Source organism: Neovison vison, chromosome 11 (genome assembly GCF_020171115.1).
Source record: "Neovison vison isolate M4711 chromosome 11, ASM_NN_V1, whole genome shotgun sequence".
Classification (NCBI taxonomy): Eukaryota; Metazoa; Chordata; class Mammalia; order Carnivora; family Mustelidae; genus Neogale; species Neogale vison.
The window spans coordinates 36,211,575-36,326,426 of record NC_058101.1 but is presented as its reverse complement, the minus strand read 5'-3'; the positions used below and the strand labels follow the sequence as shown (position 1 = coordinate 36,326,426).

The 114,852-nt window shown below is 41.3% G+C and overlaps 3 protein-coding genes across 7 annotated transcripts; all 3 read right to left on the bottom strand.

Annotated features, from left to right (window-relative positions):
- Positions 1-49,628: 49,628 nt before the first annotated feature.
- Positions 49,629-74,446, bottom strand: TLR10 (toll like receptor 10). The gene is given in 5 exon segments (XM_044225936.1): positions 49,629-49,732; positions 49,735-51,591; positions 53,509-53,680; positions 59,210-59,295; positions 74,153-74,446. Coding segments are annotated over 3 exon segments (1,971 nt in total). The 5' UTR covers positions 53,519-53,680; positions 59,210-59,295; positions 74,153-74,446.
- Positions 74,447-77,231: 2,785 nt separating this feature from the next.
- Positions 77,232-112,018, bottom strand: TLR1 (toll like receptor 1). Of its 5 annotated transcripts, none has more exons than XM_044224576.1 (5): positions 111,935-112,018; positions 101,740-101,800; positions 82,287-82,384; positions 82,085-82,188; positions 77,232-79,864 (listed from the first exon to the last, which is right to left on the bottom strand). In XM_044224576.1, exon 5 carries the CDS (start codon positions 79,795-79,797, stop codon positions 77,425-77,427), a length of 2,373 nt encoding a protein of 790 aa, XP_044080511.1. In that variant the 5' UTR covers positions 79,798-79,864; positions 82,085-82,188; positions 82,287-82,384; positions 101,740-101,800; positions 111,935-112,018; the 3' UTR covers positions 77,232-77,424. The 5 variants fall into 5 exon arrangements, with proteins under 5 accessions (XP_044080511.1, XP_044080510.1, XP_044080513.1 ...); XM_044224575.1 differs by lacking the exons at positions 101,740-101,800; positions 111,935-112,018 and adding exons at positions 86,512-86,603; positions 86,694-87,002; XM_044224578.1 differs by lacking the exon at positions 101,740-101,800 and having other exon boundaries at positions 111,935-112,017.
- TLR6 (toll like receptor 6) lies at positions 91,475-94,650 on the bottom strand. Its single transcript, XM_044224574.1, has 2 exons — positions 94,560-94,650; positions 91,475-94,377 (listed from the first exon to the last, which is right to left on the bottom strand). The coding sequence occupies exon 2, from the start codon at positions 94,306-94,308 to the stop codon at positions 91,927-91,929; it is 2,382 nt and encodes a 793-aa protein (XP_044080509.1). The 5' UTR covers positions 94,309-94,377; positions 94,560-94,650; the 3' UTR covers positions 91,475-91,926.
- Positions 112,019-114,852: the final 2,834 nt, after the last annotated feature.

Here is a 114,852-nt window from a genome sequence, read left to right as displayed (position 1 = left end):
CCTAAGAAAAAGGTCTCTGGGTGGCTCAGTGGGTTAAGCCGCTGCCTTCGGCTCGGGTCATGATCTCAGGGTCCTGGGATCGAGTCCCGCATCAGGCTCTCTGCTCAGCGGGGAGCCTGCTTCCTCCTCTCTCTCTGCCTGCCTCTCTGCCTACTTGTGATCTCTCTCTGTCAAATAAATAAATAAAATCTTTAAAAAAAAAAAAAAGAAAGAAAAAGGTCTCTCATTCTGGTTAAGGTATGAATGAGTGCCTTCCCCTCTATTCCTCCCACTAATTACAGCAGAATACTCTAAAACAGGACTGTTATGAAGCAACTCTTGGTAGACTTTGAAGGGTGAAGAGAAGATGGAAGACTAGCTAGAGAAGTTAGGACTTGAGGGACAACCCAGCAGCAAATTCCTCAGAGGAGTTTTCTGTTTGTTTACCTGCCACAGAGACTGGTCTGGGAGCTAGAACACCACACAACCTGGAACCACTACCAGGAAGAGACAGGAAACAACAACAACAACAAAAAGACCCAAAGAAAACCCACTCTCTTTCAGCAAAGAACCAGGAAGAGGATGGAGCCTTTATGACCATGACTATCTGAGTGGAAGCAAATACCATAAAAGATGAAACACTCCCCCTCTGCCACCATGCTGTGGAGTCTATGGGACAGAGCCCAATCGCCATCCTTTACTAGGCACTAAGTGGCTCCCCTTTCCCCAGGTACTGATGTAGTAGCAGTGGAGACAGTGGGGAGGAGCCCTGTTCCTAGCCCTCACCCAGCACTAAGCAGCAAAGAAGTAGCAACTCCTCCCCTTTCCAAGGAGAGAGTTGGGAGCCCATTATGGAGAGAAGGGAGCAGGTAAAAAAGACTCATCTCTGAGTGAGACAGCATTTCACCGACCATACTCAACACAGCAAAAGCCTTGAGCATTAACTACCAAGGCAGACTGGCCTCTCACCAGTGCACAGTGGGGCAGAACCAGAAAGAAGAGCATTGCAAAGGTCCAAAAGTTAAATTAACATTTAAACCACAGCCCACAAAAGTGGGCCAGGATGTGTGTCCTAAATCTAGAAGTGTTGACTGCCTGCTAAAATAGAAGACTTAAAGAGAAACCAGAGTCTCAAAACATAACACACGGAATTTCTAAAATACAATCCAAAATTACTTGGCATGGCAAGAATCAGGAAAAATCTCATCTTGCATGAGAGGGGGAAAAAAAAATACCAACTGATATTTAAACCCAAAGAGTGTTGGGATTATCTGACAAAGATTTTAAAGGAACGATCATGAAAGTTCTCCAAAAGCAATTATGAATAGTCTCGAAACAAATGGAAAACTAGAAAAAATCTCAGCAAAGAAATAGACAGTATTAAAATGAAAATTTTAAAATGAAAAATAGGGTGCTTGGGTGGCTCAGTGGGTTAAAGCCTCTGCCTTCGGTTCAGGTTATGATCTCAGGGTCCTGGGATAGAGTCCCTCATCGGGCTCTCTGCTCAGCAGGGAGTCTGCCTCCTCCTCTCTCTCTGCCTGCCTCTCTGCCTACTTGTGATCTCTGTCTGTCAAACAAACAAACAAACAAATAAATAAATAAATAAAATCTTTATAAAAATGAAAAATACAACAAAATAAAAATTTAAATATTCACTGGGTGGGGCACCTGGGTGGCTCAGTCAAACATCTGACTCTTGATCTCAGCTCAGGTGTTGATCTTAGGGTCTCGAGTTCAAGCTCTGCATTGGGCTCCACTCTGGGAGTGGCAACTACTTAAAAAAAATTACTTTTCACTGGATGAGCTCAATAGCAGAGAACACAGAAGAGAGAGTCAGTAGACTTCAAGATCTATCAATACAAATTATCCGAACAACATAGAAAAAATAAATTGAAAAAAGAAAAATGAACACAACCTCTGGGATTGTAAGAATTACGAAAGATTTAACATTCATATCCCTGGAGTGCTGCTGGAGAGAAGAAAGTCAGGGCTGAAGAAATATTTGAGAAAATAAGGTCTGAACCCTTCCCTCTCCCCAGTTTGTTGAAAGACAAAAAACAAACAATAAACCATCACAGCAAAAACCCATCAGATTCAAGTAGCTGACTCAATTCCAAAACAAGGTCTTGGGATAAACCTAAAGAAATCCCCCGTCCCCAAGACCCATCATAATCAAACGGCTGAAAATGAAAGACAAAGCAAACCAGTGTCAGGTTAGACAAAACATGCGTGAAACGCGATATTAAATTTTTACACGGGCCACTAGATGGGTATGAAATACTGGAATTGTAATGGTCTTATTTTTATAAAGACATTTAATACTATTTCATGAACTTTTCCAAAAATAAAATAACATGTCTCAGCCTCTCCCTCTGCCTCATCCTGGTTCCCCCAGTCTCATGCAAGACAGACTCTATATCATAGGATTCCTCATTAATCCACCTGCAAGCAAATCTCTGTCTGGGAGTGTCATTCCAGGGATCCTGGCCTGGCCAACTCGCCTGGTGGCAGAAAGGAGTGGCTCCTCTTTCACGTGGTGGTGTGGTAAGACAAGCAAATGGTGAGCTTGCTGATGGATATTGTTAAATGCACTCCCATATTATAGCTTAATTTAAATAGCTTTGACTTTTTAATTTTTGATATTAAATGTATGATGTGGTCTTCGTTTGTATGAAGGTACCACAGATGTTTGGAGTGAGCCCACTCATTCTTCTTTATTTCTGTCCTATTTTCTAGGTTCTGTTATAAAGGAACACTATTGGTTTTATAAGATGATCTTGAGTCTGGCAAACAGGCTCGACTATCTTATTAGCTCTATTACTTAGCCTGCTGATCCTATTGACTCATTTTTTTAATGAGGATAATTAAAATACCCACAGTAGTAACTATCTACTTTTCCCCTTCAATCCTCATACCTCTTAGGCTTTCCTCCTGTCTTATGGCGTTGGATTATTTCTGCAACATTGTGTTAAGTGCGAGTAACCTCCTTGTCTTAGTGTGCTTTTTATGGAAATGCATCCAAAAATGTCTCCAATAAGCATGATTTCTGTTACAGGATTTTTTTTTTTTTAAAAAATCTGGGCAAAAGTTTAACAAGTGTTCTTTCTTCATCTATTTATACTCTTGTGGTTTTTCTCCTTAGATCATTAAATGGCAAGTTACAGCAATAGATTGTGAAACCAATCTTGCATTTCTTGTATAAAGTCTGCTTGTACATGGGATATATAAATACGCATACTTTAATAAAATGTAGAATTTGGGTAGCTCATGTTTTATTTAGGATTTTGTATCTGCGACAATACATGAAACGAGCTTACAGTGGCCTGATCATAGTTGCGCTAGCTTCCTAAACCATGTGGAAATGAAGACTGACTAGATTGGAACAAGCAAAGGCTACTATTTAGAGCTTAATATAGCAAGAGCATGAGCCACCATCACTTGGATTTTGACAGAGACACAAAGGCAGGCAAAAAGTGGGAAAGTTTTATGGTGGATTTAAAAAAGAATGGCTTCACGTATGCCTTGATTGGAGGCTGTTGACATAGGAAACCTGTGGGATGGCCAGGTATAGCAGGATATTGTGATTGGTTAGGGCTACACATTTGTCTTTCTCTGGTTGGCTTTAAGTTGAACGTGGGGGCAAAAAAATAGGGGAAGCTGTCAATTATTAATCAAGTCCTAGATATTTGGGGCCAACGGTTATGGGAGTTATTGTTTGGTTTCCTGGGCTGTTTACTAGCGATAGTAGTCTGACTTCCTACAAATCTGACTTGCAGCTAGTAAGCTGGCTTCCTTGCCTGGTTTTGATAAGTAATGGATTCGTTTCCTGGGCTGCTCATTGCATATATGGGCCAGAGTACTATTTTTACCAATGATCTGGCCATTATTTGTCTGTATATTCAATCTCTCAGTGGAGCTGAACACCCTTTCCTCCTTTTTCAATTTTCTGGAATAACTAATAAAAGAAATACTTGAAAGCTTGGTAAAATTCCTATGAATAACTGCTTGGGTCAAATTCTGGACAGGTAGGTCTTTGTTTTTAATAACTAATAAATAAACAGGTTTTAAAATAATCATTACTCTATTTAAATTTTCTACTTTCTTCCACCAATTTTTACCTTTCACATTTTTCCAGATATGTATCTGGTTTTTCTAAGTCAAAATTTATTTGAAAACAGTTAGTCATAACAGCATTTCAAAATTCCTTTAATCTCTGTGTCTACAGCTCTTTTCCTTTTTATTCTACCTTTTACATATTTCTGTATTCTCTTTCCTTTTCTTGATCAGTCTTACCAGAAGTCTATCATCCCAGTTTTTTTCAAACTGCTGAATATATTTTGATAGGGGCACCTGGGTAGCTCAGTCCGTTAAGCGTCTGCCTTTGGCTCAGGTCATGATCCCAGGTCTTGCGATCGAGCCCCTCATCAGGCTGCCTGCTCCGTGGGGAGTCTGCTTCTTCCTCTGCCCCTCATCCCACTTGTTCTCTCTTTCTCTCTCTCTCTCTCAAATAAATACATAAAATATTTTTAAAAAATAAATATATTTTGATAATGAATCTTCTGGACTTCGTTGTGTTAGTTTTGTTAGTATCTGATTCCATCATCCCTTTATCTTTATTATTTCCTCCCTTCATGCTGGGTTTACATTGTTGCTATTTTTTAACTGCTTTAGAAAATTGCCTAACTCATTTGTTTTCAATCTCCCTTGTTTGCTTCTTCTAAAAATGTGTTTAAAGTTACAAGTCTCTTTCTAAGTTCTGCTTTAATTGGGTCTCCTGAATTTTGGCATCCAGGCAGAAGTAGCCTCATAGTGTGATGCTTTTTGCTCAGTGCCCCATCAGGCCTGGAAGGGGTGAATGGAGGCCCTGCACAAAGGAAGGAATGTTGTTTCTTTGCCCAGAGGGACCTTGAGCTCACTTTTCACAGCGCCTCAGGGTTGGGGTCACACAAAACATGTGCCTCTTTCTGATTCAAACAGAAGATGCCACATAGGGTGGTGGGAGTCCTGAGATGGGCTGTTGCCTGCTCATCCCTAAGTGTTTGGTTATTTGTCTTTTATTTTTTTTTTCCTGAATGTCACTTTTTATTCATTGATAAATTATTTATGGGGAAGATTTGAAAAAGACAAGGGTTTACAATTATTTATGGAAAAAGTAGAGGATCTCAAAAGTGCTTCAAAGAGAATTAGTTGAAATTCACTAGTGATCTTGGGAAGGGCTCAATGAATGATATTGTGTGAAAGAACTAAGGAAAAACTAAACATGCAGGATTTTAAGTCCCTAAAAATCCAACCCTTGTTTTATATCTATCTATCTATCTATCCACACGTATTCCAAAGCCCCACTTTTTTCGCTACATTCTGCCACTCAGGAATTTTAATTTTCAAAAGTGGAAGAAGTATTACTGATGATGATATCCTCCTTTGAGAACTGTAGAAAATCTGGAAGGGCACTTGGGAGTCGTAGGTGTAAAAACAAAGAATCTGGAGATCTGTGCTTACCATTCTTGGCAGGGGCTTACGTTTTCCATGGTAGAAAGTCTCCTTTAAAGGGAAGACAAAGCGAATCCTGCTGAAGGATTCCTGGAGTTCACTTGTAGTAAAGGCTGCTTTGGGTTCCCCTGAGAGTTCGCCATTGGGTCCACGCACCTGCAGGCCCGGCAAATCCGTATTATTTTTACCTTTTTTTTTTTTTTAAAGATTTTCCCCATTTATTTGACAGAGAGAGATCACAAGTAGACAGAGAGGCAGGCAGAGAGAGAGGAGGAAGCAGGCTCCCTGCTGAGCAGAGAGCCCGATGCGGGACTCGATCCCAGGACCCTGAGATCATGACCTGAGCCGAAGGCAGCGGCTTAACCCACTGAGCCACCCAGGCACCCCTATTTTTACCTTTTTTAACTGAAAAGTTATGTAGTAGAGTTTTATTCAGTTTCTAGGTATCTATGATTTTGTTTTTGTAACATGCTAGAGAAAAAAGGGGAAAACAGACCAATGAAACCAAAGAGACAAGCCGGAACCACATCCTGGCACCTACGGACTCGTGATATGTAAGAACGGCAGCGATACACCCATTAGTGGATAAAAAGCCACTTAGGCAATGGCTTGAAAAGAACAGAATCACTACCTTATATACAAAGACAGATATCTGGTGTAAAGAAAAAAACTAAAAGCTAACTGAAGGAAATGCAAGAGACTATCACTGCAAACTCCCAGGAAGGAAAGATTTCTTTCATCAGGACTGAAAATATTTAATCTCCCTGGCAAGGTTCTGATGGATTGGTTTGTATCAAAAAAAATTTTTTTCCGTGAAGTTAGCAGTAGTTAATGGAATGGAAGAAGATATTTTTAATATCTTTACAAGGACCATACCAAGAACACATGTAAATCAATAAGGATACCTCTCAAAATTAGTGTGGAGTGAGAAAAGTAGGAAAAGTAGGAAACAGTATAATGTGCCATTCCTACAAGGTAGGTACCAAATAAACTGCATGTTTCATAAGAGTACGTGCGTATTTAGGGCACCTGGTTGGCTCAGTCAGTTAAGCACCTGCTCTTGATATTGGGTCAGGTCATGATCTCAGGGTCTGAGAAAAAGTCCCACCTCGGGCTCTGCACTCAGCCGGGAGTCTGCCTGAGATTATCTCTCCCTCTGCCCCTCCCCCCTCTAAATATGTAAGCAAATAAAATCTTTTTAAAAAAAGAATAGATGCATATTTAAAGTCACAATTTAAAGTGTATTTCCATGGAGGTAGGAAAATAAGGAAGGAACTAAGGATGAAGGGAAAAGAAAGAGAGGAAGAAAGAAAAACATCAGCTCAGAGCCTAAAGGCATCGTGAGTCTATACACGAGTAACTCAATTGTATGCAGAAACCAAGAAAACTAGTCGCTTGAATACTAGCTGTGTAGTTTTCCTCCTCCTTCCTCCTTTCCTGCCTTCCTCTACTACGACCTTAAAAACTCATGTAAGACTATGCACCCCAGCCTAAATTTGTTGTACATATGCATATTTTTTTAATAAGCAGAAGCTTTCAACCTTACTAATCTGAACTTTCTTTTTACTAAAAGAAAATGGCTGACCTGAAGGTTTGACCTGCCTTCGGCTCAGGTCATGATCTCAGGGTCCTGGGATCAAGCCCTGCGTCGGGCTCTCTGCTCAGCGGGGAGCCTGCTTCCCTTCCTCTCTCTCTCTGCCTGCCTCTCTGCCTACTTGTCATCTCTGTCTGTCAAATAAATAAATAAAATCTTAAAAAAAAAAAAAGAGTCATCTGGCTAATTTCCTTTAAAGGCCTCTCTCCCCTCATGAAGAATGGAGTGAAACAAACGGTTTCATTTGAGCTTTTAATTAGACCAAATTTAATATGCCTGCAAGTATTTCGCCTGCCAGGCATTGCAAAAATCTCTGCTGCTGATTTTACAAGAATTTAATACATAGGCAGACAAGTTGGCTGCGATTAAATGGGAGATTATCTTGGTAACAGAGAATGACAAAAGAAATCAAGGAGAAATACGATCTTATTGGAAGGGGAGGTAGGACAAGAGGGATGGGATGGCAGGGATGGGCAGACATCCATGTGGGATGTGAGTCTCAGAAATGTAGTGACGGGGTTTTTGGGGTGCTCAGGTCGTGATCTCAGGGTTGTGAGATTGAGACTTGTGGCAGGCTCCACGATGGGTGTGAAGCCTGCTTAAGGTTCTCTCTCTCCGCATTCCCCCTCCCCAAAGCCGCCCCACCATCCACCTGCTGGTGCTCACTCTCTCTCTCCCTTTCTACCCCCCCCAACCCCCAAATGGTATAATTCAGTTAGCAGTAAATCCAGGTTTTGTGAGACCTGAAGCTTACCTATTTGGGAAAGGGAGGGACTCTTAAAAAAGAATATAACAAATACAAATACAAAATCAGCTATGATTATGTGAATATGTGAATATTTATTTCAAATGAGAAAAGAAATCCAAATAAACTATAACAATAGCCGATAGATATGTTAAACATTACAAAATCTCTAAAAATATCATAGTATCTCTTAGCAAGCTGTCTGGCCATCTTTACAATATTTATTTTTTGCACTTTTTAGATGCAAGGTCTTTAATAGCCTCTTTCTATGGCAACAACTTCATAATTTTTTATTGAGAGAATAAAAAGACAAGCCATTCTTCCCTCTCGTGTGGTTGATTAAGATTTGTCTTTTAATAACTGGATGCATAAAAACACATGACTTCACGGGGCGCCTGGGTGGCTCAGTGGGTTAAAGCCTCTGCCTTCGGCTCAGGTCGTGATCCCAGGGTCCTGGGATCGAGCCCCGCATGGGGCTCTCTGCTCTGCGGGGAGCCTGCTAACTCCTCTCTCTCTCTCTCTCTGCCTGCCTCTCTGCCTACTTGTGATCTCTGTCTGTCAAATGAATAAATAAAATCTTTAAAAAAAAAAAAAAACACATGACTTCACACACCAATGCTCACCTTTGTAGAAATGTTATAGGTTTGTGTCCTATAAATACAGAAATTCTGAGAAAAAATCTATTTCATGTGATTCCTTCAAAAAGGAAAGACATATATATGCTTCATTTATAATTTGCCACATTGTTGAGTAGATACCTTTTTTGATTGAAGTATAATTAACATATAGCATGATATTGGTTTCAGGTGTACAATATAATGATCCAACAATTCTATACATTACTCAGTGCTCATCATGATAACCGTATTCTTCATCCCTTTTATCTATTTCACTCATTGCCAACCTACCTCTTCTCTGGCTACCACCAGAACTCTGTATTAAACAGTCTGGTTTTGTTTGTCTATACCATATTAATTTCCTTATATATGAACAATTTTAAAAAGATTTTATTTATCTATTTGAGAGACAGCAAGCATGAACAGGGGAAGGGGCAGAGGGGGGAGGGGCACCAAGGGGGCCGAGAAGCAGACTCCCTGCTGAGCAGGAAGCCCAACAAGGGACTCATCACAGGCCTCAATCCCAGAACCCTGAGATCCCGAGCCAAAGGCAGATGCTTAACCAACTGAGCCACCCAGTGCCCCTTATACGTGGAATTTAAGAAACAAAACAAAGAAAAAAAGAGTAGATTCTTGATAGGAAAGAACTTCTGTTTGGAGTAGGTATTGATGAGAACAAGTCCCCTGCTTATGATTTTATGCACCTTGACGACTGGAAGAATTTTCTATGGATTTGCTTCTGACCCTACTGTTCCTCCATGGGCACATCTGAGCCAGATGCCACAGGACGCGTTCCTATTGCGATACGCCCTCAGAAATGCTTCAGGTGTCCATGCTAACCCTGCGCGTGATGAAAGTATTCCTGGATATTATTCCCACCCTGGGAGGAGCTGACAGTAACTGAGCATGGAAGCAATGTGAACACATGAATACCTTCTGTTAACCCCAAAGAAAATACAATTCCTGAGATCATATCCCTTTCCTGCAGCTGCTTCAGCCCCATTAACATGAGCAGAAGTCAGACAGGAATCTTGGACAAGTGCAGTTAAAACTTGTACTCTTGCAAGTTTCACAAAAACACATGGCAGGAGAGCACGACCCTGGTGCCCTCCCAGAACTTAGAAGGACTCATGCACATGAATTCCTTGAAGGTTTATTAGCTTCCTAGTCAATCCACGTCTGACACTACTGGGCTCAAACCAGGCTGATAAACTCATCCGAGGACCATGTCAGAAAATGCACACCCTTCAGGTCTCCCGTTCTAGGGACTCAGACTCTAAAGCAGCGTGGGGTGGGGCAAGGTGGGTGTGGAAGTGGGAGGGAACAGATGACAGAGGGGACCTGCGGAGACCTCCTTATCTTATCTTGAATAAACGAAGAAATCATTATCTCCAGGGCTCATCCTGCCAACCTCTGACCTACACGTCAGCTTTTAAAGTCTCCCAGTGTCCCGACAGAGTGATGGCCAAGGTCAGCTTCTCCCAATGGCTAATGCTGCCCTTCCAACACAAATACACACATCCTCCTTCTCCCCGCCCATTCCCATTGCACCCCTTTTTAAATAAGGCATGCACGCACGTGTACACACACACGCACACACACACACCCCCCTGCAGCTTCCTTTAAGTTACCACCACAGGGCAAACATGAAGTCAGGGGCTGAATCTATCGATTGGAATCTTAGAGGGGCCATTTGCAAACCGGAAAGCTTTGGTCTCCTTTCTGTGTTCTTTTTTTTTTTTTTTTTTTAAAGATTTTATTTATTTATTTGACAGAGAGAAATCACAAGTAGATGGAGAGGCAGGCAGAGAGAGAGAGAGGGAAGCAGGCTCCCTGCTGAGCAGAGAGACCGATGCGGGACTCGATCCCAGGACCCTGAGATCATGACCTGAGCTGAAGGCAGCGGCTTAACCCACTGAGCCACCCAGGCGCCCCTCCTTTCTGTGTTCTAAAATGAAGGCCATGGTACTTGTGCTGTCTCCCACAAAGACTGTCCATGTGAACAATGAAATCAACACGTGTACCCCCGCAAGAGTTCGTAGAAAGCCAAAAGCCGCTTACATCCTAAGGATGATCTTTGTTCTACAAAATAAGATTTTATGTCTGCACTGCTGGAGGCAGACAGAACTCTGACCTTGAGAGACCATTTGAATAATCAAATGCCAACCAAATACTATTATAAAAATGGTAAGAGTCCTTGCCATTAAGTCTGTCTGTCTCTCTCTCTCTCTTTTTTTTTTTTTTGTTGGCTGCTTCTTTTCCTAAGCCCATAGGCTTCAGAGGAGATGCTCCTTGTTCACGTGTCTGCCACATCCCTGGCCATTCTGAATGCCCAGCATGGTTTGTAACCATGTTCCGGAGGAGAGAGAAGTGGTGGTGGTGGGGGCACTGAACGTCTCGGGACTTCACTTGCCTGGTCTGTAACACAGCGGCGGTTCATCGATGTGATGGGGTTGTCAGAATGCGATGAAACCATGTTTGTAAAAGTCCTTTCTGCGTGCCATGTAGAGTTTTGCCCCATAAACCATAGTTACTGTCCTCACGACATTACTATTTGTGCTCTCGGAATGAATTAGGAGCCCATGCCAAGAAAAAGAACAAAGAGACCCCGGGGCTGCTAAGGTGACAGGAAAAGGACGTTTTCCACAACCGCTGTTAATGGGAAATTGATTACAGATTTCTTTAGAAAGTAACTTGATAGTGTTTATCAAAATCTAGTATTTTCTAGGAATGTGTTGCAAACTGATCCAAACTAATTCGGCTAGGCAACATCCATCAGGTGTGATTGGTAGAATCAGCGGACTCCAGGGGCACCTGGGTGGCTCAGTCCTTAGGCATCTGCTTTCCACTCAGGTCATGATACCAGGGTCCTGGGATCGAGCCCTGCGTCCGGCTCCCTGCTCTGTGGGAAACCTGCTTCTCCCTCTCCTACTCCCCCTGCTTGTGTTCCCTCTCCTGCTCTCTCTCTCTCGCTCTCTCTCTCGCTCTCTCTCTGTCAAATAAATAAATAAATAAAATCTTAAAAAAAAAAAATCAGCTGACTCCAATGATGATACAGTTTTAATAACTGAACCACAGACATGACCCCGGGGCGCTGGATTAGGGTTCTTCCAAGACTAACCAGCCTCCCAGTACAGATGCAAGATACACTGTGACACACATCTCTCACACGCTTGACAGGTAAGGTGAATTGGCTCTCTGCATTCTTTTTTTTTTTTTTTTTCAAGATTTATTTATTTATTTGACAGAGATCACAAGTAGGCAGAGAGGCAGGCAGCGAGAGGAGGAAGCAGGCTCCCTGCTGAGCAGAGAGCCCGATGCGGGGGTTCGATCCCAGGACCCTGAGATCATGACCCGAGCCGAAGGCAGAGGCTTTAACCCACTGTGCCACCCAGGCGCCCGACCCTCTGCATTCTTGCAACCTAACACATCTTCTGGGATTATAGAGCCTGGAAAACTAAAAATGCCATTTCCTGCACTGTCTTGCAGCTGAGATTGGGGATGAAAATTGGGTCCCACCAAAGGCATGTCGGACATGGTTCAAAATACTCCCTTTTATATTTTTTTAACGGAAAAAAGGTTTTATGTGGGGTTCGGATGGCCTGTTAATTGAAGCCAGGACCATGCCACCGTACCTGCTTATGTAGGACTGGTGGTGGCTTCCCACCCTGGGGGGACAGAAGGTGGCCATGATGACCAGAAACACTGGACAGAAGAGAATTTGGCTTTCTTTCCAACAGTTCCTTCCCAAGAGGAAGAGAGGCAAAACCAGAGCTGAGCCTATCCGGTATCCTTCCCAAACTCACCAGCTAGACACGACCACCTCCTTCCTCCCTTATGAATGCCAGAAAGTGAGAGGAAGAGAGGACAAAAGTGTCCCAACTTTACATGGACCGGAGACACCGAGAAGGGTAAGAAGTGTTCATCCTTACCTGTTACCTATGGTCAGAAAGTCTCAGAAAGGGGCAAAGAGGACTGCCAACAATTTACTGTCATCTTGTTCATTATTTTAAATTAATGTGTAAAAGGATACTGCATTTGCGTACCACTTGTGTGGTTAAAAAAGAAAGAAACGTGTGAAAGTAAGTGCTATGAATTCCACTTCTATGTGGGATAAAATAGCCTACCGCACATCAAAGCTTCTGCCAGAAAAAACTGGAAAATCTAGATGCACCAGGAAAAAAATCTTTCAAAAGCCATCAGAGGGTTGCCTGAAGCCATGAGGATTAGGCAGTACTGGTTCCGGAGGAGAGAGAAGTGGGGGTGGGGGGGTAAGCAGGCGAGCTGCTAACTGGCAGCCACTCTTGCGGGGCAGTAGGGCGGGCTCCTCGTCCTGCTAATTGAAGAGGAAAAGTCACTTCCTTGGACGACCCCCTCCCTCTAAAGGAGTTCACCTCCTCTATCCTCTGTGCGGGTGTCTTGGTCTCGCACTGCAGGTTGTAATCTAATGTTGATTTCATTGTGCTTTGATCTGTGTCAACCTTTAGACAATAAACCTCTTGCCAGCGGAAGAAGAGTTGGTCTTGTTCACTGTTGGATTCCTAGCTTGCAGCCAGCACACCATAAATAGCTGAATTCGTTGAATTCAGGGGAGTTGAGTTGACTTGAACTGAAACGGGAAAAGCTTTATGGCTGTTCTGGATTTCCTGGGTTCCATCACCTCTCGAAAGATCAACTGCGGATTTCCCGAGTTCCAGAGGCACCTTTTTCCACTGGAGGCCCTCCTTTCTGGAAACTTTGTCCGTGGGGTCCAACCCAAGCCCTTCCTGAGGTCCCGCTGGAATGCGTCTAGGGCTTGGAAGTGGGTGGGGTTGGGAGCCTTACCATCCCCCGCCACCCCCGCCCCCCACTCGCGCCACACCCAAGCCACACCCCTCAGCCCCGGGCCCCGCCTTCTCCTAACCACAGAAAGTCCCGAGGCTCCAACAGATCCGGCTGAAGAACTTCCACTCTCAGAGCCTAGCAAGCCTCCAGTTTCGGTTTAAGTCACCGCATTTCACCACCTTTCCCAAACCCTGTGAGTTCCTCAAGTCCACCTGCTCTCAAACGCTTACCTCGAGATTCTGACACCGGGCTTGCCCCTCCTTCCAGTTCTGGTCCCCACCTCCCCTAGTCTCACCTCCTCCAGGGATTCCCCAAATTACCCCCGTTGAGGGAGCCCCTGCTCTAGGAGCGAAGACTGCGGATAGAAAGCACGGTCCATGTGGGATAACTTCTTCTCCTTCTTAGGTGTGTTTGTAAGTGCAGTTCCACGTCCTCAGAACTTCATTCCTGTCTTCGGTCCTTCCTTTCTCTTCCCAGGTATCAAGTATCACGACAGAAGCAAAGCCCCTGGGCTTGTGGTCCTGATGCTCCTGCTGGGAAATCTTGTACCCTCTGTTCTGATAGAGCTCTGACGCATTTGCTTTGGGGTTCAATCCTCTCCTGTTCCTAGTGGGGGGGTTGATTGTCTTCTGAGCACCCTGAGGCGGTCAGGCTCAGGGAAATTGAGGCACGGGGCCCACATTTACAGGAGACTGAGGTACAAGCCTGATGCCCTCTAATGAAATTGCCACGGGAGGCATATCTGTATTGTGTCCTAGCCACTCGCTGTCAAGTAACCAAGGACCCTAAGCCGTTGCTAGAATTCCAGCCCCAGTGCCCAATTGTCATTTCTTGCCCTCTACCGAGCTGCGTGAGGCACCGGTAGTAAATCACTCCACCTCTAGATCCAGGCAGCCTCACATTTCAGAAGAATGCAGTGCATGAACCCCACAGGTTTATCGTGAGGATTAAACGGACCATCAGGTGTCACATGCTTAGAATGGCCCCAGGCCAAGAGGAAGCCTCCATAAGTACGAACGGGACAAATTTACCCACGTATGGAGACCTGGAGAAAGCTTTCTCTGGCCTCAGCTACTAGTTCACACCTCTCCTGATTGGAACTTGGGCCTTCCTGGGGGCTGGATAAACATGAAGGGAGTGGACTCCAAGGCCCCCTTTCTAGGACTCGATGTTGGCCACACACTTTATTTCACATCAAGGCTATTAACACTCAGATTCATTCAACTGACTGGATCACACTTTTCTTTGTTGACATTTAGTTGCAGATTCTACTCTCAGGCACCTGGTGGCAGGAACTAGGGTTAGTTTCCTGTGAAATCCTCCTGGTTTGCCTAGTGCCCATGGCGAATTCTGTCCATGTCTGTTTCATAAATGCATGGATTTGATTTTGGTGTTTCAAGTCTCCTAGGCAGCCATCTACAATGCACCTTGGGGGTGAGTTACCCTGCAGAGAGCAAATCTCATCTACTGCTTTCTCCCTAGTTTCCCAGTGGTAACGTTCACCTGACCTCTCTTCCGGAATCTGGTTGCAATTTTCCAAAGCGACTACTTAGAGGAGGTCTGTGCTCCACACCCCCCTGGGGTGGGGGAAATCTTTCCTTTTTTCCAGTGCTTACCAGATCTTTCTGGTCTTTCAAGGATTAATTGGTAGCTGATAAGTGGATGGGCAATGTCTCCTCCAGTTTATGTCTTTCTTTCATCTTATGTAATGGTATACTTTTTTTTTTTTAGAGAGAATTTTTTTTTTTTTAATTTAAAGATGTATTTATTTATTTGAGAGAAGGAGAGAGAAAGCACGGGGTGGGGGCATTGCAGAGGGAGAGAGAGTATCTTAAGCAGGCTGCTTGCCCAACGCAGAGCCCAATGTAGGGCTCCACCCCCATGACCCCGAGATCATGACCAGAACTGAAATCAAGAATTGGATGCTTAACCAACTGAGCCACCCAGGTACCCCATGTAACAGTCTACTTTAAGCCTCCATCTAGGGGTGGAAATTTCAAGCAAAACAGGTTAGGGGTTTTTAGTTAAGGCTCTCAGAAGAGGTAAGGACATTCAAGTAGCTATCCAAATGGAATTGCAAGTGGAGAGAATCTGTAGACTGGACAAGATGTTTGATCACAACACAGAGGCTTTTCTGTTTATAGACTGGCCTCCTTGGGGGGCAAGACCAACATCTCACTGGTGTAGATGGATCCAGGACCCAGCTCGGTGCCCAGTGAGAAGAGCTCTGTAAGTGCTTATAAACTGAAAACATTGAAATGTTTCCACCAATTAAATAAGGTCACAACAGCTTGGATCCTAGCGAGGCACTCCATCAAGGTTTCTTGGGTTGAAGTTGGTTGGTGAAAAGCAGTAAGACATAGTGATTCTGGTTCCAGAGTTTGACATGCAGACTCAGATAATCCTGGGAGCAAATCCCAGCTTTGCTTGCTTCTTTCAGTGTATCCTAAGCTTCTGCTCCGTAGAGGACTTGTTTCAGGATCGTTAAGGGTCCAGCATGAAGTCATGAGTGTGAAATTCACATTAGCAACTGCGAATACTTACCCAACATTACCTTGGGCCAGAAACTGTTCTAGGACTTTCTTACTTAATCTTCGGACAACCTAAGGAGGAAGGTGCTTTTTCTTCTTCCTCTTCCCCTTCTCCTCCTCCTTCTTCTTTTACAACTTACACACACTTGATTTCCTTGACTGAAAGCCCTCTTTGGGTACATACAGTGTTTTAGGTAATTGACCTCAGCTTCGTTCACACTGACTTCAGAGAGTTCTGTTCTGGCTTCTGGGCTCAACACTGCTCAATTACTCCTGTTGCTGGGTGGTCTGTTTTCTCTTAGGATCAAGGTGGGTATTTGCATATAAAATCTGATTGTTAATTCCTTCTCTGGCAGCTCTTTCCTGGATGCTTAGCTTTGCCTGCTTATACCTACATGGACCGGGCCCCTGAAATTCACCAAGATAAAGTCCCCTGCCTCAACATCACAGCTCTGCCTCCCCATTCCTGGGCTCTGGCATGGTCACGGCCATGGGGTCCACTGGGTGCCTCCAGCCCTGCACTCTGCAAAGGTGTTTTAACCACCCCGCTTTACAGAGGAATATGTTGAGTACTCGAGAGGCTAGTCAAGCCCCTCAAATCACGCAGCTAGTGAATGGAGGTTCCAGGTGGTTCCAGGACACACACATAGCCCCTGGTCTGAAGAATGGGGGGAGCACTTGAAGTGCTATTTGAGGTTCACAAGGTCTCAGGAAGGGTAACGCTATTTGCGTTCCTGTTGTTATGTGCGAGGAACAGAAAAGCCCGCTGCACCCCAACAGAGCGGGACCCAGGGGGCCTCAGCCTTTAAGACCTGGGCCCCCGGGGGCTGGTGGCTGGGCTCCCTGCTCCAAGGCCAGTCCTGGGCAGCCCCACCCAGTGTTCTGGCCACACCCTGGTGTCTTGCCACCCCACGAGTTCTGGCCACACCCTGCCTGCTCCCAGAAGGTAAACAGGGCTAAGGGAGAACAGGCGCATTGTTGGGCCTGCGCTCTTGGCCCGGGAGGCCAGGGCACTTTGGCTTAGAAACGCCACAAATCAATAACAGTAAAAGTCAGAATGTTGGCCCTCTTGAACTTCAACTGACCCCGACCCCGAGCCAGTTTAGTCACGGAGGATAAATGCCCTGGGGACCTGATTCCAGGAGAGAAAACTTCCGGCCTGGCATCTAGTCAATGACCTTGAAGGAGGGAGTTTGCTGTTCCGGGGGCGGTGAGGAGGGCTTTCGCGTTCCTTGGGAGGGGGGGCACAGGAAGCGTGCCTGTGGGGCCCGGAGCAGAAAGACTTGCCCTCGAAGAAGATTGCAGGGGTGGCAGAGTGCTAGATTCCTTCTGTGGGGAGGGCTGGCTGCAGGAATAGGTTTGATCTTGACCGCAAAGATTGGCAGAGTGCTTCCATCCCAAACACGGGGCTTGTTCTCAACATGCCTTAAAAGGCTGGATGTGCTCAGCGACCCTACAAGATGCATTTTATCATCTTCCTTGTGCAAAGGAGAAAGCTCCGGTGCCGAAAGGGCAAATCGAGTTCTGGGGGATGGACGCAAAATCAAGTTTTGCCGAAAGGGCAAATCAGCCCCTGGGAGACCAAACCAGAATCTGAATCCCCGGTGATCTCTAGCCCCTCCCTCGCGGGCGACATCGGGTTATTTCTCTCCCTGTTTTTCCTCTCATTTCATTTGAATCAGATTGATTATACCAGAAGATATTCAGAAAAGGGGTCACTTGGAGGAGTTGGGGAGGGTCCCCTGTGGGCTGCTGGGGAGCCTCAGGGCAGCTGGGAACAACTAGCAAGCTCGGTTCTTGTTCCTAGCCTGAGAGACCCCCCCTTAAAAGTTAGCCCCCCTTCTCCCAGCCGTCACTGCAGAGTATTACAGGGATGGAGGCGGTGCCTGAAGAGGGGGTTCAGACCCCTCCCCGAGCTCTTCTCCTCCCCCCCTTAAGGTACAAATCCTGTCAAAGTCGGACTCCTGTCTCTCCCGACCAGGTTGAAGTCCAGCCTTCTCCGTCGCTCCCCCGGGTGTAGAGCCTGCGAAGCATGTAACAAGGGTCACTAGAGAGGAAACACCTCAACGCCAAGTTCCAAAGGGCAGCCCAGTGCATCCAGTGTGGGCTCTGCAACCTTACAGACCAGGCCAGAAGGGCTGTCATGTCCGAGGCCACCCCGAGAGCTGGCGCTCGTGTGAATCACGTGCTTTCTGAGTGTGGCGAGAAAAAGCCCTGCCTCTTACGTCTCTGTGGTTTATCTGGAGCAGGGAGATGCTGCCGTGAGCTTTTAGGCTTAAGCTCATTGGGCTTGTGGTTATCCATGCCCACTGCAGGTCCTCCAAGAAATGTAGGGTATTATTTCCTGGGTTCTTTTCACACGCTGGAGCATTCCTTTGGTTGGTATACTATGAATACTTCTAGAACGATAGAATGGGGCTCTTCCTGATAAGGGTCAGGAGTTCTGGTTCTCAACTGCTGAGGCTTCTGTCCTTAAGGGGGCACCCAGAAAATGTGGACAGTGGGCGCCCCCTGCTGGAAGGGGGTGGAGGGGGACCAGAAGTTCCTGGTCCTGAGTTCAGAGCCCGCGGTCTTCTGAGGTATTTGGAATACCTCCTGCTCCCCTCAGATGCCTGGCTCTTCTCCTTCTTGTCCTTCCAGGACTAAAATGCATACAAGTAGTGAAAAAGCAACATGGCTTAGGTGTGAGGAGGGTGGACCCTAGAGCTAGACTAACTAGACTGCCTGGGTTGCAATTCTATCTCAGCCACTGCTGTGTGACTTTGGGTAGATCACTAAAACTCTCTGTGCCTTACCTTCCTCATCTGTACAATCAGGATTCTAAGACTAGCACCCACCTCACAGAGCAGTTCTGAGACCTGAATGAAGTTGCTTGTGAAACCGAGACATAAATGAGATACTATGTGTACATGAGCATAACTTAATTATATATGCATTGATTATTGCTATTAGAAATCATCCTTATTCTCATGAGTATTATTAATACAACCTAAGAGAAAGCTTCTTTCCTCTCTCTGCACCCTAAGGGTCACGGTCATGGCAATTAAATATCCCAACAATCTGGGAGTCCCCTAACAGGGAGACAGCTCAAAGAGGGAATACGGCAGAGATAATGATGTATAAAAAAAAAAATACATCTCCGGTCCCACCCCTCAGTAAATATGCAATTCCCGGCAGCTGCTAGTCATCCAAACCTTGGCATGCATCATAGCACACATTATTCTAGACACCAAAGGAAGGGAAGAAATTGTTAACACTGCTCCAACAATAAAGCTTTCTCAAAGGAAAAAGGTGAAATCATTTGCATCAGCCAAGCACTTCCAGCCAGCCAGCCAGCCACATTTGTTGGGTTTGTGGGCTTTTTTTTTTTTTTTTGAATAGAAAAATAAGGTATAGACTACCTTTGATGATTGCTTTTGGAGAAATTTAATAGAGTTTTGTGTCGGGGGTCACAACAGTAACCCCGACTGAACAATTAGTGTTCTTGGAAATTTGGAGAATACACATATGTGTATTGGAGCACATATATATGTATATGTGTAAAAAATATATATATACACATATATATGCATTGTGTGTATGTACGTGTATGTAAACCGTATACTTATATTTTACATTTTTTCCCTAAGATTTTATTTATTTATCTGACAGAGATCACAAGTAGGCAGAGAGGCAGGCAGAGAGACAGGGGGGGAAGCAGGCTTCCTGCTGAGCAGAGAGCCCAAGGCAGGGCACAATTCCAGGACCCTGAGATCATGATCTGAGCTGAAGGCAGAGGCTTAACCCACTGAGCCACCCAGGCACCCCTGTATTTTACATTTTAAAGCATTTGCATATTTGCATATTAACCAACACTTGTTCATATGTGCATATACATACCTAGAATACCTACAGAATGCCTTAAAGATATGTATGCCCTTTTGAGTGGAATGTGCATGGTTGTGGGGAGGGAATGAGGCATGAAAGCATTTTTTATAGCTACAGGACTCTACAGGGCACTGTATTCTTTGTTTTCTTTTTCTTTTTCTTCTTCTTCTTCTTTTTTAAAGATTTCTTTATTTATTTTAGAGAGAGCGCATGAAAGGGGGCAGGGAGAGGGATAGGGAGAGAGAACCCCAGGCAGACTCCATGCTGAGAGCAAGCCACTGCAGGGCTTGGTCTCACAACCCTGAGCCAAAACCAAGAGCCGGGTGTTCAACTCACTGAGCCAGCCAGGCGCGCCCCGAGGCACTGTATTCTTAAAAAGCTTGGAAGCTGGGCAGGGCGGGGTTTGGAAAGGGAGGTGGTGATTGATGGAGATGGTGTGTGTAAATGATACAGCTGGCAAGCAGAAGATGCCCCAGTTGCTTGACCTCAGGAGTAGCTAGTAATTGTGGTAGTAAGAGCTTTGCCATCCTTTTGCTTGGAAAAGTTTGTGCTATGCATCGCTCCTTGTGGATTCTCCTGACTTTCCTGCCCCCAGTGCCTGGACTGTGTGCTTCCTCTGGGTCTCCATGGCCCCCTGCAATAGCTGAGGCACTTACCACCCTCTTCTCTGACTTCTTGTTCAAAGGGGAACATCATAGGGATGAGGCTGTGCCTTTCCTTTTCCCTTGGATCTGCAGCACAGAGTTGGCACGCGATAAATATTTGTTCCGGGTTTGAGTGGACAAGCAGGCAGATGGACACGAGTGTGAATGGACAAACGAATGAATGAAGACATGGAAAAGAGAAGCAGAGGGCTGCGAGACTGGAACGGAGAGGTATTCCTATGGGACGCATTCCAGGGATGTAGGACAAGAGTCTGGGATTTAATGCAGACTGGATTCTGCCTCCTGGTAGAAAGAGGATTCATGGCAACGGCAGCTAACCATAGCCCAGGGACATAATTTAATGTTCTAAGTCAGAAGGCTTTTTTCTGAGACTGAGGAATCTCCTTACGAGGAATAGAGTATCCAACACAGCCAGAACCAGGTGGGAAGTCATTTGGGAGGAAGTCACCCTGTGGCAGTTAAAAATATATATACTAGGGGTGTCTAGGTGGCTCAGTTGGTTGAGCATCTGACTCTTGATTGCGGTTCAGGTCATGATCTCAGGGTCATGAGATTGAGTCCCATATCAGCTCCAAACTCAGCGGGGCGTCTGCTTGAAGATTCTCTCCCTCTGCCCCTCTTCCCCCTCTCTTTCACACAAATAAATAAAATAAATTGTTAAATATACATATATATACACCTAGAGTCCACAACTGGACTATTTCCATACTCTCTAGTTCAGGTTTCACGCCCGTCCTGTGAAGGAGGCATGATTATTCTACAGGTCAGAAAACCACATGTCACAGAGGCTGGGGGACCCATCTGAAGTCACAGCGCGGCTCTGTGGGTCCACGATTCCCCTCCAGCTGTTGGGGAATCCAGGGGTGATGAAGCCAATGGTGAAGGGAAGGAAGAAATTCTGTCTGTTGGTACAGCAGCCCCCACGGCTGTGAAAAGCTCTGAAATTTGTAATTGCTCCAACAATGGAAGTTTGCTTCTTGATCAAAGAAGTCTCAGATGGGGCTTCTCTCCAGCTGGAGCCTTCCAAGGTGGCTTCCTTCCTTCTGGGTGATGTTTGTTCCACCAACTTCAATATGGGATTTCAGGCTACTTTACGCATCGGCCTCAAACTGGCAGCAGGGGAAGAAGCATGGACAAGGGGAGGTTTTCTGGGTCAGACTTGGGAGAACCACACATCACTTCCAGCCTCATTCATTTGGCTAGAACTCAGTGACTTGGCCAGTGCTTTGCAGCAGTGAAACTGCAAGGCCGGCTGGGAAAGAGAGTGCAGCTCTGTGTCCAGGAAAAGAAGGAAATGAATGATCTTTGTGGAGCCGGCAGTCCCCCTGCCCCAGCCTCATCCAACAACCAGGAACGTGAGCTCCCATGACAGAGCGTAACACAGATCAGATCTTCACTGGGAATAGTAGTCCCCGGGCAAGTGTGCAGGGAGCCCAACTGCTAGCTGTACCTCAAGTCACAAATGTGCCCAGAGTGTGTCTGAGATGTGCCTTGATGGTTTGGTCCTCCTCTTTGGGCAACTACTCCTCCCCAGTTTCAACCTTGCCCATCCTAGTCACCCCGGACCCATGACTGGAGGTGGCCATGTTCTCCAGGTGGACCCAGTCCTATTTCCTGGTCCCCTCGGGATCAGGGGTTGGTTTCAGGAAGATCATGTGATCCAAGGAGAGCCTATTGGCATCCTTCCCTCACCGATGAAGAAAGTTCTTAATTCTCTGGTTATGAGGCAGGATGGCTGGAGTGTGGTATGGTCGAGCACCACGTCTGCCTCCTCATGGAGACAGCCAGAAGAGTGAAGGTGGCATTCAGACAAAGGGCAGAGGGTAGGAAAGAGATTTGCCAACCTTCAAGTGCCTGGATCCTTAAGGCTCTTCCCTTCCTGCCATTTTCCTGTAGTTTGATTATATAAACCAATACATTCCCTCTTTGCTTATCTCCTTCAAACTGAGTCTCTGTCCCATGCAACCCACTTGTAAGACACCCAATGTGCCAGTAGATGATCTTCAACAATTCTTACCTCTTCCCAATTTTTTTGTTTTGTTTTGTTTTTGTCCAGCGCTAGCCTGGCTCACCCGTATTCTCTTACATGCATGCACACTTCTACACATTGTTAACGGCTGAACTGGAACCCTTGCCCAAAAGATTGAGCGAAGTCCTAACTCCCGGGACCTCAGAATGTGACCTCACCTGGAAAGAGGGTCCTTAACAGAGGTAATCAGGTGAAAATGAAGTCATTAGGGCGGGCTCTGATCCATGATGACTGGTCTCCGCATAAAAGGGGGAAGTTTGGACACCAAGACGTACGGGCCCCGAGGGAAGACTGTGTGACGAGACAGAGACACGGGAGACACCACGTGAAGAAGAAGACAGGGATCAGGGTGATCTGTGTGAGGCCAAAGAATACCGAAGGTTGCAGCAAACTACCAGAAGTGAGGAGAGAGGCAGGGAACAGATTGTCCCTCGCAGCCAGCAGAAGGAAACTCGCAGACTGCAAAGCAAGAAATGTCTGTTGTTTGAGTCACCCATACTGTGTCTCTTTGTTCCAGCAGCCCCAGGAAACAAATACACACAGCTTATTGGCAGATGACTTGGTGACTTTGCCAGAATTATCTTTTAAAAAAAAAAAAAAGATTTTATTTATTTATTTATTTGACAGAGAGAGAGAGAGCACGAGCAGGGGGAGCAACAGGCGGAGGGAGGGGGAGAAGCAGGTTTCCCACCGAGCAAGAGTCCCAGTGCAGTGCTCCATCCCAGGACCCTGGGATCGTGACCTGAGCTAAAGGCAGATGCTTAACTGACTGAGCCTTCCAGGCGCCCCTGGAGTTATCTATTCTTAGGAAGAAAAGCAATGGGTATTTCTCTGTGTTACTGTAAGCTCTCTGAAAAAGTTCTTAAGGAGTTCCATTTCTCCTTTCATGTTATTTATCTATAAACCGCAGTGATAACATGAATAAGGAAGAAAGTTAAGGCAATGTGGCATAGAGATTCTTTGTAATTGTGTCACACGCTGTTCTTGCTAAAACAAACAAACAAAAACAAAAAAACAAAAAACAAGCATTATCTCATTTAGTTCTAGGAAGGAAGAGTGAAGTCAGTTCAAACCTGAGTCTGAATCCCAGTTCTCCTGCTTATTAGCTGTTTGAGCTTGGTTATGTTGCTTAACTTCCATGAGGCTTTTTTCTCAATGAAACAGTAATTTCTACATCATGGACTATATGTAAGATTAATCCAATAACATATATAAATTGACTGGTCTATAGTAAATCCTCTAATAAGTGGTAAATATTAATATTCATCTCCAGAATCACTCTATATGGCAAGCATTGGCAATTCCCATGTTATGCATAAGGAAACTGAGTCCTACACAGCTCATAAGTCAAAAAAAAAACTAGAATAGACCTGGATCTGTCTGGTGGCTTCAAAGCCGAAGTCTTTCTGCTATACCCTCCTCAAAAGGAAAAAGCCCCCCAAGCAAGAATTTGTCAGTACCACAGTTACATTTTAAGTGAATTTGAGTTACACGTAACTGTGTGATACAAAACATTCACAAGGTTTCATTCTGTGCTCAAAATAAGAAATCATGCCATTCCCCCAAATTAAAAGAGAAACAAAGAATCGCTCGATTTCAATCCTGCTGGGACAAGTGAGTTGTCAACGGTAACACATTGGTTTTAAAACAGAAATCCTCTCTTCCTTTTGTTAGTGTATTTTAAACAATGCTACTATTCACATGGCTTGGAATTTCAAGTGATTTTGGTGACTATTGTGAGGTTATTATAATTTTTAAAAAAGTTTTTTTATATCCTATGACCATGTCATCAGAGCATTTGTAATGTGGGGGCACAAAAAAAAACACCGAAAGCGACGCATTTATCACAGACTTCTGATATCATAAACAGCCTTTGAAGAAGACCTAACAGCCATTATGATGTGCTGTGCTTACAATTTAGCAGATTAATTTCTGCAAAATACCAGAGATCATGCTGAAGAAATGAAAGGTACCATTAAAAGCAAGTTACATGCCAATGGGTGTAGATTTATGTGCTCTATGAACACACTCCTCCATACTTTAAATTTATTAATATTGGAGCATTTGCTTTGAATTACATGAGTTTTGAATAATGCAAAGTCTTCAGAAATTCATCCATGGCATAAAATGAACCCACACTAAAGATAGCATCCACGTACTCCCAGGAACTCAAAGAACCAATGCATTCAGTCTCTGTATTTCTCACTGTGATCTATAAATTGAAACTTTGGTGTATATATTAGTCTCTAATGACTTGGATTATCATGAGTCACCTCTGGAAATACTGAGGAAAAATCTTTTCTGGTTTGTAAGCTAAGGCTAGGGCAGTCCAGTCCCTGGGATGCAGTCCATCCAGTATACCCAAGGGGACTCCAGTTTCATTTTCCCTTTTGTACTACAGAGTAAACTGACAAGCAGGGCTTTCAAAGAAGCAAATGGTAGATGTATAGTATAGAACTCATAATAGTAGCTTACATTTATTAGTTGCTTTTTGTATGCCAGGCACAATATTAAGACCTTTGCAAACATTATTTCATTCTCCATGTGTGCAGACAAATGAGGAAACTGAGTCATGGTAACATTGAATGCTTTGTCCAGGTCATTAATTAGGATGTGGTAGGGATGGTTGTTTCCATGTCTATAGCTTACTTGTAAATATGTGTATGTCTGCGGTGTGATGTATGTATTCCTTTGGTTGACAACAGCTCAGGTGGTCTATTCTAAGGAACAGTGGTCAGTGAACATTCGAATCGGGACCTGGGCTCCAGAGACAGCTACGACGCATGCTTCTGTTTCCATGTGTTTCAATCCCCATCTAATGCATTGCCAATCAGCATGGTGAATGTCAAAAATGGGTTTTCATTTGTGATCATCATGGCTGGTTAAAAAGCATGATAGATTTCAGAAATGGGTTTGTGTGGTGCAATTAAAGGTATTGAACATATGTGGCTTGGCCAAACTATTTTAGAGACACTCCCCACGATGGCACAGATGAAATGCACAGACCCGGGACTCTTGTGGCTTTCACCCTCAAGGGTAAAGCTCAAGGCTAAGCCCCCAGCGGATTCTGTGTACAGCTGTGAATTCCAAACGTACTGACTCACTCTCCAGCCAGCACCAGCTCTAAAGCAAAGAGAGCCACATGTCTGGGTATTTGGTGAGTCTCTTTTGAAAGACCTTATCACGCCAGGCAGCTGACTGAGCATCTGAAGGGACAGAAAGCTGGGCCTTCCTTCATTCAGCCTAACAAAGTTTATAGCGATGGCTCACTATTTGCTTGTTGATAAACATTTGCTTAATAAATATCTATGTGGGGCACCTGGGTGGCTCAGTGGGTTGAAGCCTCTGCCTTCAGCTCAGGTCATGATCTCAGGATCCTGGGATTGAGCCCCGCATCGGGCTGTCTGCTCAGCAGGCAGCCTGCTTCCCTTCATCTCTCTGCCTGCCTCTCTGCCTACTTGTGATCTCTCTCTGTCAAATAAATAAATAAAAATCTTAAAAAAATATATATCTATGTGGCAGAATGATACCCTTCTAGCGAGGTAGTGAGGTAGGGAGTCACTCATGCTTGCTTCCTTCAAACCTGCTGTGACAACAGAAGGAATCAAGAGTTGTGTCTGATTAAATGGACTCAGATTTGTTTCATCAAATCTGGTGAAGCAGAAGCAGTGCTCTGAACCACTAGGAGAGAGTAACACCTCTGATGGTTAAAAAGAGGAAAAAGAGAAAAAATGAATAGGTAAAACAATAAAAGGATAACCCAAGATTCTCAGAAATAGTCGTGGATGGCTGGTCATATCACAAGAGGTTGATCTCTCTGAAAAGACGGGTGTGACGGAAGGAAGGAAAGACTGGTCAGTTCTCCATGCTTTCTTTCCTGCACGCCTCTTGGGTCAGTGTGCCAGACACAGTCACCCCCTGCTACTCTGGAACAAATGGAACCTAGCTAGCCCAGCCAAGATATTATCAGAAGGAAGTTGAACTGGGTACAGTTTACTAATATTCTATTCTGTTTTTTTTTTTCCATGTGTGTAGAATTGACCTCCAGTTTTATTTCTTATAATGTCTTTCACAGATTTTGATGCCAAGGGTGTGCTGCCCTCCTAAAACAGATTGCAGATCGTTCCACTTTTTCTGTCCTGTTTGTGTAATAGGAGTGTTTCTGGCAGTTTGTGTAAAATCTATTTCTTAAAGCTCTGGTCAAATTCTCCAGTGAAGCTATTTTTTAAAAAAAAATTTTAAGATTTTATTTCTTTATTTGACAGAGAGAGACACAGCGAGAGAGGAAACACAAGCAGGGAGAGTGGGAGAGGGAGAAGCAGGCTTCCCGCTGAGCAGGGAACCGAATGCCAGGCTAGATCCCAGGACCCAGGGATCATGACCTGAGCTGAAGGCAGATGTCTAACGACTCAGCCACCCAGGTTTCCCTGAAGCCATTTTAGCCTGCTGAGTTTTATTTTGGTTTGGTTTGGTTTTTTATGGGAAGGATTAAATTACAGATGCAATTTTTTTTAAGAATTTAAAGAACTATTCAGATGCCTAATGTCTATTTTGCAGGTTATTTTTTCTAAGAATTTGTCCAACTTACATAGAACTCTTAAATATGTAGTGGTTCATAATACAATGTATTTAGTCTCTAAGGTGAAGTCCTTTTTTTCCATTTCTGATATTGGTAATTTAGGTCTTTCTTTCTTGTTCATGATCAGTCTCCCCAGAGTTTACTTTTTTTTTTTTTTAAGATTTTATTTATTTGTCAGAGAGAGAGCGAGCGAGAGTGAGCACAGGCAGACAGAGTGGCAGGCAGAGTCAGAGGGAGAAGCAGGCTCCCCACGGAGCAAGGAGCCTGATATGGGACTCGATCCCAGGACGCTGGGATCATGACCTGAGCCGAAGGCAGCTGCTTAACCAACTGAGCCACCCAGGCATCCCCCCAGGGTTTACTTTTGACTTTGCTGAATTTCTCTATTGCATATTGTTTCCCATTCATTTTGATTTTTTTTTTTTCCTACAAAACCAACACAGGGTTTGAATTCACGACCCTGAGGTCAAGACCTGAGCTGAAACTAAAAGTCAGATACATAACTAACTGAGCCACCTAGGCATCCTCATTTTTATTTTATCTTTGCACTTTCCTTCCATCTGTCTCTTAGAGTACAATTTGCTATTCTTTTTCTAATGCTCAAGATGATTTATTGATTTCCAGTGCTTTTCCCCCCAATCTAAACATGCAACACAAGTAGGACACCATCCTGTGGAAATGAAAACCCTATAAAAACAACCAGCTCTACCACCCTCAGGAAATTTTAAAAGTCAGCACATCTGATAGGAATTAAATTAATGCAGCTTGGTGTATATTTTACCATTACATTGTTTGAATTCTATCACTCAAAAATCCTGCTAATTGTGGCAAACTGAAAATATCATTTACTATTTTGTGTCTTCCCTAACCCACACCTTCTGCCACCAGTTCCACCAAAATTAGTGAATGGTTTAAAAAAATATATTTAAATATTTTAGTTTAGAAAGAGAGAGCATGGGGGGAGGCGTAGAAGGAAAGGGAGAGAGAGACAATCTCAAGCAGACTCCCCACTGAACACAGAACCTGACGTAGGGCTCGATCTCATGACCCTGAAATCATGACCTGAGCTGAAATCAAGTCAGATGCTTAATTGACTGAACCACGCAGGGACCCCAGCTGTATAATAGATTTTAAAAGTCCCACACCAAGACACATTATTATAAGATTTTGGAATTCCAAGGATGAAGAGAAGATTGTAAACACATCCAGGGATGAAGTAACAAGCCTCATTCAAAAAGATAAAAGAGACTTCTCAAGAGCTTCTCGAGAGCTGCCCCAGAAGGTAGGGAAAAAACAACGTCCTCACACCTCTAAGGGAAAAATATCTTCAACTTACAATTCTATACCTTGTCCAGCTATCAATCAGGTATGAAGGTGAGGTGATTTTTTAGATATTCATAACCTAGAAGCTACTGAAGTTGTGCTCACTCAAAAGGAAAATGGAAAGCGAGAAAACAGATCTCATGGGAGGGGAGAAAAAGAGGATCTATTGTAGAGAACAGAGAGGAATTTTGAGGTTGATAGTAAAAGGCAATCCCAGGGGGGCTTAGAGAACTGCTAGTCATAGTACAGTGGAAGGAGAGAGAGCCCTGGGAAGAATAACTTCCCCTCAAATGTTTACACTTGTACTTTACTGAATCTAGAAGAGATTTCTGGTGGAGGGATTGGGAATGATTGAAGTCATGGTCCACAGAAAGTGAAGTGTGATGTTATGATTTATAATAAATATATATTTGGTCCTTGGCCCCTTTTCTGGCACAGAGCTCCTAAAACCCTTGGAAGTTTCTACGTGGTTAGAGCAATACAAGGGTCTTTTGTGATATAGACAAGGTGACTTGTGGAAAGCCGCTGTGGATGGGGGCTGGTTGCTAAGGAACTACCCACATGCTTGCAGGGTTAGAACTTTCAGTCCCACTCCCCTGACCACCAGGGAGGGGAAAGGGGCTGGAGGTTGAATCAGCCACCAAAGGCTGTGATTAAATCAGTCATGCCTAAGTCATAGAGCCTCCATCATTCCCCAAAATGACAGGGTTTGGAAAGCTTCCCGGTTGATGAACACATGGATAGTTATGAAGGGAGGCATGCTTGGGCAGGACACAGAAGTTCCTCAGCCTTTCCCCACACCTATGCAGCTGTCCCATCCGGCTGTTCCTGAGTTATATCCTTTTATGAAGAACTGGTAATCTAATAAGTACAATGTTTCTCTGAGCTCTGTGAGCTGCTTTAACAAATTGACTGAATTCAAGGAAGCAGCTCTGGGAACCTCTGATTTATAGCCCATGGGTCAGACGCACAGGGCATAATCTGGATTTGGGATTAGTGCCTGGACTGAGGGGAATGGGGGCCGCTGTATTGTGGGACAGAGCCCTTTACCTGTGGGATCTGACACTGTCTCCAGGTACATAGTGTCAGGATTGAATCAAATTGTAGGACACTTAGCTAGCGTCCAAGAGTTTTCTTTTTCTTTTTCTTTTCTTTTCTTTTTTTTTTTTTTTTTTTGCTGGTGTGGGAAAAATACACACATTAGAATTAGTGTCTGAATTGTATTAAGCAAATAAACAAGTTAAAAAAAAATGATTAGCTCCAGTATGGAAGAAAATGTGATCATAATATTCTATGTGGCTCAACCATAGATACTCAAGTTTATAATAATGTAAACACTAAATATAGGTCTGAAAAACTTATAATAAAAAAGGGCACCTGGGTGGCTCAGGGTTAAAGCCTCTGCCTTAGGTTCAGGTCGTGGTCTCAGGGTCCTGGGATCGAGCCCCCATCAGGCTCTCTGCTCGGCGGGGAGCCTGTTTCCTCCTCTCTCTCTGCCTGCCTCTCTGCCTACTTATGATCTCTGTCTGTCAAATAAATAAATAAAATATTTAAAAACAAACAAACAAAAAACATACTGGCCAGGAGGGAGAAACTGTAAGTGTGTTTGTATAAATGGGGGATGGGGTATTATAACACAGCTAAATATAATGTTTGTATGGTAAGAAGACAATAGATAATAACTAAAAGCAAAAAGTTAATGTAACAACAGTGCCAGTCACTGTTAAAAGTGCTTTTTATAAATTGATTCATTTTTTAAATTTTTAAATTTTTTTTTTTTTAAGTAGGCCCTATGCCCAGTGTGGGGCTTGAACTCATGACTTCAAGATCAAGAGTCTCATGCTGTACTGACTGAGCCAGCTAGGCATCCTGAATTGATTCCTTTTAATGCTCACACCAAACATAGGATGTTGTGAAACCCATTTTACAGCTGAGGGTATGCAAAATTGTAGTACAAGCGTATGTTTTAGAAATAATGAGACAAGCTCTAGAAGAAACATCTTTAAGAAACAGAAGTGATCATCTGTGTGGAGAGAAAAGCAGGAATGGGAAGGGACAGCGGGGGACAGCTGGTTTTCAATTAAAGCTGTATAAAACCATTTGAGAGGCATCTGGCTAGCTCACTTGGTTATGCGTCTGGCTCAGGTCATGATCTCAGGGTCAAGGGATCGAGTCCCTAGTCCAGCTCTGCACTCAGCAGGGAGTCTGTATCTCCCTCTGCCGGTCTGTCACCCCCTCCTACATGGTCTCTCTCTCTTTCTCAAATCATTAAATAAAATCTTTAAAAATTAGGGCGCCTGGGTGGCTCAGTGGGTTAAGCCGCTGCCTTCGGCTCGGGTCATGATCTCAGGGTCCTGGGATCGAGTCCCGCATCGAGTCCCGCAGAGAGCCTGCTTCCTCCTCCTCTCTCTGCCTACCTCTCTGCCTACTTGTGATCTCTCCCTGTCAAATAAATAAAAAAAAATTATAAATAAATAAATAAATAAATAAAACCATGTGATGTGTTAAGCTTTGTACATGTGGAACATTGATAAAACTAAAAAATCAATTAAATGCACATCCTTAAAATATTTTTAACTAATAAAAGGAAGTGACCTGTTGTAATCATTTCTATGTGAAAAGCTTAGAGAAAGCAGCTCTCAGACTTCCCTCTTGTCAGCCTAGGCTCCTGACCATGCATTTCCCTGTCCTGCAGTGCCCCAGTCCGCTGAAATTGCCATCATATCTCTGCTCCACGGAGGCTGGAAGTTTCTGGGGTGCAAAGAGACACCCACTCTCCTTCCAAGATGTTTAGCAAGTGTGTATACATACACACGTGCATATAAATTAGCTTGCCATCCAGATAATCTGGAAACTACATGGCCAGCTGCTGTACCTTCTGAAGAGATACCTATTAAATAAACAGACATAACAATAAAAGCCAATTATATCATCTAATTTTAATTACAACACAAAATTAAACATCACATTTATGTTGGCTAGTTTTAAGAATGACAATCCCACTGATATTTTTATGGAAAACAGTTACTAATTAATAACTGTTAGAGAAACAAGAATAAGGAAGGCTTAATTCATTATTCAAACTGCCCTGGAGTCCTTGTTTTCATCTCCCCCTAAGCCATTCATTTACTTCTGTGCTTTCTAAAGCTCAAGCTTTTTCCCTGTCACTCAAGGCAAAAACAGAGGACTCCTTAAATGATGTTAGAAACAGATCAGCTCCCAGATAACATGCAGCCCACCAAAGAAAGGAAGGAAGGAAAGACTAAGTCCTGGGGTAAATTAACCCGTGATGTACATGGTTGGACTTTACCTTCAAGCTCCAGTGCAGTGATGCAAACAGTAAAAATCCATGACTCATTTATTTGCGAGAAGGTTGGGGAGAGGGAAGAAGGAATCCCCAGGCTCTGAAACAAATAAGACCATATTTAAATGACCTTTTTTTTTTTTTTAAGATTTTATCTATTTATTTGATAGATCACAAGAAGGCAGAGAGGCAGGCAGAAAGAGGGGGAAGCACGCTCCCAGCTAAGCAGAGATCCCAATGTGAGGCTTGATCCCCGGACCCTGAGATCATGATCCAAGCCGGAGGCAGAGACCCAACCCACTGAGCCACCCAGATACCCCCTAAATGACCTTTTTAAAAAAAGAGCCTTTATTTTTAATTTATCTTATTTTTAAAGTAATCTCTACACCCAACATGCAGATCAGTCTTCCCACCCTGAGATTAAGAATCTCACGCTCTACTTACTGAACCTGCCGGCTGTCCCGAGCCTTTGTTTTTTAGAGCACTTTAGGTTTACAGCAAAGTTGAACGGAAAGAAAATGTAACTAAATAGAAAGTACAGATATTTCCCATATACTTCCTGTCGGCACCCAAGCCCAGTCGACCCCAGCATCAGCACAGAGTGCTACATTTGTTACAACCTAAAAACCAACATGGATATTGTTACAATCTAGAAACTGATACTGAATCTACACACCAACACTGACAACCGGCAAAGCCTGTAGTTCACCTTAGTGTTCCCGCTTAGTGTTGTACATTCTGTAGGTCTGGATATAAGATAACACGTGTCCACTATTACAGTAAATAGAATAGTCTTAGTGCCCTAACTATTGCCTATTTTGATACGAAATAGTGCCTATTCATCCTCTCCCCCCTAATCTTTGGCAACCACATATTTTTTTTTTTTTTATACCGCTTCTGTAGTTACACCTTTTTCAGAGGCCGTATTCACTGGAATCATACAATCCATAGGCTTTTCAGATTGGCTTCGTTCACTTAGTAATATGTATTGAAGTTTCCTCCAGGTCTTTTCATGGCTTGATATGATCCTGATTTTTTTTTCCTCTATGAATTTTTTAAAAAATATTTTATTTATTTATTTGAGAGAAAGAACAGAAGAGGGGAGAGGTTGAGGGAGATGCAGACTCCCTGCTGAGCAGGAAGCCGGATGTGGAACTCGATCCCGAGTCTATGATCATGACCTGAGCCATAGGCAGTCACTTAACCGACTGAGCCACCCAGGTGCCCAGGATCATGGTTTTTAAAAGAATCTTTTCTACTGCAGTATAGTAGGTATTTATAGATATTTATGCCTTAGAACTTTAGATAAACACAGTACATTTCCACTTATCTCCTGGGATGGTTCTGTCTCTTTTTTACCTCCTAGGAGGGGGCGGGATCTCCTGGAACCCATGGCTGGCGGTTCACTGAGGTATTTAGGGTCCGTCATTGACCACGGTTCCAAATCCTAGGGCTGAATAACCACCCCAACACTTAGAGATGCGGGGCAAACACTTATGCTCTTTGATTCTGTGGGTCCAGAATTTGGACCTAACAAACCAGGGACACCCGATCTTGTCCTACGATGACTGATGCGTCCCCCGGAAGACTTGATGGGCCTTCATTCATCTGTCTGGCAGTGGCAGCTGGCTCTCCGCAGGGGCATTGTTTGCTTCCCACAACCCAGCGGCTTGTTTCAATGGTGAAGTCCCCAAGGGAGGGGGCATCAGGCAGAAGACTTATTTCTTTTTATAATCTAGGCTCGGAAATCAAACATTCTGCGGGATTCTCTTTGTTGGGGTCGTCAAGGAGTCACCCCGCCCCCAGGTGTCAGGGGCGGAGAAATAGTTTCTGCCTTGCAACGGGGAGTGGAAAGTTTTCTGAAGAACATGTGAGGCTGGAAATATTGCTGTTGCTGTTTTTGGAAAACACCATTACCTTTGTAGGGCAAGAGCTTTGCGAGGTCCTGGGGATTCCTAGTGAAAAGCCAGGGGTTCTGATCTTCAGTCTTTAAAGAAAGGGTACATGAAGAGTGGGTAAACTGGGGACACCTGGGTGGCTCAGTTGGTTAAGCAGCTGCCTTCGGCTCAGGTCATGATCCCCGCATCCTGGGATCGAGTCCCACATTGGGCTCCTTGCTTGGCAGGGAGTCTGCTTCTCCCTCTGCAACTGCCTGCCATTCTGTCTGCCTGTGCTCGCTCTTCCCCCCACCCCCCGATAAAGAAATAAAATCTTAAAAAAAAAAAAAAAAAAAGAGTGGGTAAACTGGCCTTACCACTAATAATTTTAAGTTCTCCAGTAGCGAACAGCTGGGGTGCTTCAGAAAACATGGGAAGGACATCATAACCTGACTTTGGAGTTCAAGAAATGTGTCACTGGGAAATTGTTAATTGTTGCAGAATCTCATGCAATATCTCCTCTGCTTTTGTGAAAATACAGCCGTAGATCTCTGGGATCTCACTTCCACGGAGGCCACTGGATTCCATCTGCTAGCTCATGGAACCTGTGAGTTCTTACCACCTCGCCCACTTGTCCCTTTCTCCTTGAGAAAGACACCTGTCATGCCGCCCACAAGGTGGAAATAGGAGCCAAACGAGGGCAGAAGCAGTGCCTCTGACCCCTGCAATCACCGGGAATCGTTGACAGCATTAGCATGTCACGGAGACAGTGCTGGTTAGAATTAACCACTCAAACAGCTGGTGATGCAAATAGCCTGAGGTAAAAAATGACACAAGCAAAAAGGGCTGAATTGCCTAATGACTATTTCTATTTCCCTTCCTTCTACCTGTTCCAGGTTTTCAGAGGAGGAAATCAAAGTGGTACCTTCCTTTACAGAGAGGAACGTGAGAGCTGGAGAGAATTCAGTGACTCCCTCAAGATGACCAAAGCTAAGTTTGGTTTGGTGTGGTTATTTTCACATGACACAAAGCACTAGAAAACATTCCTTGGAAATGTGTGAACAAGTGTTCGATTATTGCTGGGGTTTTGGAAGATGATCAATCAGTTTCCTAACTCACAACCTAGCATTTGGGAGGCCACAGAGGGAGACCTGGGTGGGAATCACTACTTCTCATTGGTTACTGCCCCACAAGCGAGGATCCGCAGTCCTCCCCATTCTCCCTCCTCCCCATGCTCTCTCCACTGCCCTGAAGTAGACTCAGCTCCCTCGGGGCTGAGACAGGCCATTGAGGCTGCATGAATGATATACCCTTTTAATTTGCTTTTAATTATTGTGGCCTGGTAACCCTTCCAAAGACCCTTCACGGAGAGTAGTTTTATTTTTCCACTTATTAACCTCATTCACTAGACTGGAGAAAGAATCCCCCCTCCCTCCAGACCTCCCCTTTCATCTGACTAATTCCTTTTTTTTTTTTTTTCCAGCACCAGGAAAGTAATGTGTGTAAAACCAGCGCCAAGTACATTGTGGTTTCAAACCCAAGCCTGTTTGGAGCAGAAGCCCATGGGATTGTTGTATCTCAGCCTCCAAAGGATGGCCCCCTTGGCCTCACTCTGTGAAAGGGAAGGGCCTGAATGGCCCTTTGATTCAGCACAAATCCACAAATGGGGGAGGGGAGCAGGAGAGGGCCTGTCATTTGACACTGTCGGCCCTGGGCCTCCTTCACCATTCAGGCCTCTCTGGAGCCCGCTGGTCTCTCCAAGGATGGCCTGTCTACATGGCCAGCACCCTCATTGCTCAAAATGCCGGGCTGTTCCCAGGGGTATACCAGCAGTCCCGAAGGTCTGGGGAATTCCATTTGCTCTAAGAGTGCTGTTCTCTGTAAAGTTCCTCCTCCTCCACACACACACACACACACACACACACACACACACACACTCAAGCCCAGCTTCACTAAGCTGTTAACTATGTATTTGCTGGTAGCTTTTTAAAGTATTCACTGCTTTTGTGGTTTTTCTAAGAGAAAAGACAAGCAAAATCATTTGAATTAAGGGAAGAGCTTCACAAGGTTGAGAGGCAAATACAGAGTTGTGGTTATTGACCTGGGTTGTGGAAGAGGAGTTTGAATCCTGGCTTCACCAGCTGTGATCTTGGACTATTTATTTGCTCTCTCTGCTCTTCTCTGGATATCAGTTTCCTCACATATGGATAGTTCTGTTAATAATACCTCCTTCAGAGAGCCATTGTGGATTTGAATGTATTGCATACATATAAAATGCTTAGGACAGCGTCTGGCACATGGTAAGCATTGTAGAAATGCCATGATATGATATGTATATGATAAAGGTTGCTGGCTTGGACAGCAAGCTACAAAAATTGATTATATTCTGTATACATGTGTGTGCAGCGAACAGTTAAAAGATGGAATTTTTTAAAAGATCACATTGAAATCACAGGACAAAAATAAAATCTCTAGGAATACATCTAACAAATGATGTGCATGCTACAAGAAGAAAAATAAAGGGCGCCTGGGTGGCTCAGTGGGTTAAGCCGCTGCCTTCGGCTCAGGTCATGATCTCAGGGTCCTGGGATCGAGTCCCGCGTCGGGCTCTCTGCTCAGCAGGGAGCCTGCTTCTCCCTCTCTCTCTCTCTCTGCCTGCCTCTCTGCCTGCTTGTGATCTCTCTCTGTCAAATAAATAAATAAAATCTTTAAAAAAAAAAAAAAAGAAGAAAAATAAAAAATTTTGCCGAATGTAATTAGAGACTCTCCAGGGGGAGGGAGATGTATCATCTTGAAAACCTTCTTTCCCCCCACATTAATCTTTAATTCAGAGAAACTCCACACAAAATATTGATCAATATTTTTAGTGCGCGTATGTGACACTTGACAAGCAGATTCTAAATAAAGATTGAAGATGGGATAATTGAGAAGTGCGGTATCAGCACAGAAGTTGATGAACAGGATAATGAAATAGAAGAGAGAATCCAGCAAGACCTTTATGGAAACTTGGTCCATGGCAAAGGAGGCATTACAGATCTCTGGGAAGAAGATGAAGCAGTGGGACGCCTGGGTGGCTCAGTTGGTTGAGCAGCTGCCTTCGGCTCAGGTCACGATCCCAGCGTCCTGAGATCGAGTCCCACATCCGGCTCCTTGCTCAGCGGGGAGCCTGCTTCTCTCTCTGCCTCTGCCTGCCATTCTGTCTGCCTGTGCTCGCTCTCTCTCTCTCTCTCTGCCAAATAAATAAATAAAATCTTTAAAAAAAAAAAAAAAGAAGAAGAAGATGAAGTAGTCCAAAAAAAAAAAAAAAAAGGATGCAGGGTGCCTGGGTGCCTCAGTCGGTTAACGGGCCAACTCTTGGTTTCCGCTCAAGTCATGATCTCAGGGTCCTGGGATCCTGTCTCGCATGGCTCCACGCTCAGCAGGAAATCTGCTGAAGATTCTCTCTCCCTCTCCACCCCCCCCCCACGTGCTCTCTCTTTCAAATAATAAATCTTTAAAAAAAAAAACAGGGGCACTTGGATGACTCAGTGAGCCATCTGCCTTTGGCTCGGGTTGTCATTCCAGGGTCGATTCCTAGGATCGAGCTCCGAATCGGTCTCTCTGCTCCGCAGGGAGCCTGCTTCTGCCTCTCTCTCTGCCTGCCTCTCTGCCTACTTGTGATCTCTCCCTCTCTCTCAAATAAATAAATAAAATCTTTAAAAGAAATAAATCTTTAAAAAACCAAACCAAACCCAAACCAGAAAACAAACAAATAAAAAAATAAGGCTGGGCCAATTAGTCATCCATTAGCAAAGATTCAAAGTTGGGTGCCTGCGTCAGCCAGACCGTGGACTAAACACTTAAATGTGAAAAACAAAATAAAGAGGACTATCCTTATGACATTCCTGGGTCAAACAACCAGAAATGTCTTAAACGGGAGTTAGACACCACAAACCACAAAGGCAAAGATTAATAAAATAAACTGTGTTCAAATGAATTTAACATCATGTTACCAACTTAACATATTGTTAACATTTTATTATTTTCTGGCTGACCAAGGTAGGGTAATGGTCCTAATTTTGCACCCTCTCCTCCTCACAGAATACAAATACATGGATGCTCTTTCAGTGGGGGCTTTGCGGTGCCCACCTGCGAAGGAGAACACAGATTTCCGCCCAGGTGCGTTTGTTTGACCACGTGACCTGCCTTGGCCAATGAAATGCAGGCTAGCGCAGACACCGCTCCACAGAGATTCTAAATGTTCTTGCATGGGCTACCTTGCTCTCTAACACATACCCTAAGAAAAGCATGCCCTGAGGAGCTGTGTCTGTCTTCCAGTGAGACGTTGGTTGAACAGACCTACCCGGACCTCAAGTCGGAAACACCGCTGACCCAGCTCTGACCAACAGAACTGGGACTTTGGAAAATAAATTCTTGTTGGTATAAACAATTGAGATTTGGAGGGTTGTTTTTTATACAGCATATTCCAGCAATAGTTGACTAGCATATTAACTGATTCAAAAGATTTTTTTTCCCCCTAAAGGATGCTGAGGGCTTACAGAACCAATGAGGTGGAAGCTTGGAAACAGGCAGGAACCAGGATATTTCTGGAGAATAGGATTTTTAATTTTTTTAAATTTAAATTCAATTAATTAACATAGGGTGTATTATTAGTTTCAGAGGCAGTGTTCAGTGATTCATCAGTCTCATGGAACACCCAGTGCTCATTATATCACATGCCCTCCTTCATGTCCATCACCCAGTTACTCCAACCCCCACCCCCTTGGGGGATAGGATTTGAAGACCACCAGGAAATCTAAAAGAAGGCTCTGGAAGACCAGGGCAGCACTGTGAGGATGAAATAGAATTCTATTCTATTTCTTTGATCCTCTAGTCAAGACTGAGATACCAGTGAGAGTGTGTAATTATCTACTATTCTAAGATCCTGGGCCACCTCTCTACCCACTAACCAGAAAGTGCCAGAATCTTAGTCACTGTTTCCCAGAGTATATCCACCAGTGGGAAGAAAGGATGCCTCGAAAGGAAATAATGTATTTTTTAGGAAGAGGGAATTGATACAAGGCAGCCAGAAATAAGAAATGGCTGAGACTCCTGCTGACCAAGCTGGTTATGCTATTCCTTCCAATAAGGGCTATTATAACAGAATACGCACCAGCATGTGCATTTATGTGGTCAAATGAGTGATTATATTTTTTACCGTAAACTTGTGTTTGCTCTTGAGAGAAGGCTGTCTGACTTTTCCTGTGTCTATGGAGGCTCGAACTCTGCATTGCAAGTGATTTAACCAGGAGGCAGTGCTTCCTGGGGATGGTCACCTTAGCCACCAGCTGGCCTTCTAGAGGTCTCCTCTGAGGCCTGACAACACAGAGGTCAAGAAGAATAGTCTAGCCAGCAGAGAAGACATGAAGTGTGTAGCAACAAGCAAGTTGGTTGGTATGAGAGTTTGTTTTGAAAACCCAAGTAATCAGAATGGGCTTTATCTCACATAGCCAACTGGGCATAATTGGGGGTAATTCTGAGTTGGAGAATAACCCAAACAAAACTGTGTTTTAGGAAAATTATTCTGGCCAGTATATATAGGCTGGAGAACAGAACAGAGACATTGGCCATAGACCCTACCTCCATAGTGCAGATTTTCAAGCTGGAAGTATAGCCATTGGCAACTTTTCTGCAGTCAGTTTCCTTGCCTGCTACTCCCCAAAGTCTGCCATCCAAGGCCAAGGCCTCAGAGAACAGGTGAAAGCAGATATGTTCAGAATTGTATGGTATAGCTTCAATAAGGCAGGCAGAAGGGGATACTTCTACATTGGGAATTCCCAGCCTTTGGGCTATGAATCCTTTGGAGAGCCTTGGAGCTATTGCAAGAGGCCACAAGTCTACATGTACCCTAGCACCATCTGAGGCTGGGTAGGTAACAAATTGTATACTATATATCCACACTACTCTTCCCAAAATATATATAGAAGCCATTGGGTTTCATTCAATGCAAGTTCCTTTTCAAGAGTTACCAGATTCATCATAATAGTTTCTTGTTGGTACAGATTTTTCTCAACCAACGACTACTAACAAAATTATCAGATGAGGAGCTACAGAATAGAGATAATATGTATCACCTGCCTCACTAGCATGTAGAGTTTAAGCGACTTAATGCATGCAGATCTTCGACCAGTGCCTGAAGCAAAGTAAATGTTCAGTAATATCAAGTATATTATAAGTGCTCGTCATCCCTGAAAGGCGAGCGCCACTCATTTGGATGATGTCTAAAGCCATCTTGTGTCTCTGAGTTTTAATGGCGTTATGAATTTTATGAAAAGTCTTGTGAAGGGTGAAGAACTGCTTTGAGACCTATTGTCCTGCTGTTTCCACTGCAGAAAATGGGCTAAGCCTATCTGCCGTGCTATGCTTCAGCAGAAGGCATCCTTCGAAGGGAGGGCCTCCATCCCTTTAATTGACAGCGTGGTGGAGACAGGCGGAAGGCGGAGACCTCTGGGCGCCGGTAGGAGGGTCACCTGTCGCTCCAGTGATGAATGAACCTACCGTGCTTAGACGCAGCTTGTCTGCAACTACCAAACTAACCACCAGGTGTCGCTGTGACCCCAAAATCTCACACAAGGGCGCGCCCTTCAGTGGGGTCAAGACTTGAATTCATTTGTGAAGTTTTCCTTTCCCAAGTTTCTCAAACCTTATTGTATGTAGGAATCAGCGGGGGCGCTTGTTAAAATGCAGATTGTAATTCAGTGGGTCTGGGATGGATACTGAAATACCGCATTTCTCACGAGTTTCAGGTGAGACCGCTAACAAGCTCGCAGGTGTGATGCCGCCCACGCGCAGCAAGGTTTTGGCTTTCAAGCGATTTTCCCTGGTTTCCAACTGTTTCTTTCCGTGGTTTCTGATTTGGCACAGGAATAAGGATTGAGTCGACCCGAAAAGTGGCTTCCTTCTGTGCCTTTCCGAGCTAGTGAAGAAGAAAAAGAAAGAAAAATTAGAAACAAAGGGGGGGAAAGTGAGAAACAACAAAAGAAAAATCTCTTGCAATATCGCAACTCCCTGAGTCCCTTGCGGGTCCGCCCTCTGAAGGATGACGGATGGGACAGGTGCCCCGGGTCAAGGTGAGCTCTGGAGAAGGTCAGACTGGTTTTTCGCAGTACTTCCTTCTCTGGCACAGGGGCTCGTTAAGGCATTTATTGCAGAATTTACAAAACAGTGGTCAGGTGCTTCAGCAAACCCTGTAAAGCATCCCGCTCAAGCCAAGGCGGGGTTTCTGATAGAGCCCATCTAATTGGGGTGCAAAGAGCCAAGCTGAGAACTGTAGTGAACTAAGGGGCAGAGACGCTTTGCTGGTAGTTATCAATCTTGCATGCACAATGCGATCTGTTTTAATGCCGTGAACTTCTGCTTTCCACACCCGCAAGGGCCCTTGGGGAGCAACCAGTGAAGTGAAACTCCTGTAAACCCCAGGGCCGGGGCGTTTGACTTCCCCGGGGACGTTGCTTTAAGGTTAGACGCACACACTGCAAAATGAGAAGTTACATTATAGCCAGGGCCTGCAGTGTTTCTTTTTCTCTTGGTCCTTTTCTCTCTTTTTTCTTTTTCTTATTTCTTATTTCTTTTCTTTTCTTTTTTCCTCCCCCCTCCCCTTCTTTCTTTCTTTCTTTCTTGGTTGGGTTTTTCCTTTTTAATGACCTTATTTCTTTTTTGTTCTTTTTAGTTTGATGCCTGAAGCTGTTTTAAGGATGAGAGACTTAAAAATTAAAAGAGAAATTCCATCTTTTCTGTTTCTAGCTATTATATCAAGCGAATTGCAAGCTTATTGAGCTTCCTGCTTATAAAGCCTCAGGAAGAAATTGACTCAGATTTTCTAAGGTTCTGACAACGGAGAATGTATTCATCCCCCTCCTCCAGCCTCTCCTGGGCTTCCTTATGGGGCAAACCTCCCCATCCAATTTGCTTTATAAAATATGTAGTAGTGTGGGGGTGCCTGGGTGGCTCAGTGGGTTAAAGCCTCTGCCTTCGGCTCAGGTCCTGAGCCCAGCATCCCAGCATTTGGCTTTCTGCTCAGCGGGGAGCCTGCTTCCTCCTCTCTCTGCCTGCCTCTGCCTACTTGTGATCTCTGTCTGTCAAATAAATAAATAAAAATATTTTAAAAAATATGTAGCAGTGTGTTCTAACTGAATCCAAACTCGGAATCGAAGTTGGGCTGTTTGGAGGCTGTTCACTCCCTCCCTGTTTACATATGCATATGGATGTGCAGAGGTAAGCGGAGGAAAGAGTACTTGGTGGGGGCAGGGAGCGGGCTTGGAAAGGAGAGGTGGGAAGGATCAAGGAAAATGGGAAGAATGGGGTGTTAATCATACTCCTCCCCCATCCCAATGGTTTGGAGCTCCCACAAAGGTTAGGAGCGAGTGCTGCACAAACAGATTTCATGAGAGACTCAGTAAAACTCTGAATTCCAGCACTGAGACTTTGGGGTGCTAAGATGTCTACACCGGAGGACTGAGATTTTTTTTTTTTTTAATCTTGTATACCATATGTAATTCAACTATTTGTTTTCAGTATATAAATCACATGCTTGGCTTGGGGGAGCATATTTTTTGCACTTTTTGCAAAGACTAAGAACAGGACATGACTTTATGGTCTCTGCACGATTGTGAACTCTGGAACAACAATGGACAACAACTAAAAGGGAAGCAGCAAAGACCAAAATTTATTTTTTGCCCAATTGGCTAAGTACTCCCAATTTCACACTCCGAAATCTATTATTAAGTATCAAAAGATTTAGTGATTTTTTTTTTTTACTTCTGCTTTTCAGAAAAATATTATAGAAAAGAGCCCAAATAAATATTTGGAAATGGTTCAAAAATGAACAGAAGTTTTAATTTCCATGTTATAATAATTAGAGAAGATGTTCACCAGTTCATTAGGCTAATTACACATACTCATAGTACTATTTTTATTGTAATGAATATGCAGTGTCTTTCCTCTTTCATTAGTGCCTCTTTAATCATGAAGCTTTCTGAGATGATGTATATAGCCATTTTTTATTTTTTAAAAAGTTAATTGACTGTTACCTTATTGATTTGGTGGTTTACGATGTATATTTAGTGTATCCAACTGCATAACGTTCAGTTTTGTTTTTAGAGGTTTATCTATTTTCTAAGAGGTTCATTTAATATGACATTAGATTTCAAATTATCTTTAAATAAGCTGTGAACACTAGTATGACTGTCTTGCTTTTCTCTTCAATTTTTCAAATCAAGAATAATTGACATATAACCTTACATTAGCTTCAGGTGTAAAACATGATTCGAAATTTGTATATACTCTGAAATGATCACCACAATAAATCTAGTTAACATCTGTCATCATACATAGTTACAAAACCTTTTTGAGGGGGGGATAAGAACTTTTAAGATCTACCCTTTTAGCAACTTTCAAATATGGAATACTTTATTATTATTAATTATAGTCATCATGCTGTGTGTTACATCCCTCGGACTTGCTGATTTCATGCCTGGCAATTTTACCTTGTGACCCCCCCCTTCACCCATTTCACCCATCACCCACCAGCCTTTGGCTACCACCAATCTGTTCTCTGTATCTATGAGTCTGGTATTTGTTTGGTTTGGGGATTTTTCGACTGCACATGTAAGTGAGATCATTCAGCCTTTGTCTCTTTCTGTATGACTTATTTCACTTAGCTTAATGCCCTCCATGTCCATTCATGATGTTACGAATGGCAGGAGTCCCTTCCCTTTTTATGGCCAAATAGTAGTCCATTATATATTTCTACCATACTTTCTTTATCCATTCATCCATTAACGGACACTTCGGTTGTTCCCATATCTTGGCTATCGTGAATAATGCCACAGGGAACATGGGGGTGCAGGTCCCTTTTCTAGTTAGTGTTCTTACTTTCTTTGGAATTGTTGGATCATATGGTATTTCTATTTTTTATTTTTTGGGGAACTTCTGTACTGTTTTCCATCGTGGCTGCACTAATTTATGTTCTCACCAACAAGGAAGAATTCCCTTTTCAAGGGAACAAAGCTTCCCTTTTCTCAACATCCTTGCCAACCCAAGTTGTTTGTTGTCTTTTTGTTAATGGCCCTTCTAACAGGTGTGAAGTGATATCTCATGGAGGTTTTGATTTGCTTTCCCTGAGGATGAGTGAGGCCAAGCATGCTGACTTGGTGGGATTCTGGATTCCAGCATTGCAGCTTTGGAATGCTGGGATGTTGACACCCTGTTTTGGGAATCATGGCTCCTCTCCTCACCTCGAGGATAAATGAATTGGGGATTATTGGGGAAAAAACACCTCAGCATGGACATTAGCATCATCTAGGAGGCCCAGTCACTCAGCCATCTCAATAGCGCAAGGGTCTTTCAAGGGCTTTGAAAGGCCGCAGGTCTAGCCACCCAAGTTAGCAAAAGTCAGCAGACAACTTTGGTGGCACCAAATGGTGAGTGTAGCTGATAGTGTGATTTGTGAACAAAATTGAGGCTCCTTGGGATCTCCTAGAGCTACTCACGAGGACCTTGACTGGAGGACCAGAAGTTCTGCTTCAATGGGTGGGGGCAAGAACAAGAACTTGGAGGTCCTTGATGTTGATGTGCCTTATTTTAGCCACAGTGAAGCTGGCAGCATTTGGGTTATACACTAAATGATGAGACTCACTCTTAAGCAACAAGACACCTTCATCCAAAAATATGGTGTAGCAGGAACAAGTATTTTCACGGTGAATATAAATATGAATGAAACCAATAGTCAGCAAGGACTTGGGAGGCAGTCCAGCATGGTAGATATGAAAGCAGGCTCTATAATCAGATTGCTTTGGATTTATGTCACTTATTATCCATAAAACCTTAACTTTGGGGCACTTGGGTATTTGTTCCATGAGAATAATGATAAAGTTAAATTCATAGGTCTATGAGAATTAGCAAGGATAACTCACAACATCCTTAGGACAATGGCTGGCACATATAAACCTTAAGAGGGGTTAGCAATTTGTATTATTATGCACGGGACCATCATACTAAAAACAGTACCATGGAGACTGATTCAACTCTTTTCCAGAAATCAAAGAATCAGGAGGAGGTTGAGGAATGGTGGGTCTCTGGCTCTCCCCAGGATAATGAGTCCAGGAATCAAACGAAGACATTGGTCCTCGTGGACAATTAAAGTCAACCTAGTGTATACATATATAGCTTCTTTCTCTGCTCTGTTTTCCCCCCCAGGGCCAAAGGTACTGCCGCCAGAAAGTTAAATACTTCAGGTCATTAGGTTTAGAAATTTCCCAGGAACAACTAAAAATCTAACTTCTTCCATAGGGAGAACAGAACTTAATAATGACACAGCCCATCATTGGGTTGTCATTGGATTATGTCATAACCCATCATGACATAAAATAAGAAATGTCCCTCTTCCTTTCCAAGTTTTTTTATAAAAACCATAGGAGAAACTTCCAATAACCTTAATAGTGTGGTACTGGAATATGTCTTTGCCCCTGATCAGAACCTTCAGTCTTACCACTGGATTTTACCACATGACCCATTAGCACTTGAGACAAAATTCTCCTGCTGTCAATGACTTACGCAAAAACCAAAACAAGCTGAGCAGCTAAGAAATAAGAAGCAAGGTAAGTTCTGGCAGGATAGTCTCCTTCTCAGTAGTGCCTCCAAGGGTTAGGGAAGAGATTTTTTGCAATGTAGGACTCCTTTCTCCATAGATAATTTGATTTAAAAAATGTTTCAAAATATATGGACCCATGAGAGGTATAGTGTCTTATTCATGAAGATGGATAGAGAAGAGTTACTTATGTATTGTTTATTGTCCAGTTGGCACATTGAAAGATTCTTTGTAGGGTCCAAGCACCATCTCTTCCTGTTCAAATCCAGGAACCATCCTTTCTGGCGTTTTATTGTCCAATGTACTCTCTGTGGCTAATGTACTCTCCCAGGAGAAAATGGTAGCAGTGCTGTAATTAATCACAAGGACTTGGGTCTCCAGAGCCTGTTTACATTAAACAGGGTAGCTCTTCTTGCCTCTGAAGTTCCCCAATAGCATGTCTGTAATGCTGGTCCTGTTATTAGCCATGATATGGTTTCATCCAGCCACACTGCCTTCCAATGTCTCTTCCTCAAAGGTTGGTACTATGCTTCATTGATGTGAGCCTTCCCCAAAGTATGTAGGTAAATGTGAATCAATATTCCTTTTCTGGTCCTGTTTACCACTCAGAATTGTACGGTATAAATCTAGAACAAGGTGTTTTCCAGTCTTATCTTCTCTTGGACTCTTGAGGTAGTAATCCATTGCATTCTCAGAATGGGAGCTCTTTTGATGTTGACTGAACCCTTGCCTTTCACACACCAACACCAATTGGGGGGTTTTGTGAGGGGTTCATGTGTGAAGAGGGAAGCATGGTCTTGCCCCTGTGAGATATGCACTTCCCTCTTCAGCATGGCTTAAGATAGGAAGAGCATAATGTAAATACAGCAATGGCAGATAAGAGAGGACATTGACTGGAAGACACATTGGTGTTTAGTCTGAAAACCATCCTTGAAGGACTACCTAACACATGGCACAGAGCTTACAGCAATGGTGGTGATCACCCTGGATGCTGGAGGTTTTGGAAAGAAGAGGAGTGCAGGGGAAAAGATACCTGCCACCATGCCTGTTATCCTAAGGTGCTATAGACAAGAGGCAGCACCAACCCACATTGGTGGCTCAAGCCCAAGGGCTGGCCGTAGACTATTGATGTCTCTGACCCCTGAAGTTACCTTGTGTTCAATGTGAGAGTCACCCCAAATCAGTGTGTTAACACTATTCTGGTGGCCCGATCTTCAGTTATCCCACAATGCTTCAGCCAGCAGGAGTCATTGCTTGCCAGATTGTTGAACTCAAATCAGGGCTCAACCAAAGACTCTGAGAGGACCCCATAGGCATGAGTTCCAGAGCTCCTCAGAATACCTGGTTGACCTCATGTATAAGACAGAGGGTCAGAAGACATCTTTAAGGGGACAAATGAAGACCAGGATCCATGTGGGTCTGGGCCTGGGCCAGGGACATCTTGCTTAAAGAGTACTGCCAGTCTTGGTAGTACCAGACCCTAAGAAGGACTTAGAAATTCAAGGAAGCCTTTCCTAAGAGTTGGGGGCTGGGATGAGGGAAGAAATGTGAGGCAGTAGGGAGAAACTGCAGCATCCAGGCACAAATAATTATGGATGGTATAAGCAGGATATGCAAGGAGCCCAATCCCGGGCCCCACTATTGAGAATGGAAACGAAAGGATCAAAATGATAAAATAAATTCAAAAAGTAAGAGGCACCTTATCCTAGATAGGAAAGAAAAGCCTCTTCAGTCAAGGAGTTGTCAGAATTGTCAGGAGTTGTCAGACAGTCAAGAATAATGTTTAACCTCAGGCTTAGGTGAGTCATTTAAAATTCCCAAGCCTCAACTTCCCCACTTAAAAGTGAGAGTTATGCTTGATAAGCTCTGAACTCTCACTCAGTTTAAGTATTCCTAGTCCATGCTCTTCTTGAATGATTCATTATAATTCATAAAGGAGTTGAGCCTCATGGAACGTTTGCCATAAATCACATTTAAAACTCCTCCCTCCAACCCAGTTGGAATTAGAGGATTATAATCTCAGGCTAGTGTAGACCTCTTTACCAGGTTTATAGAATATAGAACGCTGTCAACACTGGACTCTAGGCATCCTGAAGAGATTGTCATTTATCTGCAGAGAGGCCCAGTGGCTGGGAAGTTACCCTGAAGAGTTACCCTGAAGACAGACTTGAACAATGTTGATAGAGCTCACCCTTCTTGGGCAGTGAGGGGTGGTGGAAATGGAAGAAGCTCCAGGTTGACAGATGGCAAAGAAATGAAAAGGAACTTGCAACTTCACAAGACCTGAAATCACTTTCGAAACATGATCAGAGTCATTACACTGTGATTACAATGATCAGAGTCATTGCATGTGGAGCCCGTGTAATGCTTACTTCCTCACCAAGGTCATGGTTGAGGACAGTGGGACCCTTGAGGAAATCCAAAATATTTTGGGTAAACGTATATCATCAGGTTTGCATGAGGCTAGGTGCTACCTCTCTCTCTAGTCCCAATGTTAAACTTAGGTAAAATTCATTTTCCAGTGTGAGCCAGAAAAGTTAAAACGAAGCAAAGTAGGACATTTTTTATGGTATCTGAGTTTCTGAGAGAAGAATAGTAGAATGGACTGATAGGGCAGATTTAAGGGTAGTCTAGCTGCTGAAATAAGAAGTTGCTGACAGCTATGTCTGATGTGTGTGTGGTTTGTTTTGTTTTTTTTGTTTTTTGTTTTTTTAGTTGTGATAGAGTACATTTATTTTTAAAACTATATTACTAAACTGAGGATTCTACCATGGAATAACTCAATCCTGGTGACTTTAGGGCTAGTGTTACCTACTTTACATGTTCCCAGTTAACTAACCATTAAAGGTAAGAGTCTCACACTGAGTCATTTACTCAAAATTTACAAAATCCTCCTAGAGCAACTGTCTGACTCACCCAGGAGCCATGAGTCACACTAACAACAGTGGCCCGGATGCTGAAAGCCTGGTTGGAAATGCATTCTCCTCATTCTCTGCTCTCCCTGCTCTGTGATTTCCTTGGATTTCCCCTTCTACCAAACAGGTTATGAGCTCACTAGGATGGAAGAAGAGAGACACTCAGCCTCCTCCCAGTAGATTGGTCATTAGGCAAATGATAGCACGATCTGGCTTGGAGACTGACCCAATTCTGTCCCTACGCTTTCAGGTAGACCATCTTCATTACAATTTCTCAGATGACTACTAGCATGAGGAATTCATAAGACTACAACTATGAGGAAATAAAATAGATGTAAAGCCCAATTTTACCCTGCTTTGGAAAATAGTTTTATTAGATTGAATAAGATAAAGTAGACATTCTTATAGGCCAAGAGCAACCACACACTGGCAATTTCACATGATTCAAGCTATACTCAGAAATTCTTCAATTCTGGATTCTTGTCTTCTCAGTTGACTTCCTAACCCGAAGCCAGATGGGTCCCTGCTATGTTCCTCTAGCTTACCTAACATAAACATTCACTGACTCATTCTTTGTTGAACCAGGGACTGAGCAAATGTTTGCTGAAAATAAGGGCATGGGGGAGTCTGTCCTGGCCTTTGAAGAGCTCATAGTCTAATAAGAGAGGGAAACTTTGAAAACATATATGATCAGTGTGGTGATAGAAGTATGTCAGAAGTGTTATGGAGCATCAAGGAGCATCATACTTGGAAGTGAGGAAGTTTTCAAAAAAGAGTTGACATTTGGATTGTACCTTGAAGGATATGTAAGATTCTCTCAATGATCAGTCATGATACCAAAGAGACCGAATGTTCTGGGAAAGGGCCCATAACTTGATAGGTCTCAATGATGGGATGGATGCATGGAGGTAAGAGGGGACCGGTGTCAGATTTTAAATATGGCCGTCTTCTTCCTTCATGGTTACATAAGTCACAGAAATTTTTCTTGACCAACAGAGCCACCAGGCATCCAGAGCCACAGAAATTTTCCTCATGAGGAGTCTCATTTTTAATCAGGGAAATAACATATAATTTTGCAAAATTTAGAAAAGCTTGTTTTCATTCTATGACTGGTGAGACTTGAAAGGAAGAATCAAGTGAAATGATAGGATGCATAGGCTTTAAAAATTATCTTCATTGTGTTTTCCTATCTACAAAAGAAATACAGATTCACTTAAGCAATTCCAATGTTAAAGAAATATACAACCTAGAAACAAAAAGTTTTCTGTGCTACAACCTCCCAGACTCAAACCACTGTTACTATACCAATGTACTGGTGCAAATTCATTTAGACTTTTATTTCAATATATAAACTATCATATTAGTATAATTTTCCTCATACCAGCAAATATAGAACTACCTCATTCTTTTTAATGGGTGTGTAATACTCTGTTGCATTAATGAAATATGATTGATTGAATCAATCTTTATTCTATGGAAATGTGAGCTGTTTTTGATTTTTCATGATTATAAACAATGTTGGGATGAACATCTTTTTACATAAGCCTTTGCAAACTTGTGTTTCTGTAGTATACATTCTTAGAAATCCTTCCAGGAACTGACATAAAAAAATAATCATTTTTCATTTTAATGATATTGCTCAGTTACCAGCAAAAAAGAGGTATCAACTTCTATCCTGACAATGTATGCAGGCCCCAATTTCCCCTGCACTTTTTTCAGGGGAAGAGAGGCAGTCTGTTCTTATCAGAGAGATTGCAGAACCTCGAAACTTTCATTTAGCTCCACGAATGTCTGTAGTTCACACATCTCTCTGGTTTCTAATAAATTAACATTAATAGCAGCTCGAAGATTTGCCCAAAAAAGTCCACATTTACGCCTATTCTTGGGCCATTCCAAGTATGCTTTCTTTCCCAGAAGTGCTTTCAGCTTAGGATACCTGGTAGGAATGCAGTAGAGTGGAATGGGTTCCAGTAAGATAAACATGACATAATCGGAGTTTTCATGGAAGAGCCTGTGGTGGGCAAAGTAGAGTTCATAATGGCACCACTCACTCTGGACAAATTTGGGAGACAAAACAAAGATGGGCTTACAGCTTTTCTCAAGGCAGTTCTTGATATTTTCAGTAATACTCTTGCCAGGGTCAAAGTGTCCCTCATGGAGGCAAATCAATTTCTCTTCTTTCTCTAGATTGGGGATTAATTCATGCTTCACCCACATAGAATCATGTTCACTGTACGAAATAAACACATGGAACTGGACATTTCTCTTGAGTTATTCTTGACTCGTCTTTCTAATCCTCTGCAGTGTCTGTGTCCACTGACCCAGCATCCTGAGATACCAGGGCAGATCAAAGTAGAAGCAGCAGAAGACCACAGCCATCCCCAGAACTAGCATGATAACCACAATGGTGGCAATCAACAGAGCTGTGTTGCAAGATAATTCAGGAAGATGAACATCCTTTAACTGAGTCCCCTTTAGATTCAAAGGGTATTCACAGATGTACGAATCTGACCATCCAATCATCATGCCCTCTGAATACTTTTCAAGCTGGATGAAATCTCTTAATTTACAAGTACACCAGAATGGATTTCTTCTTGCATTCAGAGTCTTAACTTCCTGACAACTCTGAAAAAAATCCAGAGATGGGCTCAGAATTAAGTTCATTTCAATGTTCAGAATTGAGAGTTTTCTGAAATGACTACACCCAGGAAGATCAGTGAGAAAATTAAATGCAAGATTCAGCTCTTGCAAAGACTTCAGATGAATAACGTCTTTAGGGACAGTTTGAATTTTGTTATTATTCAGGTCAAGTATTTGAATACTTCTGGGCAAGCACCTGAAAACAGAATCAGCAAATCCGTTGGAAGACAGGTTCATAGTGATCAAGGTTTCTGGCCAAAAGCAATTTTCATGTTGTAACAGATTCTGGCTCAGATCTAAGTGCTTCAAGGATGTGTTGCTGGCAAAGAAACCCACTAAAGCAAGCATCTCCAATTTATTGCCCTTCAGAATGAGAGTTTTCAAATGAGGCAACTGGATAGGTTGCTTAAACAGGTCATCTGTTAAGATATTATTAGCAAAATTTAAATACTGGAATCTTGTAGGATAAACAGGAAACAGCACGTGAGGCATTTGTGCATCTGATATAGTCAGGTTTTCTATATCCATTTTGGTAAAAATCAAGTAGACCCTCTCCGGTGGAACAGAAAAAACTCCGAATTGTACGTGCTCCAATTTCATAGTTCTCATTACAGTCTTTGAGTAATCAAATGAATTGTGGTCAAGATAAACCTTGCCTCCAAAAGTCAGATGTTGGATTTGGAAGCATTCTATTGATGTGTGCCAAATAAACTGGAAGAGTAGGAGAAGGTCATCCCAGAGTAAATCAACTTTATTAAGTAATAGAATAGAGGTCTTGGAATCCTCTAAAGTAAGATTTTGTTGAGTTTCATAACTTGCAAGTTGGCTTTTGCCATCTATATTTGTCATTTCTAGTACTTTTGAGGTCCTGATCCCATCACGCAAAAGAACCCAGAAATTTGTGTTCATTGGTAAAACAATGTGAAGTTTTGTTGTGTTTAAGATGGGCAGGCTATCTTCTTCATAATGAGGAAGACTTTTCAATCCTAGGAAGACAGTATTTAGATGCAAATGAGAAATTTTCTGGAAATCTGATTTTTGTATTTTTGCCCCACTTAAACCTAGAATTTCCAAATGTGACATGTTGCCAGTTTCCTCACAGATAGGCATGGTGTCAAAATCATTGAAAGAAAGATCTAAATGTCTGAGACCTGCCAGTGAATACCAAGTTACAATCTTCAGTCTGTTATAAGACAAATCTAAATATCTTAACTCTCTGTTGAATTAAAAGGTCTTGACCTCCAGCTCTTGGATTCTGTTATGGCGCAGAATCAAAACTTTCAGTTTAGAGACAAAACGAAAATCTGAACTCTGAAGTCGAGAAAGGAGGTTGTAGGATAAATCCAGTGTGGTTGTGGTTGGGGTCAAGTCTGCAGGAACCTTTCTTAGCGACATGTTGGAGAAATTGGCCGTTAACTCCCTTTCTTCTGGCAACTTTGAAGCCCAGCCCTGCACTGACACAGCAATACTACAAAATACGTAAATGCTTCTGATATGTTTCATTGTAACTCCAAGGATTCTATCACTGGTTCCCTCATATGAATGATGAAGATGAGTTCAAATCCTGGAAAGACATATAATACTAAGCATATAATATGAAGTGGTTATGTCATTTGTTAAATTCTATCGGATTTATTTATTTATTTAAAGTAGGCTCCATGCCCAGTGTAGAGCCCAACATGGGGCTTGAACTTACAACCCTGAGATCAAGACCTGAGCTGAGATCAAGAATTGGACACTTAACTTACCAAGCCACCCAGGCACCCCAGTATAGATTATTTTTAATGCCAAAAATTGACTCTATTCACCAAGAGTTTGGAAAGGGTTCCAGCCTACATTGACTGCATTGAGTCTTTGACTTGATCTGAGAGCTTGGGTTATAGATTTCCAAGCCAGTTACTGTGCCATATCCTCATCGCTGAGGCAAATCAGGACTCCCACAAGGGAGATAAATATATAATAGTTGGCAGAAGTGCCTTTTTCCCAGTTCAACTTAGGAATTTCATTGCCAGGTCATATTCAACACTCTCCCTTCCATGCCATTTTGATAGCCTGAGAGCTTTAAGAAAACTGAAAGTAAAAGATTTTAAGACTTTATTCTTTTAGAGAAGCTTAAGGCTCACAGCAAAATTGAGGAAAAGGGGAAGGTACAGAGACTTTCCATATCCCCCTACCTCCACGCATGCCTGGCCTCCCCCATTATCAACATGCCCCATCAGCGTGGCTCGTTTGTTGCAACTGATGGATCTACATTGACGCATTGTCATCACTTGATGTCTGTAACTGACATTACAGTTCACACTCTTGGTGTTGGACATTCTGTGAGTTCGGATGAATGTATAATGACTTGCATTGATCATTATGCATTCATTCATGCCCTAAAATTCCTCTGTCCTCTGCTTATTCATCTTCCCCCTGCTCCACAACCCCTGTCAACCACCGATCTTTTGATTGTTTTGTCTTTTTTTTTTTTTATTGTTTTTGTCTCCGTAGTTTTGTCTTTTTCAGAATAGCATATAGCTGGAAACATACAGTATGTAGATTTTCCAGTTCAGCTTCTTCCTCTTACTAATATGCATTCAAAGTTCCTCCATGTTTTTGCATAGTTTGATAGCTCATTTCTTTTTAGTACAGAATAATATTCCATTATCTGGGTGTGTCATAGTTCATTTATCCATTCATCTACTGAAGGACATCCTGGTTGCTTCCAAGTTTTGGCAGTTAAGACTACAACAGCTATAAACATTTATGTGCAGGTTTTAAGTTCTCAATGAAGTAATTTTTTTAAATTACTGAATACTATGGGCTCCCAAATTAATGTCAAGATATTGTTCTCCCTAACTTTTATATTGGTGGACATAGAGAGTCCTTTGAGCTAATATTTGATTTTCAACAAGACTTACCTGTGTACATGGAAGGTCCAAAACACAGAAATGAACAGAATGGTTTCAGTCCTTATGGGGCCATATGTCTTCAGGTTGGTGGCAAAAGCAATCTGGATCACTTCCAAATAACAGCAATAATGATGAAAGCAGTTTCCATTTCTTTCTACCATGCCAAAATATATACACATGCCTGCACAGGTACATGGACACACACAAACACACACACAGCTCCTTAGAACAATGGGTTGGTGTGAAGAGCCCAGAGAGGTCTCCCTACACCATATCTTCTTATGGAGTATATCTTTTGGTTGCCCTACTTGTCTGTAAGAGTGACCAGTCTGAGGAAAGTGAAGGTCGGTGTATATTGGACACACGCATGGATACGCAGGAAAACTCACCAAGCTATTTACCTTGCCTTGGTATTTTCCCAATGCTTGGTGTGGGAGAACATAAAGTTTAAGAGTTTATGTAAGAGTTAATGTTTAAGGGACGCCTGGGTGGCGCAGTTGGTTAAACGACTGCCTCCGGCTCAGGGCGTGATCCTGGAGTCCCGGGATCGAGTCCCACATCAGGCTCCCAGCTCCATGGGGAGTCTGCTTCTCCCTCTGACCTTCTCCTCGCTCATGCTCTCTCTCACTGTCTCTCTCTCTCAAATAAATAAAATAAAATCTTAAAAAAAAAAAAGAGTTAATGTTTAATATTAGACTCTATTATATTAACCACTTCCCCTCACCTCCCCTGCACCTGGTATGGGAGAACATAAAGTTTAAGAGTTTATGAATTCAATATTAGACTCTAACCACTTCTCCCCACCTCCCCTACTGCCTCTTTTCTTGATAGAGTCCCAGGGGGTCTTTCCTACCAATGGTGTGTCTCTTCAGTCATTTCCTCCCAACAGACAGAGGAATCTTTAAAAGGCATGTCACAATCAGCCACTCCTTTATTCCAAATCATCCACTGGCTTCTTATCTCAACCAGAAAAAAATCCCAAGTCCTTGCAAGATCTGACATCTTCAGTGCATAACTCCCAACTCTTGTCTGGTCATTCCTTACCCTTTCCAAGCATGACCCCACATTAGATCTTTGAACTTGTACTTGCCCTTCTTTTTCCAGAATACACTTGTCCCAGATGACAAGTTGAATGCTCCTTCACTCCCTTGACATCTCTGTATGACAGTGACCATATCAGATAGGCATTTTTTTGACGCTCCTCTACAAAATATTACTCCCTAATCATTCTCTATTCTCCTTATCTTAGTTATTTTTCTTTCTCGTACTTCTCACCACCTAACATACACATTTGTTTTGTTTGTGGTCTCTCTTTTCTTATCCCCTTACTAGAATGTAAGCTGTGAAAGAACAGAAGTTCTATCTGTTCTAGTCACTGCTATAGTCCCAGTGTCCAGAAAAGTTCCTGGCAGCTTAATACATTTCTTGGATAATGAATATTGTGAAAATCTTAATTCTTCAATTGTCTCTGTTCTGTGTCTAATTAAACAGCTAAAGTCTGACTTTTCTCTCAAAAGCCTTAGCACCCATGAGTTTCCTCCTTTTTAAAATGAAGGTAATAGTACTTTAATAGTACTCTCCCCACAGAGTTTAGGGATAAATAAATGAAATAATATGTACATAGACATGGGGACAAAACAGGCAGAACTCGGACAAAAGGATACCTGGAATATTACCTCACGTTCATCTGGATTTTTCTTTCTCTAGAACCTGTCCAGATTTGTCATTGTTGTTGTTAAGAAATCCTAGAAAATGTGGATATTTCCCATTTTTAAGTAATTTAAAAATGAGAACACTTTATAAAACTGTTTTGTAGAATATAGGAAAATGGACACAACTATACTCAACCATCTTGTGCCATGACTGTGAAGAGAAAACTTTGATTTTGATATTCCTTGTCTATTGTGTGCTCAATGAACGGGGGCACCAAAGGCCCTAGGTGGGGGGATGGGATTGAGAAGATGGTAGCCTGGAACTGGCTGGGGTTTTCACCTTTCCACTGAGAATATTCCTCCAATCTATCCCAGGTAGTCTTTTCTTGGTCATCTCCTTTTTATGTAACCCTTAATATAACATCCAATCATCAGTGTAAGAACAAACATGAACATAATAAGACAGCCTCTATGATATAATTTTATGTTCATGATAATCTTCAAGATTTTAAAAATACAGCAAAATAAAATTGTTACCAGTACCATAATAGTACATTTATATCTATTCAACAGATACCTTATAGCTATCTACAGATAGCTAATAGCTAATGGCTTCCCTATGTTGACTCTATCATGTAAATGAGGCAATGGCCCATTGATGTATTTTTAGGTAACAACGACCAGCATTCACTGAGCTAAATAATACTAACTTCATTTAGCTTGATCCTTGCAACAACTGCCTTACAGGGTCAGTGCTATCACTGTTCACCTTCTACAGATATGGAAGATGGTGCTTAAAGAGGTCCTGTAAGTGCCTCAGAGTCACTAAGTTAATATACCAGCACCTGGTGTCCTAGTGACTCTGCTATCTTGTCTCTCTAGGTGAGCCAACATAAATTAGTTTTCAAAGACGTTATAGTACCTTATTACAATGAAGTTATATCTCACTAAGTCATACTGATTCTTTCAAGTGTCCCAGTATACGGTCCAAGGAACCTAACGAGTAAGTCTGTCAATGACCACCCACTTTAGGTTTTATATCAATTCCTTACAAGGACTGACATGGATGGAGCCATTGTGTTGAGTCCTATCTTGTTGAAGCCACTGTATTTTGTTATAGCAGCCAGCCTGTGTCCTAACTATGTACTGCCACACTTAAAATAAAACCCATACTCCCGACACTGGTTTACAACACACTCCCTGAGCTGCTCTTGCTTCTTTCTGGGATCTCACTTCATACCACACTTGCTCTGACCTTAGTGTCCTACACTAGCTTGTCCCCCTGTTTGGGATGCTGTTTCCCCAATCCTTCTTTGGCTGGATCATCTTGTCTTTTCAATCCTGCCTTATAGATTATTTTCTCTAAGAAACCTGACTTGACCACCTAATCTAAAGTGCCCAATTTGTGGGGATGCCTGGATGGCTCAGTCAGTTAGGCATCTGCCTTTGGCTCAGGTCATGATCTCAGGGTCCTGAGATAGAGCCCTGTGTTGGGCTCCCCGCTCAGCAGGAAGTCTGCTTCTCCCTCTCCTCTGCCTCTCCTTCCCCCTCCCAGTCACGCTCTCTCTCTCTCAAATAAATAAATAAAATCTTAAAAAAAACCCAAACAAACAAAGAGGCCGACTTCTATTAGTTCACATCACCTTATTTTATGTCTCTTCAAAACATACTGCTATCTGAAACCTTGGTTCATTTATGTATTGACTGTCTCTTCTACCACTTACACCCATAAGAAAGGAGCTGACGACCTTGCAGACTTCTGTATCCCTGCCACATAGAATAGTGCACATAGCACATGCTCAGTAAATGCTTTTTAAATGTATAGATGAATGAATGATTTCAATTTTTTAAAAAAGATTTTATTTATTTATTTGACAGAGAGAGATCACAAGCAGGCAGAGAGGCAGGCAGAGAGAGAGGAAGGGAAGCAGGCCCCCTGCTGAGCAGAGAGCCCGATGCGGGACTCGATCCCAGGACCCTGAGATCATGACCTGAGCCGAAGGCAGTGTCTTAACCCACTGAGTCACCCAGGCGCCTGAATGATTTCAATTTTGTATCTCTTAGCACAAGGTGGCATATAATATGCTCTCAAAAATGTGTGTCAAATGAACGAATTTGTGTTGTGAGTTCCTGATATGGTGCAGTGCTCAATGGTCAGAGAATTGAGTTTAGTGTTAGGGATTGATAGATTTGTGTCCAGGTCCTACTTAGCAACTTACTGGCTGTGTTAAATTAGACCATTTATTTAACTGCTGAAGGATTCCCTTTTTTCATCTGTAAATGTATTTTGTGCAGAGTCCTAAAAAAAAATTATGTATACATATCACTGTCGTCACATGTAGATTTTCACAAATGGTGGCAGTCATCTAGGCCCAGAGTTGGGCCTAGTCTGGCATCAGTTTTAATGGGTGTCAAGAAACTCAATAATCAAGATAAATAACTTTTTAATGAAACATTTTTAAAAATTAATTTTAACCTAAAAATCCACAATGAACAAAATGTGAAAATTTTTCATTAAGACGGAATCATTAATCCTGATTTTTCCTTTTGTCTCAGGATCCAATGTGGCTTGGCAGGACCCTGGCAGTCATTAAGCTGACAAAAGTGTATTTGACATTATCATTTCACAGAACACTTCAAATGTAGCTCCCAGGGGGTATAGCTCAGTGGCAGAGCATTTGACTGCAAATGTAGCTCCTGGGTTTGGGGGCTATGGCCCCTGAAAAATGCAGCAGAATCCAACCCAGTTGCTACCTCTGGAACCCCCTGAAATGAGGTGTCATAGCTTTCATATCTTATTGACTTCTCCATATTTTACTGACCTGCCCAATACCACAACCTCATCTGTAACTTATTCTAAAGAAGGGAGAGGAACCAACACTTTTTGAACTTCTCCAAATATAATAAAATAAAAAGGTCCTATTTCTTAGTTAGTACCTGTGCCTATGGCGTTTCATTTCAACATTTAAAAAAGTAGGACGTAATTTTTTTTATGAAAGATGCATTAAATATGTATTCTATATTGTCATATCCCTACTACTGCTCTGCTCTGCTGAGAGCAGGTGAAAAACAGAAAATGACTTTCTTTGTTAGCTTATAATTTAAAAGTCCAAACCAAAAGACACTATGAAATGACTGTTGGTGGTTGACCAAAGAACAATCAATCGCCTCTTTTTCTAGTGAAGCAAAAAAGTGGAGAAGGCGTTAAAACCTCACAGCATGGTAAGTGATCTTTGCAACAGAAGAAAGAGCAAGAGTGACACTTTTTGAAAGCTTCCCACGTGGCCGGCATTGAGCTACATGCTTTCATACGCTATCTTGTTCAACGCCTTCAACAACTCAACAGAGTGGCGACCATTTTTATCCCCTACTTCACAAACGGAGGAGCTAAAATTCAGAGGTTAAGTAAGTCACCCAAGGTAACCCAGGGATAGAGTATGGATTTGAACCCAGACCTTTCTAGTCCCTTCCCAGAACCCAAACGGAAGACATTACAAAACCTGAAATGAAGCCATTTGGGATATGATCATCCACCTTGATTCCATCATCAGAGCTAGCTGTCATGATGGCTTCTTCCACCCTTACCACCCCCCGTGCCTCTCTGTGAGTGGCAAGCAGTGGCTACTGGACACTCAGCTAGGTGTCATAAAGCACAAGACACTTTGCCTACATGCATTCCTAAGCTACAAATTCACAAGAAGTTGAACACAACTTAGAAAGTACACAGAACCCTAATTCATAACTCAGCACAGGTGGTCTGTCCTAGGACTCAGCACAGGTGGTCTGTCCTCTCCTAGGACTCAAATGCCCAGGGGCTATTAATCATTCTGCACCCTACAGCTGCCACCTGGCCATCTTTGGCCACTCCGGACTTCTGCAGGCAACAGAACAAGGTCTACATTGTACAAAATCCATCAGGTGTGCCCCTACTTTCCGACCTATAGCACACATGCAGAACTTTAAAACCAGTAAAGGAGCAACAACGATGCTTTCAATAGCCAAACAACAGATGTTATTTACATGCATGAAAGGAAAAATAAAAGCTGGAGAAACCTCACCACCATGATGGAAGCCACCATTCTGGGTAGAAGGACTGACCAGGTTTAAGCGGCAACCAGTGAAAGGAAACCCCAACGTCGAGTGCCTGCAAGACAGTTTCTTAGATCAGGAGCCCCAAGGTCACTCGTTAATCATTCATCTTGAGATTAACATAGGCACAATAATAAATACTAAAAATCTGAGTAATAAGACTACTTTCCTTCCAGGTACAGGAGTTCTAATGATCCCTTCTTTAGAAAAGACCCATTGAACCCTTCTTTGTCAAGACTGTTAGAGCGAACAAGGCTGGCAGTTAGTTCTTACTGCTGGGGCTTGCCGCAGGTCCGGAGGGGCTGTAGGCGGGAATGGTTCATCCACTGGGCTGGACTGCCTGCAGGGGCACGGGAAATCAAGCTTTTCCAGTTGAAGCTGAAGCTTCTTTGCTCCCTACTGCATGTTAGCAGCATTACACGTCACATAAACTCATTACACTCTTCAAGCACTTTGTAAAAAATGGCAGTAAAATACTCATTCATGATATCTACCATTTTTTTAAGTGTAGTGCCACGAAGCCCATTCACGTGGTTGTGCAACCGTCACACTATCCATCTGCAGATCTTTTCATCTTCCCAAACGGAAGCTCTCGACCCTTAAACTACTCCCCACCAGCCAAGCCTACCTTTCTACCCCCCACCCCCTCCTTCTGTTAGCCACTGGCCTCCACTCTCTGTCTCGCTAAGTTTGACTACTGAAGGTACCGCATAGGAGTGGAATCATGGAATTTTGTTTGCCCTTTCGTGACATGCTTTGTTCATTTAGTGCACGGTGTTTTTGAGGTTCTTCCATGTTGTAGTGTATATCAGAATTTCCTTCTTTTTTTCCTCTTCTCTCCGAATAAGAGTCACGTCCAAACTCACTGGCAATGCTTGAAGCTATGCTCATCTTCTCAGACCTCCCACCTCAGGTGTGGCCACAGTTGTGGGACTACCTGGTGTAACTGTCACAGTCTTTAAAGGGTTCCCAATTGAACTTACTGTTGACTCTTTGTCTAACATTTTAAGCACTTCTTGGGGCTCCTGGGTGGCACAGGCAGTTAAGCATCTAACTCTTGGTTTCAGCTCAGGTCATGATCTCAGGGTGGAGAGATTGATTCCCACTGTGGGCTCCATGCTCAGCAGGGAGTCTGCTTAAGATTCTCTCTCTCCTCCCTCTGCCCTACCCCCTACTCTTGTGTGCTCAGATATTTGCTGCTCATTTCTCTCAAATACATGAATAAATCTTTAAAAAAAGAAAAAAAAAAAGGAAGACACTTCTCTAGAGGTTCTTGGGACTATATTCCCTCACAGGGGTGGCACGGTTTAGATCCTTCCAGTCTGTTCTCTGAAATCTCATTTCCTTCAGTGAGAATTCTTGGGGGCCCAGTCACCCCTTTCTGGTCTAGTAATAACCAAAACAAACAAAAAGGGTTTTTAATACCTTCCACAAGAGCAGTTAGGTCCACGCATATGTCATTTTGCCTTTCATATTGGAATAGTCTGACCTCCCTGACTAAAACTTGTTTCTCAGGGCACCTGGGTGGTTCCGTCAGTTAAAAGTCTAACTCTTGATTTTGGCTCAGGTCCCAATCTCAGGCTGTGGAGACTGCTTAAAAAAATCAAATCAAACCAAATCAAATCAAAAACTGATTCTCAGGGAACTCCTTCTCTCTATATGGCGGTGGTGATAAGGCCCAATGCCACACCCTCCTTTACCAGCCTGGTTCCTTTATTTATCTTTTTTTCTCTAATGCTCTCTTTCTGACTTCAAGATCAAAGTTCTGTTAAAGAAAAATGTATTCACAACTCTTGCCAAAGAATGGTAAGGGAGGAGTCACCTGGTGGCTCAGTTTTGATCTCAGGGTTGTGAGATCGAGTCCCGCATTGGTGTCGGGCTCCCTCCCCTCACTCGTGCATGTGCTTGCACACACACAAACACACATACAGCCCCTCTCTCTCTGCCAAATAAATAAGTGAAAATAAAATCTTTTAATAAAAGGGGGGCTCCTGGGTTGCTCAGCTCTTAAGTGTCTGCCTTCGGCTCAGGTCATGATCCGGAGGTCCTGGGGGACTGAGTCCCAGGCTCCTTGCTCAGCGGGCAGCCTGCTTCTCCCTCTCCCACTCCCCCTGCCTGTGCTCTCTCTCTCACCATATCTCTCTCTGTCAAACAAATAAATAAAATCTTAAAAATATATATATTAAATAAAAAGAATGGCAAGATAGGACTGTATTCTTTCATGTTGTAGTATGTATTAGAATTTCCTTTTTTCAGGCTGAATAGCAATTATTGTGTGTAGACACCATATTTTGTTTATCCATTCATCCATCCATGAATATGCAGGTTGGGTTCGCCTTTTGGCTCTTGTGAATAGTGTTGTTATGAACATGGGTGTACAAATGCCCGTTCGAGTCCTTGCTTTCAGTTCTTTGGGGTTTATACCTGAAGTGGAATTGCTGGATCCTATGGCAATTTTATATTTAATTTTTTTGCAGAACTGCCATATTATTTCCTGAAGCCTTTTATTTTTTTATTATTTTTATTTTTTTATTTTCAGCATAACAGTATTCATTATTCTTGCACCACACCCAGTGCTCCATGCAATCCGTGCCCTCTATAATACCCACCACCTGGTACCCCGACCTCCCACCCCCCGCCCCTTCAAAACCCTTAGATTGTTTTTCTCATGGTTCACCTCCCCTTCCTATTTCCCCCAACTCCCTTCTCCTCTCTAACTCCCCATGTCCTCCATGCTATTTGTTATGCTCCACAAATAAGTGAAACCATATGATAATTGACTCTCTCTGCTTGACTTATTTCACTCAGCATAATCTCTTCCAGTCCCATCCATGTTGCTACAAAAGTTGGGTATTCGTCCTTTCTGATGGAGGCATAATACTCCATAGTGTATATGGACCACATCTTCCTTATCCATTAGTCCGCTGAAGAGCATCTCGGTTTTTTCCACAGTTTGGCAACCGTGGCCATTGCTGCTATAACCATTGGCACTTTGATGGTGCCTTCCATCAAGGTTCAGATCAGTTAGTCTACCCATCAAACAGTGGGATGGCTAAGGGGTGACCAGAAAGCTAGGAATGGTGACTCCATAATTTCACTAATCTGACTAGAAAAGAGTGGGAAGAGGTTAGCTAGAGGCCCTATTTTGAAGTAACATGATAAAACAAACATGGCACTATTTATATAGATTATAGGAGTACACATCAACTTTTTCAAAGCAATGGGTTTTGAGATTTTATGATGCTTAAATTTCAGGTGACACTGTTGGATGTCACTCATGAAGATAAAAACTTCCAGGGGCACCTGGGTGGCTCGCGGGTTAAAGCCTCTGCCTTCGACTCAGGTCATGATCTCAGGGTCCTAGGATCGAACCCCGCATCGGGATTTCTGCTCAGTGGAGAGCCTGCTTCCTCCTCTCTCTCTCTGCCTGCCTCTCTGCCTATTTGTGATCTCTGTCTGACAAATAAATAAATAAAATCTTTAAAAAACAAACAAAAAAAACCTCTTTCAAATGGATTGTCCACAGAAGGAACGGACAATTCAAAAATGAATGATTATAATGGGTTCATTTAAATGTGAAAATGGGGAGGGGTACTTTCTTAAAACAAGAATTTTTTTTAAACAATAATGTTGGTATTTTTCATAAAAATATAATACATGTATTTCTACGCATAATTTAGAGGGGGAGGTGATGCCTGGGTGGCTCAGTCATTCAGTGTCTGCCTTCAGCTCAAGTCATGATCCCAGGGTCCTGAGATCGAGCCCCACATTCGATGGAGCTCAGCAGGGAGTGTGCTTCTCCCTCGGCTTCTGCAGCTCTCTCATGCTCTGTCTCAAATAAATAAGGAAAATCTTTTAAAAAATTTAGAGGGGGAAATCCCACAATAAGTAACAGTAGAAGGAAAAACACCAACCGAAATGAACAGTCTACATGCAGCACACCTAAATATATGCAAACATATCCATATACACATAGAAATAGGTCCTGAATGCACATCCATCAGGAGCCTGGGGGAGGATCCTTACAGCTTATTGGATGAACTAAGCTCTAAAATCCCTTCATCTCAGAAATTCTCAAGCCACTATGATCAGCACACCCACACTCTGTATTGTTCTCTCAAGAAAAAGAACATGACTTGGGTTTTTTGGTGTCCAGAGACATAGTCTTCCTTTTCCCAGAGCCCAAACTGTCTAAACACTTCACTCTGTCAGTGAATGGAAAAAGTTTTCTTTACTATTTTAAAAATATGCTCACCAAAACCAAGTTGAGCCCAGTTAAAGGGTAGTATTCTGTGTCTCCACCGTCATTATCAAAACACCCTGGAGCACCTGGGTGGCTCAGTTGTTAAGCGTCTGCCTTCAGCTCAGGTCACGATCCCAGAGTCCTGGGATCAAGCTCTGTATCAGTCTCTCTGCTCAGTGGGAAGCCTGCTTCTCCCTCTCCCACTCCCTGTTTGTGTTCCCTTTCTCACTGTCTCTCTCTGTCAAATAAATAAATAAAACCTTAAAAAAAAAAAAAAAGCACCTTGCCTTTACCTCCTCAAGTAAGGACCAAAAGTATTATAGGAAGTGTCACATACAAGATATTGGGTAATCCTTACCAGAAACTCCATCAAATTTTTATATAATTCCCATTTGACGAATGATGAAACTAGTTCAGAGAGAATAAGAAACTTGCCCAAGGTCATCATCCAGTAAGGGATGGAGTCAGGATTCAAAACTGAGCCTGTCTGGCTCCAAAGCCCACTGTGTTTTCCCTATTCCAGGTGCCCAGAAGTTCATGTTCTACTCTCTCTGCCTTCACCTGGAATTCCTAAATATTTAAATCCTTACATATTTAGATATTTAAATATCTAAATATTTAAATCCTTTGCAATTAGCAATAGGAATAGTAAGCTCAGAACCATAAACTGATCATGGGGGATGTGATTTTATTTTTATTTTTTTCAAAAATCTTTTTCCTTTTTCTGTCCCTTCCCCCCACTTCCCTTACTCTGAGGTTCAGCGATGCCTGCTGTTGTAACTCTCCCCCACATGCAAACACATACACTCTCTCTCACATACTTTCCCCCTCTTATAACTTCCTCTGATTTCAGAATTCTGCCTGCCCTATTTCTTCCTTCATACATAAATTGCAATGAATAGAGAATCTGTATTACCTCAGGTGGACAGAGATTTAGTTTAAAGACACTCGGAGAAGTAAGGAAGCATAGCAGGCCTCACAGAGAGCTAGCAAAATGGTCACTGCAGTGTTCCTGCAGTGTTCCTGGTGGTCGGGCCATCTTACTGTCTTCTCCAAAGCGGGCAAAGGCTGTTCTCCACTCTAGTAATGAGTCAGCTTCTCTTTGACCCTTCCTCTTTCTTAATCTCCTTCTCTTTCTACTGCCAGCTTCTCCTTACAGATGCCCTTGCTTCTATTTCTTCCTACAGCCTTTTCTCAGTGTCATAGCTTAGGGGTGGGACAGAGAGGTCCTGAGGGGACTTTCTGAAGATAAGAAATCTGATTGGCTCCTTGTATCCAAGGAGCTTCAAATGGCATCTCTATTGGTCAGAGGACCCATGGACCATCTGATAGTCTACTGGCCCATTTTAGGTCTTGCCTTTGACAAGGGCTCAGGTCCAGGGAGGAAAGTCACATAACTCCAGGCTCCCCACGGGTGGAACTAAGGGACTGGGGCTGCTTTCCCTTAAAACCACTACAGGCTAGCTCATAATCTAGTAGGAAGAACATGTTCATTGAGAAATAAAGCTCATCTAGTTTAATTATAAATATCAGTAAGAGAAAATAGTGGCACCATTTATTTTTTCTAAATTATATTTCTGAAAAATAAAAGGTAACAACATTCTCACATGGTTGGGAAATTCCAATTCTGTATCATTCACTTACTAAACTCGAGTGCTCACTTCGGCAGCACATACACTAAAATTGACTATACTTGACAAGTATAAGGAGGGGAGGAAAATTGTAGTTTGAACGGATAAATTGAATGGCCCTAAATACTTAATGGAAACCCAAAGAAAGACTTTGCAGAGGTTTTGGTAAATACTTCATTTTCAAGGACTAGAGCAGCACAGTCCAACAGAGTGTAGAAATAATGCAAGTCACACAGGTAACTTCAAGTTATCTAGTAACTATATTTAAAGAGACAAAAAGAAACAGCTTAAATTAGTTTTAATAATATATTGAATCACTATATCAAAATACTAACATATATTCAATATAAAAACTACTGAGATATTTCACATCTTTTTTTCATACAGTGTCTTAGAAATCTGGTATGTATTTTACACTTAGAGCCAACTTCGACACAGACTTGCCACATTTCACACACTTGATAGCCACATGTGGCCCGTGACCGCCATATTGAACAAGCAGAGCTAAAGCCTTAAGTTAATTAATGACCATCCTACAATTAGCCAACAAACTGGAACTCCTATTCATCCACAGAATTTTCCCCAGCAATGCCAAATATTGGTATTTCTCATTTCCTCACCTGTCCTGACTTCAGTTCTTATTCCCTTTCTCAAATGATCCTGTGCACTCTGCAAATGACCACTGTTGTAGAAACATCTATGAGACCTGTGTCCTCAGAAATTACCCACAAAGCCTTTAAGGATAAGAAAGAATATATATATTTTATATATAGATTAATATATATATATATAGCATATATAATATATTACATATAATATATTATATATATAATTGGATTTCTTTTCTTCAGAAAGTACCTTAAGGATGAGTCTCCATCCTGACCATAAGCTATGACACTGAGAAAAGGCTGTCAGAAGAAATAGAAGCAAAGGCAGCAATAAAGAAAAGTTGACAGTAGAAAGAGAAGGAAATTGAGCAAGAGGAAGATATTCATATATTAGAGGTGGAATGGGGGAGAGAAGAGTGAAGATGAGCAAATAATAAATAAAGATTAAAGAAGAAAAGAGAGAGAACATGGAAGGTTTTTAAAAGTCAGAAAGGGCAGCTGATTAAAGGAGAAAGCAAAAACCTAGAGGAAATAAGAGGGGACCAAAAACAGAAAATCAGGATGGAAGGCAAGGGACAGGATAGGAATGGAGACTCCTCAAAAAAGGGAGAAAATAAAATTTATAGGCTAAACAAAAGAGTAACAAAGGGAAAACAGTAGAGAAGGAAAGGAGGAAGGTCTGGATTTCTTGTTCAGGTACCAGTTATTATTATAGCTTTATTAATAACTTGCTTTATGTGTAGACCAAATAGAGAAATGCTGTCACATAACAGACATCCTGTAAGATAAGTTAGAGTGAGGAATCTCCCTAGATTTCCTTGCTGGCAACCAAATATGTGCAATGTTTAGACTGAATCTGAAAAAATTACTAAATCACACTTACTAAGATATCTTCTAATATATCCAGTGGTGTGCTAGAGCTGGGTTATATCAGCTCATAAGATCCAATTTTTAATTTTTTAAGAATTTTGTGAACCAGTTGTTAAAAGGAACAATGATTAAAAATTCAATTGCAGAGGCTTGCAATTAAATAAACTATATTAAAAACAAAAGTAATAGGTAAGCAAAACTCATCATTTCCTAATTACTTTACTAGATATTTATGGTTTGTTATGTTCCTGAAGCTACTCGTGTCTTTTGTATCTGTATGGCAGAAACAGTATAGAGAATGCATAGCATTGTCTTTCTTGGTTTTTACATCTTTAGTGGAACATATCTTCCCATAATTTCCTAACAGAGTCTTTGAGGTTTAATTTAGAGTAAGAACTTAAATGTCCTGCTTCATATTTGTTTGATTGTTCCAAATAATTTGCCTCACAAAATTTTATTTTCTAGTTTCTGGTATTGAGAAGTGCAATGCCATCTTGGTTTCTGATTGTTTGTATGTGCTTTTCTCTTTCTTTCTGGAAACTTTGAGGATCATTGTCTGACATTATTTTAAAATTGTCCTAAAGTTCCAAGAGGAGGTGCCTTCTACCATTTATTTTGCTGGGCATAGTTAAGAGATTCATGTCTTGCAGTGGAATTTCTTTGCTTTATTACTTTGACAATGTCTTAACCTCCTTTTTCTCTGTCTGGAATACTTATTAGATGCAGGTGGACCTCCCAGATTTAGGCTCTTATTTCTTATTTCTTCCCTTACATTGGCAACTAGCCCTTTTGTTCTAAATCCTTAAAACTTCCCTTAGAATATTTTCCAATGCTTTGATCTCTTTGGAGGATGGGGATATCATAGTTGAGTTCCAAGAAGTATCTTCAAGATGTCTTGGAAGAGAGGTTAACATCCTTGTAGACCACATCACCAACATGCAACACTCCTTTCCTGGCCCTCAAAGACAGAGTGCCTGGGACCTAGTTGATTAATTTGATAATGGATTTTTATTAAGGGTGGTCATGCACTTGTGTGGGTGTTAATCTGTGTAATTCAAGAAGTGACTGCATCCTAGTAAGGGGATGAAGTCCATCAGAGAGCTCAGGAGCAGTGAAGGAAGGAAGGATGAGCTGGTCCGAAGTGTTGGGGAGACACTGGAAGAAATAGTCCAGAAAAAGAGAACATGAGAGGTAGCCAAAAACTCATCATGCCTCTGAAATCCTCAGGAGAGGCTGCTCTCCTGTAACCATGCAGACTGGGGACTTGAATGGTTTTATTTGAAAATAAAAGGAAAAACTAGAAACTTTGATGATATTTGGGTTGCATTAGTGAGGCTGAAGTTGTTCATGTGTTTGTTCTCTAACTGGACCCTGGTCTTGTTGTTGCTGCTCTAGATTTTATTTTATTTATTCATGACAGACAGCGAATGCAGGGGGAGAGGGAGAAGCAGGCTCCCCACAGAGCAGGGAGCCCAATGCAAAGCTCGAACCCAGGATCCTGGGATCACGATCCCAGTGAAGGCAGATGCTTAACCAACTGAGCCACATAGGCGCCCCTAACAGAATCTAGTTTTTTTTTTTTTTAAAGATTTTATTTATTTATTTGACAGAGAGAGATCACAAGTAGGCAGAGAGAGAGAGGAGGAAGCAGGCTCCCTGCTGAGCAGAGAGCCCGATGCGGGACTCGATCCCAGGACCCCGAGATCATGACCTGAGCTGAAGGCAGCGGCTTAACCCACTGAGCCATCCAGGCACCCCCAGAATCTAGTTTTGAACTGTTTCTCTCATTGCCTATATACCAATTGGGATTCAGTGCTTTTCTGTTTTATTCTACAACTACTTTATATGAAAGAAAAAGGTCAGTTTTATCTGTGATATTTACTACCAGTTTACTTCTCGACTTGTCATTTCTCCATTGGCCATGTTTATCCGTTTGTGTTTATCTGGTTATTCATTTGCTTGTTTGTTTTAACAGGGAGCTATTTCTAATTTTTGTATGGTCAAATTCTGTCTCTTTTCTGATTTTATTTAATCTTAGATAAAGCCTAGGACTATCCAGACAGCCCATGAGTAACAGCTCAGCTCCAGTGCCACATGGCGTGACATAAGATAATGAAGATACCAATAATAACAATAAAAATGGCATCGTCATAACTAACATTTACAGAGATTCTGTTCTGTGCCTGGCACTGTTCTATGCACATTACATGTTTAACTCCTTTAATGTTCATAACAATAGTTTGAGACATGTATGATGATACTCATTTATATTTGTGCTAATAAAGCAGGGAGAAAATGCATAACCACTGAGGGTCAGTAGAAGGAGGGGGAAGAGGCACTAGAAGGAGGGGGAAGAGGCAGAATTCAGGCTGGGGTGGTCTGTCTCTGGAGTACTCGTCCTACTCTGCTGTAGAGGGAATAGCGAGACCCTGGCCTTCCACACATCATACCACTCATTTCTTATAATAATCACATGAGGGAAGCATCATTATAATGCTCATTTTACAGTTGTGAAAGAGGAGGCTGGAACAGGTTAAGGGATTCATCCAAGGGCACAGAGCTACAGAGAAATGGAGCCAATCATATTATATTTCTATTTCTCTGACTGACTTATTTTGCTTAGCATAATACTCCCTACCTCTATCCATATTGTTGTAAATGGCAAGATTTCATTCATTTTTATGACTAATAGTCCACCATGTTGGAACCCACCTACATGGTGGCCTTGGTGGAGGAGAATATGTACCACTTCTTCTTTATCCATTCATCAGTGGATAGACACTACAGCTCTTTCTATAACTTGGATCTTGTAGATATGCTACTATAAACATCAGGGTGCGTTTATCCCTTTGAATTAGTATTTTTATACTTGAGTAAATAGCCAGTAGTGCAATTACTGGATCATAGAGTGGTTTTACTTTTTGAGGAACCTCCATATTGTTTTCTGGAATGGCTGCATCAGTTTGCATTCCTACCAACAGTGCAAGAAGGTTCGCCTTTCTCCACATTGTTGCATTTCTGTGGTGTTGGTTGTTATTTCTTTCCTCATTTGTGATTTTACTTATTTGGGTCCTTTTTCTTCTCTTTTTGATGAGTCTGGCTAAAGGTTTATCAATTTTAATGATTTTTTTCCCAAAGAACCAGCTCTAAGTTTCATTGATCTGTTCTATTGTTTTTTTCAGTTTCCATATCATTTATTTCTGCTCTAATCTTTATTATTTCCTTTCCTCTACTAGTTTTTAGGCTTCATTTATTGTTCTTTTCCTAGATGCTTTAGGTGTAAGATTAGGTTGTTTATTTTAGATTTTTCTTGCTTCTTGAGGTAGGCTTGTATTGCTATACACTTCTCTTGTAGGACTGCTTTTATTGCATACTAAAGGTTTTAGGCCATTATCTTTTCATCTTAATTTGTTTCCATGTATTTTTAAATTTCTTCTTTGGTTTCCTGTTTGACCCATCCATTGTTTTGTAGCATGTTGTTTAACCTCCATGTATTCATGGTCTTTCCAGATTTTTTATTTTGGTTGACTTCTAGTTTCATAGCACTATGGTCAGAAAAGATGCATAGTATGACTTCGATCCTCTTGTATTTGTTGAGACCTGTTTTAGGACCTAATATGTGATCTGTTCTGGAGAATGTTCCATGTGCACTTGAAAGAATGTGTATTCTGCTGTTTTAGGGTGGAATGTTCTGCATATATCTATTAGGTCCATTTGGTCCAGTGTATCATTCAATAACATTGTTTCCTTGTTGATGTTCTGTTTAGATGATCTGTCTATTGATATAAGTGGGATGCTGAAATTCTCTACAATTATTCTGTTATTATCAGCTAGTTATTTTATGTTTGTTATTGTTTTATATATTTGAGTACTCCCATGTTGGGTGCATAAATACCTACGATGGCTATATTTTCTTATTGGATTGTCCCCTTTATGATTATATAATGCCCTTTTTTTGTCTCTTACTACAGTCTTTGTTTTAAAGTCGAATTTGTCCAATTTAAGTATTGCTACTCTGGCTTTCTTTTGACATCCATTTGAGTGATAAATATTTCTCCACCCCCTCATTTTCAATCTGTAGGTGCCCTTAGGTCTAAAATGAGTCTCTTTTAGGCAGCGTAGAGATGAGTCTTGTTTTGTTTTGTTTTGTTTTTAATCCATTCTGACACTGTATGTCTTTTGATTGGAGCATTTAGTCCATTAACATTCAAAATAATTACGGATAGATATGTATTTATTGCCATTTTATTGCTTGTTTTGTGCTTGTTTCTGGAGATTTTCTCTGATCCTTTCTTGTCTTTGTCACTGTTAGTCTCTCCTTTGCACTCAAATTCCCCTATTTCTTGCAGGGCTGGTTTGGTGGTCACAAACTCCTTTAGTTTTAGTTTGGGAACTCTTTATCTCCTTCCACTCTGAATGAGAGCTTTGCTGGATAGAGTATTCTTGGCTGCAGGTTTTTCTCATTCAGCACATTGAATATATCATGGCCCTCCCTTCTAGCTTGCCAAGTTTCTGCTGAGAAATCCCCAGCTAGCCTTATAGTTTTTCCCCTTATAAGTTATGGACTTCTTTTGTCTTGCTGCTTTTAAAATTTTTATCACTATTCTTTGCAAATTTAATTACAATACGTCTTGGTGTTGGCCTGCTTTTATTGATTTTGATGAGGGTTCTCTGTGCCTCCTGGATCAGGATGACTGTTTCCTTCCCCAGAGTAGGGAAGTTTTCAGCTATTATTTCCTCAAATATGTTTTCTTCTCTCTTTTCTGTTTTTCTTCTGGGACTCCTGTAATATGAATATTATTACATTTGATGGAGTCACTGAGTTCCCTAAGTCTAATCTCATGTTGTACAATTCTTTCTCTCTTTTGTTTGGCTTCATTATTGTCCATTATTTTGTCTTCTAGGTCACTAGTTCATTCCTCTGCTTCCTCCAGTTTGCTGTTTATTTCATCAAGTCTGTTTCGAATCTCTCTTATTTCACTCTTCACCTCTGATTGATTCCTTTCAAATTCTTTTATCTTAGTGGTAATGGTCTCACTGGTGTCTTCTATTCTTTTTTCAAGCCCAGTGAGTATTCTTATGATTATTGCCTTAAATTCTCCATCAGGCATGTTACTTATATCTGTTTCACTTGAATCTATGGCCATGGCCTTACTTGTTTTTACTTGGGAAAAATTCCTCTGTCTCGGCATTTTGTCTAAGTCTCTGCCTTCTTCTGTGTGTTTTAAAAGAGAGTTATGGCTCCTGCTTCTGAATGTAATGGCCTTATGAAGAAGAATTCATATAGTGCCCAGGGCCTCATGCTTCAGTGAGTGTTTCTGGTGTACACTGTGTGTGCTCGGCTGTTGTATTTTGGCTATTCTATCCTGCCAAGGCTCTCCCTGCCTACTCTGGGTAGTGTTTGGTCCTTGGCCTGAATGTGGCAACTATTAACTACATGAGACCTGTACATAACCCTCTGGTCAGGAGATGTGGTGTGGGCAGGGTTTTGTGCTGGTTTTCCAGGAAAGGGCCCACTGCATTGGGACTGAGAAGGGCAGTCCCTCCAGAGCACAGAGCGGGTGGGCTTGTGATAAGTAAGTTAGGCAGCCAGTGTCCTCTCTGAGCTTCTTCCATCAGGTGGCCCTGTGTTTATGCTGGGGAGTAGCAGGGGAAAATGATGCCAGTAAGCTCCTTTGTTCCTGGAGAGGTGTATTATAAATAAAGACTTAGTTTTGATATTTCCTTTTGTTGGCTGTAAATTTTTCAAGTATAGGAAAGTATCAAAGTATGGGCGCCTGGGCGGCTCAGTTGGTTAAGCCACTGCCTTCAGCTCAGGTCATGATTCTGGAGTCCTGGGACCGAGTCCCATATCCGGCTCCCTGTTCAGCAGGGAGTCTGCTTCTCCCTCTGACCCTCTCCCCTCTCATGCTCTCTCTCTCTCTCTCTCAAGTAAATAAATAAAATCTTAAAAAAAAAAGAAAAGTATCAAAGTAAAAGCAAGCACCAACCACAAGCAAGCCATGATAATGTTTTTGTATATTTTCAATAAGACCTTTTACTCCACATATTTGTACCATATGAAACCATCCTACACATATACTTTTGTATCCTATGTTTTTCATTTATATTTTAATGTAAGCATTCCCTTATGTTATACATTATTTTTTTAGATTGTGGTAAAAACATGTGGTAAAACATATGTGGTAAAAACACATAACAAAATGTATCATCTTAACACAATACACTATTTTTTTAAAGAATTTATTTATTTATTTGACAGAGATCACAAGTAGGCAGAGAGGCAGGCAGAGAGAGATGGAGAAGCAGGCTCCCTGCTGAGCAGAAAGCCCCATGCGGGGCTCGATCCCAGGACCCTGGGATCATGACCTGAGCCGAAAGCAGAGGCTTTAACCCACTGAGCCACCCAGACACCCCCACAATACACTATTTTTAATGATTATAAAATGTTATTAAACAAACAGCACATTCCTCCATTGTTGAAAATTTGGAATGCTTCAAATTTTTCACTGTTAACAATGACTCTGCAATTAACACACTTGTAAGAAATATTTGTCCAGGGGCACCTGGGTGGCTCAGTGGGTTAAAGCCTCTGACTTCAGCTCAGGTCATGATCTCAGGGTCCTGGGATCGAGCCCCGCATCAGGCTCTCTGCTCAGTGGGGAGCCTGCTTCCCCCCACCTCTCTCGCCTGCCTCTCTGCCTGCTTGTGATCTCTGTCTGTCAAATAAATAAATAAAATCTTAAAAAAAAAAAAAGAAATATTTGTCTACATTCAACTTATTTTCTTAGGCTAGATTTCTAAAATAGAATTACAGGTCAAAGAACATGGTTATTTTATTTTATTTTCAAAGATTTTATTTATTTATTTGACAGAAAGAGACATGGAGAGAGAGGAAACACATGCAGGAGGAACAAGAGAGGGAGAAGCAGGCTTCCCGCTGAGCAAGGAGCCTGATGAGCCCTAATCCCAGGACTCTGGGATCTTGACCTGAGCCCAAGGCAGCTGCTTAAAGACTGAGCCACCCAGGTGCCCAGAACATGGCTATTTTAAAGCCCTTTTTATATATATCCAAATACTTTGCCCTCCTATTATCACTATATAAAATGCCCATTCCACTGTAGTCTTATTAATATAACAGACTTATAAAAATGGGACTATTTTTTTTTTAAATGCGACTTTTTAAATATCAGTTTAGTGAAGGTCTCTGGAGTGAAGTGTGAGACAAGATAACTGGTTTTGCAACACTTTGCTGACCAACAAATGGGGTTGGAGAGTCTGAGAGGAGTTAAACCTTAGAAGAGGATTTGGAGCAGCACCTGGGTGGCTCAGTGGTAAAGCCTCTGCCCTCGGCTCAGGTCATGGTCTTAGGTCCTGGGATCGAGCCCCACATCGGGCTCTCTGCTCAGCAGGGAGCCTGCTTCCCCCTCTCTCTCTGCCTGCCTCTCTGACTACCTGTGATCTCTCTCTGACAAATAAATAAATAAAAATCTTTAAAATAATAATTTTAAAAAAGAAGAGGATTTAGACAGTTTTTGGTGTATTATGAGTTCCACTTACCGTACAGAAGGAATGGACAGATGTGCTCCCATATCTGTCGTCTATAGATGGTCATCTATAAGCCAAGGAGACGAGGCCTAGAACAGCTCTTTCCTTCCCACCCCTCAAAAGGCACTAACCCTGCTCACACCCTAATATTGGATTTCAAGCTTCCAGAACTGTGAGTTAATACATTTCTGTTGGTTAGGCCACTCAAGTTGTAGTCCTTTTTTTTTTTTTTTTTTTTTTTACATTAGCCTTAGCAAACTAGTACACAACTAGTGCTGAGCATTGAAGCTTGATTATGAAATCTTGAAGTTCAGTACAGGAAGTGCAATCACCCTGGAGAAAACAGGAAAATCCAGTCCTAGCAACTATTGCAACTTCCATTACAGAACAAGAGCTTTAAAAAAAAAAAAAAAGATTTTATTTATTTATTTTGAGCATGAGTAGGGGGAGGGGCAGAGGGAGAGAAAAAAGAATCTCAAGCAGATTCCACCCTAAGCCTGATGAAGGACCTTGAGATCATGACTTGAGCTGAAATCAAGAGTCAGGTGCTCAACTGACCGAGATACTCAGGTACCCCAGAACAAGTACTTTTATATATTTTTTAGCATATGTTTTGTGGTTTAAGTTCCCTTCCAGTATAATGTGTCATAAAAGTTTTTTTTTTTTAAGATTTTATTTGTTTATTTGACAGAGACTACAAGCAGGCAGAGAGGCAGACAGAGAGAAAGGAGGAAGCAGGCTCCCCGCTGAGCAGAGAGCCCAATGTGGGGCTTGATCCCAGGACCCTGGGATCATGGCCCAAGCCGAAGGCAGAGGCTTTACCCCACTGAGCCACCCAGGTGCCCCTGTGTCATAAAAGATTAAATGATGATTTTTCTATATCCCTAAATTCTAACTCCATAGTTTAACTTTTCAAGATCTTTGACAGTATGATCTTAATCTAACTTTTCATGCTTTTATCTCACTGTCATTTTTCATAAACTACATGGCTCAGTCAAATTGGGACACCAATCCCAAAATAGTTCTGGATATTCTTGTCTTTGTTCTCTTCATCTCTCTATTTATAATGGTCTTTCCATTCCCCAACATCACACATTGAAAAATCCAAAGTTAAAATCTTCCTTCCACGTCCAGTATAAAAACCATCACTTCTAAGACTTTTTTTTTTCATTCAATCTGAACTTCCATTGTATATTTTTGTTTCAATGATTTTTATTTCAGTTATCTGGATTTATGTAATATCCTCTGATTGACTTTAAGTTTCTTAGGGCAAGAAGCAGCTAGTACATGTTGTTACTTGAGTTTCTTTTTCCAAAAGTGGGGACTGAGACAAGAGCTTTGTTGTACAGGTCATTTGTTTGGAGAAGTAATCTCATGGATCAAGAATAAGGGGACTGGGAAAAATGAAACAAAGAAGAAGTGAAAAGGCAATTTCAGAGTGAGTAAAGCTCAGTCCTACTGGAGACTCATTGAGGAATGGTGTAGAACATAACTCATTTGTTAACCTAAGAAAAGAAAGCAATATATATCTAATGGCTCCCTTTCCTTAAGTAGTCAGGGATCTCGCTGGGGAATATCTCTAGCACTTCTAGCTTTGGGCATATACCAGAATGCTTGAATAGGCATCTGTGAACATTACATACAAGGGTATGAGTTAAGTCACAGGGCATAAAATGAGAGATACATGGTGCAGCTATGACAAGATGCTGTCTGCTTACACCTTCCCAGAGCTGACAGCTAGACTAAAAGGATAGAACATGAGAATGATTAATGAGTATTTTTTTTTTAAAGATTTTATTTATTTATTTGAGAGAGAGAGACAGTGAGAGAGAGCATGAGCGAGGAGAAGGTCAGAGAGTGAAGCAGACTCCCCATGGAGCTGGGAGCCTGATGTGGGACTCGATCCCGGGACTCCAGGATCACGTCCTGAGCTGAAGGCAGTCGTCCAACCAACTGCGCCACCCAGGCGTCCCGATTAATGAGTATTAAAAACTTCTGATAACATGATGCTAGGAAAAAATATCTGGTATAGTTCATTCCTTGCACTATCCCAATCCGCTCATGTCCTGCTCATGCCCTGCTCATGTTTAACAGTTCCCAAAGACAAGAATGCCATGTATAGAAATAATACACATGACTATATTCTTCCATCTGATCAAAAGATCAAAGTTTCTTGTGCATGTTAAGTCAGGCAACTAGAATCTCAGCAAGAGCTCCAGCCACAGAAAACCAGACTCAGAATTTCCAACTGGCCTGAGATTTAATTCAAGAACTCTTGATTTGTGTTGCCTCAGGTCCAGACCCCGAGACAACTATTCAACCACAAGTAGTTTATTTCAAAGGTGATCCCAGGAAACACCCTTAGAGGAATGAGGATATGAGAAAAGGATAGAAAGGAAACCAATTAAAAATATGTTTATCAAGCTATTTCCACGATGGAGAGTTGGAATTCCATTCTACTTGGGAACGCAGGGAGAATATAAAGCATACCCCAGATTTGTCCCCAAAATGAGTGAGAAATTTGGGGCATTTATCCAACAATTCTCTTCCTGATATTCATTGAGAACTCCTTCCAAGAAAAACCCCCAGCACTTCTTGGAGCACCTGGTGGAGCGGGTTGTTGAGAATCTGACTCTTGGTTTCAGCTCAGGTTGTAATCTCAGGCTTGTGAGATAGAGCCCCATGTTGGGCTCCATGCTCAGCATAGAGTCTGCTTGAATTTCTCTCCCCCTCTCCCTCTGTCCCTCCCACTTGTGTTCTCGCTCTCTCAAATAAATAGATCTTCAAAAAAAAAAAAAAAATCTCCAGCACTTTTAAATTGCCCTTTATGTAAGCCAAGTAGGTTCTCATGGCCAGGAGAAAATCCAGGCAAAGAGTCTGCAGCATTAGCAATAAGTGGTCTTCACCATGCAAGGACAAATGCTGAGTAGAAGCAAGAAGGGCACCAATAGCTACAGAAATCTGCTGTAGAAACTAAAATTATTTAAATAGGTACTTGTCTTGATTACATGATAAATTCAATGAATTCAGCCATACAAAAAAAGATAAATTCCTCATGTGTTCAAAATTAACAACTTAAATCAAAATTATATCATTGCATTAATTTTTATTACCATATATAAATGGTGAACTGGAGACTCTGAAAGTACACATTTTTATCTACATAATATATTCAAAATTGCATTTAGATTTCTGTTGATGCAAAATAAGTCACTGTTGGAACTTCAAAAGCAGCAACATTTTTCCCGAAGAAACAAGGGAATAGTTTTAGATCTATGTGTGATCTATTTTTTTGCTTGCTCCATCAATTTAATATTAATAGATGCTCTTAGGTTAGCCCAAAAAAGTCCATGTTTGCTCTTCTCCTTGGGCCATTCCAAGTAAGTCCTTTGTGCCATGAGATTTTTGAGCTTGTGATAGTTACTAGGGATGGAATACTGTGGAATAGGTTCTAGCAAAATCAAGATTAAGTTATCAAAACCTTCATGAAAGAGATTATGGTGGGCAAAGTAGAGTTCATAATGGCACCACTCACTCTGGACAAAGTTAGGTGACAAAACAAAGATGGACTTGTAACTTTTCTCAATGCAGTTTATGATATTTTCCACTATGCTCTTGCCAGGAACAAAGCTCCTCTCATGGAGACAAATCCTTATATCTTCTTTTTCTAGGTTTGGTAGTAATTCACTCTTCACCCAGGCCGAATCATGCCCGCTATATGAAATAAAGGCATGGAACTGGAGGGTTCTTTGGAGTTCTTCTAAAGGTAGGTTCCTTGCCCTACGCCGGGTCTGGGTCCACTGACACACCATCCTGAGATACCAGGGCAGATCAAAGTAGATACAGAGGGCGGTCACAGTAGCAGTCAACACCAGCATAGTGACCCCAATGGTAACAAGCAGCAGAGTTGTGTTGCAGGATAACTGAGACACGTGAAAGTCCTTCAGCAGGGTTCCCTTGTAGTTTTCTGGATAGTCACACTTGTAAGAATCAGGCCAACCTTCTATTACTTCATGGGATACTCGGCCTAGACTTTGGACAAATTCTCTGAGCTCACATGTACATTGGAATGGATTGTTCCCTGCTCTTATGGACCTAATCTTCTGGCAGCTCTGGAAGAAATCAGCTGATGGGTTGGAAATTGAATTAGAGTCAATGATCAGTACAGAAAGGCTGCTAAAAGCACCACAGTCTGGAAGGTGGGCTAAAGAATTGGAAGCAACGTTGAGTTCTTGCAAAGCTTCTAGTTTCATGATTGGCTTAGGAATGCTCCTTATTCTGTTATCATGAAGATCAAGCACCTTGACCTTGGGAGGTAAACATCTGAAAACAGATTCAGTCAGTATATTTGAAGACATATTTAAATTTAATAAACTTCCAGTCCAAGTGCAATTTCCTTCATTTTCATCATAACTTAGAGAATTGTGGCTAATATCCAATTGTTGTAGAGACTTCATCCTCTTGGTCATATTAACTATACTTACAAGTTCTTTTAATTGATTCATTTGTAAATTAAGCGTCTTCAGTTTAACCAAGTTTCCACAATTTTTAAAAACCATGTCTGTTAAGAGATTATTAGAAAAATCCAAATACAGAAATGGGCTAATTTGGGATGGGCAAACCATGTGGACCATGTGTGTATCAGACACTGTGAAATTTTGGATGTTCATATTTGAAAGGATTTCATAGATATAACTTTGTGGCAAAGAGAACGCATCACTGACAACATGCTGTATAGATAAGGCCTTCAGTGAAGTGTTAGAATAATCAAAATATCTTAAGTCAGGTCTACCCTGTAGTTTTACATTTGAAATTGAGAAATACTCTATGCTTGTATGCCAAACCAACTGGAGGATCATAATGAAAAAATTCCAAGTTGTTTCAATGTTGTTTAAAGTAAGATTTGATAACCTTGAATTCTTTTGAAGTTTTGACAGAATATCCTGGAAATAAGAACATCCATTATCATCTAGCACACATTTGATATTAGATAGTTCCAGACTTACTGCTGTGCTGACTGATACATCCAAAGTAAAACTGAATTCCTTTCTTCTGGGGAAAACAATGTGTAGACTTTCTGTGTTAAGGTTGTGAAGGCTCTCAGGGTCTTCTTCTTCCCCATAAGTGTCTCCTAAGACCAGTAAAACCTTATTTATATGCAAAGGAGAAATTAGTAGCACACTAGATTTTTGTAAACATGTGGCACTTAATCCCAGAAATTCTAGTTGAGACATGTTGACAAATTCTTTGCATATGGGCAAATGATCAAATGCATTAAACGAGAGGTCTAAGTGCTTGAGGTTCATGATAGGATGGCAAGAAATCTTCCCCAACGCATTGTGGGACAAATCCAAGTATTCCAGTTCCTGGTTGAATTTGAAAACACTGATATCAAGATATTGAATTCTATTATGAGAAACTACCAAAATCCTCAGCTTTGATAGTGATAGGATGTCAGAAGTGTGAAGCTCAGATATATAATTTTGTGATATATCTAAGATTGTTGTTTTCAAGGATAGGTCTTTGGGAACATGAAAGAGACCAGTTTTTGATCTGTTAACTAGAAATTCACTTTCATCAGATAGTTGGGTTCTGGTCTCAAATATTAACATGAAGATTATGGCAAAATGAAAGATGCTAGAATTAGTTCTCATCATTTTGTAAGACAAGATATTCCTAAGTATAGTTGCTATTCCTCAGACCATCTCCATACAGGTACGGATCCTTAAAAAACAAAACAAAACAAAACACTTTAAATGACTGTATGAAACTAGGCATCGCTGACATTAAACATTTTTTCCTAGAGACTCATAAAATGAAACCTGTTCTTTGGACTCCATGTTCCTTGGAGTCACATAACTGAAATGAGGGAAATATACCTATTGATAAACAACTATACCACCTCTAATCAAATAACCTTTAATATGGAAGGTGTAATGGGTAGAATGATGGCTTCACCCAAAAGATAATTCTGCCTTTTAACCCTGTCCTATCCGTCACAAACTGTGACTATTACCTAATTTGGGAAGAGGGTCTTTGTAGAAATAATGAGGTTAAGGATCTTTAGATGAGGAGATCATCCTGGGTTATCCAGATGGTCTTTAAATCCAGGGATTTTTTTTTAAGATTTTATTTATTTATTTGACAGACAGAGATCACAAGAAGGCAGAGAGGCAGGCAGAGAGAGAGGAAGGGAAGCAGGCTCCTTGCTGAGAAGAGAGCCCGATGTGGGGCTCGATCCAAGGACCTTGGGATCATGACCTGAGCTGAAGGCAGAGGCTTTAACCCACTGAGCCACCCAGGCACCCCCAGAGACAAGTATTCTTACAAGAGAAAGAGGGATATTTGATGGAGACAACAGAGACACAGAGAAGGCCATCTGAAGAAGGAGGCAGAGATTGGAGCAGATGCAGTGCAAACCAAGGAATACTGATAGCTATTGGAAGCTGGAAGAGGCTTTGCAGAGAGTTTAGTGCTACCAACACCTTGGTTTTAGACTTCTGGTCTCCAGAACCACGAGAGAATACATTTCTGTTGTTTTTTAGCCACCAAGTTTATGATAACTTGTTACAGCAGCCACAGGAAACTGATACAGATGGTTTTACGTATTTATGGAAAGTCCACTGAGCCCAACCCTCCCAAGATCATATAGAACTCAAACTAGGATTCACAGCCAGTGTATTTTCTACCTTTGACATGCACCACCTCATGGCTCTCTTAAGAGTTCCTTTCCCATGAGGTTGAATTCAAACTCTTCTTGCATTACTTTTTATTATTTACATGTGATTTCACACCTAACTTTGGTCTTATTCAAAAGGTAATTAGATCATGATAAATGGTCTCTCAGAAATCCCATTTATTCATCCATTTATTTATTCAACCACTCTGTATTGATCATCTACTGGCCTTGTTTTAGGAACTAGAGATGGAGTGTGATAAAGCTGTGAACAAAATAAAGCCCTAATTCTCAGGGAGCTTATTATCTAGTGGCAAGATGGAAAAATAGATAACTACAGGTAATTTCATGTAGTATTAAATATTATACAGAAAATTTAAGCAGAGGGGCACCTGGGTGGCTCCATTGGTTGAACACCCAACTCTTGGTTTTGGCTCAGGTTGTGGGACTCAGACCCAAATTGGTCTCTGTGCTTAGCATGGAACCTGCTTAAGAGTCTTTCCCTCTCTTCTCTGTCTGCCCTCCCCTCACTCCACCTTGCACAAGTTCTCTGCACCAAAAAAAAAAAAAAGAAGAAGAAGAAGAAGAAGAAGAAGAAAAATTAAATAGAGTAAATGAATCAAGAATAATGGTCAGCATGTAACAGTGGTTGGTGGATTTTTTTAGACTGATCGGTCAGAGTTCTAGGACTTTCTGAGAAAATGCCATTGTGGTGTAGAATGGAGTGAATAAGTCATCTATGGGAAGATCTTTGGGGAAAGCATTTCTGACAGAGAAAAAGGCCAGTGCAAATGTCCTGAGGCACGGCTGAGGCTGGCTTATCTGAGGTACAGTAGGGTGATCAATGTTAGTATGGAGTGAGTGAAGATGAGAGGAAGTGGAGGCAAGATTGTTCAAGGTGCAGATCATTGCAAGGACTTGGGATTCTGGTCTGAGAGTCAGAAGGGAATGGGGAGCACTGAAACATTTCAATGATAGGAGTAGTTTCCTCCTCTTCAGAAAAATTTTATTCATCCATTCATCAAATAGGTATCTATTCTCTATGAAGTGCGAGACATCATTCTAGGGTATGCTTATTGCACTAGTTATCAACCCACTATAGCCCAGACACTATTTTGTTATCAAGATACTAATGACATGGGAGACCAGGGGGAGTTGTGTTGGGATGAACCCTAGAGTGTGATCCACATCCCCCTATCCCACCCCCTATTCCACCCTCCCCTTTCAGCTGGGGCTACATAGCTACACGGGTCTTTCAGGGAACTTACTCAATCTCTTGGAGCTGCATTAGACAGGCAAGCCATCAATATTGGCAAAGACTCAAATTCCTCTTCACATATCCCCCCACATCTCTCCATGGGCACAAAAGGACCTAAATAATTAAAGTCCCAGAAACAGCCCTAAGTTGTAAAAATCCTCCAAGGTACACATATAAACTTATTTAGTATTTGGAGCACTGTTTGGACTTACACTTTTACAGAGGTGTCCAATGATGCCTTGGTTATCTTGATTTCTTTGAATATATGAGAGGGCCCAGTAGACCCCTTTCATCACCATTCATGTAAACTCTGCAAGGAAAGGAACCCAGCCATTAAAATGCATGTTAAAGAAAGGTGGTATCCAAAAGACACTTGAAAAGATGCTTGACATCACTAATCATCAATGAAATGCAAATCAAAACCACAATGAAATATCTCTTTGCACATGTCAGAATAGCTAATAGCAAAAAGATAAGAAATAAGAAGTGTTGGCGAGGATGTGGAGAAAAGAGAATCTTTGTGCGCTATTGGTGGGAATGTACATTGTGCAGCTACTGCGGAAAACAGTATGGAGTTTCCCCAAAGATTACAGATAGAAATACCACATGATCCAAGGGCACCTGGGTGGCTATTTGGTTAAGTGTCTGCCTTTGGCTCAGGTCACAGTCTCAGGGTCCTGGGATCGAGTCCCCACAATGGGCTCCACGCTCAGCAGGGAGTCTGCTTGTCCCTCTGCCCCCTTCCCTGCTCACTCTGTCTCTCTCTCTTTTCCTCTTCCTTTCTCAAATAAATAAGTAAAATCTTTAAAAAAATAAAAAGAAATACCATATGATGCAGTAATCCACTATTGGGTATTTGCCCAAAGAAAATGAAAACGCTATTCTGAAAAGAAATACAGCCCTTTATTTATTGCAGCTTTATGTACAATAGCCAAGATATGGAAGCAATCCAAGTGTCCATTGATAGATAAATGAATAAAGACACACACACACACAATAATACACACACACACACACACACACACACACGAATATTACTTAGCCATTAAAAAGAATTAGATCTTGCCATTTACAACAACATGGATGGACCGAAAGGATATTATGCTAAGTAAAATAAGTCAAACAGATACCATATGATTTCACTTATATGGGAATCTAAAAAACAATACAAATAAAAGAAAACAGAAAGAGAATCATAAACACAGAGAACAAACTGGTGGTTGCCAAAGGGAGCGGGGTTGGGAGGATAGGCAAAACAGCTGAAGAGGAATAAGAGACACCAACTTCCAGTTATAAAATAAATAAGTCACTGGGATGAAACGTAGAGCATTAGAACTATAGTCAATAATGTTTTAATAACATTTTATGGTGACAGATGGAAATTATGCTTATGGTGGGCACAGCTTATTGTATAGAATTGCTGAATCACTAAGTTGTATACCTGAAATTAATATAACATTGTATGTCAACTATAAATAAAGAATGTCTACATTTAAAAAAAAAGTAAAGGTGGCATTTTTATGGCATTGATTATATTTGGCTGAAAGATCCAGAAATTGCCCAATTTATTCTCTCCATCTTCCTGAAAGAGCTACTCATACAAGTGAAAATACTTATGTGAGAATTAGAATAATACCCAATCACTGTTTGGGCCAGTGTCTAATCTCTCAAAACAGAACCAGCTAGTAAAAGCTAAGTTGAAGTAAAACTGGCTTGGGTTTATGGTTTCAATGGGATTTCTTAACTTATGCCTTAGCTTGAATCCAAATCTGGGGATCTTTCTAACTTCTGGCCAACTCCAGGATTGAAAGTAAGCTGTGGTCAGGATAATCAGGCATGGTTCAGGAGATGACAAGAGAGACAAGGAGCATAGATAGGGCCCCATGGACAGACGTGAGTGCTTAGCACACAGTGAACCCACCAGAAACAAGACAAAAAAGTTGTCCTTGTTTAATTAAAAACAGCAACTTCCACAAGGGATTTAAATTTATCGTCTATCTTGAGCATTTAAAGAACGCATAGCTTCAGGGGAGCCTGGGTGGCTCAGTCCGTCAAGTGTCTGCTTTCGGCTCAAGTCGTAATCTCAGGGTCCGGGGATGGAGCCCCACATTGGACTGTCTGCTCAGCGGGGAGCCTGCTTCTTCCTCTGCCCGCCCCCTGCTTGTGCTCTTTCACTGTTTAAATCTTGAAAAAGAAAATGAGCAACAATTTGGGACATATGGCTCTTACTGAGATCTTGATCTTAAATAAACCAACTAGATATTTTAAGGAGTTAATCTCTGCTAAGTTTTTAAGGAATATAAACGAAATGAGCAACTATAGTTTGCTTTGAAATACTTGAAATGGGGTTGGAGAGGGCAATGGATGGGGTTCTAAGCGAAACAAATTACCTATAAATTGATACTTGTTGAAACTAAACAGCAGGGATTCATAGTGCCTACTTATATAAAGTTTTGAAGTTTTTCATAACATAGAAAATGAAAAACTACAATTTGCTTGGGTTTGTATAACAACTTTTTAACCAGTCAGCTAGTCTCCCTCTCCTTCTGTGCCCTCTCTCTGTGTCAAATAAGTAATCATCAATTTAAAGTACTCAGTTTATGAAACCACTTTTATTTCTGTGATTAAGAAATCAAAGTATTGTACACTTGAGGAACTGACTTTTGGGTACTTTAAATTTCATATACCAAACTTGCTAAATCAGCAAAGATCAATTTTTTGTTTTAAATCAAAGTCCTGATGGCCAGCCCTGAATCTCCAAACTATTTTACTACCAACTAAAATGATTATTTGCCAACTTGATTCATAAAAGAAAGTTTTGTTGTTGTAGTTGTTTTTTAAATATTTTATTTATTTATTTGACAGAGAGAGATCACAAGTAGGCAGAGAGGCAGGCAGAGAGAGAGGAGGAAGCGGGCTCTCTGCTCAGCAGAGAGCCGGATGCGGGACTCGATCCCAGGACCCTGAGATCATGACCTGAGCCGAAGGCAGCGACTTAACCCACTGAGCCACCCAGGTGCCCATAAAAGAAAGTTTTAATTCAAAAGTATAAAAGTATCTCTAGATGTGTTTATGTCAATTTTAATGATTATGATAGATTTGGCCTCACTGTCTACAATACCATACATCAATACATTTGAGTTGTCTTTAGTGACTTTGGCATAATCAAATCGGGACATTGACTTGACTTCTGGATAAAATCCATACAATCAACCCGGCCTATGCAGTTCAGTACCACAAACAGTGACTGCGAGTCTGTACCACACAAGGCCAACGAGCTCTGAGGTGAAAAGCATCAGAACCAGTTCAAGAGCGTTTTGGCTTGGGTGCCTGGGTGGCTCAGTGGGTTAAGCCGCTGCCTTCGGCTCAGGTCATGATCTCAGGATCCTGGGATTGAGGCCCCCATCGGGCTCTCTGCTCAGCAGGGAGCCTGCTTCCTCCTCTCTCTCTGCCTGCTTGTGATCTCTCTCTGTCAAATAAGTAAATAAAATCTTAAAAAAAAAAAAAAAAGAGCGTTTTGGCTTTATTTCCTATGTGGTTTTGTAAACTGTGGCTTTGTATTGTGAAGATGTACTTACTTTCAATTCTTTTGATCAAATGGGGTGTAGCCTGGGAAACATTTTCTAAACCTACAGTCGCACCTGACTAGTAGTGCCCAGAAGAGTTTCTGTGGCTTGAGAAAACGGAAAAGAGTGTCTAGTGGGAACAGCCCAGAGAGAAAAATTAAAATCAGCCTACCCGTAAAAACAAAAAGGGTTGTTTGGTATCACTGTCTCCAGCAGTAATTTATCTAGACCCCCCCATCTTCCTCGTTGGTCTCACTGTAAAGGGAGGACACAGACCAGTACCACCGGCGACCAACAGCTAGCTGCTCTGTAAGAAAACCGTGAGATGTTGGAGATCCAAATTCCCATCTCCCGGTTCAAATACAGTTCCTGAGCGCAAGCACGCATGAGAAGAGGTGTCATCCAAAGAAAAACAAATACACACAAAGAAAAACAAATACACAAAACACACACACACACACACACACACACACACACCCTTTCTCTGAGTTCGGATGAGAAACTGATAAATGCTAATTCAAAACACAGTAGGGGTGCCTGGGTGGCTCAGTGGGTTAAGCCTCTGCCTTCGGCTCAGGTCATGATCTCAGGGTCCTGGGATCGAGCCCCGCATCGGGCTCTCTGCTCAGCAGGGAGCCTGCTCCCCCCGCCCCCGCATCTCTGCCTACTTGTGATCTTTGTCAAGTAAATAAATAAAATCTTAAAAAAAAAAAGACCCAAAACACAGTAAGCACACCTCAGAAATAATGTATTTAGAAAAACACCCCAAACCCACAAGATCTCCTACTTGTAGAGACTTTTGACATTCTTGTGTCCAATAACTGTTAAACCATTATTTTCTTTTATAGAATTAAAAACAAAAGTCACTTACCAACACAACCTGCCCATCTGTCGCATTGGCAGTCAGTAAGAACTTTAAGTACTTCCTCAAACATTCATTTCGCTAGGAACTACTTTTAAATGCTGGGGGGCGGAGAGAAAAGCTCTTTTATGCCATCTACTGAATTCCACTGAAGTTACATAGTAAGTATAAACTCATTGTCTTCTACTCACATGTAGCACAGGGTTTGGTGAGTTGACGATAGACCTGTATTTAAATAGAATTTTTGTGGTTCTCTATTTCACCCTAGTCAGCTCACGCCGGTGTTTCCTCCCGATCAGTCCACTATTAAAAGTGACTGAGAGAGGAAAGAGGAAGGATTCAAGATCAAAGTTCCGCTCAGACTCATGGAGAGGGAAGATCATGTGCTGACACAGAACGGATGCCAATTGTGTCTTTTTCTTTGAGAAATTGGTTTTCAGAGAAAATCTGTTTGCTCCAGTTTTTTGCCATTGATATTTTCAAACTTTTTTCAAAAAGTGATTTTTCAAAACTCCGTTATGAAGGGGTGCCTGGGTGGCTCAGTGGGTTAAAGCCTCTGCCTTCGGCTCAGATCATGATCCCAGGGTCCTGGGATCGAGCCCTGCATCGGGCTCTCTGCTCACAGGGAGCCTGCTTCCCTTTCTCTCTGCCTATCTCTGTCTGTGAAATAAATTTTTACAAAATTTTTTAAAATCCTCCATTATGAAAAACTGTGCTATTTATCAGTCTCTTTTGTCCGGGAAGGTCTAAGACACCTCCTTTGGGTTATCTACCTGCACGCTGAGGGAACCATTCTGACAGCTCCATTCTTTTGAAATAGCAATAATAACAACAGATGGGCCAACAAATGCCCATTGTCTGCCCCAGAACTTGTCCCCAGCCAAGGACTCCATGATGTGCCATGGTAGACTGTGTACAACTTCTTGCTATAATCAGCTTTTTCTTCCACAGTGAGCAAGGCCAACTTCCCTCTCTCTGTCACTCTCTCTGTTTCTCTCTACCCCCTCATGACTTAATAGGGGAACTGTGTCTATAAATATATTTCTGAAACTGAAAGAATGAACCTCCTTCTCCTCCATGTCAACTGTTTCTTCTCTCAGACCCCTAACAGGAGATGAGAGTCCTCTTTGACTAAGAATTCAGCTTCTGGCTCCCAAAGATATTTGACTTTGTGAACCGGGTCTAGAGATGGGGCACTGGAGCATTCTAGAGTCCTGGAACTCCTCCCCACCATTCTCAGGTGCCCACCTACTTCTTTCTTTCCTCCATATTGTCATAAGATGAACACACTTGTAATCGTGTCGACTTGGAATTGTGCACGGATCCACATGTCCTTAAAAAACCTTTAATTTTCTCAAAAGCAGTTGAAGTAGGCCTAACCATCCTGCCATTACCTCACCTTCACAGGAAACAGAGCCAACTGGCCAGTCTGAGCTCTTGAATGACTTTGTGGAGTAGATACTACTACCTATCCTAGACCTCCAGATTATATATGACTTATATTTAAGAAAGAAAGAAACTTTTATCTTATTTAAGCCCCTGTGTTTGAGGTCTCCTCATTCTGTACCTTAACCAACACAATTATAGAAAAGGACATCTGCCTTCCTACCTCTCACCCCTGGTCCCTACATCAGGTCTGGAAGAGGGAACGGCAGGAGTATGTATTTCAGACCGTGTACACCTCCCGTACATGCACCAAGATTGAGCTATAAGCTCTGCCCGTGATATGGAGAAAGGAGATGAGCTTTAGATGGGGATGGAGATTAAAATTTTAAAACTAGATCGCAATATTAATACCTCAAACGGACTAGAGAGCTTTGATGTCTGCTCATCACTAGGAGGTTAGAAGGGGAGAATTTCAGAATCCACTTGGCTGGATGGGGAAAAGTAAAAACTATATATTTACACATGGCTCTCTTGAGATTTCTCATAAACTAACTTTAAGTAAAAACCTCTAAGTCCCTGTGGCTGGGGGGCCTGGGTGGCTCAGTCAATTAAGCATCTGGCTCTTGGTTTTGGCTCAGGTCATGATCTCAGGGTGGTGGGATTGAACCCCACACGGGGCTCGGCACTCAGCATGGAGTCTGCTAGGGATTCCCTCTTTTCTTCTGGCTCAGCCCCTTCCTCTGTTCTCTCTTTCTTTCTCTCAAAATAAATAAACACATCTTTAAAAAAAAAAAAGTTCCTGTGATTTTGGACTTCCGGCCTCTGAAACTGTGACAGAATCAATTTCTGGTGTTTTGACCTACCCAGTCTGCACTATTTGACTGTGGCAGTCCTAGGAGACAAACACATCCAGGAAGGCTGCTAGGTGGATTTTTTCTTTGCTCACAGCTCCCTTTCAATTCCAACTTTGTGCCCAGTGTGCCCTCCTCTTGAAGGGCCACCCCAGCCAAAGGCTCAGGGCCTTTTTGCTGCCCCAGCCTGGCCCAAAACCTTTCAAGCCAGCAGCACTCCCTAATCATCTTTGGCATTTCCCATTCCTCCTAACCCGTCACCTTACTGAAGTACTTAATTTTTATTCTTATCATGGTGCTTACAACACAGAGCATATTAAGAAAAACTTCTCAAATTACAGCAGTAGATTTGGAGCAGGTAAATGCACTGAACAACTATGAAGGAAGGGGACACTCTGTTTGCATGGAGTTTTAAGATAAAAATGAGGATTTCAAAGCCATTTTATGCTTATGGCCATTCAGAGCTATTCATCCACCCAGTAAGTTCTACTAAAGGTCTTCAATGGACCACACTGTTCTTAGCACCAAGGACGAGCAGAAAAGAAGGGGCAGATGGATCTTTTGCTCTTGGAGCTTATATTTTAGTGGACAGAAACAGAAAACAAGTGAACAGGATAACTTAGAGGGTGATGTGTGCTGTAAAGGAAACCAAAGGGAAGTAATGTGCCAGAGTGACTGGGAGGAATCCTTCCTTAGGTTGGGAATTCCAGAAGGTCTCTCTGAGGAGATGACATTTAAGCTGAGACACGAATGGCAAGAACAAGCTAGGCATGTTCTGAAGAAAGAATAATCTCAACAAAGAGAGCAACAAGTGCCAGGTGCAGAGGGGACAGAAGTGGGACTCAATGTGGCGCATTGGGGAAGAGCCAGAGGCAGCTGTAGCTGGAAGGTGGTAGGCAAGGGGAGAGAGGAAAGAGATGCACAGGTGGTTCAGAGTGGAAGGCAGACCATGATGACAGGTCCTGACGGGTTGGATTTCGTTTTAACCATAAGGGGAGGTCATTAGAAGGTTTTAAGCAGGAGAGTAGCTTGATACAACTTACACTTTAAAAACGATCCCTGTGATTGCTGTTTGGAGAATATGAGAGGAAAGAAGAAAAACGAAGAGGACCGTTAGGAGGCCAGAGGTTCTAGATGGATCCTCCACATCCTATTTTCTCCCCAATACAAAAACAGTAGGGACAAAGGAATCCAGACTCATTTTTCTTAGAGATCTGACCCAGAGTGGCACAGTTTCCAGCTATATCCCACAACCAGAATTCAGTCACATGTCCACATCAAGCTGCAAGGGAGGCTGGGAAATGTACTCTCTAGCTGCGTTGTCAGGTGCTCCAAAAAACTCACACATTAATTAAATAAAGGGTGAAGGGGTAATGGTGACGACTAAGTCTCCCTCACAAGATTTTTAAATTTATCGGTGTAGTCATCTGTTACAGACCAAACTGTGACCCCTCCAAGACTGACATGTTGAAGCCTTCACGCCCCAGTACCTTAGAATGCAACTCTTTTTGGAGATAGGGATTTTGCAGAGGTAATTAAAGTTGCATGAGGTCATAAGGGTGGGACCCCAATCCAATATGACTGGTGTCCTTATTAGAAGAGGAAGAGACACTGGGGATGTGTACACACAGAGGAAAGGCCATCTGAGGACACAGCAAGAAGGCAGCCATTTGCTAAAACTCTAAGACAACCAGAAATATCCTATTTGATAACCAGTTATAAATAAATAAATGTGGCTCTGAGTTTCCTTTGTAAACAAATAAATCCATGGCTTTGCCCTCAATAGCCTGGGACTGAAGGCTATACAGTTGACCCTTGAACAATGGGGGGGTTAGGAGTGCCGACCCCCTGTGTAGTAAAAATTCTGTGCACAACATTTAACACCCCCAAAACTTAATTAGTAAAAAATCTGTGTATAACTTTTAACACTTTTTTTTTTTTAGATTTTATTTATTTAACAGACAGAGATCACAAGTAGGCAGAGATGCAGGCAGAGAGAGGAGGAAGCAGGCTCCCCACGGAGCAGAGAACCCGATGCAGGGCTCAATCCCAGGACCCTGTGATCATGACCTGAGCTGGAGGCAGAGGCTTTAACCCACTGAGCCACTCAGGCGCACCAACTTTCAACACTCTTAAAACGTAATTACTAATGGCCTCCTGTCGACCAGAAGCCTTACCAATAACATAACATCAGTCAACACATATTTTATGTTATATGTATCATATATTGTATTGTCACAACAAAATAAACCGGATAAAAAAGGAAAACATTAAGGAAATCACAAGGAAGAGAAAATATATTTATAGTACCACACTGTAAAAAGTCCATGTACGAGTGGATCCATGCAGTTCAAACCCATGTTGTTCAGAGGTCAACTGTATTTCCCTTTATATATGTAAATTATGAAGTCCTGAGTTAACTGGTTAACTACATATTTGTATGACAGGGTCAAAAATTTAATAATATACTCAGATGTGAACAAAAAAACTTTATTTTCCATAACTGGTCTAATTTTTTCTCAAGCTCCAAAGTTGAACAGGATGACAAAGTTCACTCAGAGGACAGTGAAGCTCCAGAAGATACTCCAAGGACCAGGGTGACTGGGTGGCTCAGTTGGTAAAGTGTCTGACTCTTGATGTTGGCTTGGGTCATGGTCTCAGAGTTGTGGGATCAGGCCCCACATTGAGGTCTGTGCTGAGTGTGGACCCTGCTTGGTTTTCTCTATCTCCCTCTCCTTCTGCCCCCACTCTGCTTATGCACTCTCTCTCTCTAGAAATAAATGAAGGAAATAAAGAAAAAAAGATACTCCTAGGGCCACTGTGTACACTTCTAAGTTTGACCCTTTCCTTGCTGCCATGAAATCCCATAAATTCCTGTTCACACAGAACCCATTTGTGGCTGAAAGGAGAAGGGAGAGCAAGGGTCCTTCAATGAGCATTTACTCAAGAGTATTTCCATTTGAAACAGAATGGTTGAACCAGAGGACGGAGGTACCTATAATAGGCAAGTCTGAGCAACACCTCGGCCTCCAGCCTTGCCCCCTAGTTTAGTTCAAACAGTTTTCCTTAAGTCTTCCCCAAATGTGTAGGGCTAATAAAGGCACCATCTATACAGCAATCCAAAACCATCATGTTCATCAGAATCCAAGTTAATGATGGTTTTTTAAAAGAGAAGTCCCTGACTTTTTCAAGTTTCTGCATCGTTTTCAGCAATTAGTGCTAACTTCATGTTAAAAGCAGCTCTAATATTAGCCCAGAAAAGACCATGTTTGCTCTTCTCCTTGGGCCATTCCAAGTAAGTCCTCTGTGTCATGAGAGCCCTCAGCTTGTGATACTTGCTGGGAATGCAGTTACGTGGAATGGGTTCCAGCAAGATCAGGATTAAGTTATCAGATCCTTCATGAAAGAGATTATGATGGGCAAAGTAGAGTTCATAATGGCACCACTCACTCTGGACAAAGTTAGGCGACAAAACAAAGATGGACTTGTAACTTTTCTCAATGCAGTTTATGATATTTTCCACTATGCTCTTGCCAGGAACAAAGTTTCTCTCATGGAGACAAACCCTTATGCCTTCTTTTTCTAGGCAAGGTACCAGTTCATTCTTCACCCAGGCCGAATCATGTTCACTGTATGAAATAAAAGCATGGAACTGGAGGGTTCTTTGGAGTTCTTCTAAAGGTAGGTTCCTTGCCCTACGCTGGGTCTGGGTCCACTGACACACCATCCTGAGATACCAGGGCAGATCAAAGTAGATACAGAGGGCGGTCACAGTAGCAGTCAACACCAGCATAGTGACCCCAATGGTAACAAGCAGCAGAGTTGTGTTGCAGGATAACTGAGACACGTGAAAGTCCTTCAGCAGGGTTCCCTTGTAGTTTTCTGGATAGTCACACTTGTAAGAATCAGGCCAACCTTCTATTACTTCATGGGATACTCGGCCTAGACTTTGGACAAATTCTCTGAGCTCACATGTACATTGGAATGGATTGTTCCCTGCTCTTATGGACCTAATCTTCTGGCAGCTCTGGAAGAAATCAGCTGATGGGTTGGAAATTGAATTAGAGTCAATGATCAGTACAGAAAGGCTGCTAAAAGTACCACAGTCTGGAAGGTGGGCTAAAGAATTGGAAGCAACATTGAGTTCTTGCAAAGCTTCTAGTTTCATGATTGGCTTAGGAATGCTCCTTATTCTGTTATCATGAAGATCAAGCACCTTGACCTTGGGAGGTAAACATCTGAAAACAGAGTCAGTAAGTATATTTGAAGACAAATTTAACACAACTATACTCCCAACCCAAGTGCAGTCTCCATCATGTCTATCATATTCCAAAGAATTCCCACTAACATCCAATATTTCCAAAGATGTCATATGCTTAGTCATGAGACTTACTTTGTAAAAGTCTTCTAATTTATTCTTTCGTAAGATAAGTGTTTCCAATCTAACAAGTTGGGAACAATTTTGAAAAACACTATCTGTGAAAAGATTCTGGGTAAAGTTCAAAAACTTAAATATGTTTGATGGTGGAGGACAAAGCATGTGTATAAAACGTGTATCTGATATGGTTAACATCATAATATTCATCTCAGAAAAAATTGTGTATAACGCAGTCTGTGAATAAAGGAAAACCTCATTTTTAACATGCTCTATTTTCAATGCCTTCAGTGTTGTTTTAGAATAATGAAAATTTTCTTTGTCAATTTTGTCAAATATTGTTAAATTATAAATATTGAGATATTCTACAGGTTTGGGCCAAAGAGATTGAAAAATATCAACTAGACATTTCCAAGTTGTTTTCATATGTCTGAGAGTAACATTCAGTAAAGTTGGACCTCTAGTGAGTCCCGATGAAAAGGCAGTGAATAGTTCACAATTACTATCATTCAATTTAATATTAGTCAGTTGTAAGCACACTAAACTATTAACTAATATGCTCACTTGGACAGAGAAGAGCTGATCTGGAGGAAAAACAAGGTCAAGTGTTTTTGTATTTAAAATTGGAAGACTTTCTGTTTCATTTGCATAATATCTTTCTAAATCCAGAAGGATATAATTTAGATGCAGATGAGCAATTGGTAGCAGATCTAATTGTCGTAACTTTATAGCACTTAATCCTAAGAAATGTAGCTGTGTCAGGTTGCCAAATTCCTTACAGATGGGCAGGACATCAAAGTCATTGAATGAGAGGTCTAAATGCTTGAGACTTGTGACAAGATGGCAGGATATATTCTGTAACTGATTGTGAGATAAATCCAAATATTCCAAATTCTGGTTGAACTTGAAAATTCTAAAATCAAGGCACCAGATTCTATTATGAGAAAGTCTCAAAACTTTAAGCCCTGAGAGATAGCTCATGTCAGAGATATGAAGCTCAGATATGTGGTTCTGAGACATATCTAAGATTTTCGTTTTTGGTGGCAGGTTTTTTGGGACATGAGTAAGTTTCATATTTGACATGTCCACGGCAAATTCACTCTCTTCAGAAAACTGGATTATGTTTCCAACTATTAAGATCACAAGGCATACAAAGTGAAAGCTTCCTGTGATTGAGTCTTTGTCTTTGGTCATGATGTTGAAATGGCTATTCCCCAAAGGGTTGTTGCTGTTCTTCAGAGCATCTTGATATGTGTCCAAATTCTAGAAATATAATACACATGAAGATATATAAATATTGGATGATTGCTCTCCAACCTCCACTTGCAAAACACAAAATCTCAATGATCTTTTCATTCACTGTAAGAGTCATTTCTGTCCACATAGTTAAGTGTGATATTTTCGCAGTTATGTAGCTTGTTGGTACCAGAGGAGGCAATACAGACCTTATTATCCAAGAAATATGGTTCTGTGTTTTATCCTGTCTGGGCACTCTCTTAGGGGTCCACTCAGGGGCTTGGTTTTGTTTCACCCTCTTCAGAATATTCTCAGGGCTGGAGCAGGCTTCTCGGTAATGTTTATTGAAAACCTTTAAAGGTAAACATACTAGCCATAGGTACCTAGAACAAGGAATAACAAATGTGACAAATAGCACACAAACCAAAAAGTCAGGGAAGGAAGAGAGATATGGGGGGAAAAGTCTTTGTAACACACCATGTTTGCCACAAAATGTAAAGAGATACACTTGTGTCCAGGACCGTATGGAAGCTCAAAAAAGATAAGAAAACCCTCAACTTTCATCTCTGACTGACCTTTGACTCTGTGAAGGCAGAGTTGTAAATAGCCAGGACAAGCATTGAGGAAATGCATCAACACAGAGCCAATCTACAAAGATCAGAAGTTTTCTTTTATTTTTTCCCTAGGTGTTTAAGAAAGTCCCCATCAAAGCACTAACTAGCCAGTAAGCTAATGGAGCAGAGAAGTCAATGACCACACATAACAAAGAATACAGTCCTTAAACAATAGTTTAGAGCAGTCACTGAGCAAACAACCAACAACACCCCACAACATGTAGCAACAACAAACGATGGGAGAGAGAATCTGAGTTACCTCCTTGTTATATTTCCAGAGTTACCACATTACAATACTCAAAATGCCTACTTTAAACAATAGAAGACATGCAAATAAATTAGAAAGTATTATCCATTTACAGAAAAAATAAAAAGAACAAAGTTAGAGAAGTGACACTACCCAACTTCAAGACTTCTTATAAACCTACAGTAAACAAGACAGTATGGTATCAGTGAAAGAATGGATGGAGAGATCAATGGACCAGAATAAAGAAGTTAGAAATAGACCCACACAAATATAGCCATCTGGTCTTTGACAAAGAAGCAGAGGCAATTCCGAAAACGAAAGACAGTTTTTCCAACAAATGCTATTGGAACTATATATAAGACATCCAAATGCAACAAAAAAAGGTGGGGGGAAGTTGTAACACAGAACTTACACTTTTCACAAAAATTAACCCCAAATGGATCATAAACCTAAATATAAACTATAAAACTAGAAAGCTTCGAGGGGATAATATAAGAAGAATCTAGCTGACTTTGGGTTTGAAGATGACTTTTTAGATACAATATCAAAAGTAAAATCCATGAAAGAAAACATTGTTAAAGTTGGACTTCACTAAAATTAAAATTTTCTACTTTGCAAAAGACACCATTAAGACAATGAAAAGACAGGCCCCTGGCGGGGAGAAAATATTTACACAACACATATCTGATGAAGGACTTGTGTTCAAAAGTGGATACAGGACCTTCTGCATTTGTCAAAGCCCACAGAACTATACAACACAAAGACTGAATCCAAATATAAATTACGGACCTTAGTTAGCAATAATATATCAATTATATAATGTACCACACTAATGCAAAATGTAATAGGAAAAGCTGTACACAGTGGAGAAGGGGTATATGGAAACTGCTGGACTATTTGCTCAATTTTTCTATAAAACTAAAACTTCTCTAAAAAAATAGAGTCCATTAATTTTAAAAGAGGAGAAGTATATAGAGATGTAACAAATTCCTGCATATTAATTTTGCATCTGCAATTTTACTGAATTCATTTAACAATTCTATTAGCTTTTCTGTGGACTCTTTAGGATTTTCTCCATATACTATCATGTCATCTGCAAATAGTGAAAATTGTACTTCTTCCTTACCAATTTGGATGCCTTTTATTTCTTTTTCTTGTCTGAATGCTATGGCTAGGACTTCTGGTACCATGTTGAATAAGAGTGATGAGAATGGACATCCTTGTCTTGTTTCTGATCTTGGAGGCAAAGCTCTCAGTTTTTCACTGTTGAGTATGATGTTAGCTGTGAGTTTTTCAAATAAGGCCTTTATTATGTTGTGGTATGTTCTCCTATTTTATTGAGGGTTTTCTTTGATGAATGAATGTTGTACTTTGTCAGATGTTTTTTCTGCATCATTTGGGTTGATCATGTGGTTTTTATACTTTCTCTTAATGTGATGTATCATGTTGATTGATTTGCAAATGTTGAACCACACTTGAATCCCAGAAATAAATCCCACGAGATTGTGTTGAATCATTTTTGTAATAATTTAGTTTGCTAGTATTTTGTTGAGAATTTTTGTATCTATTTTTCTTTGATACTGGCTAGAGTTCTCTTTTTCTGTGGTGCCTTTATCTGGTTTTGGTAGCAGGGTAATTCTGGCCTCATAGAATGAATTTTTGAGCTTTCTTTCCTCTTCTATTTTTGGAATAGTTTGAGAAGAATAAGTGCTAACTCATCTTTATAAGTTTTTGGTTTTTTTTTTTTAAGAGTTTATTTATTTATTTGACAGACAGGGATCACAAGTAGACAGAGAGGCAGGCAGAGAGACAGGGAAGCAGGCTCCCTGTTGAGCAGAGAGCCCGATGCGGGGCTCGATCCCAGGACCCTGGGATCATGACCTGAGCCAAAGGCAGAGGCTTAACCCACTGAGCCACTCAGGTGCCCCAACTCATCTTTAAATGTTTGATAGGTTTCACCTGTGAAACTTTCTGGTCCTGGACTTTTGTTTGCAAGATTCTGTCTCATTGCTGGTAATCAGTCTGTACAGATCTTCTACCTCCTTGGTTAAGTTTTTTCCTGGTATTTTATTATTTTTGGTGCAATCATAAATGGGATTTTTTTTTCTCTTAATTTCAAACTGAACAACAGAAAAAATGGATAAAATCCATTTTTAACCTGCCAAAACTGATTCTGAGAAATAGAAAATTTAAACAGACTGATTACTAGCAATAAAATTAGATCCATATTAAAAAAAACTCCCGGGGTGCCTGGGTGGCTCAGTGAGTTAAAGCCTCTGCCTTCAGCTCAGGTCATGATCCCAGAGTCCTGGGATCGAGCCCCAAATTGGGCTCTCTGCTCAGCAGGGAGCCTGCTTCCCTCTCTCTCTCTGCCTGCCTCTCTGCCTCCTTGTGATCTCTGTCTGTCAAATAAATAAATAAAATCTTTTAAAAAAATAAAAAATAAAAAATAAATTGAAAAAACTCCCAAAAAGCAAAAGTCCAGGAACAGATAGATGGGTTCACAGACAAATTCTACCAAACTTTAAAGAAGAATTAATATCTGATCTTCTCAAACTATTCAAAAAAATAGAAGATGAAGAAAAGCTTCAAAATTCATTCTATGAGGCCAGCATTACCCTAAAACTAAAACCAGAAAAGACACTACCAAAAAAATAGAAAAAGAAGAAGAAGAAGAACTATAAGCCAGTATCTCTGATGAACACAGATGCAAAAATCCTCATTAAAATAAAAGCAAAATTGGGGCGCCTGGGTGGCTCAGTGGGTTAAAGTCTCTGCCTTTAGCTCAGGTCATGATCCCAGGGTCCTGGGATCGAGCCCCGCATGGGGCTCTCTGCTCCGTGGAAAGCCTGCTTCCTCCTCTCTCTCTCTGCCTGCCTCTCCGCCTACTTGTGATATCTCTCTCTGTCAAAAAAAAAAAAAAAACCTTTAAAAAAAATAAAAGCAAAATGAATCTAATAAGATTTTTAAAAATCACTCACCACTCTCAAGTGGGATTTATTCCAAGGATGTAAGTGTGGTTCAGTATTTGCAAAGCAATTAATGTGATATATCACATCAAGAAAAAGGATAAAATTGTATGATCATTTCAATAATGCAGAAAAAGCATTTGAGAAAATACAGCATCCGTTCATGATAAAAACTCTCAAAACCCCTCAAATCAAAGTAGGTTTACATTATATAACAGATAATGAAAAGAGATTTATTTTGTGAATGCAACAACAAAAGACCCTGAATAGTCAAAGCAATCTTGAGAAAGAACAAAGCAGAGGTATCACTGCCTCAGATTTCAAGATATATTACAAAGCTGTAGTAAGAAAAAAACTGTACTTGCACAAAAATAGACACATAGATGAATAGAACAGAATAGAGAGCCCAGAGCTAAGCCCACATTTATATGGTCGATTCATCTACAATTAAGGAGTCAATACTATACAATGGGGGAAAACAATCTCTTCAAAAAATGGTATTGGGAAAACTGGACTACTTCTTATACCACACAAAAAAATAAAATCAAAATGGATTTTAAAAAATTAAAAAAAAAAGGGGGGGGGTGAACCTGGGTGGCTCAGTGGGTTAAGCCTCTGCTTTCGGCTCAGGTCATGATCTCAGGGTCCTGGATCGAGCCCCGCATCGGACTTCCTGCTCAGCAGGGAGACTTTTGCCCCTCCCCGCCTCTCTGCCTGTCTCTCTGCCTGCTTGTGATCTCTGTCTGTCAGATAAATAAATAAAATCTTTAAAAAAAATAGAAAAAAAAAGGAGAAAAAAATTAATAGAAATGGTTTCTGAAGAAGCACAGGCATTGACTTAGTAAACAAAGGTTTTAAATCAACTGTCTTAAAAGTTAACAACATGACTATGGTCTCTTTTCATTGGCTTACAGGATACTTTATTCTCTTTTATTTTTTTTAAAAGATTTTATTTATTTATTTGAGAGAGTGAGAGAGAGCATGAGAGGGGAGAATATCAGAGGGAGAAGCAGACTCCCCCATGGAGCTGGGAGCCCAGTGTGGGACTCGATCCCAGGATTCCGGGATCATGACCTGAGCCTAAAAGGCAATTGCCTAACCAACTGAGACACCCAGACACCCACTTCAGTCTCTTTTAAAAGGCAGTCCTTTATCCCTCCAAAATGTGCTATCACTCAGTTTGATAATCTAAAATTGTACAAAAGGGCAACCAAGAAGCTCTTTCCAGAAACTGTAAGACATTCTCAAGAGTCGACACCAGTATTCAGTTTGGCACTAAACTCAGCCATCTGCTGCAGCCAGTGACTTCTCATGGGTAAAGTGTTAACAACCCAATTAACTCTTTCTCCAGTGACTAATCTTACCAATGAGTTATTTTCTAGCTCTTTTCTGAAAACCTGACACATGTAGAATGTCCCCTGTGTTACCAGAAAACATTACTTTTTGGTAAAAATGACTCTTAAATGGTAAATAGCATCCATGTTAAAAGGACTGTGTATGAACTATAAAACAAAGTAAGAGGATGATGCTGTATTTCCTCTCCCACATCTTTCCAAGAAAAGTGGAGTGTGAGATAAGCTGCTGGTGGTCGTTGTGAAGCCATGCATGCAGTTTGCCAGATTTTCAGATCCTTAACCAAGGCATGGCCAAGGCAACATGAGATAACCATTTATCTCATGGGGGGGGGGGCGCACCTAGGTGGCTCAGTTGGTTGAGCGTCCAGCTCTTCATTTTGGCTCAGGTCATGATCTCAGGATCCTGGGATCGAGGCCCACATTGGGCTCCATGCTCAGCAGGGAGTTTGCTTGAGGATTCTCTCTCCCTCTTCCTCTGCCCCTCCTCCTGCTCATGCTCACATGCTCTCTTGCTCAAATAAAAATAAATAAATCTTTTAAAAAAAGGAATGGGGAGGAGGGTGGCTGACAGGTTGGAAGGTCTATCCGCCCGTGGCTTGATGTCTGAATCTCTGTGGTATATGAAGGACAAATCCTTTTGTGAGGGTAGCAATTGGAATAAAGCCAAGTTTGGACACAAACAAGGAAGAACCCCCTCCTCCCTCCACCTCCATGAACTGGACCTTAGCAAAATCAGTTGTAGCAATGAAACCACTGTTCATGGAGCCATATGAGAAGATACGATTAAGGTACACCAAACTGGACATTTATGACTGGCTGAGGGGTAGAAGCAGGCACATTAGCCCACAGACACCAGGTTTGTGACTGAGACAAAGCAGCGGAACTAAAATTGTGCAAAAGATCAAGCAAGAATCTAGTCCCAGAGACAAAGACCTAACCCTAACTCATGGGTCTATACCATTCCAGCTTTGATCTGTGTGGAAAAGCATTTATGAGCCCTTGCAAGGAGCAAGAGCTAGCAGGACAGGGAGGGTTCCACAGCTGCCTAATTCCCACTATACCCTCCTAAAAGCAGCAGTTGCAGCTGTGGTGGCCAGAGGGCAGAATCCTGCACCAGAGTGCCCACAATCACACCTGCCTGGAACCACCTACAGGTAGACGTTAGAGGTACTCTTACAGATCGGGAAGAGGCAGATGAGATAATGCATATACTCCACCCTTTGTGGTCATGGGAAATTTCTTTAGTCACAGGATCTCCTTATTTGACACAATTCCCATAAAAATGGATATGTGTTTTTCCAATTCACACTAGACCAAAAGCCACAAATTGAGAGAGACAGGAATTGGCATTTGATAATCTGAAAACATCAAGTCCCTACAGCTGACATGCTGATAAAACAGGAAAAGAGAGTGAAATATTAAAAAGTACATGTCAGTCTAAAACTGCTGTATGTATGGGATAACAGTTTCCCCAGAACCCATAAAGTCTCACTGTACTACAACAAATTCTAGGCACTGATATTCATGACACTGTTGCCAAGTGATTGAGAAAAGATTACCTATCTGAAGGGTGGAGGCAGGTACATGAACCCACACATGCCATACTTGAGACTAGAACAAAGGGTTAGATGTGAGTTTCACTCTACCCTATTCAAGAGCTGATCTGCACAGCTAAACATCTAGAAGCTCTCAGGAGACAAGAGCAGACAGCATTTCTTAAAATTGTTAATATTAATATTGTTTCTTGCATAGCAGCAACAATTGAAAGCAGATGTTGACTACTTGTTCAGTTTTATTAACAAAAGGATCCACAGTTCATCACCTGAAGATATATTGGAAATAGTAAAACAGTTAAGAGATAAGTAGGGTTTCCATTAACCATTCTTTGGGAGAGAAAAACTCTTCTGGGCTGGAGAATTTCATTACAAAATGGCATATGGTTGGTTAAAAGTCCCTAGGGACACTAGAGTGGTTTAGTCAGTTGAGCATCCAACTCTTGGTTTCGACTCATACTCAGGTCATGATCTCGGGGTCATGAGATCAAGCCCTGCCTGGGCTCTGCACTCAGCATGGAGTCTGCTTGAGATTCTTTCCCCCTCCTATTCCCACCTGCTCTGATCCTCCCCCCGCCCTCCACCGCTCACACAGACACACACACTCACTCACTCTCTCTAAAATAAATAAATAAGTACATACATACATACAGTTTTTAAAAGTCCCTCACTGCTCCTCTTCTAGAGCCTCTCCCAGTGTCCACCAAAACACCTAATAAAACACAGAAACTTTTAAAAAACCACCTTGCCACCAAAAACAAAGAAGGATAGAAAATTAATGGTAGGATCCAAAAGCATCTACACCCATAAAAAGGTATCAGGAGCCTTATTAGGGAAAATCTGTCATACTCAAGCTTTGTCTCATGAAAATAGACTTCTTGACAAATGATGGGAAGGAATTTTGTCCCTCTCTTTGTTTGCATATCTCTGTTTGCAGATGTATGATCTTATAAAACCTGTCATACTCAAGCTTTGTCTCAGGAAAATAGACTCCTTGACAAATGATGAGAAGGAATTTTGTCCCTCCCTCTGTTTGCATATCTCTGTTTGCAAATGTATGATCCTATATGTAGAGAGTCTGAATGACTTCATGAAAAAAACTGTTAGAATTATTAAATTTGTTAAGGTTGCCGATTCAAAACCAACAAACAGAATGTTGCATATCTATGTATTAACAACAAACTATCTGAAAAAGAAATGAAAAAATATCCCATTTACAAATTCATCAAAAAGACTAAAATATCTGGGAATAATTTTAACCAAGGAAATGAAAGACCTGTATACTGAAAATTAGAAGACATTGATGAAAGAAGCTGAAAAAGATACAAACAAATGGAAAGATATCCTGTATTCATGGATCAGAAGAATTATACTGTTAAAAAGTTCACACTACCCAAAGCCATCTATAGATTCAGTGCAATCTTTATTAAAATTCCAATGGCATTTTTCACAGAAGTGGAAAAGAGAATTCTAAAATTCATATGTAATTAAAAAAGACTCTAACTTGCAAAGCAATCCTAAGGCAGAACAAAGTTAGAGGCACCACACTTCCTGATTTCAAACTATACTACAAAGCTGTAGTAATCAAAACAGTATGTGTTGGCTTAAAAACAGACATGTAGACCAGTGGAACAGAATTGAGAGCCCAGAAGTAAATCCATGTATACACAGTCAACTAATATTTGACAAGGGAATAAAAACTACTTGATAAGGAAAATGCAGTCTCTTCAATGAATAGAATCGGGAAAACAGGATATGTGCATGTAAAAGAATTGGATCCCTATCTTACCCTACTTTCAAAAAAGCTTACTCCAAATGGATTAAAAACTCAACCAAAAGACCTGAAATCATTAAGTTCCTAGAAGAATATATAAGGGAAAACTCCCTGACATTGGTCTTGGCAATATTTTTTTGGATCTGACACCAAAAACATAGGCAACAAAACCAAAAATAAACAAATGAAACTACATCAAACTAAAAAACATCTGTACAACACAAAAAACAAGCAGCAAAATGCAAATTCAACCTATAAAATTGGAGAAAATATTTATAAATCATGTTATCTGATAAGGGATTAATATCCAAAGTATATGAGGAACTAAGATAACTCAATAGAAAATATTAAAATTAATATTAATATTAATAAGTTTTTTAAAAGAATTTGGTTAAAAAATGGACAGAAGCCCTGAATAGATATTTTTCCAAAGAACACATATGGATAGCCTATAGTACATCAGAAGATGCTCAAGATCACTGATCATCAGGGAAATGCAAATCAAAACCACAATGAGCTATCACCTCATACTCATTAGAATGGTTATAAAAAAAAAACCTAGAAAATAACCTGTGTTGACAAGAATGTAGAGAAAAAGGAATCCTTGCACACCACTGAAGGTAAACTGGTGCAGCCATTGTGGCTAACAGTAGTTTCCTCAAAAAATTAAAAAGAGAATTAACATATAATCCAGAAATCCCACTCTGGACATATATCCAAAGGCAATGAAATCACTGTCTCAAAAAATAGTGGATCACCATATTCATTGCAGCATTATTCACAATAGCCAAGACATGAAAACAACATAAGTGTCCAATGACAGATGAATAGGTAAAGAAAATGTGAGGTACATATAAAATGGAATGTTATTTAGCCACAAAAAGAAGGAAAGCCTGCCTTTTGTGACAACATGGATAGAACTTGAGGACATTATGCTAAGTGAAATAAAGACAGACTGAGAAAAATAAATACTGTATGATCTCATTTATATGAGAATCTAAAAAAGCCAGACTGATAGAAACAGAGAATAGAAAGGAGGTTGTCAAGGTCTTGGAGACAGGGGAAGTGAGGAGATGTTGGTCAAAGTGTACAAGCTTCCAGATATAAGATGAATGAGTTCTGGGGATCTACTGTGCAGCATGTTAACAGTACTGTTTTATATACTTGAGGGTTGCTAAGAGAGCAGATTCTCACAACTGAAAATAAAAGGTACTTATGTGAGGTGATGGATGTGTTAATTAACCTTACTGTGGTAACCATTTTGCAATAAATATATTATATATATATATATTGCAATAGGTATACATAAATATAGATATATAGAGATATATATGTATCAATTATCACATCATAGGTCTTAAATTTATACAAATCAATTATATCTCAATAAATCTGGGGGGAGGAAAAGAACTGAATAAGAGGTAGGGAAGCACTTGAGGGTGGGTGCATATTGCATTATGAGATGTGTAAACCATATAACAATACTTGTAAAAGGGCAAAGATAAGAGAACTGGGGGGCTGTATTCATCAGGAATTGCAGTTTGTGTATGTAATACTCCATTAGGTGAAAGGATCAGAGAATTGGCAATGAGGATAAGAGAGTCTACTACTTAATACTGGTTCAAAAAATATAGGTCACAATGAAAATACAACAGATAAAGACATGCAATGAATAACTGCATCAAAATCTACAAAGCAGAAATGCTAAAAACACAAGGAGATAGTGATAGTGAAGATGTGTAATGCATTTCTCTGGGTCACAATTAGATCAAGCACATAAGGTAAGCATATGGGGATTTGAATAAAATAAGTAATAAAGGATTTAACAGAGTCTTTGAACCCATGAAAAAAGAATATTAAGTCCCCAGGTTTCATGGAGCATTTGCTAATATTGATTCTTAAGTCAAATAAATTTTTGCAGAAATTTGTAAAGTTATTTTTCAGACTACAAAATAAACTTTTTAAGCCATCTTTTTAAACATCCTAAACATTTTCTGGATCAAGAAAATCACATTTTCAATTACAAACTTTAAAAATTATGAGAGCCCAATTACCAGGTCATAGGGTAGCTCTATTTTTAATTTTTTGAGGAATCTCCACACTGTTTTTCAAAGTGAGTCATAGCAGCAATGTTCACAACAGCCAAACTATGGAAAGAGCCAAGATGCCCTTCAACAGATGAATGGATAAAGAAGATGTGGTCCATATATACAATGGAATATTACTCAGCCATCAGAAAGGATGAATACCCAATGTTTGCATCAATATGGATGGGACTGGAGATTATGTTGGGTGAAATAAGTCAAGCAGAGAAAGTCAATTATCATATGGTTTCACTTACTTGTGGAACATAAGGAGTAACACGGAGTATATTAGGAGAAGGAAAGGAAAAGTGAAGGGGGGCGGGAATCAGAGTGGGAGATGAACCATGAAAGACTGCGGACCCTGAGAGACAAACTGAGGGTTTTAGAGGGGAGGGGGTTGGGGTGATGGTAATCCTGGTGATGGGTATTAAGGAGGGCACATATTGCATGGAGCAGTGGGTGTTATATGTAAACAATGAATCTTAGAACACTACATCAAATACTAATGATGTATTACATGATGACTAACATAACACAATAAAAAAATAAAAATAAAATAAAAATTATGAGAAACAACAATGTGGTGTGCACAGATTCTAGCCTCCTCCTCTTGCTCTAAATCCCCTAAATGATGGAGGAAATAATAAGTCACGTGCACGCATGCACACACACACACACACACACACACACACACAAAGTCAGAAAGAGAAGTCTTTCAGGGAACTGAAAGCAAGAGAAGTCTCTGAAAATCACAAGCAGATGGGACTATGATAGGGCATTAGCTTTTCAAAGATGTCCATCTCCTAATCCCAGAACTTGTAGATATGCCATTACACGGAAAAAGGGAATTCAAGTTGAAGATGAAATTAAACTTGTTAATTTGCTAATCTTAAAATAAGAGGGTTATCCTAGATTATTCAAGTAGGATCAATGTAATTATAAGGGTCCTTAAAAACAGGAGAAGGAGGCAGAAGAGGTCAGTGATGTGATGTGAGAAAGGTTTGAGTTGCCATGAGGAAGGGGCCATGAGCCAAGAAATGCAGGTAGAATTCAGAAACTCAAGAAGGCAAGTAAATGTCTTCTACCCTAGAGCCTCCAGAAGGAATGCAGCCTTGTCAACACCTTTATATAAGCCCAACAAGACCTATGTTGTAGTACTAACTTACATAACTGTAAGATAGTAGATTTTTTTTTTTGAAGCCACTGAATTGTGGTAATTTGCTGCAACAGCAATATGAAATTAATACACACTAGTTTGGTCCACCCTTCTGACAAACAGACTATGAAAGCAGATCAACAAGCAATTTGACATGGAGTGTCAACCACAATTTGGGTTGCACAATCAAAAAGCATGACACTTACAAAATAAACACCATGATAAAAAGGAACCAAACTCAAGATATAAGAGAAGCTAATACCCATGGAAACAGACATAAAAGAGCAGAATAGCCATTGATAATAGATAGACATCCTCAGTGAGAGAGAAGAATTCTTAAAAGGAATGGAATTTTACTTTCATGGAAATTAAAAACTTAAAAATTGAAATGGAAAACTCACTGTATGAGTTGAATTACAGAGTGGCAATGCTGATGTGAGAGGATTTGTGAGATGGAAGACCAGGAAGAGAAATTTTCCCAAAACACAGTACAAGAGGCCAAAGTGATGATATATAAAAGAAATATTAAAAGACTTGGAAGACAGATCTACCATCTGAATTACCAGAGGACAGACCAATCTCTGAATAATAAACTGAGTCCCCCCACCCCGCAAAAAAGGACAATAAAAGGGATGCAGGAAGGAATACTCTGCAAAGAAGGTAGGAAAATTTAGTGCTAAATTCCAATTAGTATTGATGATAAAAATTTTAATAACAATGTGGAACTAAAATTGCCAACAATTACAAGGGAGTTAGTAGACAGTGGGGGAGAGGGAGAAAGTGAACTAAAAGCATGCTATGATCCTTGCCTGATTAAGGAGAATCTATAGATAGATCCAGTAAATTCAAGATGTTGCTAGAAAAATACAAGTCTAGGTATGTATATTATAAATCAAGAGTAATTACGAGAAAAATAAAAGGGACAAATTCCAATCATTTGGTGGTGGGGAGAAGCACAGAATGAAGAAATCCTAATCCATCTGGCTCCTTACTGAAGGAATAATATGCAATGATTAATTAGGGTATTTCTAATACTACAAGAATACTTATTATTACTAGCAAATCTATGATAATAATACATCAATAGATAAAAGGAGAAAAACAGATGAACATCTCCACAGATCTTAAAAATTCACTTGTTAAATTCAGCATTCATTTCTGCCTAAAAATACAACTTTAATTAAAGTAGATATTGAAAAGATACTTTGAAAATTTGATGAAAAATATATTACCTAACTTAAACATCCCAGTCCCAAGGCATTTCTGTCAAATTCAAAATCAAGAATGCTCACTGTTATTTAATAGTAGTCTAGATGTTCCAGCCATTATAATTAAGGTGGGGAGAGAGGAGGAGTGAGAGACAGAAATATTAGAATACAGAAAATAAATTGATCACTATTTTCAGATATATGAATGTTAGCTTGGAAAATCCAAGAGAAGTAATGGAAAAACTGTTAAACCAGTAAAAGGGAATGAAAAAGTGGCCAGTACAAAATAAATTATTTTTTGAAAAGGAAATCTAATTTTCCAAAAATAGTGGGTTGTCAAGTAAATTATGGTTATCTCCATATAATTAAATATTACCATTGGCCTTTAAAAATGATGAAAAGTTAATTTCATGGGAAATTGCACACCATCCATATGTAAGTGACAAAGGTTTATTTTTAAAATGTACAGCAAAAAGTATGTATAGATACATGTGGGTAAATTAAGATACATATCAAGATATTAAGTAATGATCTCTACATGGTGGGATTATAAGGGAGTTTTAGTTTCCTCTTAGCTTATTTTCAACATTCAAAATTAAGAAGAGCACATTGTTGGGGTGCATGGGTGGCTCAGTTGGTTAAGAGTCTGAATCCTGGTTTTAGCTCAAGTCATGATCTCAGGGTCATGAGATCGAGCCTCCTATCAGGCTCTACACTGGGTGTGAAGCCTGCATAGAATTCACTCTCTCTCCTTCTGCCCCTCCCCACTGCTTGCACTCACTCTCTCTCCAAAAAAAAAAATCAATTAATTAAAAACTAATTAAAAATTATAATAATTTTAAATAGTTTTAAAATTAACTAATTAAAAATAACTAATTAATTAAAAATCTAAAATTTAAAAATATGTAAAAAAAGAAGAGCACATTATTTGCTCAGAAAATATATCAAAGAATTAAAAAGCAATAGTTATTAATAGGAATTACACCCAATCTCACAAAAGATAAAAACGCTCCCTAGGTTTACTGCAGCATTATTTACAAAAGCCAGGATATAGACGCAGCTAAAGTGTCCATCCATAGATGAATGGATAAAGAAGATATTTATACACCTCAACATAATTACACTTGTTATTTGCAATAATGTGGAGGGACCTGTAATGCTAAGTGAAGGAAGTCAGAGAGAGAAAGACAAGTACCATGATCTCACTTATACTAGGATCTAAAAGACAAAACAAACAAACAACAAAAAGTAGAAAACAGACCCTAAATACAGAGAACAAACAGGCGGTTGCCAGAGGGGAGAGGGGTAGGAAGAATGGGCAAAATGGGGGAAGTGGAGTTGGAGGTACAGGCCTCCAGTTACGGAATGAATATGTCAAGGTGATAAAAGCTACATTGTAGGGAATATAATCAATGTCATTGTCATAGCATCCTATGGTGACAGATGGTAACCACACTTGGGATGAGCATTGCATAACATTTAAACTTGTTGAATCACAAAGTTGCAAACTGATACTAATGTATTAAAGCTAATCTAACGCTGCCTGTCAACCATACTTGATCTTTTAGAAAATGCATATTAGAGAAGCCATAGGAGACTCTTAATCTCACAAAACAAACTGAGGGATGGGGGAGGGAGGGAGTGGGGAGAGGTTGGTGGCGTGATGGACGTTGGGGAGGGTACGTGCTATGAAGTGTGTAAACCTGGCGATTCACAGACCCGTACCCTTGGGGCTAATACATTATATGTTCATAAAAATTAAAAAATTATTTTTAAAAATGCAAATTAAACAAGCCAGGACATAACATTTAGATGAATCGCGTTCTGAATCTCAGTTTAGACAGACCCAGTAAAGAAGTTACTTGAATAAAAGAGGGAGAAGGAATTTTAAGATGGACTCAGCATTAGGTTCTATTAAAAAATAATAAATGTTGGGGCACCTGGGTGGCTCAGTGTGTTAAAGCCTCTGCCTTTGGCTCAGGTCATGATCCCAGGGTCCTGGGATGAGCCCCGCATAGAGCTCTCTGCTCAGCGGGGAGCCTGCTTCCTCTTCTCTCTCTCTGCCTGCCCTTCTGCCTACTTGTGATCTCTGTCTGTCAAATAAATAAATAACATCTTTTTAAAAAATAATAATAAATGTTCATTTTTTTTTTTAAAGATTTTTATTTATTTATTCGACAGACAGAGATCACAAGTAGGCAGAGAGGTAGGCGGAGAGAGAGGGGGGAGGAAGCAGGCTCCCTGCCAAGCAGAGAGCCCGATATGGGGCTCGATCCCAGGACCCTGGGATCATGACCTGAGCCGAAGGCAGAGGCTTTAACCCACTGAGCCACCCAGGCGCCCCTAAATGTTCATTTTTGATAAATGCTTTGGCCATGTAGGAAAATGTACATCTTTTAGAGATACAGAATGAAGGGTTTACAGAGGGAATGTTAGGACTTCTATAATTTAAGATATTTAAGCACAAAAAGATAAAGTGATCAAATGGGACTTTTTATTTCTTAAAAATTAAAAAAATATATAATTATTTTTACCTACCAAACTGGAAGAATTAAAAACTATAATGGCCAGTATTGGCAGGTGTGACTAAAATAAAAGCTTTTGTTTATTACTAGCAGGAATGAAAAATTAGTACAAACTTTCTGAAGGGCAATTTGTTCACAAACATAAATTCCTTAAGAACATGTTTATCCTTATTTTAGCAATTACACTTCTCAGAATTTTTTCCTAAAGGAATGATCAGAAATACACATAAAAATATTACTCTGAAAATGCTTGTGACATATGAAAAATTGAAAAAAAATATATTGTCTAGTGTAGAAAACCGTTTAATTAGTTATTGTATACCTATAACATGCAACATCATGCAGCCTCAAATATTATACTTTTGAAGTAATAGAAAATGTTATGTAAATATAATTTATATTTATGTTAAATATAAATTATAAATAACATAATGAATAAAAGATACAAAATCGTGTATGTAGTAGGACCCAAATTTTGTAAAATATGATTAAACCCTGACAAAATATAGAAAGCCTTAGGCAAAAGAGAATAGAAAGAAATATATCAAATGCAAACAGTGATTATTTCTGGATCTCTGAATCATAGATATTTCATTCTCTTTCTTATACTTTTGTATGTAGTTGCAAAATTTCTAATTTTGAACATTTTCTTGACTCAAAAGATTTGTCTCAAAATATAGCTAATGTAAACATATTTTATATATATATTTTAAAGATTTTATTTATTCATTTGACACAGAAAGAGAGATCACAAGTAGACAGAGAGGCAGGCAGAGAGAGAAAGGGAGAAGCAGGGTCCCCGCTGAGCAGAGAGCCTGATTCCAGGCTTGATCCCAGGACCCTGAGATCATGACCTGAGCCAAAGGCAGAGGCTTAACCCACTGAGCCACCCAGGTGCCCCAACATATTTTATATTTAGAGAAACATGCTTGTATTATTTGGAATTTTGATACATCCAGAAAATTTCTTTCACACGATAGTGGATCATTGACACTAGTTAGTGAGATACCCCTCCACTGTGTCTGTGTTCAGGGGACTGAAACTCAGCCACCATGTGAGAAGGTGGACCAGCTGAGAACATCCTACCTGCCTCCTCTACCCCCCCCCCAACAAATATTGCTCCAAGGGTATTTATATCCTCAAGCAGCTCCTACTGTATACACTTAACAAGCCAGCCAGGAGCCTTTCTACTTAAGCAAAATAAAGGAGAGGGAAAAGAGGAAGAAGACGGTCAGAGAGTACATAATTTGTTTTAAAAGGAAGTAAAGAGATCAAAGGTAAAAGTTTTTTTTTTTTTTTTCTTTAATGCATCGGGAGAAAAACGCTCTATTTCGATGGGGGAGAAACAAAAAAACTCTGGTGGATAGATTCTATGAACATTAAAACCACGAAAAAGACACGATGAACAAAACATTGAGATAAATGCCAGTCCCTCGTTAAGTCAAGTAAGAAAGAAAGAAGGACATCGCTTTATTTGCCAAGGTTTAGGTTAGAGACCTGGAAGAAAGCAGCGCTAGACCCATCCCCGCCACTTCCTGCATTTAATAAATGTTTATTTAATGGCTGTGCCAGGTATCAGGAGCTGGGGATAGGGATAGGAAGAGCGTTGGTGTAATCCCTGCTTTCAAAGTGCTTCCCCACGAGTGACAGATACGAAGGAACCGCTACAGCCCCAGTGATGAGGGGGAGCAAAGGCTCAGGTCTACTAGAAAAACACATAACTTACTAGAAAAACACATACTTCTGCGCAAGGGGCAGAAACTGCGGTCAACGTCCCTGGAAGCAAGCCATGAGAGGGAGAGGTGAGAAATGCAGACAGAAACAGACGAAATGACATCAGTTAGTGTCTTCCCTGAACTACGGCTGCAAGTGCCAGTTCTTTTTAACCTCTCTTCAAGACAGCCGTGAAGACACCCCACTTTTCATGGTTCTTGTTAATGAAAAGGACAGCCGCAACTTTTTTCAAAGGACACTGAAACTCATCCGGCAAACATTCCAAAGAAGGGCTACCCCTCTCCTGTGCCATGGTTGGCATTTTCTCGCATACTTGAGGTCCTTCTGCCATATTTTGAACAATCCACAAAAGCCTGCTCACTTACCGCGGTGTTCCTTTCCCAGGAGAAGAGGAAAGTCCTTTCCAAAACGCAAGGGAAACCGAGCGCCTGACCGAAGGCAGGTCCCTGATTTAAACAAAGCGGTGCCACAGAAACGATTTTGTGCCATCTGTTGAGCCTTCCGGGAATTACACCGACGTAGGAATTTCCTTTCCAAAGATCACGTGAAAAGTCCGTGAGTCAGCCGGATTTTCTGGATTTTCTGGGCTAAGGAACTCAAACCGTAATCCAGTCTTTAAATTCGTGCGAGCAGACGGTTTAGGACGATTTCGGTGGGAAGGAAAAGGTTCCTTCTAAGGGAAGATTTATCTCTGAGATTATGCAGCCGCTGTGTTGAACCGTCACCAGACAGGAGCTACTGAATGTGGGGTGTTTCCAGTGATCAACCCAGTTAACATTTCCAAAATAACTGCAACCACCGTTCTCAAGCTATTTGGGAGCATTGCTTCAGCTGGATGAGGTACTTTAAAGTAAAAGAAGCTTAGGTCCATTTGTGTGTTGATAAAAAATCAACTTTCACAGGAAGTGTAGTAGTTGATATGTATGTATATAGCCACACCTGGGGGGAGGTTTCATCCTGTTTCCCCACACTCTGACCAACATTTGGTATTATTAGATGCATTAATTCTTTTTTTTTTTTTTTTTACTATTAATCACATTTCTTGGGCTTTCATTGTGTGCTACGCACTGTGTTAATGGCTTTCTATGCCATTGTCACATTTGATGGTAATAATGATCCTCGGGGTCGATATGATTGTGCCCATTTTGTAAATGAGGAAACTAAGCCTTAAAAGGCTGCAGAATTTACCCAAAGTACGCAGCTAGGAAGGACCAATAGATGCATTAATTCTTAATTCTAGGATAATAAATGACACCAAGATGCTGCAGGACTAAATAAAAATCAATTTTCTAAAGGCTATTTGGAATGATTTTAGAACAATCAACAAAGGTTGCTACAAAAAAAAAGTAACCAGACACTTCAAGCAGCAAGGATATCCAATTCCCAAGGCTTGCCACTTAATCAAAAAGAACTGAACATGGGCACTTGGGTGGCTCAGTGGGTTAAGCCTCTGCCTTCAGCTCTGGCCATGGCCTGGGTCCTGGGTTTGAGCCCTGCATCGGGCTCTCTGCTCAACAGGGAGCCTGCTTCCCCCTGTCCCTCTGCCTGCCTCTCTACTTGTGATTTCTGTCAAATAAATAAATAAAATCTTAAAAAAAAAAAAAAGAACTGAACATATGAGTTAAATAATTATTCTATAATCCATCCCGCTGTCCAGCATTACCTCATCTTACGAAAAACAAGTTAAGACCCTATGATTTGACCCATAACAAAGTGAGACATTTGGGTAAGAATCACTTCTGCTTTTAGGAGGAAGGGAAAGGCTAGCTTCTTACCGTTCGTTCTTACTCATCAACCATAACGGGAAGTCTTTTCAGGCCTGGGGAGAAACTGCAAAGAGAGGCTGGGTCTCTGATGGGTCCCCAAAAGAAAGAATTAGGGAGCCACAAGGTATTTGGGACACTGGGAAACTAGCTTTGTGAAACAGGCAGAGGAGAGAGGGGTCAGCTGGGGGATTAAGGAAATTTCAAGCAACATTGGACTGAAGTCTTTAAGAAAATACACACCCATGTTTACATACGCGACACACGTGCACACGCATAAACCCATCACTGTAGATCTCCTCACATCGCTCCATGATTGAACAAACGCTCCTAAGTACAATTCACAATGCCGGTTTTGGGAATAAGGAGACTATTCCTGTTGCGGCTGTTAGAATTCGGAGAAATGTCTTTAAGGAGATGATAAACGCACAGAAGTCAGCTTGTACAGAACACAGGGTCGCAGTGGAACAGATTGGGCTGAACTCACAAAACCAAGGACGTGTTGGGCAACTCGCTTAACTTCACAGAGTCTCCATTCATTTACCCCAAATGGGAATATTTGGGGTTTGCGGGGTGGGGGTAGATAATGAATATAAAATGGCTGGAATTGTGCTTGATACAGAAGTTATTTTAGTAAGGAGGTTTGGAATTCTATACAAGCCGTACATTTGTACATGTTGAGATGGAAAGACTTCAGGACGAACTACTAAGTGTAGAAAAGCAAGAGCGGAAGAGTACGGAGAACGTGATATCGTTTACATAGAATCTGGTCGGTCGGATGTTTGCTTAGTTTATCTTCTGGCCAGGCACTGTTCTGAGTGCTTTACAAATATTAACTCCCTTTACCCTCATAAAGGTGCCGGGAGATAAATCCTATCTCTATCCTTACTTACTCTGGGGGAGACGCCATCCGGTAACTGTCCCAGGTTGTGCGCACTGAGGCGGGGCTCTGAACCCAGGTGAAATCCCGCCCCAGCGACTGATGCTTCTGCATCACGCCGGGTGCCTCGGAAGATACCACGTGTCCTGAGATGACACACAGAGGAGAGACAGAGAGAAAGACGAGCAGGTGGTCTGAGGCTGGAGCTTTGCAGACAGAAGCCAAGGAATGCTAGGACCGTCAGAAGCCAACAGCCTTGCATCACCTTGATTTTGGGCTTCGGTCTCCGGAACCGGGACAGAATGAGTATCTCTGTTGTTCTAAGGCATGCAGTTTGTGGGGATTTGTCATGACAGCCACAGGAAACTGTTACCGGGCTCTACATTCATATACTGGTATATGCATAAAAAATTTTTTTCTGGTATATGCATAAAAATCTGAAGAAACTGTTACCTTTGAGCAGACGCAGCAAAGGAGAAAAAGATTTGTATTCACCATCTTGTGTTCTTTTGTCCTTTTTTGAAATTTTTTACTAAGTACATGCATTAGCTTTATTTTAAAAAATAAAACACTGGCAGGGGACCTGGGTGGCTCAGTCACTTAAGGGTCTGACTCTTGATTTCGGCTCCAGTCATGACTT

Coding starts and splice junctions, on each gene's coding strand:
- TLR6 (XM_044224574.1), bottom strand. CDS start 94,308: ATGACCAAAGACAAAGACTCAATCACAGGAAGCTTTCACTTTGTATGC.
- TLR1 (XM_044224576.1), bottom strand. CDS start 79,797: ATGATGAGAACTAATTCTAGCATCTTTCATTTTGCCATAATCTTCATG.